This window comes from Heloderma suspectum, chromosome W, assembly GCF_057233095.1.
Source record: "Heloderma suspectum isolate Gila_16-S chromosome W, 16-S_ref, whole genome shotgun sequence".
NCBI classification, from domain to species: domain Eukaryota; kingdom Metazoa; phylum Chordata; class Lepidosauria; order Squamata; family Helodermatidae; genus Heloderma; species Heloderma suspectum.
Genome location: NC_139475.1, coordinates 66025429 through 66168699, shown reverse-complemented (window position 1 = coordinate 66168699; position 143271 = coordinate 66025429). Strand labels below are relative to the sequence as shown.

Here is a 143271-nt window from a genome sequence, read left to right as displayed (position 1 = left end):
GCAGCAGATCATTCTTTCCTGATGATGTCAAAAGCCCAGTGAACCTCTTGGGAAGTGACCTGCCAGCAAAGTTAAAGGCTTCCATCGGTTGCAGCCGACATGGGCTCTGTCACCCTGCCTTCCTCCAATGTCATGGCTTCTTGGAGGAGGCCAGTCCCCCGACAGACAGATCTGCCAGAGGAGCTCAGAGGGCTGCCATCTGAGTACCGGGCGGAAGATTCGGGTGAAGTTGGTCTGCTAAAATCTGCAGCTCCTGTAAAAATTACCGTCCGTACTGACGTCCCCCCCCCCCCCCCCGCGGTGAAGCAATATCCCAGGTCATTGGAAGCCGGAGAATGCGTTGGGAAACTAATTGAAAAACCTTTAAAACAAGGTGTCTCAGTGCAATGTTCTTCACCCTGTAACACCCCAATTCTGGCTGTCAAAAGGAGGACGGAACCAGGACAGCCCCCCAGTTACCGCATGGTGCAAGACCTCAGGCTAATGAATAAATTTGTGATCCCAGGACATAATGTTGTCCCAAATACCGCCACCATAATATGCAGCATCCCTGCAAGTGCACGTGTGTATACAGTATTAGACCTGATATTTTACTCTGTGCATGGCTCAGAGGAAGATGGCAAAATTGACTCAGTCGTATTGCCTAACGCCCTAGGTGAAAGAGGACATCAAAGAGGAAGTTGCCGTGGTGTAAGTCTGAGGCTGAATATCTGGGACACATTCTGTCTTGTGCAACCAGAAAGTTGTCTTGCAAACGTGTGCATGCCATGACAAAAATGAATGCCCCCTCTACCAAAACCCAGGTCAGAGCCCCGTTGGGCATGTTGGGGTATTGCAGAGCTCGGATCCCTGGCTTCTCTGAAATTGTGAAGCCATGGTTAGAGAAGACAAAGGCTGCAGCCCCAGAAGAGCGTGAGTGGATGAGGCTTGACTCCCAGGCTTGGGAACAAGTGAAGACTCCCTTGTATCCGCTCCAGCTTTAGGTCTCCCAGATTATACTAATCCTTGTATTCTGTTTGTACATGAGAAACGTGGTGCAGCTTCTGGGGTGCTCTCTCAAAATTCTGGACCTCTTAGGAGGCCAGTGGGGTATTACTCTGGGCAATTAGACAGCGCTGCGAAAGGCTGTGCCTCTTGTGTGCGCAGTGTTGCAGCCGCGGCACTCACCGTTGAAAACGTCCAAGACATTGTACTTGGTCACCCTTCGCAACTCTGGGCGCCCCATGCAGTATCCGCTTTGTTAACCCAGCAGAATACCCAGCATTTTTCCAATGCCCGTTATACCAAATATGAGACTTTGTTGCTCCAAACCCCGGAATTAACTATTTCACGGTGTACCGTGTTAAACCCCGCAACTCTTATGCCTGAGCAAGATCCAGATCTCCCGCTTGACTGTAAAGCAGTTATTCGTGAAGTGCGAATGCCTAGAGAGGATCTGAAGGACACACCTTTGCAAGGTTCTGCATTCACTTGGTTTGTTGATGGGTCTTCCAGGCTGGTGGGTGGAACCCGTAAGACAGGCTGTGCAGTAGCGTCAAACACAGGAGTAATTGACTCTGGACCCCTGCCAGGACATAAAAGTGCACAAGCCGCGGAACTGACTGCTTTAGCCAGAGCTTGTGAAAAAGCAGGAGAGAGATCTCTGGCTGTCTACACCGATTCTAAATACACCTGTGGAGTTTGTCATGCTACAGGTGCCCTAGGGAAAGAGCGAGGATTCATCACAGCAGCGGGGAAACCAACTTCCCCAGGTATACATCCGATGGCTGAGCGGGTGGTTTCTTCCTGCCCGCAGTGTGTAAAGGAGAATGCAAAAGCCATACCGCCTGGGCCCCAAGGCGGAAGGCCATGGGTGCAACGGCCATTTGAATCCATCCAGATTGATTTCGCTCATTTGCCCGAAACACAAGGGTTCCAGTGGCCAATGACAGTGGCTGCTAGTCATTGTAGATGAATGATCGGGATGGGCGGAGGCTTTCCCCTGAAGGAAAGCCACAGCCCTAGAGGTGGGGAAACATTTGATGAAGGACATTGTCCCGAGATTCGGCCCGCCTCGGCGTGTGTTCTCAGATCTGGGGTCACATTTTACCGCTGCACTAACACAGGCCCTGTCAAAGTGCTTAGGGGTCACCTGGCATCTCCACACCCCCTACCACCCCCAAAGCGCTGGGCAAGTAGAAAGAATGAGTGCCACTCTCAAAAGGAGGCTGGCTAAGATCTGCAAAACTCCCACCTCACCTGGCCTACTGCGCTTCCTCCAGCCCTACTATCAGTAAGGACCATCCCATGACAGCCCATCGCTCTGTCTCCTTATGAGGTTTCATTTGGAAGGCCTCCACCGATCGGCCGAGGATGGGCTGTTCCTCAGGTTACACTGCTAGGAGGGGATGAAGACTTAACTGCTGATACTGTTCAGTTGCAGGGCCAGTTCCAACGTATCCGCAGACACATGGGCGACGCGCAACCACTGCCCCTTGATGTGCCAGCTCATCCATTCCTACCCAGAGATGAGGTCTACATTCGCGCATGGGCAGCCAAAGGCCCCCAAGAACGCTGGACCGGTCCCCATCTTGAGTTGCTGACCGCTCACACAGCAGTAAAGGTGAAAGGGAAGCCCGCTTGGATCCACTGCGCCCATTGCGTCAGGGGTCCGTCAAAAGGCTCTTCTGATCCTGCACTTGCAGCAAGGCGCGAAGGTGAGGACCACGCACAGCAGGAGAACAGCACCGCTAGCCTTTCTCCGGACCCTGTGGACGAAGCAAGGCCAGAAGCAGAAGCAGAAGAGGAACGGGCTCATCACGCAAGTACTGACCTGTCTGACTTTTCGCAACTCACACATGCAGCGAACCACTGGGAAGCTGCACACGCCCCACCGTCTGACGGGGCTCGGTCAGCTCTGCCAGACTATCTGAGGGTCCACCCACAACCTCAGTGGGTGATTGAACATTATGACCAGCGGGATCAACCTTTAAAACTTAAAATCAAAAGAAAGTAATAAAAATCGATCCTATGTGGGGATACTGGGCAATAGTTGGATTTGGGTTGCTAGCAGGGTAAGCGTTGCGGCGTGCATGTTGGAGAAGAGCTTGCACTGGCAGAACGTTTGGACGTGTTGTTTTCATGTGCCTTCTATCTTCTTGTATCGGTAGTCCTCGAGTGCCAGTATTGCAGACTGATCCTTCCCCAAGTAGCGTTCTGGGTATCACTCAGAGCATCCAACAAACCTTTGCTCTTTCAGACTGTTGGATGTGTTTGGCGGCCTCTACGGCTACCTCGGCTCCAACGCCCTGGGAGGCCAAACCTTGGAGCGCAGCTAACTTGGCAACCCCCTGGTTCCCTTGAAGTCAGATAACAGCACTTGGAAGGATTTGGGGCTTCCAAATGCTCACACCTGGTGGTCTGTCATTCCTACGTTGGGAACATTCCGTTTTAATAGCAGCCGTAAAGATGGACCGTTTGGGGGTAAGTCCAGCTGTCTTTGAGCCCAGTACAGTAGCACGAGATTTGACATCTCTCACCAGGAGACTTATGGCAGTAGCTGAAGTGTTTGCCAGTCATGCTGCAGATGCCTTGGGCCTGGTTGCTACTCAGATGACTCAAATGCGGGAAGCCATCATCCGGAACAGAATGGGTTTAGACTATCTGCTGGCAGCTGAGGGCGGCCTGTGTGGGAAACTTCATTGGTCTGGCTGTTGTCGAAAGATGGATGAGATGGGAAAACTGTAAAACAGTGGGCAGCAGACGTTAGGGAAGTAGCGCATGTACCTGTACAAGCCTGGAAAGGATGGAATCCTGTAGACTGGCTACCCGGATGGCTCCCAAACCTCGCCTGGTTGAGGCAAGGCTTTCTCGTTGTGTTGGGCATTCTTTTTGTGGTATCGTTCTTACCCTGCATCTTCGCGTGCTTCACGTCTTGTATAAGAAGACAAGTTAGCCAGCAATTTCGTGCTACGTATCAAGGCTTGCCACAGGAAGAGGTAGAAAATTGGAAAGAACCGCTGAAGCAGTGGGCTGACGGCACTCTCTAGGTGATCCAGTATGAAGAATTCAGCTCCTATTGGATCAAATGAGGGAATGTGCAAGGCAAAGCCATGTCGTCTCGGCTTCTTCGCGCCTACGTGGCAGACTCCTCAAAGGCCTAAAACGGTTGTCTCTGTTTCTTCCGTACTGAAGGAGAAACTGCTAGGACAGTAGAGATAGGTTATGTTGTTGGCACAGCAACTCACCCCACACCTATGAATCATCGTGTTTGCAAAATAATTGGGTCATAAATCCTGGGAAAGTTGCAGGGCCCCGAGAGAGGAAGCCGGGGCTGGTTGTTCAGTAAAAGTTCAGTTGACAATGAGCAGACATGCGCGCTGGGCTTGGCTGATGTCACTTATTTAGCCACACTATGATTATAAATGTAACTGGGGAGTGTTGACCTGCGCTGCCTCTGGGTTGACAGAGCTGCCTTCATCGTACACGAATCAACTCGAGTTGGATCTTATCCGCGTGTCCAGAGCTTAATTGGAGGGCAGCTGGGCACGGACCTCCGAGTCCAGTTTGGGACTTTTACCACACAGGGGCTACTTATTCCACTCTTAACCCACAAGAGTGCCCCTTGCCATCAGGGCAAAAAGTTGTAAATGTGATTGGCTTTAGCGGAACACTAGAAACGCAACCAATATCAAAGGAAGTCCCTGTTGAAGTCCCAGGAAGTCAAGAAGTTTTAGAACATGCATTTTTGTTGGGCCCAAATACACCAGTAAATTCGTTGGGAATAGATTTGTCATGTAAAAGATTCATCGTACTTGTTGCAGCAATTGGCAAAAAAGGGCACAAGGTGTCAAAAGATAAAGTATGGTGGGTAGAGCGGAAGGTGCTGTATCTAGTACATTGGACTTCGGCTGGGAGGCCGAGAACTCACTAGTCAGAGAATAGAAGCAGTTCAAAAATACTCTAGACCCATCACCCAAAAGCAGTTGAGAGGGTTCCTGGGCTTGACTGGGTATTGCAGGCAATGGATTATGGATTTTGCAGAAATCACCAGGCCACTCCAGAGCCTTTGCAATGGCTCCTGAAGAACGAAGAAACATCTGCCAGCTAAAATCAGCTTTACTAAGCGCCCCGGCCCTGGCGCTGCCAGATTATGGCAAATCCTCCACTTTGTTTTGCCATGAAAAGGGGGGAACAGCATCCGGGGCACTTACCCAAGATCATATTCAAGTAAAAAAAGAAAAAGCCATACGCTCAATCCTGCCACCCTCCTCCCGCTCAAGGGAGAAGGAGAACCACGTGATCGTGAAATAGAAGTTTTAAACAAAGCAAGCTGAGACAAGATTGGTCAGATCAAGCTTTAAGCAAAGGGGAAAAGTGTTGTTTTGTAGACGGTTCTGCCAAAAGGGGTGCGGAGGGACAGCCGTTGGCAGTATATGTTGTAGCAGAGAATTCAGGAAAAATATTAGAGGCTGCACCATTACCAAGAAGTTTGTCATCTCAAGTAGCAGAATTATTTGCACTCGCTCGAGTGCGTTTGAGGCACAGAGACCCGAAAGTCACTATTTACACAGACTCTAGGTATGCCTTTGGAATTGTTCATGGTTCTGGAAGTTTATGGAAAAATAGAGGGTTCCCGACAACCGCAGGGACACCCATAAAGAATGCAAATTTTGTAGAAGGGTTGTTAAATGCTGTACAAAAACCTTACTTCACTGGCAGAGTAATCTCAGCCCTAGAAAACGCACTGAGCATAGAGCAGCATCTTCACTGTCCTTACCATCCCCAGTCAGTGGGACTGCTAGAGAGACATAATGAGATTTTGAAAACAAAATTGCAAAGATTCGTGAAAGCACTGGCACTAAATGGCCAGAAGCGTTGCCATTAGCCCTATACGCCATGAGGGCAACCCCAGGCTCATTAGGACTGTATGCACGTGAAATATTGCTACGCGGACCCGCGAGGACTGCTGCCTCACCACCCACAGCCATGAAATTTCAACAGGTTGATGGACACATCAGAGACTATTGTGTCCAGTTAGCAAACTCCATGCAAGAAATCTTTCCACAGGTCAAGGCAGCTTTGCCTACCCCCAACCAAGACGAAGGAAGTCACAAGCTGAAAGCAGGAGAGTGGGTGTACGTGAAGTCATTCCAGCGAGAGACTGCTCTCCAGCCCCGGTGGAGAGGGCCATGTCTCATTCTCCTCACCACCAGCACAAAGGCCCAGAAGCAGACGTGAACCAGCAGATGAGGAGGAGGACTGAAACTGACCCTCAGCAGGCTGTCAGACCAAAAGTGACAGCCCAGAAGCAGATGACTCCAGAAGTAGACAGCTGACCCAAGACTGGCCCAATCTTGTTTCCACAGGGGTTTAAGACAACAAAGATTTCCAAGATGAAAGACAACAAAAACTCAAAGGGTGCTGTGGAGGGCAGCAAGCAAAAATAAAAACCTCGAAGATTTAAGGACAAAGAGGAAGGAAATGAGTAATTGTTCAAATATTGACATAATGAAGTACTTTCTGGCATGTTGTTGCCTTTAGGCTGCGGCTGAATATGAAGATAATCTAGCCGTCCAGCTAACACAGAGAGTATCAAACATACTTAATAACAGTACTTGTTAGATGTACACTAACGCCCCAGAATATAAAACAGGGAGTCCCGTTGATTCCAGCACCATTGACATTGCTAAACATAACACATGCAATAGATAAGAGCAGAAATTTGACATGGGTTCAAACAAATCATACAGACATTACTGGATTCCTATAAGTAATTAACAAACCTAGTATTTGGTGTATTAACCAAACAAAACCACAAAGTGGAAGAAGAAATTTAAGAAAGAGCGTGTGATAATTATATATCCAAAACAAGTCAAGGAAATCCACAGGTTAAAATAGGCCACTCCACTTGTCAAACCTTTAAAAGTTTCTACGCTGTCTCTAATGTGTGGCAAAAGGCCTGCAATGCAAAAGTCTCTTTGATAGAGAGCTCTGGGAATGTGTTTGAGTTTCAAAAGGAGAATGCTACTTAAATGGTACCAAAGTAAATGCCACCACTGACAAAGATGGAAGCACTATTATACCATTTGAAGGTTATTATGTACGGTTTGTTTTAGGTTCCAACAGTAACATAGCTGCACTAGAGGGCCACTATTTTGTATGTGGTACCAAGGCTTATTGGTATGGCATATGTTATGTCAGCTGGTTGGTACCTGGGATGTGAGTGTTAAACCCCTCCCAACTGGAAGGCACCGAAATAAGCACACTGTCAAAGATTTCAAGGCAATGTTAGAAAACAAATATAAAAATCCCCTTACTGTTGGAAAACTGATTGGATGCTCCATAGCAGGAATTCTTCCTGGAGTAAGTACTGCATACCTGAGACGGTGTGTGATTAGACTCTGAGCAGTCACTGAAGTAATGGCTGATGAATTTAGGCAATCCATTGAAGAACTGGGAAATGCCATTTCAACCCTAACACAGACTCAAGAGCAAATAAGGCAGATGGTAATCCAAAATAGAATGGCTTTGGATTTTGTTTTGCCCTCTGAAGGAGGAGCCTGTGCTGTTATTAACCAAGAATGCCGTGTATACATCAACAGCTCCTTTCAAGTGGTTGAGGCTCATGTAAATGATGCTATTGTCCATGCTAACAGAGGCAGTGATATAACACATGTTCCCAAAGATACTTCTATGGATTGGCTAAGTGGATGGCTTCCCAGTCTCACAGGGTAAGGGGTGGTGGCAGAGACTGTGAGGCCCTAGTAGATACTGGAGCCAAATTTTCTATGATCCCTGTGTGCCTTCTGTAAGAAAATTAGGCACTAGAAGCGTGACTATGAAGCCTTGAAGCAAAAAGAGAGGGGCGGGGGGCAGAAAGGATTTTGCATGAACAAGAAAGAGACTAAGACAGACCGGGGCCCGGCCCCCTCTTAGCCGTCTCTGAGGCAAGACGGGACCCCATAGTCAAAATTAAAGTTGGGGGCCGCTCCTACAATGCCCTTGTAGATACAGGGCCGCCCTGTCCATCCTCCCCCCTTAGCCAACCACCAACGGGAAGTGGGGGATCTACCACCATAATGGGGGTTGAGGGAAGGGCAACCCGAGTGCCCCTTTCTTGTCCCTTGCTCACCAAGGTTGGGAAAACACACCTAGAACACGCCTTTGTCTGTAACCCCTCCTGTCCGGTGGCATTGTTAAGAAGGGACTTATTGACTAAGCTCCAAATTGAGATTGCTTTCACTTCTGACGGAAGGATAGAAGTACGGCTTCCCCTCTTTTGGATTCTCCTGATGCAAGCAGGGAGTCTATTGCAAAGGTCTCGAGCAAACTGGGCTCCGTCAGTCTGTGTGCCATCAGCCATTCCAGCTCTTCTGCTGACATTGGGGCCAACGACTTCCATGGCAACTACGCCTTTGAGGGCATTGGTGATGAAGACCTCTAGGGGCCCTGCCCTGACGCAACTCTGTGGGATGTAAAATCTCCTCCTGGGTGGATCTCCATGTGCCTCAACCCCAGCCAGCTGCCCACCCTCTTGTCTACATGGATGGGGAAACGGCGCGACCGCTGTATGAGGCTCTGCAAAAAGATAAATTAGATAAATGGAAATGGACTAAAAAAATGAATAAGTCTTTCCTCAGTCTCAAAGCTGCCCTTGTGTCGCCACCTGCCCTAGCCATACCAAATCCCAGTCAACCATTTAGACTCTATGTGCATGAGAATAAAGGCGTAGCCTCGGGAGTAATTTGCCAGCAAAAGGGCCCCTCCTGGAGGCCGGTGGGATATTACTCCAAGGTCCTTGATGTCGTGGCAAGAGGCTGGCCGAGTTGCTTAAGGGCAAATAAGGCCGCAAAGAGGGCAGCCAAGGAAAGAATCCAAGAGACATTTCTCGTCTTACCCAGAAGAGAGGAGCCCCCCACATACTCCCCTTCCAAGTTACAGATGGTGCAAGAACACAGAGTAAGTCCCCGTGGCGACGGATGGATCCAGATGACAGATGGGAGGCTGCTCCTACCACAGACCCTGCAGGGAGCTATCTTAGAGCAAGTGCATCATTCTCTTGGACACCCTGGGGCATCAGCCATGATTGACCACTGCAAGAGGCTGTTCGTCTCTCCTGGCCTAACTGTACGCACCCATCGATTAGCAGCGACATGTGAGGTTTGCCAGAAAATTAATTCCCCCAGGGCACCCCCTCCACCAAGGGGAGGGCGACCATGGGCGTATTATCCCTTCCAGAGGGTGCAGATTGATTTTGCTGAAATGCCACCGTGTAGGGGTTACAGACATCTGCTTGTAATAGTGTGTCAAATGACAGGGTGGGTAGAGGCGTTTCCATGCAGAAACTGTCAAGCAAAAACTGTAGTTGCTAAGTTGTTACAGGAGGTGATGCCCCGGTTCTCCCTGCCTGAGGTTGTAGAGTCCGACCAGGGCTCACATTTCACCTCAGCTGTTACGCAAGGACTGGCACGAGCTCTGGGGGTAAAGTGGCACTTACATTGCCCCTGGAAACCCCAGGCGAGTGGACAGGTTAAAAGAACTAATCGGAGTCTCAAGGAGACCCTAACCAAGCTCCAGCAAGGGGTAAAGCTTACTTAGATTGAGGCTTTGCCAATAGCTCTAACAAAGCTTCAAAGAATGCCAAGAAAAGACATAAAGTTGTCCCCCTTTGAGCTAATGTTTAGATTCCCGCCCCGGGTACACTGCGGAAGGAGGGAAGAAGTTAAGTGGGAAATGGGGGATCAGATGTTGAGGGGCCAGTTGACTTCTCTATAGTCCGTTCTTTCACAGCTACGAGCTTACTCTGTCCCATTCCAGAGGTTGCCGCTAGATGCTCCCATCCATCTCTTCCAGCCGAGAGACAAAGTGTTGTTGAAAAAGTAGAATAAAGAAGCTCTAAAAGAAGGGTGAGAAGGGCCTACCTGGTGGGACCAACCAGCCATTCATGTGTGAAACCTGTAGGTTCTAGCAAATGGACACATTGCAGCTGGTTAAAGCCATTTAGATAACCCCTGCCTCCTCCTGTCACCCGGAAAGAACAGGAGGACACGGGCAACGGTCCTCTGCTCCCTGGCACCCCCCCGGAAGCTGCCAGGGACACAGGCGAAGAAGCCATCCAGGAGCCACAATCGCCTCTTGTTTATAAATCCCAGCAGTTAATTGAAACTGCCCTGTCAAAACAAAAGCTTTTGCTTTACTGCACAGACAAAGAAACTCCGCTTTAAGACATGAGTAAAGACTTAAAGGAGGGAATTGTTAGAAAAAGGGGAAGTCTAGCGAGACAGTCACATAAGCATAATCAGAAATAAACATGTTGACACAGTCGTGCTCTAATGAGTCAGCTAACGGCTCAGTCAGTTGACATGACTTGTGGCTAACAGAAAATTGTAAAGGGGGGGGTATAAAAGATTTGTGCATGCTTAGCTTGGGGTCCAGACTGCTCTGCACCCGTTTTGCAAAAGGACTAATAAAATAGTGTTGGATCCACTGCTGCCTGCCTGGCATCCTTTCTTTCAACCAGAAGCAAGAACTTTTTATCTAACAACCTGCACCAGAGAGGGTCACACATGAAGCTGACCCACCTGAAGGTCACCGTTGGAATAATGAACCCCTGAAAGGACTCAAGTAGCTCTACAGAAAGAGGGCACTCTCGTTTCAAGGGTTCCTGATGAATGGAACAAAACTGAGTTCCAATAGTTCAAAAAAAATGTGTTTTTCTTGTCAACATTCTGGTAGCTAGAACAAAGGTGTCCTAGGCCTCACTTGCTGTTTAGAGAAAACCGTCAATGCCACAGTGATAATAGTTTGCGCCTTTAAGTGCGCAGTCCACTGCTGGACCAAAGAGAGTATAAATTTGAGAAAAGCCTTTTGCGGGGGGAATTGTAGTAAAAATGTAACCTAAAAGCCATTGTATGTGTAAGCAGCACGTAGTATTGTAAGAGCTGCGCATGCCTGGAATGAGCAGACAGTAACCCTAAGATAAGGTTGCTAAGCAAACCGCTGGCAACCAATCAAAAGTAACATGCTGGCTGAGGAATGCAAGCTAAGTGATAAAACTGCAGCGCGGAGGTTGCCCAGGGTCGACTCTGCTTTGAGCGTGAGCTCCTTTGTCGAACTGTTTGCAAACAATAAAATCGAGTTGGACCCAGCCTGAAGTTGAGTCTCCTCTTTGGGGCAAATTGGACTAGCCTCCAGGGGGCGAAACTAGCATTTTGTGCAACAATGGGACCTTCTCAAAATGGGGAGAGGTCACGAGCGGGGTACCGCAGGGCTCAGTCCTGGGCCCAGTGCTCTTCAACATTTTAATTAATGACTTGGAGGAGGAGGTGCAGGGAATGCTGATCATATTTGCAGATGACACAAAATGGGGCGGGATAGCTAATACTTTGGAATATGGAAACAAATTTCAAATAGACTGGAGCGCTGGGCAGAAAACAACAGAATGACATTGAATAGGGAGAAATGCCAAGTTCTGCACCTAGGAGAAAGAAACCAAATGCACAGTTACAAGATGGGGGATACGTGGCTCAACAACACTACAAGCGAGAAGGATCTGGGAATTGTTGTCGATCACAAGCTGCAAAAAAGGCCAATGCTCTTTTGGGCTGTATTCATAGAAGCATAGCTTCCAAATCCCGGGAAGTACTAGTTCCCCAGCTATGGTCCATGGGGTCACGAAGAGTCGGACACGACTGAACGACTGAACAACAACAACAACTAGTTCCCCTCTACTCAGCACTGGTTAGGCCTCATCTGGAGTCCTGTGTCCAGTTCTGGGCACCACACTTGAAGAAGGATGCAGACAAGCTGGAGAGGGTTCAGAGGAGGGCAACAAAGATGATCAGAGGACTGGAAACAAAGCCCTACGAGGAGAGACTGAAAGAACTGGGCATGTTTAGCCTTGAGAAGAGAAGACTGAGGGGAGATATGATAGCACTCTTCAAGTCCTTGAAAGGTTGTCACAGAGAAGAAGGCCAGGATCACTTCTTGATCACCCCAGAGTGCAGGACACGGAATAATGGGCTCAAGTGACAGGAAGCCAGATTCCGGCTGAACTTCAGGAAAATCTTCCTGACTGTTAGAGCAACACAACAATGGAACCGATTCCCTAGGGAGGTGGTGGGCTGTCCCACACTGGAGGCATTCAAGATGAGGCTGGACAGCCACCTGTTGGGGATGCTCTGTCTTGGATCCCTGCATTGAGCAGGGGGTTGGACTCGATGGCCTTGTAGGCCTCTTCCAACCCTACTATTCTATGATTCTGTGATCAGAAAATAATTTAGATAAAAATGGGGAACCTGTAGCCCTCCAGATGTTGTTGGACTCCCATCAGCCCGTCAGCAGAGCCCATGGCCAAAGATGGTGGGAGTTGTCGTCTAACATCTGGAGAGCCAAAAGTTCCCTCAACCCTGATTTAGAACAAAGTTTGAAGCAGGGAAGGGAGGGTGCAATCATTTCGCTGAGGTAAATTAAAAGTGTGCATTTAGCAAACAATTTTGAACCACAAGAGTAATGTGTGAATACGTGAAAAGCAGGATGGGGGAGAAGCCCAGCCATTTCGCTGAGGTAAATTCACCGTTTCTAAGGCGCGATTAGCAAAAAGGTTTTGAACCACAAACGTAACGTGTGGAGGCGTGCACCAGAGCAGAGGCGAAAGTGTGGTCGTTCCCCTGAGGTAAACCCCCACAAATCTGTGTTTTGAGAGAACCACAAAGGAACGTAACTTGTGAGGGGCGGAGCGGGAAGAGGTGATGGATCTCGCTGAGATAAAGCCAGCCACGCCCTTTCGGGCGCGGGAGGAGCGAGAAAGAAGCAAAAAGAGCACGCCAGAGCAACCCCTCCTCGAACACCGGCTTACCACCGCCTCCTCGAGCACCCGCTTCTTGACCGGCGCGGCTGACACCCAATGGGCACCGCCGGGCGCGCGGGCCGCGGCCAATGAGTGACGGCGGGCGGGCGTTGCAAGGGGCGCGGCTAGGCAGCACTCCCTCCTCCTTTTCCGCTACTGATTGAAGGAAAGAAGCGGCTCGTTGCGTGGCCGGAGGGACCTACGGCCCTTATTTCTCTTCGTCCCTCCCCTTCCTCTCGCCGCCGCCGCCGCCGCCGCCCGCTGCCGCCCGTCCCGCTGGAGCCGCAGACCGTCGTCAGGTGAGGGCCGCTGCCAAGGGCGGTTGGAAGTGGCGGGAGGCCCTTGCGGCCCTGCCGGGCCTGTGACGCAGGGAAGGGCGGGGCCGCGGTCTTTGTGGGGGCGGGGGGAAGCGGGGCGGGCTCGTTGCGTCAGCGGGTGCGGGCAATACAATGCGAGGTAGGCCCGTCCAGCACAGCAACAATAATTCGGCTTTTGTTGATCCTCTTTTGGAGGCGTTGGAATACATAATAATTGGCCGTCTCTGTTAGGGCAACTGTTTTGTAAGGTAGGCTGTTCGTTCCCATAAGGAGAGCCCTGTGTGGGGAAGGGGGTTTGCGGATGTGGGACGTAATTGCAATTCAAAAATGCAGTGCGGGCAATTTATAATAGCTATGGTATGGCATTTGAGAGGCTATTAGGGGATTGATGGGGATAGGGGAGAGAATGCAATGATATGCAAAGAAGTTATAATAATAACAGTCACATGACATTTTATTTTTAAAAGTCTGTTTGAAGAAGCTTTGTATGTACACATGAACTTACAGTATTCTTTCAGACAACAGCATTGTAAGGTAGACCAGTATTGCTTTTTCCCATGTAAATATATTCATTGCTTGGGGGTAGGGGTTGGAATGCAAACTAAAGACAATCATAACCAATGCAAACTAACTATTATAAGGACAATAACATAGCATTTGCAGGAGCGTTGCATAGGCACTATTTCATAGTCCTTCTTAGACTTGCAACCTTGTAAGGTAGGCTAGTAATGCTGTTTTCTAATATATAGGGAAGGGGGAAAAAACTTGGCCAACAATGATTCTTGCCTAAAGCCCCCTGATGGTCACTACTGCTAAGACTGCTAAATATTTGGTGTATATATTTAAAAATCATTTATAAAATTATTCATGTCTCACCTTCCCGTTTTATGGCGTCATTGGGAGTTTAGGGCATTCAAAGTTGCTAACGAAAGAGCTCCAAAATAATGAATGCGATATGGGATGGTAATGAACATGACGTATCCTGTGTTGGAGCAATAACAGCATTTTATTAGAATATACTGTCGTTGTAGTATCTTAAACCCGATTTGCTTTTTTGCAAAGGAACTTGAGCACTACATTTTAACAATGAGCAAAGATCTGTCCTTTGAGATAAGGAATGGGTGGCAAGCCTAGTTCAAAGTGCTTCTCAATATTTCTTATGCTAGCCCTGTAAGTTAGGTCATATGCATACCCCCATATGTTGGGGTGTTGATGGCAAAGGCTCAGCCAACAGTGGCTCTTTTCTAAAGCCTCCTGACCCTATTAATACTGCTAATAGGGCACATTGGTATGGGGTTTTTTGAATATTCAGTCCTTAATAATCCTCACAATAATTCTCTTTAAAATTTATTTTATATCCAACCTTTTCTTTGAGGAGCCTAAAGCAGCATAAGTGCCCCCCTCTTTTATTCTCAGAACAGCCCTGAGATGCAGGTTAGGTTGCCTCATGCAACTTGGTCCCCTCCAGTTGTGTTAGTCTGCAACCCCCTGGTCTCCCAGTAAGCTTCATGTCTGAACAGGAATTTGAATTCCTTGTAGGCCCCTTCCAACCCTACTAGTCTATGATTCTATGATCTGGGACTCCATGATTCTAGTTCAACACTGTTGTCCTACCCTTCCTGCAAGGTGGCATATGTTGTTCCTCCCACCCCCATTTTAACTTCACAACAACGCTATGAGGTAGGGGTCTGCAGAGAGATCGGTGGCCCAAGATCACCCAGTCAGCTTCATGTCTGAGTGGGCATTTGGACCTGGGTCGCTCAGCTCCATATCTGACGTTCTTGGGGCGCTGTGCTAGTGGGTCAACCCAAGGAGAGCCCGTGCGACTGGGCAGTGAACTGGGACCAGACATATCCAGGCTTAAATCCCCACTGGGTGATCCTGAGCCAGTCACTATTTTCTTAGTCAGCCTACCTTACAGGGTTACTCGGAGGATAACAGGAAAGGGAGGAAGAGCTCCCTAAAGGAAGAGCAGGAAAGAAATTTAATAAGTTATGTTTAATTACACCACCAGTATTGTTGTTTAGGATTTCAAGAGATGGAATAAAATGGGAAGGAAAGAAATATATGGTTAAATTTAAAAAAAGGAACTGGGTGCTGACATAGGTTGGAAAATTTTCTGTGGAAATTTTTTCTGCTGATAAAATTAATATTATAGAATTAGTGAAGCTCAGTAGATAGGCAGCATCTCTCAACCCTAACCTACATCACAGGGTTGTTGCAAGGATAGATGAACACAGCAGGTGCTGATGACCACATCGTGCAGTCCTGTGGGACAGAGGAAGTCTCATAGTTTCACATGGCTGCTTGGCAGCATGTAGCAGGTGTGACATTCAAGTAATTGAAAGCCCCAAAGGGCTGGATGTGCCTGATCTCGTCTGATTTCAGAAGCTAAGTAGGGTTGGCCCTGATTAGTACTTGGATGGGAGACCATCTGGGAATTGGACTTCCTGCGTTGAGCAGGGGGTTGGACTCGATGGTCTTGGAGGTCCCTTTCAACCTTATGATTCTATGATACTTTAAGCTGAGGGTGGAGGGAGGAGCCCTGCCTTTGTCAGAAGAAACTGAATTTTTTCAGCAGTTGCTGTGGTATCTATCTTCCTGGAAAACTTACAGTTTAATACAGGGGGGCAGAAGCTTTTTCACCCCAAGGGCTGAATTCCATTTCGGAGAAGCTTTCAGAGGCCACATTCCAAGGGTGAGCTGGGCCAAAGACAAAGGAGGTGGTGCCAGAGGCAAAAGGGGTGTGCCCCCCCTGCACCCCTGGTTTAATGTGTCTTGACACAACCTCTTAAAAGAAATGATCCCTTGATACAGTTCCTTTTATGCTGCTATGGTGGTTCATAGCAGAAGACCACCACAGTTGCTGAATGTTACTTTGGGCCTGCTCGGTATCCCCTAGAATATTGGAGAGATTGTTGACATTGTGATCCTATTGGAGTTGTCTTAAGCCAACTTTCCCAAACTTTATATCCTCCAGATATGTTAAATTGCAATTCCCGTCATTCCCAGCCAGCATGTGACATGCTGTCAGACACATTTGGAAGGCACCAGGTTGGGGAACTCAGTTTAAACTTTTTCAGACCTGGGGCTCACCTTTAACCCCACCTTGCAACATGGAACCCACTTCTAATGCAGTGGGTTTTCTGGAAAAAAATTAATTGGATCAATTACTGAAAACCTTTTCACTGCTCTAAATCAGTTGACCAGTGATTTAGCATATTTTATTCAGCCACTTTTATGCCACGTTTTTGCCCTTAAAAGAACAACAACTGGGGGGCGGGGGGGGGGTACAGTAATTAGGCTGCAACCCTATGCACACTTACTTGACAATGTGCCCCATTGAACTTAATGGAACTTATTTCTGAGTAGTCATGTACAGGGTAGAGCTGCTAAAATATCCATACACTTAAAACCGAAGTGCATTTAAAAAGCCAGAATACAGCAGATGCAAAGTATGCCTTGTTAATTTTATATGTTATGTGGTATCTCAGAGGTTTTTCCAACAATCCAAAGTAGTTGACCTGAAATATTTGGGGGTGGAGAATCAGTAAAGCACGCTTATTTCTTCTATCCCGCCTTTGCTCAAGACAGCACACGTGGTTCCCCTGTTCTTTATCCTTGCAACAACCCTGTGAGGTAGGCTAAGGTTGAGAGATGTGACCTGTCTGCTGAGCTTCACTAGTTTTATAATACTATTTTTATGTCAGTACCCAGTTCCATTTCTTATTGAGCTGTAGATTTATTTCCCATTTTACTCCATCTCTTGAAATCCTAAACAGCAATACTGGTGGTGTAATTAAGCATAACCCATTTATTAAATTTCTCTCCTGCTCTTCCTCTAGGGAGCTCAGGCTGACTATATGGCTCTTCAGAGCAACCCTGTAAGGTATGCTGGCTGAGAAAATGGTGACTGGCTCAGGATCACCCAGTGGGGATTTAAGCCTGGATCTGCCTGGTCCCAGTTCACTGTGCAGTCACATGGGCTCTCCTTGGGTTGACCCACTAGTGCAGCCTCCCCCAGCCTGGTGCCCTCCAGAGGTGTTGTACTACAACTCCTATCATCCCCATCCAGCTCGGCCATGACATCTGGAGAGCACCTGCTTGGGGAAGGCTGCATTAATTTGACAGTTACTGTTCTATTACTTTGCAAGGGAGCTTACAATAGAATTGTGCAGCAAACGTCTGTCACAGTGAGCTGACACACAGAGGCACAATGGATAAGTCTTGTGCCTGACATTTCTTTAATACAATGGCATGCTCAGAATAGGTGTTCAATCAAACATTGGAGGGTACCACTCTGGGATGGCCTGAAGTTCAGTGCCAAAGCAAGGTCCCGGGTTCAACTCTCAGCATCTCCATATAGGGCTGAGAAAGGTCTCTGCCTGAAATCCTGGAGAGCTGCTGCCAGTCAGTGTTGACAGTACTAGGCTAGACAGACTAATGGTCTGACTCAATATAAGGCAGCTTTCTCTGTTCCTAATACCAGTTGCTAGGGAACACATGCAGGAGGGTGCTGTTGTGCTCATGTGGGCTTCCCAGGGGAATCTTGTTGGTTGCTGTAAAAACAGAACGCTGGACTAGAGAGGCCTTTGGTGTGCTCCAGTTTGGACTTCATGTAAGGAAGCTTCCTACGTTAACTCCAGAAGTAATGTGAAAGCAACATAGAGTGCAATTCTAAGCAGGTCTAGTCAGAAGGGAGTCCCACAGAGCTTGGTGGGTCTTGCTACTTAATGAGTGTTCATAGGACTGCAGACTTGCATATTTTTTCACTGTTCTTGGACCCCAAAAATGACAGTATCTGGGAAGTGTTGTTCAGGTTATGGAATAGATCTATGCGAGCTGAGATCTTTCAAGTGTAAACACGTTGACCATGCCTTTATTAGTGATGCTTACTGTATGGAGACCCAGGATGGGAAAAATCACAGGGGTCCGGTCTCTTGGACTCCTACGAACTTGCAAGGTGGCACTTAAGGGCTCCCTCTGCCCCCAAATCCCTGGTGGGTTTTAAAACAGCAGCGGAACTCCCCCACAACAGTGCTGATGTTTCTGGCTCTGTTCTTCCAGGCCTCAAGGATGTAAGAGTTTGAGTAAGCATGGAATTAGGGGTGCTGCTACATAGTGAAGTATTGTGGATTGGGAGTTGGGGAAGCCTCTTAGAAGCAGCTAGCTCTTCCACAGCAAAAAATGTAGCAGTGAGCTCAGGGGGTGGTGTGTTTGTGCGCACACAGGTTGTGCTGATGAGCCAAGAATGTACCATCTTAAGGGTACTGGGGGTATGTATGTTTTTGAAGAATACCAACACTATTACATGCACAGATTGTTTGCCTAATCTGAAAGGAGTGGGTTTTCCATTCATGCATGGTGAGTTTTCAGGTTGCTGAAAGCTCTGCTTCTGCTTAGTCAACCATTTGTTTGTAAAATAAAATGTTAGATCTGACATTTTGTTCTTTACCCGTATATTGTGTGCTAAATGTACTGAGGGTGCTCTTTTCCTCTCAAATTGGTCATTACACTTTTGTTTCTTGAAGAGCAGGATATCAATGTTGGGGCAATTCACTATTCAGCTCCTTGTTTGCTTTTGCTAAAAGTTCCACTCTGATTCACCAAAATCTCTCCCAGTTTACATTAAAAAAGGGGGTGGGGGAGAGAGTATGAAAATCAAGAAAGCAAAACAGGGAAAAATATTCACCATCTTTATCTACCTCTCTTGCAAGGCTGGAAGATAATTTCCAATTTTTAGGAGCCAGTATCAGATGTTACCTTTTTTGGTTCCTGGATTTTTATTTTCTCTTCAATCCTGTTTTTGCTTGTGAAATATACACACAAGCTTTAATAAATATAGTTTAATAAGTATAGACAAGATGTTTTGCCCTTTTCTTGCTATTTTAGCCCTCATTCTCACAAACAGCTGGCAAAAGTGCTCATTCTGTTTCTTGACTTTACTACTTCAGACATGACCAAATGTCCCTTTATGCAAAAACTGTCCCTGCACATAGAAAGCTAGCATGTCAGAAGAAAGGGTTCTGGCCTAGGCTACTTCCTGGCATGCTAGCTTATCTGCATGGATGACTATTTTGTACAGGGGAGCACTCCCTCATGTGGCCTCAACCTGATGCCAGCAATGTGCACTCAAGAAAAAGGTTTCATTGCATCATCTCGTTTGTGAGAGCTAGGCCTTGGCTGGGTGTGTAATACAGCTTCTCCATACAATTAAGGTCTTCAGCATAATCAACAGAACCATTATTAGAATGTTTGCATGATCCCTTTTGTAGTTCCAGGCCTTCCTGATTAACTACCCTCTGGTTTCATCTTCCTCCAAATCTGGCTTATAAATAGCCATTTCCCTGGTCGCCTCCAGTGGGCAGAAGTCACTTGTTGGCCTACCAGGCAAGAAAGCATGATACTCTGGGGGAAAAAAATACATACATTGTTTCTACTTATTGGGCCACACGGGCTGGAGTGTTGGTTACTGTTTTGGGTGTGGGGGGAGGGATTCCAACTTTCATAGATGTCCTGGTTTCATGAGATCTAGCCCACCGGGGCCTTCCCAGCTCTCGTATGAGAAAAACCTTCTACGCAGAAATGGAAGGGTGTAATAAAGGTGAATAGGTATGGGCGAAACCTGTCCTTTTTTTTCTCCAGCGAATTTTCCACATACATGCCCTGGATATCCATGGAAATTCTGCAGAATGCCTCGGGTAGCTTCACTTTGGGGAACTATGGCCATAAATCAAATACGCATTCAAATAGACACCACCGTCCATTTGTTCCACTGGGATTTGCATCTGGATACTATCCGTTACTTACAGTATTATTTGTTGCATCCAGGTATGGATCGTTAGGAAGCCACTTTCTACTCAGTTACACAATTGGTCCAGCATGCTCAATATTGTCTGCACTGACTGGCAGTGGCTCTCCAGGATTTAGGCAGAGAAGGCGCTTTCCCAGCCCTACCTGGAGATGTCAGGAATTGAACCTGGGACCTTTTCCATGCAAAGCATGGGCTTTGTCACTGAGCTACAGCCTTTCCTGCAAAAAGAAGGCAAGGTTCCAGTCCTCATGGTTCTGAATAAAGGGCTAATTTAAGCAGGTACACAGGAAGCTGCCTCATACTGAATCAGACCATTAGTCCATCTACTCAGTATTGTCTAGATTGACGGGCAGCACTTTTCTAGGGTTTTAGACAGGGATTTCTTCCAGGTTTGCTTGTATATGGCAGGGATCCCTAGGATGTATCCATGTGCTCTAGTAAGCTACAGCTCCTCTACTCAAATGTTGTCAGTTCCTTTTGTCCTTGGCACATCCCCATTCTTAACCCCCACCCCTCTTAGCTTGTGCAAGAGTTTGCAATATATGGGTGTGGGTGTTTTCCTGACAAAGTAGGTAATATTAGCCACAAGGTGGGTTCAAGATAATTTTCCACATCAGCAGGTTTACAGTATCTGTATTGGAAATGACATCTGCTGCTTGCCTCAAATGTGCCTGATCTGACCTGAAGTTTATGTCCCAAAGATCTTTTCATATCACAACCTGCATATTTACTTAAAGGTACACGCCTCTAAGTACGTTGGGGCTGACTCCCTATTAAGCATCCATAGGATGGTAGCCAAAGTCTGATAGTTGCAGCTAAATTGCTAAGAGTACATGGCTGGTGGCTAGCATTAATTGTTAAAAGGTGTAAGAATATTATTTATTTATTTATTTATTTATTTATTTATTTCTATACCGCCCAATAGCCGAAGCTCTCTGGGCGGTTCACAAAAATTAATTATTAATTAATTAGTGTCAGATCTTGGAATTTCATTCAGTTCTAATATTTTTGTTCGATGATTCACTTGTTCAATAAGCATGCTCAGACTTGAGTTATGTCAGGGGTTCCTTGGTCTGTATTCTCTTTCTCCCTTTGTATTGGTCATTATGTTGTCCTGTTTCCTTTTTGGTGTATGTGAACATAGTTGAAATGGGCCTATCATTCTCCTGTAGAAAATGTGGTGCTGCTGACCAATATAAGTAAAGTTTGGGATGGCAGACAGGGATAATATGCTTATTCAAAAATTGAGTGTTTATTATAAACTGGAATGATAAAATCCACGATAATGTACAGCCCTATGCTTTATTAAAAGCAATTTAATGAAAACATCAAAACATAAATCTATTATGTCATAATTAAATGATTGTTTCCTAGCTGTATAAAACAAACTTGTTTCCTAGCTGTATAAAACAAACTTGTTTCCAATAAAAGTCTTCATGTAGTGGTGCAGGGGAGATAATACAGATAAATCATTTCCCTTGGAAAATCTCCTGAAATCCATTGATATTTCAAGTTGTGGAGGGAAAGGAGCAGTGAATACCAAAGCCTCCAATTCAGAATTGCTGAACAGTGGAATTTAAAATTTCTACTGTGCAACAGTTTCCTCACTGGAAGGCCTCTTCTGTTTAAGTTAGTCGTGCATTTTGTTTATCGGCTCCAGTGAATTTTACTTCCTCTTTCTCACCATTGAGTATGAAACAAGCTTTTGTATGCAGAAAGATTTATGTCAATCAGCGTTGGTTCTGTAGCGTATACAGTCAGGGCCAGAAATATTGGAGCAAGGATAACTGTTTTGGCAGTTGGCCTCTGCACACCACCACTTCGAAGTTGAAAGGAAGCACACCCAGATGGGAGCGAAGTCAGGACTTCCAGCTGTAATTCAAGGGGTTTGACAACAGTGGGGCACTAACCATTCAGGAAGTACAGGAAGTACAGCCAGTGGCATGCACACACCCCCATCGTTGGTGGCTCATAAGTAATGGAACAAATGGCTGACAAGCAGCTGCATGGCAAGGGGTGGCCTGTTTCCTAGGTACCCCATGACCAGTCAAGCAGAGGAAAGGCCTGGAGGTGGTTCTGAGGATTACATTTACATCTGGTAGCTGTTCACTGGAACCCCCAACATGAGGTCCAAAGAGGAGTCCATGCAAGTGAAGGAGGCCATCATTAGGCCGAGGAAACAAAATAAACCCATCAGAGAGATAGCAAAAACAGTGGGAGTGGCCAACACAACAGTTTGGAACATCCTGAAAAAGATGGAATTAACTGGCAAGCTCAGCAACAGCAAAAGGCCTGGCAGACCACGGAAGACAACTAAAGTAGATGACCGCATAATTCTGCTCATGGTGAAGAGGAACCCTTTCACAACATCTAGCCAGGTCAAGAATGCCCTTGTGGAAGTAGGCATGTCATTGTCACCATCTACAGTTAAGAGACGGCTTTATGAATGTAAATACAGAGGCTTCACAACAAGGCGCAAACCACTGGTCACGCTCAAGAACAGACAGGCCTGTTTTAATGTTAATGATAATAAAATTATCATTAACATTAAAAACATTTAAAAGTAAACTCAGGAAATGTGTTACTACTTTCTGAATAAGCTATACTTTAAATTTACTATACCAAATGTGATAATTTTATGAGCAAACAAAGTTATACATAATACATTCTAGGAAGTTCAGCAAGTAGTCCTTGAAACATTTGAACCATCCTTAAAAGCCAGAACAAGCAGGAGGAGCTGGAGGCAGAAGATAACTGGTGTACAGTGTCTGTTACTGTTTGTGAAGAGTTTGTTGAGGTAGAGTTAGGGAAATCTCATCTGACAGACAAGCTATTGACAAGATAACTGGGAAAGACTCTCTTACCTATTAGGCATGGTAACCAAAGCATATTTAATTTAAGAACCTTTAAGTGATTTCAACCCATTAATTGAAAAGTGACATTTTATTTCCCTCTTGTAAATAATTCCCTTTAATAAACTTTTCATTATTTAACAATATTTATGAGTCGCTTACATTTAAAAAAATTCTAAGCAATGTACAAAAACAAGTCTTCATAGAGAGGACAAGATTACCTTGTTGGAAAAGGTATGCTTTCAGTAAGCACCAAAAACTCAGAAGGGTTGGCACCTGCCTAATTTGTAGTGGCAGGGAATTCCAGTGTGTGGGCACTAAAATACTGAAGGCCATATTCTGAGCTGTGGTTGACCAGACCTCCAAAATCATGGATTCCACCAGGAGGGTATCTCCTGATGGGCACAGCAACTGAGCAGGCTGGTACAGGGTCAGGTGATCTCATAAGTATCCGGGTTCTGAGTTGTTTGTGGCTTTGTAAACAATTGTTGTTTATTCGGGCAGTCGCTTCCGACTCTTCGTGACTTCATGGACCAGCCCACACCAGAGCTTCCTGTCGGCTGTCGCCACCCCCAGCTATACAACCGCAATATACAACCGCAGTAAAGTGTGTGATGACATACTGAGGGGAAGGGCCTCAGCTTAGTAGCAGAGCAGGTGTTTTGTACCCCGGTTCAATCCCCGGCATCTCCAGGTGAATGGCAGGCACATGTTTTAACTTCCTCTGCTGCCTGTATATACTACACCGTGCTCATCCCACTAGGTTTACACCAAGGCTGTCTTCTCAGATGTTCCATGAGGGGCTGATGCTATTGACATAGGGGCCACAGCTCTACGGCTTTACATTAAAAAAAATCTCAGGTTCAATCTCAGACATTTCTGGTGAAACAATCTTAGCCAGGATTGGAAAAAAGACTGTGAAACTGCTACCAGTCAGAGCAAACAAGACACACTTAGTCTGACTGCTTTGTTGTTGCTTATTCAGTCAGTCGTTTCTGACTCTTCGTGACTTCATGGACCAGCCCACGCCAGAGCTTCCTGTCAGCTGTCGCCACCCCCAGCTCCCCCAAGGTCGAGTCCGTCACCTCCAGAATGTCATCCATCCCTCTTGCCCTTGGTCGGCCCCTCTTCCTTTTGCCTTCCAATGTCCCTGGCATCAGCATCTTCTCCAGGGTATCCTGTCTTCTCATGATGTGGCCAAAGTACTTCAGTTTTGCCTTTAATATCATTCCCTCAAGTGAGCAGTCTGGCTTTATTTCCTGGAGGATGGGCTGGTTTGATCTTCCTGCAGTCCAAGGCACTCTCAGAATTTTCCTCCAGCACCACAGTTCAAAAGCATCTATCTTCCTTCGCTCAGCCTTCCTTATGGTCCTGCTCTCGCAGCCATAGGTTACTACAGGGAATACCACTGCTTTAACTATACGGACCTTTGTTGTCAGTGTGATGTCTCTGCTCTTCGCTATTTTGTCAAGGTTGGTCATTGCTCTCCTCCCAAGAAGTAAACGTCTTCTGATTTCCTGGCTGCAGTCAGCGTCTGCAGTAATCTTTGCGCCTAGGAAGACAAAGTCTGTCACTGCCTCCACATTTTCTCCCTCTATTTGCCAGTTCTCAATCAAGCTGGTTGCCATAATCTTGGTTTTTCTGAGGTTTAACTGCAACCCAGCTTTTGCACTTTCTTCTTTCACCTTCGTCATGAGGTTCCTCAGCTCCTCCTCACTTTCAGCCATCGAAGTGGTATCGTCTGCATATCTGAGATTGTTCCAGCGATTTTAACTCCAGCCTTGGCTTCATCAAGCCCAGCACATCACATGATGCGTTCTGCGTACAGACTGAATAGGTAGGGTGAGAGTATACAACCCTGCCGTACTCCTTTCCCAATCTTAAACCAGTCCGTTGTTCCGTGGACTGTTCTTACCGTTGCTACTTGGCCGTTCTACAGATTCCTCAGGAGGCAGACAAGATGACTTGGTATCCCCATCCCACCAAGAACATGCCACAATTTGTTATGATCCACACAGTCAAAGGCTTTAGAATAGTCAATAAAACAGAAATAGATGTCTTTCTGAAACTCCCTGGCTTTCTCCATTATCCAGTGGAACAATGTTGCAAACGTCTGTCCATAGTTCTTCTGGGACCCTATCTACTAAGTCTAGTCCCTTAAATCTATTCTAAGTTCGCAACATTGTTCAGGAGGCGGCAACAAAAAACGTCCCAAAGAAAAAGAAAACCAAGAAGGCAAGATGGCTGTCTGCTGAGACCCTGGAAGCAGCCCAAGAAAGAAGGAAAGCAAAAGGCAACAGTGATAGGCGGAGATATGCCCAATTAAATGCAAAATTGCAGAGGTTAGCCAGAAGAGATAAGGAATTATTTTTAAACAAGCAATGCGCGGAAGCGGGAGAAGATAACAGAATTGGAAGGACAAGAGACCTCTTCCAGAAAATTAGAAACATCGCAGGTAAATTCCGGGCAAAAATGGGTATGATCAAAAACAAAGATGGCAAGGACCTAACAGAAGCAGAAGAGATCAAGAAAAGGTGGCAAGAATATATGGAAGCTCTGTATAGGAAGGATAATAATATCGGGGATAGATTTGACGGTGTGGTCAGTGAGCTAGAGCCAGACATCCTGAAGAATGAGGTTGAATGGGCCTTAAGAAGCGTTGCTGATAACAAGGCAGCAGGAGATGATGGTACCCCAGCTGAACTGTTTAAAATCTTGCAAGATGATGCTGTCAAGGTGATGCATGCCATATGCCAGCAAATTTGGAAAACACAAGAATGGCCAACAGATTGGAAAAAATCAACCTATATCCCCATACCAAAAAAGGGAAGCACCAAAGAATGTTCAAACTATTGAAGAGTGGCACTTATTTCACTGAAATGCCACATTTCACAGGTAATGCTCAAGGTCTTGCAAGGTAGACTCCAGCAATTCATGGAACGAGAATTGCCAGATGTACAAGCTGGGTTTAGAAAAGTCAGAGGAACTAGAGACCAAATTGCCAATATCCACTGGATAATGGAGAAAGCCAGGGAGTTTCAGAAAGACATCTATTTCTGTTTTATTGACTATTCTAAAGCCTTTGACTGTGTGGATCATAACAAATTGTGGCATGTTCTTGGTGGGATGGGGATACCAAGTCATCTTGTCTGCCTCCTGAGGAATCTGTAGAACGGCCAAGTAGCAACGGTAAGAACAGTCCACGGAACAACGGACTGGTTTAAGATTGGGAAAGGAGTACGGCAGGGTTGTATACTCTCACCCTACCTATTCAGTCTGTACGCAGAACGCATCATGTGATGTGCTGGGCTTGATGAAGCCAAGGCTGGAGTTAAAATCGCTGGAACAATCTCAGATATGCAGACGATACCACTTCGATGGCTGAAAGTGAGGAGGAGCTGAGGAACCTCATGACGAAGGTGAAAGAAGAAAGTGCAAAAGCTGGGTTGCAGTTAAACCTCAGAAAAACCAAGATTATGGCAACCAGCTTGATTGAGAACTGGCAAATAGAGGGAGAAAATGTGGAGGCAGTGACAGACTTTGTCTTCCTAGGCGCAAAGATTACTGCAGACGCTGACTGCAGCCAGGAAATCAGAAGACGTTTACTTCTTGGGAGGAGAGCAATGACCAACCTTGACAAAATAGCGAAGAGCAGAGACATCACACTGACAACAAAGGTCCGTATAGTTAAAGCAGTGGTATTCCCTGTAGTAACCTATGGCTGCGAGAGCAGGACCATAAGGAAGGCTGAGCGAAGGAAGATAGATGCTTTTGAACTGTGGTGCTGGAGGAAAATTCTGAGAGTGCCTTGGACTGCAGGAAGATCAAACCAGCCCATCCTCCAGGAAATAAAGCCAGACTGCTCACTTGAGGGAATGATATTAAAGGCAAAACTGAAGTACTTTGGCCACATCATGAGAAGACAGGATACCCTGGAGAAGATGCTGATGCCAGGGACATTGGAAGGCAAAAGGAAGAGGGGCCGACCAAGGGCAAGAGGGATGGATGACATTCTGGAGGTGACGGACTCGACCTTGGGGGAGCTGGGGGTGGCGACAGCTGACAGGAAGCTCTGGCGTGGGCTGGTCCATGAAGTCACGAAGAGTCAGAAACGACTGACTGAATAAGCAACAACAAAGCAGTCAGACTAAGTGTGTCTTGTTTGCTCTGACTGGTAGCAGTTTCACAGTCTTTTTTCCAATCCTGGCTAAGATTGTTTCACCAGAAATGTCTGAGATTGAACCTGAGATTTTTTTTAATGTAAAGCCGTAGAGCTGTGGCCCCTATGTCAATAGCATCAGCCCCTCATGGAACATCTGAGAAGACAGCCTTGGTGTAAACCTAGTGGGATGAGCACGGTGTAGTATATACAGGCAGCAGAGGAAGTTAAAACATGTGCCTGCCATTCACCTGGAGATGCCGGGGATTGAACCGGGGTACAAAACACCTGCTCTGCTACTAAGCTGAGGCCCTTCCCCTCAGTATGTCATCACACACTTTACTGCGGTTGTATATTGCAGCTAAAGAGAAGTGTGTGGTGAAACTGTTAGCAGGTATGACCAGTTCAGATGGTTTACTGACAGTTCTCTATCTCTTAATCTAGTTGGGAGAAATATGTTGTATGTATATGGACCAGAAATTTGCAGTAGCTGCAGAGAGCTACATTTTTCAAAAATAAATTTGTTAATTGTAAGAACGTACTCCTGCGTTCTATGTTCCATTTTCTGTTCTGACTTTATTCTATCGTAAAAAGGCAGTTTTGTCACATTGAACCTTATTTTTGTACTTAAATCCTGAAAAGTGTGGCTACAATCAGCATGTCTCTTTAATATGAGCATTATAATGACCTGTTTGTCTTTAATATTTTTAAATTTTGTTTTCAGTTTGTCTTATTTTTAAAAAATGCAACAAACATGCAGAACTAAACAGTGCATTTTGTCTTCTGACAGGTTTCTTTTCTAATTAAAATGTCTAATGGTTATGACGATCACATGGCTGAAGACTGCAGGGACGATATAGGTAGGACAAACCTGATTGTTAACTACCTTCCTCAGAATATGACCCAGGATGAGTTGCGGAGCCTGTTCAGCAGCATCGGGGAAGTTGAATCTGCCAAGCTTATTCGAGACAAAGTTGCAGGTAAAAAAACAAAACAAGGCTGTAATAAAAAGGCAGCTTACAAAAGTTAAAACATATGCAATTAAAACATACGAAAATATACAAAAGTTAAAATATAAATTAAACAACAATATAATTAAAATTATATTAAAACATTAAAACAGCATTTTAAAACAACCTTTTAGCAGCTTACCCCCAGGTTCCAACTATGTCCCAAAGGCCTGCCAGAACAAGAATGTTTTAGCCTGCCTCCAGAAACGCATCAAGGAGGGAGCCATCCTAGCCTCCCTGGGAAGGGTGTTCCACAGCTGTGGGGCAGCCACCAAGAAGGCCTTCTCCTGCATTCCCACCAAACATGCCAGTGACAGTGGTGGGACTGAGAGAAGGGCCTCCCCAGAAGATCTCAGGACACAGGCAGGTTCATAAGGGAGGATACAGTCTTTCAGATAACCTGGACTGGAGCCATACAGGGCTTTATAGGTCAAAGCCAGAACTTTAAATTGAGCCCAGAAACAGACTGGGAGCCAGTGAAGCTGTTTTAACAAGGGAGTTGTATGCTCCCTGTAGCCAGCCCCAGTCAACACTCTGGCAGCCGCTCTTTGGACCAACTGTGGTTTCCAAACACTCTTCGAAGGCAGCCCCACGTAGAGCATGTTGCAGTAATCCAAACCGGATGTAATTGAGGCATGTGTCACCGTGGCCAGATCAGACATCACCAGGAACAGGCGGAGTTGGCACACTAGTTTTAACTGTGCAAGGAACTCCTGGCCACTGCTGAAACCTGAGCAGGCTTAGGGCTGAATCCAGGAGCACCCCCAAACTGCGAACCTGAGTCTCAGGGGGAGTGCAACCCCATCCAGCACAGGCTGAATCCCTATTCCCTAATCTGCCTTTTGACTGACCAAGAGCGCCTCTGTTTTGTCTGGACTAAGTTTCAACTTGTTCTCCCTCATCCAGTCCATTACTGATGCCAAACACTGGTTAAGGACAGCAACAGCTTCCTTGGAATCTGATGGAAAGGAGTAATAGAGCTGGACGCCATCAGCATATTGGTGGCAGTGAACTCCAAAACTCCGGATAACCTCCCCCAGCGGTTTCATGTAGATATTAAATAGCATGGGAGACAGAACAGAACCTTGAGGGACCCCGCAAGCTAACTGCCACAGAGTCGAGCAGGCATCCCCCAACACCATCTTCTGAGTTTGCCCCGCTAGGAAGCAATGGAGCCACTGCAAAACAGTGCCCCCAAGTCCCATCCCAGCGAGCCGTCCCAGAAGAATACCTTGGTTGATGGTATCAGACACCACTGAGAGGCCCAGCAGAACTAACAGGGACACACTCCCCCTGTCCAGTTCCCAGCGTAGGTCATCCACCAAGGCGACCAAAGCTGTCTCCGTCCCATACCCAGGCCTGAAACCAGATTGAAATGGATCAAGATAATCAGTTTCATCCATAATCTATGCTGCTGCTGTTGTGCGATTTAAGTGGTTCTTGGATATATCCAGGTCTTCAGAATGAGAAGACCTTGCCATGATTCCTCTCTGTAAGCATTCCTCTCTGCGTGACATTTTAGCTGTTTGCATAAAAAACCAATCATGTCCCAGAAGAGCCCAAATATGGCGTGTTCATTTTAATGAATAGTCAAGCAAATGGTTCCATCCCAAAGAAAAAGAAATGCAAGAAAGCCAAGTGGCTGTCTGATGAGGCTTTACAAGTGGCTGAAGAAAGAAGGGAAGCGAAGAGCAAGGGAGAAAGGGGAAGATATACCCAACTGAATGCAGAGTTCCAGAGAATAGCAAGGAGAGACAAGAAGGCCTTCTTAAATGAACAATGCAAAGAAATCGAGGAAAACAACAGAATGGGAAAGACTAGAGATCTCTTCAAGAAAATTGGAGATCTCAAGGGAACGTTTCGTGCAAAGACGGGCATGATAAAGGACAAAGAAAGCAGGGACCTAACAGAAGCAGATGAGATTAAGAAGAGGTGGCAAGAATACACAGAAGAACTAACTATACAGGAAAGAGCTGAATGTCCCTGATAGCCATGATAGTGCGGTCACTGAACTTGAGCCGGACATCCTAGAGAGTGAAGTCAAGTGGGCCTTAGGAAGCATTAGTAACAACAAAGCTAGCGGAGATGACAGTATTCCAGCCGAGATATTTAAAATCCTAAAAGATGATGCTGTTAAAGTGCTGCATTCAATATGCCAACAAATCTGGAACACTCAACAGTGGCCACAAGACTGGAAAAGGTCAGTTTACATTCCAATTCCAAAGAAGGACAACGCCAAAGAGTGTTCAAACTACCGCACCATTGCGCTCATTTCACATGCCAGCAAGGTTATGCTCAAAATCCTACAAGCTAGGCTTCAGCAGTATGCGAACCGAGAACTACCGGAAGTACAAGCTGGGTTTCGAAGAGGCAGAGGAACTAGAGATCAAATCGCCAACATTCGCTGCATCATGGAGAAAGCAAGAGAATTCCAGAAAAACGTCTATTTCTGCTTCATTGACTACGCTAAAGCCTTTGATTGTGTGGATCACAACAAACTGTGGCAAATTCTTAAAGTGATGGGAGTACCAGACCACCTTACCTGTCTCCTGAGAAACCTGTACGAGGGCCAAGAAGCAACAGTAAGAACCAGAGATGGAACAACCGATTGGTTCAAAATTGGGAAAGGAGTACGACAAGGCTGCATATTGTCACCCTGCTTATTTAACTTATATGCAGAGTACATCATGAGAAACACCGGGTTGGATGAATCAGAGGTCGGAATTAAGATTGCTGGGAGAATTATCAACAACCTCCGATATGCAGACGATACCACCCTAATGGCAGAAAGCGAAGAGGATCTCAAGAGCCTCTTGTTGAGGGTGAAAGAGGAGAGTGCAAAAGCTGGTTTGAAACTCAACATTAAAAAAACGAAGATCATGGCATCTGGCCCCATCACTTCCTGGCATATAGAAGGGGAAGAAATGGAAGCAGTGACAGATTTTACTTTCTTGGGCTCCAAGATCACCGCAGACGGTGACTGTAGCCATGAAATTAAAAGACGCTTGCTCCTGGGGAGGAAAGCTATGGCCAACCTAGACAGCATAGTAAGAAGCAGAGACATCACCTTGCCGACAAAGGTCCGTCTAATCAAAGCGATGGTTTTCCCAGTAGTAATGTATGGCTGTGAGAGCTGGACTATAAGGAAGGCTGAACACCGAAGAATTGATGCTTTCGAACTGTGGTGCTGGAGAAGACTCTTACGAGTCCCCTGGACTGCAAGGAGGTCAAATCAGTCCATCCTAAAGGAAATCAACCCTGAGTGCTCATTGGAAGGACAGATAATGAAGCTGAAGCTCCAATATTTTGGCCACCTAATGCGAAGAGAAAACTCCCTGGAAAAGACCCTGATGCTGGGAAAGACTGAAGGCAAAAGGAGAAGGGGACGGCAGAGGATGAGATGGCTAGATAGCATCACGGATGCAATGAATATGAACTTGAGCACGCTCCGGGAGAGAGCGCAGGACAGGAAGGCCTGGCGTGCTATGGTCCATGGGGTCACGAAGAGTCGGACATGACTGAACGACTGAACAACAACAAGCAAATGGTGAAGCCTCACCCACTCCCACTCATTTTCAAGAAAACAATTTTTTATATATGGGGAGGAATAAGCTGAAGCTGAACCCTGACAAGACTGAGGTACTTTTGGTGGGAGACAAGAGGAGGTTGGGGGATGTTGACCTGGTGTTGAATGGGGTACGGCTACCCTTGAAAGACCAGGTCCGCAGCCTGGGGGTCATTTTGGACTCCCAGCTGTCCATGGAGGCTCAGGTGTCAGCTGTGAGCCGGACAGCGCTGTATCAACTCCATCTGATATGGCGGCTGCGCCCCTTCCTTCCCGACCATCTGCTCCTATCGGTAGTACATGCCCTGGTCTCCTCTCGTTTAGACTACTGTAATGCGCTCTACGTGGGGTTACCCTTGAAGACGGTTCGGAAACTGCAGCTGGTACAGAACGCGGCGGCTCACCTGATTAAAGGCAGCCACCGGCGAGATCATATCACTCCAGTGCTGAAGGAGTTGCACTGGTTACCAGTTGTTTTCTGGGCCACATTCAAGGTGTTGGTTTTGACCTTTAAAACCCTATATGGTTCCGGCCCAGCCTATCTTAAGGAGCGCCTCCAGCACCACCAGACAGGCCGCTTAACAAGATCAGCCTCGGATGGCCTTCTCTCTGTCCCATCAGCCAGGACAGCTAGACTGGTGGGGACGAGGGAGAGGGCCTTTTCTGTGGTGGCCCCCACTCTGTGGAACTCCCTCCCTAGGGAACTCCATCATGCCCCCTTTTTAATGAGCTTCCGTCGTGCATTAAAAACGCTGTTGTTCAGGCAGGCATTTGGGGTGGGTTAGGGTATTTTAGAAAATGTTTTTATTGTAGAATGTTATTGTTTTAAACTGTTTTATTGTATGTTGTACATCTCCCAGAGTGGCTGGGTGACCAGCCAGATGGGCGATTAATAAATTTTAAAATAATAATAATAATATATGTGTATATAACATTCCCTTTGTTCCCTACAGGACACAGCTTAGGATATGGATTTGTGAACTATGTGACTGCTAAAGATGCCGAAAGAGCAATAAACACACTGAACGGCTTGAGACTTCAGTCCAAAACCATCAAGGTAAAAGTGACTGTACCAGCTATGTCAAGCGGGAGTTGGCCGCCTAGGATTTCTTCTTGTCCTTTCCCTCCAGATGCTCTCTTTAAGCCTCCTAGTTGCTCCATGGCCCTATTGCCCCTGCACTAGCGTGTGTCTACTTCTTTTGGCTCCTGGATTACCCGCTGTGCCTTTAGAATAGTGTAGATACATGTTGCGATATGCAAGCCTGAATTCTAGAAAAACAAATGTATTAGTCTATTTAGGGGAAACAAACACGAGTCTTGTAGCACCTTAAAGATGGTCAAATTTATTAAGGCAAGTGCCTCTTTCATCAGATACGTAACATGGACGATGGAGAGTGTGTGTCTCTGTGCACATGTACGCATTTCTCTCTGATATATTCCTATATCTTTAAAATATTAGAAGGCTGTCAAGAAATGTTTAGCTAATTGATTGTATGAGTTTAAGTTGATTAATCTGCATAAACCTGCTTATTGGAAACAATTGTGTGTTTCCAATAAGCAGTGTGAAAAAGTGTGTGTGTGGTTTTAGGTGGTGTGTGCCCCTATTGTAGAAGGCATCGTCCTACAAGAGGTGTTCTCCCTCACACATGAGGAAATGCCTTTTCTAAGACAGCACTTTCCGTCCACTGCTCTTATAAGCTCTTATATTTAAAAATAAGCTGCAGACTTTAACATTTCAATTTATCTAGTTGAGGCCCCCTTTCTGTGTTTTACAATCAATTGACCTAACCAGTTAATAGTCTAAATGCCATAGCCCGAAATATATGTATGCCTGGGTCTACTGTGTGTGTGGGGAGGGAGAGCTCTTAAGGAAGCAATGGGAGTCAGGATTGGCACTCCACCAGCTGCCTGGCTCACAAGATGAAGGGACAAGCTGTGGGTCAGGGAATAAGGGAGGGGGCTGGGCACGCAATGCGAGTAGCACAGCTGCCGTTGCTTTGTGAATGGAATCGCGTGACACTGTGCTGGCTGTCATTCTCCCATGAAAGAGCTGCTTGTACCCTTCCAAGTGTCGCATTCTCTGCCTTACGAAAGCCCAACCAAGTGGGGAGGTTGATCAAATGTGAAATCTTAACTCTTGCTTTCTTTTATTGCATTGTGTTCTTTTTCCCCCACGAATGGCCAAGTGTTCCAAGAGTTGAGTGGTAAGGAAATTGTGCACTGGGCTGAGTGGCCACACCCAGGAACATTGCTTTGGTCACGGTGGGAGGGGGGGTGTCACCGTTCTTGTGAATGGGTCTCCGCATGCAGTTAAGTTTCCCAGCCCATGTTTATGCTCTCCCAAAAAAAATCCTGTAGACATTCTGTGTGTATTGGGAGGAGGAGTAATTTCATGGATATTTCTAGAAGAGCCTTCCCTAACCTGTTGCCCTCCAGATGTGTTAGACTACAACTCCCAGCATCCCCTAGCCAGCATGGCTGGCTGGGGGTGCTGGGAGTTGTAGTCCAACACATCTGGAGGGCGACAGGTTAGGGAAGGCTCTTTTGGATGTACAATCCTCACCTTTTTACCTTCCTGGTGCAAAATTCTACGCAGCTGGATTGTTCCTGTGCTATATCCAGCACCTGAATTGGCTACCATGAGGTGACCTACAAGGTAGGGGCATCCACAGTATTGGAGCTTAGTCATACTTAATTGTTTTTTTAGTCTTTGCTGTAAAATAAGAAGCCCAGAATATACAACCTACTGGAGGTCTTCATAAAGGAATTGCATTTGCCACTTGTCTTCCTGACCAGACTGGAATCGTAGAGTTTGAGGGGGCTGGGGGCTTTTAGGCAATCTAGTCCCAACACCTTGCTCACTGGAGAAAATCCAGAGCTAGGGTATCCCAGACAGATGGCCGTCCAGCCTGTGCTTTTAGACTTGTAGTGAGGGAGAGTCCACTCCCTACCCCCAAGTAATTGGTTCTGTTATCAAAGCGCTCTTACTGCTAAAACATTTGGAAACTGCAGGGGAAATCATGTTTACAACTGTGAAATAAAGCTGACTGGATGCTAGAAGTTCCAGAGGGAGATGGGTAGCAAATCTTTATGAACTCGTGTCTCTAAATCAATGGCTCATTTACTTTTCCTTTTTTTAAAAAAAAAAGGTGTCATATGCCCGCCCGAGCTCTGAGGTCATCAAAGATGCAAACTTGTACATTAGTGGGCTGCCACGGACAATGACGCAGAAAGATGTTGAAGACATGTTTTCACGGTTTGGACGCATTATCAACTCACGTGTGCTGGTTGACCAAACTACAGGTGTGCAAGGCAGTGGTTCTACTGGATGCTATGCTATTTTAGGAATCTTACCTGATCTATTAGGAATTTGTGCAAGGGTGGCCATCAAAAGCATGACTATTGACACCTCTTCCTCTCTTTTGCAGCACCTCCCTCCAGGTAAGCACTGTGGCATGGCTGCAGTGAATGGGGGATGAACCAGAATCCCTTTTAAAATCCTGGGGTGATGACCAGAACCCCATGAAAATTCTGGGGGGGGGGGGGTGGAGCTGGCAGCTCAGCTTGTGAGATTCAGATCTATTGCCCTTAACAATCTCTCTAATAAATATTGGCCTAGTGATTGAAATGCAGACTTGCAGCTTCAGAAATTCCCCTCAGTTTGACATGTTGAACGTCATCTTTGAGGCAACTTGCATAGCTCTTGAACTCTTTCCAAATCAGGTTGGCGACCAACTGTGATATCATAGTTCCTCTGCAAACATTTCGATCTCCATTTTGGAAGCATAGTAAGAGCTTACATAACTTAAGCTCAAAGAACTCAACTCACCAAAATAAAGAGCTCCACCCCATTGAGATTGATGGTAAAGTTAAACACATGCACTTGAGGCACAGGTGAATTTGGTGGCACGAAGAACTTTTTATCAGCTTAGGCTGGTATACCAACTGTGCCCTTATCTGGACAGAGATAGCCTAGCTACAGTTATCCATGCTGTGATAACCTGTCACCTGGATTACTGCAATGCGTTATACGTGGGGCTGCCTTTGAAAACAGTCTGGAAACTTCAGCTGGTCCAAAATAGGGCAGCAAGATTGTTAACAGGGAGTGGCCAACGAGATCACATTACGGCAGTACTTTTCCAGCTGCACTGGCTGCCAGTCCATTTCCGGGCCCGATTCAGAGTGCTGGTGTTAACCTGGCCCCAAGCCGTTAAGGGCTTTGAATGTTATCTGAAGGATGGCCTCCTCCCATATGTGCCTGCCCGGACCCTAGGATCATCCTCAGCGGTCCTTCTCCATGAGCCCCTGCCAAAGGAAGTGAGGCGGGTGGCTACCAGGAAGAGGGCCTTTTCTGCTGTCACACCCTGGCTGTGGAATGAGCTCCCTATGTTGTATTCCTTCCGGCACCAGGCGAAGACCTTTTTATTCTCCCAGTCATTTTAGCTTCCTAGTCTTTTAGCTTTGGTGTTTTAAATCTGTATTTTAAATCTCTGCATTGCTGCTATGTTTTATTCTGGTTCTATTGTTCAATTGTGGTGTCAATGCTTTTATATTTTATATTGTTTTATCCTGCACTTTTTGGTTTTAATTTTTGTGAGCCAACCAGAGAGTTTTGCCTATTGGGCAGTATAGAAATTAAATAAATAAATAAACTCCTGTTGGATCCCATGAGGCTGAATATGCTCACGCTGACTGGGTTGTTTCTCTACTGTGTATAAAGTGCCCAACTGATGCCATGCAATCTGGTCAAAGCAGGACACAGTTGAGAGCAAATGGAAGGAAGGGATCGCTTACTCTGCATTTCTGTTGCTTTGGCTTCAAGGTTTGTCCCGAGGGGTGGCATTTATCCGGTTTGACAAGAGGTCAGAAGCTGAAGAGGCCATCTCAAGCTTCAATGGTCATAAGCCCCCTGGCTCCTCTGAACCAATCACGGTGAAATTTGCCGCCAACCCCAACCAGAACAAAAATGTGGCACTGCTCTCACAGCTGTACCACTCGCCAGCTAGACGGTTTGGGGGCCCTGTCCATCACCAGGCGCAGAGATTCAGGTAGGTTAGGAAGAATGAAATGATCAGAGGTCTGTACTGTTTATTCTCTCTCTCTCTCTCCCCCCCCCTCCCTCCCTCCCTCCGCCTCTCTTGCCCTTTCCCCCCTGTCATTACTGTTCATCATCAGACACAACACAGTCTTCCAGTCGATAGAAAAAGGGAGTGAAAAAATCAACACTGACATAAACATTATCCATTCCAAAATACTAGATTTAACACGATGTTGAAAACCTTGTGTTGCAGTAATTAGTCAATAAAGAACACTTCTTAGAATACTTCTTGTCGCTTCCCTTTATGCAGCCTGATCACATCATATGTGTTGATTTATCCATGAGGAGGGTATTCCGAACCAGTTCAGCCATCCATCAGTCATAGGAGGCATTGAATATCCTCAAAGGGGTCACAATAGGATTCAATGTAAATTTGTATCCAGTGATTTCTGCTATTACTTTAACCAACTCTTTCCCAATATTTCTTGACAGTTCACCTGGAACCCATCAGCTTGGTCCCAATTGCACCTCCAACTTCTTTCATTAGATTTTTTTTTAATGTGCATTCTGTATAACTTTAGAGAGTTCTGAAATACTTTCAAAATTAATGACAGTGGAGTGCTTTTGTCCCCAATTGAATATGTATTCCCAAGCTATGTCAGTAATCATTGTTGATGTCCATTTCTGTTTTTATTTTCTGTTCTATCAGATTTCTGTCTCTTTATTTTTTTCCTAATAGAATTTCATTTAAATAGAGCATTAAAAGCCCTCCAAGTCCTCTTTCCCCTGTTAATAAAGATTGAAAATTTGTCTGTCTGATTTGATGCTTCCTAACAGTGTGTCAACAGATAACATTTTTTTAAATTACAGGAAGAATGGGGGTCTGGGGTATTCATTGTAATGCATGGTTCCTCAAATGGCACAATTGCAGTCCTGTTAAAAACAATAACCTTAAGCCTGTAAAAGCTTCTCTCTTCCCATAGTCTACAACTGCCAAAATGATTTTTTGTTAAAGGCTTCCTGTTGTCATTGTAAAAACAACTTCGTTCTTCTTTTCTGACTAAAACTTGCACTTTGAGCAGTTTACAGAACTATTTTAAAAAAAAAAAGATTTTAAGCTGGGGAGGGGGAGATACAAACCAGTAAAATAAAGGTAACAATTTAAGTAAAATGAAATTGCAGTAATGCCAGCAGAGCACTAAGTGTTGGACTAAATTTTATTGTTTTAAACTGTTATATTATTGTACATTGCCCAGAGTGGCCGGGTGGCCAGCCAGATGGGCGATTAAGAAATTTAATTAATAAAAAATAAATGCCCATGGGAGTTTGTTCTACACATCTGGAGGGCACAAGGTTGGGGAAAGCTGAATTATAGCTTTACTCTCAATTATCACTTGGCAAAGTCTTCCGTTGCCCTAGTCCAGCTTGCAATGAAGGCTTTGGCAGCACCTTTCCGGATGTGTGCGTGCAGCCAGCCATTCGATGAGAACTCCCTCATTTTCTCCTTTTGTGATGCTGTTGATTTTGCCTGATGTGGACACTGATCGCGAAGCTTGTTTAATTGAACCCCTTTCCAGTTGGGCCCCTGCTGTCTCCTCGCATGACCTGAAAGCACACCCAACACTCTCCTGTGTATTGCAGGGGAAAGCTAAGCAGTGGTCAATGGCTGAACTGCCTTCTACCCCTGGTACTGTCTTCTCTGCTGGGCAGTAGTTCCTCAGGGGTCTCCGGTGGCCTTTACCAGCTCTGCCTGCCTGAGAGCCTTTTTAACTAGAAATGGTAAAAGAACCAGGTGAGCCAAGCCAGTATTCATAGCCCTCTGGGTCTCACGGTTCTTGGCCTTCCTGAGAAGTTTATCCATCGTTACTGAAAATTACTGAGGAACTCTGAAAACCTTCAAAGGTTTAACCTTCTAATGGCCATTGCTGGCTGGGAATTACGGGAGCTGCAGGCCAACACATCTGGAGGGCGCCAGGTTCGGGAAGGCTGATCTAAGGAATGCCAGGGCCCCTCAGAACACAGTTTGGAAACCTTTCACCCAATTAAAAAACAGGTTAAAAACAGCCGCTAATTCCTCTTACTACTAATCATCAAATACTGCTCAGTAAATAGCATCACCAATAATTCAGTCCTACAAGCGCTGCATAAATTCCTCACCAAAATGAGAAACAGATGATGATAATCCCAGATAACTCATTCAATATCATCAGTGACAATTCATTCTACTAAGAGGAGTCAAATTGGCTAGCCAGGATCTCTCTCATAGTCTGCAGACTCAGTAACAATTAGTCAAATTATAATTGCTTTGTAATAGTTTAAATCAGACCATAGATAATCATTCACAGCATCAGCAACTATTTAATCAGCAGCTTGTGATTTTTTTAATGGCAACTCCATTAATACATAGCAATTAAATCCATTTTTCAAGAGACTTACTAGTGGCAATTATTTAAATAGCAACAACTACATTGGTAAGTATTTATTTTAATATATCCATTTTTCTCTGGAAGCCTCATTCTGTCTTTTGCCATTATCCCATCTATGGAGAGTGGCTGCCTTTTGAGGATTTAATTCCCCACTACTAGATGTATATATAGATTCATTTGAAAACTCTAGCCATGTTGTCAAGATGGCCCTCTCCTAACTTCTGGATTTTGGATTTCTTATTTCACTTGCTTACATAACTTTTTGTTTTTGTTTTTAAAGTCCTTGCTCATTTTCACACAATGCTTGTTGTAAATCCTTTCTAGTAGTTACCTCTTCATTGAAGCCTTTGCGTGTTTTTAAAGAATTATTTTCATTCTCCTGAAGTGTAGAGTCAGATTGGGTATCATTCAGAATTCTTGTCTTAGAGTTCTTGTCACATGTTAAATAAATACATGTTCTTCTATCTGTCTGTACTCAGCCTCTTCGTGTAAGGTGATGATTCTTCCCTACTGTGTTAATATTTAAGAGTATTTTTGCCAGGTTCACCTCCCAGTAGCCCCCAAACAGTGACTGTAACGGGCTCAGGGTTGGAATCAGGGACTCAGTCAGGATGATGTGCCAGACCATGGTGTGGTGGATCCTGAACGAGCTGCACATGCGCACCTTCTCTGTCCTTTCATTCAATGTTAGTTGTCATTTGCCATGAGGCTCCAAATTGACAGACTATGGTCAGCACTTGCTCTTCAAATTGGAATCGGAGACCATGGTTTCCGGTTTGGAAGTAGAGCATTAACCATGGTCTGTTGATTCAGATGTCGCAGCGAAATGGCTAGCACTAAATGGGAAATGGAGGGGAAGCCACACAAGGGAAAGGAGAAGGGAGCATGCGTGTCCATGGCTCATTCACAATCTTCCAGATCCAGGTTTGGAGGAACATCTGAATTGATCCTAACTTCAAGAGGTGATCTGCAGAGATGGTCTTATTGCATTGTCCTGGTGCCTCTCGAGTAAATGCTACTCTTCCTGGTTGAGGGAACACAATATTGAGTGATACCCTGAGAAGCTGGAGTGTTATCCACTTACAACCAAATAGTTGCTAGCCATGGGGCCCTCTGGTTCTGCTTTGTAAATAAGGCATTACTTTGTCAGAAAAGTGGTCTTGCATGACCTGTTTAAAACACACCATGATGATAAACATAACCTGCCCTGGCAGGAGGTGCCTCCCCACCCCGGGTCTTCCTAAACACCTTAGCACAAGGATTTTCTTGTGGTGAGGTGTAAGAGTACGGGGCAGATTCAAAGGGCTAAACCCAGTGAGACACTGCGTGATGCCTCCCTTTCCTAGGTTGGTTGGGGGGGGGGGGATAAGTAGCCAGAAATTGATTAGTGAGTTGGAGAAAGAAGCCCAACAGCTTGAGGCTGTGTAGCTTGCTGGGAAGACTTACTGGGATTTGGCGGGGGGGGGGGGGGGTGCCAGGGCAGCAGTACAGTGGAGTTGCTAAAGAAGGGGGAGAAGGTCATGCACGCCTTTCCTGTAGGTTTCTCCCTGTTCCTGCCACTTTTAAAGGGGAAAAAGTACTTTCCCACTTATCTCGTTACCTCCTACTGAGCACTTTGAACTGAAAGGTCACCTGACCCAAATGGTATCCTTATGCAGGTAGATCTGGGTCACATAGTGGTAGAAACTGGTGGGGGCCGAAAAGGGCATCAATTTAAAGCCCTTTGCCTAACATCCTCTGCCCCTCAATCCATGCACCACAGAGCAGGTGCTCCTCATGGGCCATTTCAGGAATGCCCATAAGCTGGCCACAATTCAGCACTGAGGCATGAGCCCTTTGCTCAGGGTGTTTTAGCATCAGTACCTCCCTGACCTGGCTGTTGGCACCTTAACACAGCTGGGCACAGTTTCCAGGAATCTTTTGTGCAAGCCTGACTGGTGTGGACAGGAGCAGCCTGAAAGCAGCTTGTGCCTTGTTCCTGCTCTTGTTCACTCCATTGGGACCTGTAGAGGAGATGTTCCTGGTTGATGCCATCAGTCTGACCGATGCCAGAGGGCTTAGCCATATTAATAGTGCAGTAAAAACAGCAGAGAGATGTGTGGTGCCATAAAGGCTAGTGGAATTTTGTGGCATGGGCTTCTGTAGACTCCAGCCCACTCTCGTCAGGTGCATGAAATCAGGCTAGAAGTGGTGGAGCCCCCCTGAGTACTTACAAGCCATGACCTGTGGTCTTGGTTATAACCAAACTACATGCTGTTTTGAACACCTGTTGTGTGAAAGAAACCCACGGACCAAACTGGGACTGTGGATTCTTTCCTGTGGTCCCCAATTTGTGGATGTTTTCATCAGAAGCATGGGTTTTGTTCACACTGCAGGTATTTAAACTAGTGTAGTGCATCTGGAAAGGTAGTGCTATCTCCTGTGACAGCTGTGGGGATGTACCCCAGTGTTTACATTCCTTACCCCACAACCTCTCCCATGTATCCTCTGCTGACAGAGGAATAGAGAAGTGGGCTCCAGTGCATGAAAGCCGATGCTGCAGAAGAGGACAGACTCTCTGTTGTCTTTCCTTTCCTTTCTGACTGCAGGCACGTTAATGCCCTGCTCCATGGGCAGCAGGTGGATGTTCTGAACACTGCCCCCCCCAGCATTCCTAACCTTGATTCCCTATTGAGTTTTTTGCTTGATTGAACTGACTTTTTTTGTTTTGTTTTGTTTACATGAACTATTGTGTGCTTTTTTATTTGCTAGGTTCTCTCCTATGGGTGTAGATCACATGAGTGGGCTTTCTGGTGTAAATGTCCCAGGAAACTCCTCTTCGGGCTGGTGTATCTTCATCTACAACCTTGGCCAAGATGCCGATGAGGGAATCCTCTGGCAGATGTTTGGCCCCTTTGGTGCGGTGACTAATGTGAAAGTCATCCGCGACTTCAACACCAACAAGTGTAAAGGCTTTGGCTTTGTGACAATGACAAACTATGAAGAAGCCGCCATGGCCATAGCAAGTCTTAACGGCTACCGGCTGGGGGACAAAATCTTGCAGGTTTCCTTCAAAACCAACAAGTCCCACAAATAACTTCGCTCGTGGCGCTTTTTTTGTATGGAATAGATAATTGAGTGATGGAAAAGTTTGAATCTTTTTTTGTTTTGGTTAGTGTACACCTCATTTTTTGCGCTAATTTTCACAAAGTTGTTTGTCTTCAGTCTAAAATGAGAAGTGGAAAAGGGTTTTATATTCTGGGATGCCACCAACATGTTCAAATGTTTTGGGGGTTTGGTTATTATTTTTTTAAAGTCCTGCAATGTTCTCAGTTTTTTTTAAAATTTCCCTCTGAAGTGGTTCTGTTCACAATTGATCTTGAGCCCCAATCTAAATTAATGGTACCAACTACTCTGGGCTGGCAGTGAAATTATCAGGCATGCTATCCCTTAAGAGAGCACTGTGGAATTCACTGAATGGATTTTGCTAAGACTGGGACTTCATCCAAGTTTCAGTATAATGTTACCCCAGTAACCTGGGGCAAAGCTTGGAAAAGGAAGTTTTAGTTAGTAGCAGATTTTGCTTTTTATCCAGTAACTCACTAATTACAATTAATTTGTAGATGGAAAATCTGGTGAATGAGATTATGCCTGCATTTTGTTAACACCAGTGACCAATTCAGTTGATAAGGGAAATGTCAAACTGGAAAACCTTTTAGTTTCCTTTTTTCCCCTTCAAAAGCCCAGTTTCCAATAAGAAAGGACCAAAGAGTTTCAGATAAACTCTGGGAAAGATTTCAGGGTGAAAAAAGAAACTCCAAATCTGCCTTTGCCACTTCCTCACAAGTTCTTATCTCCAAGTAGCATGTCCCAGTGCATTAATTTTCTGGTAAAACATATGTGGCAAGATTTAATGTTAACCTTCTTTCAAATACAAGTTTTAGTTTGATTTACTGAGTTCTTAGATTTCTTTTTTATAAAACTGTTACGAACATTTGAGCATTGTAATTTTTTGCATCCCTTCTAATAAGTACTAGATTATTTTTCCTATTTTAATAGGGGTTTTCTTCTGACAAATAGCTTTACATATTGAACGCTGAGCAGAAACGGACATTAAAACTTGCAAGTTAGAGATTTAAGAGACAAAATTTTGATTTTTGTAGACTTAAGATTTTAATTAATCCCCAATGTTTTCTTCAGGCTGCCTTGAAACTTTGAGTTCTGTTAATTTTCTTTTGCTTTTTGGTTTGTTTTTACTTTTGCATTTAAGACCAATTAAATTTGATTTGGGTTTGGTCAAATTTTGTTTTGGTTTGTTATTTTAATCCCCCCCCCCCCCCACTCCATGCTCCACAGCATCCAACATGACAAAGATACAACAGTCCTTTTCCCAATAGGAATGATTTGGTGTTTCGAAGTAACATGACGATCAGCTGACCAGTACGAAGTTAAGTTTATATACACGAAGCATTAGCAACCAGTTTTGGCGTAGTGATGGTGAGGGTTTGTGGCAGGCTGCTGCTTCAGCGGCTCAGAAGGGCTTTATAGTTTAAACTGGATTTTCAGCAACATGTGTAGGTGGTAGTTCCATAGTGTGTCGAAAATGAGCAGCCCCCTTTTTTTTTTGCTCAAGGGGAAGCCTATTCCAATTCTAATGAATGGTTTTAAGCCTGCCACACATCACATTAGGGGAGCCATCCTGTGCAAGCTGGCTGAATGGCTCAGACATACCCCATTCTGTGGGCATTTACATCCTGGGATCCTCTACTTGCTCTCTCTCCTTCTCTTGCACCTGCTAAGCTTCACACTAGGGCTGCTTGGCCTCTGCTGATGTCCAGCCACTACCCCAAGTCTCCCCTGCTACGTTGGGGTTCTGGCCATGAGGCTGAAGGAATAATCCGATGGCATGAGGGTCACGTGCCCTTCGAGAATGCCCACAGGCAGCCCCTCATCAGGTGCCCAGTACAATTTTTTAGATCGGTCCCCCCAAAAGAAAGGTACCCTGAGGACTTTCTGACAGCCAAGACCTGGAGGTTTCTATTTCCCAGATAGGTTTTGGCGCCTTTCCTGGCTTGGAGTGCTCCTCTTTCATATCAGGTGCTTGTAGGAGGTGCCTTCTGTTTGTGGTAAATGCCACCTCATACCTTCCTTTACCACCTCTTGCAGCCTTACGTTTTGCCCTTTTGAAGAAAGAAAACGTTCTAAAAATGTGTCCGCATCTGAGCAGAGCTCTTCCTTTGCTGTGCGAAGGCAACTTCTAGATACAAAACCTTGCCCTTGCATCCTTTCAACAGCTGGACACCAGACACCTCTCCAAATATCTGCTCAGCTTCCGTGCTCCCGATGCACCATTAAACAGTTTGGTAAGCGGATCTTCCCTTTATGGGCAGGTCTCCTGTCAGCTGTGTATGGTTTCTTGGATTCAGGTTCACAAATGGATGTTCTTAGCTCTTTTCCTTGAATTTTTCTTTTTAAATCTCCTGTGCTAAGTAGACCCTCTTATTTGGGATAAATACTCTCCTAATTACCCATCATCTCTTTGATAACTTCTAGCAGTTACTCAGGAAATCCTCCTTATCAGAGTATTCTCCTCGTTCCTTGGACATAAGCAAAAGGATGAATTCATAGAACAGTTCGAGTTAACCTTTTTGCTGGTTTAATATTTTGTTTTAAATCAGTGTGGACTTCTCAAGCTTAACTCCTAAAACTATCCAGACGTCTGCTGTGTGCCAGTCTTAGTGTTAGTTTATTTATTAATTTTTATTTATTTATTGCATTTCTATCCCAGTTGATCCCAGACAGCACTTTTTCAGTTTTGCTTCTTTGAGCAGCTCTTTCTGTATTCCCATACTGTGTATTTGTATTCCAGATTGGCCCTGAACTGGTACTGTGTTCAGAAGTTCAGGTGTTTGGAACCAAGGCTATAGTACCAATTTGGGGGACATTGAGGCCCCTAACTCAGGTGAGAAGATTCCCTTCATTGCAGTCACTGGGGATCTCGCTTGAGCAATAGAGCATAAGCCAGGGGGAACGTCTCCTTTGCAAGGCCCACAGAAATATGCGTCCTTTTGCGCAGTCTCCATTCATTTCTGTGGGGCTAAAGTTCAGTAGGTTGTGCCCATAGACTAGTTCGTGGCTCTTTGATTTAGAGTTAAATTTAGCTTTTCAGAGCCATGATTTAGCTTGCTGTACAGAGCTTTCCCCTGGTAATTATTTTTCCTTAAATCATCCAGGAGTCTTGAGTAGGAAGTGCCCCCTTTATGGTGCCTTTATGATATCCCTTTCTTTTAGGTCTTCTCCTTCATTTCTGTTTTTTAAAACAGATTTATATGGGATTGACCCATACTCTGTGCTGGCATGGTGGGTGTGACTATTCTTTTGGCCTGTCCTTGTCAGGAATTGCTCCCCTTCCATCCTCCCCTGCTGCTTTTTAGATAAGCTCACCTGGGACTGGTCATCTTTAGTCTCCCTCCCATCAGCCCCTGCAAAAGGAAGCAGGAAGAGTCTGCTGGTGAGGCTAATCAATGGCTCATTTTTAGATCTCATAGGCTGTCATGTGCTCTGTATTTTTAAACCTCTCACTGCTTCTCTTTGCCTAGTCCTGTCTCTCCAGTTAGCCCATCTTGTAAGTATCTTTCCTGAATCCTCCCCCATCCTGGCTGATTACAGTCTTTCCTAATTGCCATCTGCCCAGGCCTGTGTTAAAGGACCCTGATTCAGCTATGCTCTGCTCAGCCTACGTCCCAGGTCTCTTGCAGTTCTTGGCAACTCTGTTCAACTCTTGAACTCGACAAGCTCCAGGAAGTGTTGCAATGGACTCCTGACAAGGTATACTCTGGGGCAAAACTGCATTGAAAGCCCCTTTCAGAATCTGATACGGATGACAGTCTTACAAAGAGTCAAAGGCCGTAAGAATTCATGGCATGGGATCCTGTTAATATGTGATCACTCTTTTGGTTCAGTTACATTTGCTGTATTCTCATTAGAATGCATTTTTTACCAGAAAAATTATCTTATTTGTTGATAAAATTCAGCATTTGAAAAAAAAAATGAAGTCAATTGCAAAAGCTGCACCTAAAGGTTAAGGTTATGAAGTTAATCCCTCTCCCAGCTGAGGATGGGGTTCCCTCTTGGGCAGACAAAGCAACCTTGCCTCTTGCCCTACAGAGCTAGCTTCATGTAAACTTTTTTCAACTCCAGGAAAATGTACACCATGGATATGTATATGTAGAAAACAGGTTTCATGGGTGCTCAGATGAAAAGTGAATTAGATATGTCCTTGATACACAAGTCCTTAGATTTTTGTTTCTGCATTCCACATCTCCTGGAACACCTTCTGTTGCTTTTAAAGTGCTGAAGCATTTTTATCCATGGAGCACTGTAAGAAAACTGGATTATGTTAGGGTCCAGACTGGAGGTGTTTTGCTTTTCTACCTCCTGTGTCCCTACAGTTTCATCTTGGTACCATGCCAAATTCTGCAACATCCCCCAGAGCATGCTGGATTGGATGAGACACATAAGCCACTGCATTCCAAAGAATTGCCAGCTTAGCTAGAGCAGTGAACAGCCCATTTTTCCCCAGCCAGTGTAACTTTTTCACTGCCTTGTGACAATGGCAGAGAAAGTCAATTCGCATGATACTTCTCACAGTAGGCAGCCAGTTCGTGGTAGTGGTTTACATAATCTCAAGTTGCCCAGATGTCTTGGATTCTTTTGCTATTTAAAGGCTTGCAAATTTTTGTCCTCTTTAACAGGAACAGGTTTGGGATTTTTTTTTATTTTGGTAAATTAGGTTTGCAGATCACTTAAATGCTTTTTTGAGGGAGGGGGAGATAACATAATGGCTATGTTCTGTAGAAAACTTCTAACAGTCTGGTGCAAACTCAGATGCCAACGTCACCCTTTCCTTAGAAGAGGGAAATCCAACATTGCTGACTGTTAACATTTGATGTATACATTCCCTTTGCTGTTATATTAGCCATTATATTAGCCATGAGTAGTTTCCCATTGTTGGGCTAACAAGATTGGGGGGGGGGGGCACTCTCATGTCATCTCGAGGCCTTGTATCTCACAGTGTTCTAGGTTAGGTTAAATTTTGCACAGTTCTTACAATCACGTGTTGTCATATCCTTGGTGAGGATATCCCCAAATAATATATTCATTCTAACATTAAAAAAAAAATGCTGGGAATTAAAGCCCACTGATAAACTAAGTCCAAATGGCTTTATATTTTCTGGAAACCATTTTATGACGTATTAGTGTAAGAGGAATGATTGGTAGTGATTTCCATGCCTCCCACAAAGATGGGGTGTGAGTGCTTTCATAATGCTACCTCTAGTAGGTTAGCACATTGGTTCCCAAAACAGGAAGTACTTCTTTAAAAAAAAAAAAAATGCACCTTAGTCTCTCTACCACCAGCATGTATGAGAAGCTCTTGAATAAACAAACTTTGATTAGGGAGAGAGGAGCTTCACCTCCCCCGTTCCAGAAATAGATTTGCCACTTGTTTTTTAGTGGTGGCAGCTGTCTCAAAAACGCTCCCAGTCTCAGCAGTCCCACAAAGGGAATCAAAATTAATAAATAAAAATAAAGTGTTGCACATGTAGAAATATGCTGTGGGTGTCTCTCCCCTACCCCTGGTATTATGGAAATCCATGAATTTTGTGATCTACCCTATTTGTGCTTCCTTCAATTAAAAACAACAGGTACTTGGTGTAATGTAGAGTTTTTTTAAAAAAAATCAGTGACCACTGCAGTTCATGACAAACATTCCTTTTTAGTTTAAAATCAGGTACATGGTAAATCTGCCATTTCTTATTTATAATATTTACATGTAGTATAATCATCTATTTTCAGAATAAGTAAGTTGTATATTTCCCCCAGTGCATGATTTTAGAAACAAACAGAAAATGAACACAATCGGTGTGACACCCAAACTGTGACCCCTACATCACACAGTGACCAGCTTGCCTTCGGCCCTGACTGCTTTGTCGGCCCAGCTGCCTTGTCTAGTTCCATCCCACTGACAACTTCCACATGTAGGTTTGCTGGAAATTTTTGTTTGTTTTTTGTTTGTGTTCTGTTTCTGTTGAATGGAATTTCTGCACTTTGATGCTTAAAAAAAAACACCCAGCCAACCTAATGGTACTGCCACCCATTGCTTCTTTGTGTTCACGTTTCTGAAGAAAAGTTAATTCTCCTCACGAATGGTTTGATTTTTCTTTTTTTTAAAAAATTGTTTCACAATGCAAGCAACTTCTTCACAAGATCATTTAAGAAGAAACAGAGGAAAGATATTCGAATTGAGACGCACCTTTTATTTGATCTGTAACTTGGAATAGTTCTTGTTCATCTGGGTGGGTGCCATCTGTGTCTATTAACACCAATGCGAGTTTTCCTTTTGCGATTAAGTTCAGTGGGCTGCAAATGGCACCTCTAGTCTCACTCTGCTTCCCTTTTAACTGGTGTAACTTTTTTCTTTTTATAAAGTCGTCTGTCTGTGCAACAGAAGGCTTTTATCGGTTTTCCCCCATACTGTACATTATATTTGCTTAAGGCATTTTTTGTATGTTTAAGTTATTGATTTTGTTTTATATCAAAATAATTTATTTTTCAGGTACCACTTTTTTCATTTTAACTTTGTTTTTAACATGGGTTTACTTTAAATAAAGTATGACGCTGCTATCCAGATGTCTAAATTGCAGTTGAATTCCCCTTGTGTCTTTTGAGTGCCTGGTGTTCTCAGAAATATGCCTGAAGGCCTCCTCTTTATCCAAAACTGCCTGCTATAGTGTATCAGTTCATATGGCTGGACATCTAAGTTGGTGGTCCTATCACAAGACATGCTCACGTGACATGTTTTGGGCACCAGGAAGGGAAACAGAACAGAAATGCATCATGATGCATGAGCAATGCACCACCAGGAATGTCTTTACTTGCAAGCCCCATTGGAGTGAACGGGAACTGAAAAGAGCAGAGGGATTGTATAGATGGCTGTGCTGAGATAAACATAACTGTGCCCAGAAATGGTAGCTTCTGCATGCAAGTGGGCGAATGTGCATAATTTTGCATAATTCTGGTTTTGCTGGTCATGGCAGGGACAAGAACACTGAAGCCCTGTCCTCGACTGCTGAAAATCTTACTTGGCCACCTCTCTGCCTTCTGATTATGTTGTCAGTTGTTGCCAATGCTGTTCCTGTAGTTTTGCAGCCATTGGCGGAGGGGCTGTAGCTCAGTGGTACAGCCCCTGCTTTGCATACAGAAAGTCCCACATTCAATCCCCAGCATCTTCCAAGTAGTGCTAGGGGAAAAAATCGTGCCTGAAACCTGCCACTCAGTGGTCTGACTCAGTGTAAAGCAGCTTCCTGTGTTCCTAAACACGCTTTTTAAAAAAAGCCTGAGATTCTTGACAAGCTAAATTCTGTGCCCCTACAGAGTGGCAAATGTGTCCATGTTGTTCCCTGCATTAAATAGTGGAGGGCGCCAATGGGATTTCCTTTTCTAGGCACCAGAATGGTTTGGACTAGCCCTGGCTGTGACAGCCCTGAAAGGAAATGTCAGCAATCAGATGTTGATGAATCTGGATGATGAAAAGGAGTAAGTCTCCACTATCTCTAGGGGATGTGCTGAAGCTGGAAGTACCTGTTTTTACTAAACTGAATTGGTAGCGACTGGTTGCCATCCTGCACATAGTTAACAAAGCTGCTTGTAGGATTTGCATCTAATATCCAGAATTGTCTTCAGGTTGAACAATGGGTTGTCTGTATGTGTGTGTTTAAAAAAAACACAAAAACTTCTTGTCCAAAATACTTTTCTTTTGGTACAGCACAGGCTGTTTTTCTTTTCTTCTTGCATTCTAAAATGGGTTCCTTTGTAAGATGTCTTTTTAAGGGGTCGGTGGGAGTGTATTATTAGCTCCAGGTACTCATAACTGATGCACACTGAACACATTTTATAATTTCTCTTGGCATAATAGATTCTAGTCTCTTAGTTACAGGGGAGGCATGAAGCTATGGAGAGCACTGGAGCCTTGCCCCATCCTCAACAAAAACAATATTTAACCAGCCTCTGGCTTCTGGGAGTTTAGCAAGTAAACACTACACTTGTTCTGAGGTGTTATGTGTGGGGTTTTTTTACACATTATAAAGCTGAGCTTCTCAAGGAGCCGAGTTCTGCAGCCTGTGCTACATTCCCTGCTCGACTTGCAGCGCACACACAGATGTGCAATCGAAATAAAGCAGGTGCCTCATGGGGTGATCTGTTTCATTTTTGACTTCACAAGTACCATGGCTTTTCCTAAGGAACAGATCTTGTGTGCCAGTCCAGATATGAATGGTCCAACCTTAAAATGTTGGCTGCAGAGATCTTCCTGAACACAACTGCTTCCCAATGGGCCTTGCCTTAATGCAAAATTAAAAGCCTTTAACACCTACCTATTGATCTTTGCCCAGCTGAATATTGCCTCTCTCCCTTCCTAGCAAGTGACAATTCCAGCTAGCTCTCTCACCTTAACTCTGCCCTCTTGAAACTGCCCTCTTGTGGTTTTTCCAGCTGAGAGACCCCCATTCTTGAAACTTGGTTGCTGGCACAGACCCCCTGCAGAGCTCAGGCCAACCTGGCTACAGATGTCTGCTCTCCTTTATCCTCTGTGCCACTTCAACTGGTGGCAGTGATGAGTTCCCTCCTGTACAATCTTGAGGACAGAGTGATTCATGCCAACCCTGCTGTCCTAACCAAGAGCTGTGGTAGGAAAGGTGCTTATGACAGGTGGCTGCAGCCCATTGGGACACCCTCCTGGATGTGCATCCCCTCAGAAGAAGGTTGGCAATCAACAGGGTGTACATATACCATCCATATTGTTGTCACAGTTGCGTAGTGCAGCATTTAAAACAAATGAAATGGGAGAGGCATTTGAGCTGTTCTTTTCACTCTTTAGTGGGAGGGTCCTTAATATTTTGCCATGATGGTGAGAGCTGGCCTAAATCTATTACATGGAGTGGGGCTTCTTATAAGAGGATTGTGTCTGCTGTTTTTCTTTAAAGCAAGGCTATATGTGGGCTTTGGCACTGGAGGAGTGGACTGTGTTTCCAGAGAAGAACCACAAGAATGAAGGTGTTTGTACAGTCAGGGCCAGAAATATTGGAACAAGGATAACTGTTTTGGTAGTTGGCCTCTGTACACCACCACATTGAAGTTGAAAGGAAACACACCCAGATGGGAGCAAAGTCAGGACTTCCAGCTGTAATTCAAGGGGTTTGGCAAAAGTGGGGCACTGACCATTCAGGAGGTACAGCCAGTGGCACGCACCCCCCCCATCCTTGGTCGCTCATAAGTAATGGAACAAACCAACTTTTCAAACTTAAGGATTGCCTTTAATGCCTGGAGGAAAATCCTTTGCAGTCAAAGAGTGCCTGAAGCCTGGAACCCATGGACATGACCCAATGCTGAGTTTCCTCCCTCGCGATGCTTTGCCAGGCCTTCACTGCAGCTGCCTTCAGCTGCTGCTTGTTTGTGGGTCTTTCTGCTTTCAGTCCTGTCTTCAGTAGGTGAAAAGCATGCTCTACTGGGTGGAGATCAGCTGACTGACTTGGTCATGGAAACTCATGGGCAGCTTTTGCTGTATGTTTTGGGTCGTCATCCTTCTGCAATATGAAGCGGCGTCCTATCCGTTTGGCAGCATTCAGCTGAATCTGAGCAGACACTATAGCCCTATGCACTTCAGAATTCGTCGTGCTGCTTTTATCAGCAGTCAGGTCCTCAATAAACACCAGTGACCCGGCTCCGTTGGCCGCCATACATGCCCAGGCCATAACACTGCCTCCACCATGGTTGACAGATGATGTGGCATGCTTGGATCATGAGCTGTTCCTTTCCTTCTCCATACTTTTCTCTTCCCATCATTCTGGTACAAGGTAATCTTGGTTCCTCAGTCCAAAGAATCTTATTCCAGAACTGGGCAGGCCTTTTTAGGTGTTTGCTGGCAAAGGCTAATCTGGCCTGTCTGTTCTTGAGCGTGACCAGTGGTTTGCGCCTTGTTGTGAAGCCTCTGTATTTAGCCTTCATAAAGCCGTCTCTTGACTGCAGATGTTGACCGTGACATGCCTACCTCCGCAAGAGCATTCTTGACCTGGCTAAGTGTTGTGAAAGGGCTCCTCTTCACCATGAGCGGCGTTCTGGGGTCATCCGCTTTAGTTGTCTTCCGTGGTCTGCCAGGCCTTTTGCTGTTGCTGAGCTTGCCAGTTAAGTCCCTCTTTTCCAGGATGCTCCACACTGCTGTGTTGGCCACTCCCACTGCTTTTGCTCTCTCTCTGATGGGTTTATGTTGTTTCCTCGGCCTCATGATGGCCCCCTTCACTCGCATGGACACCTCTTTGGGCCTCGTGTTGGGGTTCCAGTGAACAGCTACCAGATGCAAATGTAACCCTCAGAACCACCTCCAGGCCTTTTGTCCGCTTGCTTGGTCATGGGGCACCCAGGAAACAGGCCGCCCCTGGCCATGCAGCTGCTTGCCAGCCATTCGTTCCATTACTTATGAGCCCCCAACGACGGGGGTGTGTGCGTGCCACTGGCTGTCCTTCCTGAATGGTCAGTGCCCCACTTTTGCCAAACCCCTTGCATTACAGCTGGAAGTCCTGACTTTGCTCCCGTCTGGGTGTGCTTCCTTTCAACTTCGAAGTGGTGGTGGACAGAGGCCAACTGCCAAAACAGTTATCCTTGCTCCAGTATTTCTGGCCCTGACTGTATATCCATAAAATAACAGGGCAAGGTGCTAGGAATAGTCTTATTCGAAGAGTGGAAGCCCCAAAGAGCGTAACTCTGTGGTAGAGCTGATCCTTTGTGTCCAAGATGCCCTAGTTCTGCTCCTTGGCAAGGATTGCCAGTAGCATAGCTTGGAAACTTGGGGATAGCCCCGAAAGACTATCCTGAGAACAGTAGGTGCGGAAGAAAGCTCCCATTTTATTCATGTAGTCATGACGGTGCTATGATGTATGTAAGCTTAAAATACAAAGGTGCACATGCTCAGTGGGTTTTTTCCCTTAAGTCAGGGTTGCTAAACCATTTTGTCTTGGGGTTCCCCTAAGCATGTGCTCTCATTTCTCCCTCTCATTTCTCAGTGGCTCTGTATTTGCTGGAATCCTGTTGGCACGGAGGAGCAGAGTTTGCTACTGGAAAGAGTGATTTCAGGTCCAGACAGGAAGTGCCAAGTTTTGAGGGGGGAAAGAAAGAAGCCACACAGAATAGTAGGGACTGCTCCAGCACATGGGTTGGCCTTGCTATTGTTGGACCACAGTTTTATTCCAGGGTGGGGTGGGAGTAAACCAATAGAAGTACATGAAATTAGCTACTAATGTATTCAGCACTGCAGCGCTTCCTAAAACGGTCCCAGGTTGACTGCACTCCCTTGACCACAGCGGTGGGTGCTGAGTGACTCATCTGCATGCTGGTCAGGGGCTGTTTTGAATGCTCAGCTACCATTCAAAATGTGACAGTGGGTCCAGAACATGGATAGATCAATGTAATGGTGTCCCATAGTCTGGTGCATATTTGGGTGTGCATCTTATTTACACCCACAATTCCTCATCTAGTAAGCTATATGCATGCTGAGGCATGTTAACACATGTCAGTCTCCTTACCTGGATTGGGTCAAACATCTGGAAAAACTTATAAACAAACAGGGTCGTTGGGTTACATTTTTAATTTTTTTAAATTTTAATTATATTAATATTTGGAAATTAACTCCTGGGTGATTCTACCCATCTCTGCATATAACATTGGAAAGAAGAATGAGAATATTCTTGAGAGTGTTTATTTACTTACAAGATTTAGATACCACTCTACATTCAATGGAACACCCCAGGGGAGAACTATAAAAAGAAAGAAAAATACCAAAGTTACAACCTTTAAAATAAAATTATGCTAGGAAAACTCTGGCTGTTCAGTCAGGGATAAAAATGTCTTCAGTAGGCACCAAAAATGAAATGAGTATTGGTTCCTTCACCTTATTTAGGGCTTTCACTGCTGGGTTTTAATACAATGTTGTAGTATTTGGAGAGACAGATGGAAGCTAGGAGACCAGCGCCAGAGGCCAAGATGGAGAAGACCATGGACTTCTCTGTTGGTGCTCAGGTAGGTGGGGAAGGAGACCCAAATGCTGCAAACCGCCAGCATGCTGTAGGCGATACACCTGGCTTCATTAAAGCTGTTGTGAGCCCTGCCAGAATAAAAAAAAGCAACTCCTAGATTAGCACAAGGATGGTATACATAAGAGTGGATTCTACCATTGAAAAGGGGGCACAGCAGAGGAAGCAGCAGTTCCTCAGGTAATGCTGATTAAAGGTGGGCTGTTGTTGACTTGCAATTACATAAAACAAAAATGGACTCACTTGACCTCGATCCCCTCTTTCTCTCCACATTATGTTCCTTCCAGGGGTGGGGGTGCCACCATGACGCAAAGCGAAGGGGATGCCTCAACAGTGGACTTCAGGTGCTTAAGAGTGACCAGGTGGGAGGCAAGGAGTGGGACCTGGGGATCATATCTCCGCTTGATGCGGAGGTGAGTTGCACGGAGCTGCAAACCCTAATCTGTTCTGCGCTGATCTTAAGAAAGACCAGAAACAAGAAGAGAACTAGGATTTCCAAGAAGAGAACTAGGCATTTATACTTTGCCATTAAATAAGTCTGTCCAAGAAATGCAGACAAAGAAACAAACAACAAAGTTCTCTTGTAATCAAAGATTACATTTCTGAGAGATCGCAGATCTGCTTCAAAGAACCCTACGCATGGTCTTCAGCTTTGGCCTTGGACCTTGCAAGCTGTTTTCTTCTGGAAGGTGGAAATTGTTATCTGAGAAGATATAAGGAGAACAGAGCAATTATAACAGCAGGAGGCCTTGAGCATTTTTGTGGCTGATTGCTTCACCTGCGGATCGTAGACTTGAGTTAACTGAGCTCTGTGAGCTGTTTGCTGATTGCAGCTGTTTGCGGCTTGGTGGCTACTTGAATTTCAGCATACAGCAAACTGTTTACGATCTCTTCGCACCCAAGCTGGAGTGCTGCAGTTGCCTTGATGAAAGGTCTGTAAAGCTTTCGGCTTCCCTGCACATTGGAGAAGGGTTTGGACATTTGGCCAGCTTTGCTTTGTGGAGGCAGAAAGTTCAACATATGTCTGTTGCCATTTCTGTTTTAAAGAAACTCTACAAGTGGTGTTTTACTTTAAGAGACTTAAGAAGACTTAATAGACTTAAGAATAACTAAGTTGCACAAGTAGCAGTGCCAGGGGAGTCGGTGCAACTGACTTGGCTAAGTAGGTAGGAGCGAACTCCACCTGAGGAGAACCTGGGAGGGCCTCAGCAGTAAGGATTGGGGCTAAGTGCAAACTGTTTAGATCTTAGTATTGTACCGGACAAAATACCATAATCCATAGTCATGTTTATATATTCAAATCTGGATTTAAACAGCTTTGGGGCTTCTCCGCATCACAATTTTGGGAGGGGGTAAGGTTAAGGCAGATCACCTTATACAGTCAGGGCCAGAAATACTGGAGCAAGGATAACTGTTTTGGCAGTTGGCCTCTGTCCACCACCACTTCGAAGTTGAAAGGAAGCACACCCAGATGGGAGCGAAGTCAGGACTTCCAGCTGTAATGCAAGGGGTTTGGCAAAAGTGGGGCACTGACCATTCAGGAAGGACAGCCAGTGGCATGCACACACCCCCATCGTTGGGGGCTCATAAGTAATGGAACGAATGGCTGGCAAGCAGCTGCATGGCCAGGGGCGGCCTGTTTCCTGGGTGCCCCATGACCAAGCAAGCGGACAAAAGGTCTGGAGGTGGTTCTGAGGGTTACATTTGCATCTGGTAGCTGTTCACTGGAACCCCAACACGAGGCCCAAAGAGGTGTCCATGCGAGTGAAGGGGGCCATCATGAGGCCGAGGAAACAACATAAACCCATCAGAGAGAGAGCAAAAGCAGTGGGAGTGGCCAACACAGCAGTGTGGAGCATCCTGGAAAAGAGGGACTTAACTGGCAAGCTCAGCAACAGCAAAAGGCCTGGCAGACCATGGAAGACAACTAAAGTGGATGACCCCAGAATGCTGCTCATGGTGAAGAGGAGCCCTTTCACAACATCTAGCCAGGTCAAGAACGTTCTTGAGGAGGTAGGCATGTCACTGTCAACATCTACAGTCAAGAGACGGCTTTAGAAGAGAAGGCAGAAAGACCCACAAACAAGCAGCAGCTGAAGGCAGCTGCAGTAAAGGCCTGGCAAGGCATCTCGAGGGAGGAAACTCAGCATTGGGTCATGTCCATGGGTTCCAGACTTCAGGCAGTCATTGACTACAAAGGATTTTCATCCAGGTATTAAAGATGATCCTTAAGTTTGAAATGATGTTGGTTTGTTCCATTACTTACGAGCCACCAATGATGGGTGTGTGTGTGTGTATGCCACTGGCTGTCCTTCCTGAATGGTTAATGCCCCACTTTTGCCAAACCCCTTGAATTACAGCTGAAAGTCCAGACTTTGCTCCCATCTGGGTGTGTTTCCTTTCAACTTCAATGTGGTGGTGTACAGAGGCCAACTGCCAAAACAGTTATCCTTGTTCCAATATTTCTGGCCCTGACTATATGGAGGGGTCAAGTAAAAAAAGAACAAGGCGCCCTTTATCCCCCTCTTTAATTCCAAAAGCCAAACAGTCTAAAATTGACTGGTACATAGATAGAAAACTTAATTTATTATGCGCCGCCCCATTACAAAATCGCTATAACTTACCCAGGAGGACCCACCTGATAGTCCAAATGGCCATGGAGCTGGTTATGTAGAAACCCAAGATGTCACCCGCTCCCAGTTCACACTCCAGCAATAGGAAATATCTGATATTAAGCAAGTTGCAGAGCTTTGCACGTTGGTGCCCTCTACTCTGGAGGCAGTCTTCAAGGCTCTCAAGCAACTTGAAGCAGAAACTGCATTAATTCCAGAAATGAAATTCAGGCTTGAGCAAATCTTAAATCATGTGGAACTACTTACGAGCATAAAGGAACAGGGGCGAACCCCAAGCAGAGGAAAACTTGCATCCCAGGATCTAGTAATGCCTGTTACTACCTCAAGGACTGATTTGAGTCCTATAGATCAGGGGTCCCCAACCCCCGGGCCGCGGACCGGTACTGGTCCGTGGCCTGTTAGGAACCGGGCCGCAGCAGGGGTGTGGGAACCCCCCTTACCTTGGGTCCGCGCGGGGGGGGATCTGTCCCTCCCCCCCCGGAATCCTCACCGGCCCTGGCCGGCTCCGCTCTGCGGCGAGTCTGCAGAACTGCCGGCCAGCTCCGGCAGCTGGCAGACTTCCGGCCGCTGGGATTCAAATGGCATCCGCATAGCAGATGCCATTTGCGTCCCTGTTCTTTGCAGTAATAGGCTACATAAAGATTTACGTAGCCTATTACTTGAAGAACAGGGATGCAAATGGTGTCCGCTATGCGGACGCCATTTGCGTCCCAGTGGCCGGAAGTCTGCCCGCGGCCGGAGCCGGCCAGGGTCGGTGAGGATTCCGGGGTGGGGGAGGGATGGATCGCCTCCCCCCCCCGCAGACCCAAGGTAAGGGGGGTTCCCACACCCCTACTGCGGCCTGATCCCATCCCCTCCCCCCCCCCAGTCCGTGGAAAAATTGTCTTCCACAAGACCGGTCCCTGGTTTCATAAAGTTGGGGGCCGCAGCTATAGATTACAAGCTAGTAATCTCTTCACATCACGTGGCCCTTGATGTCTTCCCTCTACAAAATGGCTTCCTCCCTAGTTGGCAAGGGAAATACAGAATTCTGTCAAATCTAAATAATTTGCTGAAGCTGGGCCAAATAATTGGAGATCTGAAATCTTTTCAGGTACTCCCAACATTACAATACCAGAGAAGATAGGTGCTGACCCTTTCTTCACCTTGGATGGTGAGCAAAATAATGGCGTCAGAGGCTATTCTTCAAAAATTTAACATCAGAGACAGACAGGTATTTCAAGACAGGGAAGTACAACCCTTATTTCCATCTTTGGGCCAGGCTAGACCTTTGCTTCCAAAAACACAAGATATATCTAATGGGGCACCATTGATTGATTTAACTCTAGATCTAGCACAAAGTAAATTACCAACCAAAGAGGCTGTACCCACTAGTTCCTCTAAGCTAAGGCAATGTCGAATTTTGATTCTATAATTGTAATCATCTCTGATGACTCTCTGTTGCAAGAGAATCCTGCACAGATCAATGCTCGGCCTGTTCAACATATATGTCCAAATTTAAGAGAGATTACAGCAGAAGTAAATTTTCTGGCATCCACAGGAAAAGCCCCCTCTTCACAAATCTTCACTCCTGCATCACAGCTAAAGAATGGGGCTATTTGTTGTGATATTAGACTCAACAAAATTACTGTTATACCCTCCCCTTGACTAGCAGGAAATAGAGCCCCATTAACTTCCTCAGCGCTGTCTTTAATTTCTTGGAATATAACAGGATGGTCTAGCAAGCAGAATGACCCTTCTTTTTTTGAGCTAATTACTTCATTCAAGATAATTTTATTTCAAGAGACCTGGCTTTTGAAAGAATTATTAGATTATTATTTATTTATAACAACAGATGCCAAGGCTCCAATTTCTAAGGGCTGCCCATGGGGTGGTGTTGCCTGTGGAATTGCAACATCCCTTGAGATATGCCCAAATGAACTGATTATCCACCCCCCTTGGTTTCAAGCTATTAGTCTTCAATTTAGAGGACTACATTTGATACTGATTAACGTTTACGTACTTAGTTTAATTAAGTAATTTAATTACGTACTTTGATTTAATTAAGGAAGTACTTTAGAGTACTTCCTCTCCCAGTGGGTAGAGCTGGGGTCAGCCCTAAACTCTTAAGGATAGAACAACATTCTGGAGGCTGATAAATCAACATCACAAGTCAAGTCCCCTGCAAAGTTTATCCCCCATCAGTGCATCTAGATGGGATGATCACTTTCGAAAGCTGTTTTATGTAGTAGGGACAGAGATAGATGTGGTGCCAGGGGACCTGGTAAACCAGCAAGCGTGGCCCCCCGTAACCCCAGAAACAGTTATTAACTTAATTACAGGCTTAAAGAAAGGCAAAGCCCCAGGCTTAAATGGTATAACTGCTGATGTTTTGAAAGATCAAATTAATTGGTGGGCCCCATTGCTTGCATCGTTGTTTATAACTATTGATGTCTCAGGAGTATTCCCAAAGGAGTGGGCTATGGCAGTTGTCATCCCAATCCATAAGGGAGGTTCTAGATCTGACCCGAGAAATTATAGACCAATTAGTCTCCTGGATGTGATTGGCAAGCTCTATAGTGAATACCTTTTACAGAAATTAAGAGTCCTGGCTAGAAGAGTCTGGAATCCTGGCTGAGGAACAAGTGGGCTTTCGGAGGGAACGCTCTACTATAGATCATTGTTTGCTCCTACACCATCTGATTGGGAAATATACTTCTCCACCGTACAAAGTGCTATTTGCAACATTTGTGGATCTGAAAGCTGCATTTGATTCAATCTCAAGAGTGCGACTATGGCAGAAACTTAGAGATTTTCAGATTGACCCCCTGCTGGGAGCGAGAATCCAGGGACTATATACAAATTCCATCACGTGAGTTAGGCTGGATACCAGCGGAACATTATCCAAAGTTATCCCTGTCAATAGGGTGGTGAGACAGCAATGCCTGTTGGCCCCAACGTTATTTAATATATATCTGAATGACACGATAAATGCCCTGTCTGGTCCACAGTTCTTTCCACCTTCTCTGGGGCACCATCCGCTTTCTGTATTATTATATGCGGATGATGCTGTCATCCTGTCTTACACCTCGATATGGATGAGACAGTTGCTGGTGGCTCTTTATGTAGCAGAAATCAGAGTCAGAGAGACCACGGAGTGAAGGAAAAAGAGGTTCTTCTTTATTTAACGCGCGGGCTTAAGGCTGGAATCGTTTCCAAAGAGCCAGAAGCCCCGAATCACAGTAATACATGACTTTTATAGATATGACAGCAAGCAGTTTCCCCCTCCCCTTCTGTCACGGTTTCTAACTGCGAGGTCTATGAAAATGGGTAATAGGGCATGATTTGCAAAGAATGAGACCTTGATATGTATCCAAGCAATATGCAAGCCAAGCAGAGGACTGGAACATGATATGCCAGTGTCAGAGAGACCCAGTCCTGTCAATAATTCGGGGAATTTCCACATTGCTGCTTCTGCTATCTTATGCCAGCTCAGCAAGGACATTTCTGATTTTTTTACATGGCTGCTACATTCCCCCCTTTGATGCATAATTTTATTACAATTATAGCATTAAATTACACAAGAAGTTGGCAATGCATAACACAGGACTACTATAGCACTTTTACTGTATATCTTGCTGAGCTATTAAAGCATAGCGGGCAGCTGTTTTGGTGGCCGAGGCAGTAAACTGATGTTTCAAGCAACGCATGAACCAGGGGATGCAGAAACACAACAGCATTCCTACCACTATTACTGGCAATATTAGAACGAACAATGCTTTTAGCCATCTGAGGTCTGGAAGCCAAGAGGTCAACCAATCGAGCCAATCATGTTTTCCTATTGTTATATCTGCTACTATATTACGCAGATTATTGATCTGCACATTTACAGCGTTGCTGTTATCAGTTAAATTAAAACAGCAAAGCTTCTGGTGTGACTCACAGCCCAGGTGATGGAGAAGGAAAAGATAATCTATACCAGCTCTGTTTTCTAAGACGGCACCTCTTAGGTCACGTAATTCTTTATTTAATAATGACAGAGCTCGTGAGGTGGCATTTATGCTTTTGGCTAAGCTACAGGCTAACCTGTTAATCTCCAGACCATCGGCCAGGGCTAGGCCTGGCACTCCAACCAGAGATGCTGCTAATGCTAGTTTCTCTGAATCAGAGTACAGACTCACATGACTAGTACAGCTCTCAGTCAGCTGGAGTGCCCGGGGCTGTCGTTGGCAAATTTTCTCAGGCCATGGGGGAAGGACTGGTACCAGACGGCTAAGGCAACATGGGTGGTTATCAGACAAATTGGCAGGGATGAAAGACCAGGTACGGGAACCACAGGTCCAAAACCATCCATGAGGCAGAAGTATATGTGCATAATTAAAGGATATGTTTTGAATTTCGTTACAGTGGAAGGGGGGTCCAGGGATAGCTTTACATTTTCCAGAAGATTTTTGACAATTAATCATACGAGCACAAGTGGCATTTATACCGGCTACAATGGGAGTGCGTAAAGTAAATTCAGTAGGAGGCAGAGTTTTTGTAACTGCGCCCCAGTTTGCATTTTGGGAATAAGTCAAATTTATATAGTAATGGCTTAACATAGTATCATTTTGAATCTCATCGGGATGCCTACAAACAGGTATTAAACAGGAACTAATGAGTCTATTGGCTGGTATATCTTCTGGCAAACAAAAATGCTTTACTCCAGTGATATTAGCTAAGTGAAGCCAATAATTATCAGCAAACCTTAAGGGCATACTCCCCTCTCCTAAAGCAGGCCCTCCTTTTGCGCACAATACTGAGGAGGTGCAGCTTATCACTACTAACATTGCAATATACATGTTTAATCTTCTTCGGGATCTGACCGTACGCAGGGCAGCTATTCACCTGGCAAGCTGCAGTAGGGTCTAGTCCCCTTCTTCAATTCTCCAGCTGCAGGTCTGACCGTACGCAGGGGGAACAAGTTCCTGGTTTGTCCCCAGTAAGGTCTAGCCTGAGTCTTCTTTTACTGCTTTTTCTTTTTCAGTACAACTTTTAAAGGATTGTCAGGATTTCTGTTTGCAATCCACTCCCCCCCTTTTGCTTTCTTGACTCGCGTCCAATGTATCCAAGGTTTAACTCCAGCTACTTTTACAGCTGTAGGGGTGGAAAGTATAACAGTATTTGGTCCTTTCCATCTGGGAGTTAAAGGGTCATTTTTCCAATCTTTGACCCACACTTCGTCTCCCGGCTGGAAAGGATGGATTTCAGTAATAGGAATTGGGGGTCTATTTTCCAAAATATACCGACGCTGGGCTTGAAGAACTTTGCCCAGTGCCTGAACCTCTTGGGTTAAACTAACATTAGCCAATTCTTGCAGGTCTCCCTTTAATCCTACCAAAATTTGGGGAGGCCTGCCATACATTAATTCAAAGGGAGACAGACCAGTAGTTTTGTGTGGAGTGCATCGAATTCTGAACAGAGCTAAGGGCAGCATCTCTATCCATTTTCGCTGAGTTTCCTGACACAGCTTGGCTAAGTGGGTCTTGAGGGTCCGATTCATCCTTTCCACTTGTCCAGAACTTTGCGGACGGTACGCACAATGAAGCTTCCACTGAATGCCTAATAAATGGTTAACTCCTTGCAACACCTGGTCAACAAATGCAGGGCCATTATCGGATCCAATAAATAGGGGTAATCCGTGTCTCGGAATTAGGTCTTTCATTAAGACTTTTATAACTTCACGTGCTTTCTCAGTTCGGGTAGGATAGGCTTCTACCCATCCTGTGTAAGTGCACACAAAAACTAGTAGATAACGATAATGGCCTACCCTAGGCATTTCAGTAAAGTCAACAACTAGGGCCTCAAAAGGAAGAGTGCCAAGTTGCTGAATGCCGGGAGGGGGTTTCTTCCCTTGTCTGGGGTTATTTCTGGAGCATTCTACACATCGCATAGATGCTAAATTGGCATAACTGTGTAGTCCATTGATGTAGACTTGCTTTTGTAGTAGTGCTGCCAGAGCACTTTTTCCCAGATGGGTAGCTTTGTGTGCAGTCTGGACAATGCTCCAAGCTAGCCGTTGTGGCACATAGATTTGTCCATCTGGCAGTTCCCACCACTTCTGGGCTATTTTCTTAGCTTGCAGGGTCTCAACAGCCATTTGATCTTCTTCTGGAGTGTAGGTTGGATACACATCTGTCAAGTTAACTTGGAACAACGGGGCTTCCGAGATGGTCATCTCAATTTTTTCTCTATTGTGCTCTTTTCTGAGGGCAACTTGCTTGGCTACGTGATCTGCCCATCGATTGCCTTCTGCCACCTCACTTGTTCCCTTTTGATGCCCTCGGCAATGTATTACTGCCACACGTTTGGGGTGCCATACGACGTCTAATAGAGCCGATATTTCTGTTATATTTTTGATACCTTGTCCGGTGGAGTTTATTAATCCTTTCTCACGGTACAATGCTCCATGGGCATGGAGGGTGGTGAAAGCATACTTAGAGTCCGTATAAATATTGACCGTGAGTCCAGCAGCTAACGTCAGGGCTCGAATTAGGGCAATTAATTCTGCCTTTTGGGCTGAAGTTCCCACAGACAGAGGATTGGCCTCGATAACCTTGTCTTTAGTTACTACTGCATAGCCGGCGTATCTTTTCCCATCTCGGACAAAACTGCTTCCATCAGTAAAGTAGGTGACGTCTGGGTGAGGCCAGGGGCTATCACGCAAGTCTGGACGACTGGAATAAACTTCATCCATAGTTTTGATGCAATCGTGTTCAGGCTGACCTCCTGGTTCTATTGGCAGCAACGTGGCTGGATTTAAGTTGGATGACACCTCTAACTTGATACGTGGATTTTCACAGAGCAGAGCTTGGTACTTGGTCATGCGCTCGTTGGTGAACCAGTAATTTCCTTTATACTCCATTAGCGTGAGTACTGCATGTGGAACCCGGACGGTTAGTTCTTGTCCCATTGACAACTTATCTGCCTCTTTAACCAGGAGGGCGGTTGCGGCAATGGCTCTCAGGCAAGCTGGCCAGCCTTTGGCAACTACATCCAACTGCTTGGATAAATATGCAACAGGTCTCTGCCATGATCCAAGTTGCTGTGTCAGCACCCCTACAGCTACATTATCTCGTTCATGGACATACAACAGGAAAGGCTTAGCCACATCAGGAAGTCCTAGAGCAGGCGCTTGGAGTAATGCTTTCTTAATATCTATGAAAGCTTGTTTTTGTGGCTCTCCCCACTGAAACGGATCTGCCTCTGAACCTTTGGTAGCTTCATAAAGAGGCTTACTCATTACAGCAAAGTTGGGAATCCAGATTCTACAAAACCCTGCAGCCCCAAGGAACTCCCGCACCTGCTTCCTAGTAGTGGGCTCTGGCAGGGCACACACAGTCTCTTTCCGTTCAGGACCCAATTCTCGCTGATGTTGAGATACTATGAACCCTAGATATCGTACCTGGGTTTTACAAAGTTGTGCCTTTTTCCGGGATACTTTATATCCTCGTTCCCACAGAAGTTGCAACAGTTCTTGGGTGCTTTGCCAGCATTCGAGTCTTGATGATGCTGCTAAGAGCAAATCATCAACGTACTGCAATAGAACTCTTTTCCCGGGTTCAGAATGAAAATTTTGGAGGTCTTGACTTAGGGCCGTCCCAAATAATGTGGGGGAGTTTTTGAAACCTTGGGGAAGACGGCCCCAGGTCAGTTGGGTCTTCCTCCCAGTCATGTGATCTTCCCATTGAAAGGCGAAAATAGCTTGGCTCTTAGGTGCCAGTCGGATACAAAAAAAAGCATCTTTTAAGTCTAAGGTAGTAAAATGAGTTGCTTCAGATGGAATCAATCCCAACAAGACATAAGGGTTCGGGACCACCGGATGTATCGTCACAGTTGCTTGGTTGACCAGTCTGAGATCTTGTACTGGACGGTAATCTTCTATGCTGCCAGGTTTCTTGACTGGCAGAAGGGGGGTATTCCATGGAGACTGACATTCTCGAAGGATACCATATTGTAACAGACGGTCTAGGTGCTTCTGAATTCCTAGCACCGCTCGGCGCGGCAGTGGATACTGACGTACGTGCACTGGTATTGCTCCTGGTTTTAATTCAACTACAACAGGGGGCACACATCTTGCCATTCCTGGTGGATTATCTTCAGCCCACACTCCAGGCACATGGAAAGCCTGCCATGGCTCTTCATCAAGTACTGGCATGGTCCAATGTAGCCTCCACTCTTCTTCCTGTGGATATGTGAGTGACAGGAGCTGACCTTCTTGGGGCCTGCGGAAGGCGACAGCCGTTGTTCCATCTTCTTCAAAGGATATTTGGGCCCTCAGCTTTGACAATAAATCACGTCCCAACAATGGCATAGGGCATTCAGGTAAATATAAAAACTGATGTTCTACTATGTGGCTTCCAAGCCGACAAGTCCGTTGCTGCAACAAATGCTTTTCTTCTACTGCACCAGTTGCCCCAATCACCCGCACTTTTTGATGGGTGAGGGGAGCAACGGGGTAGGTCACCACTGATGACGCTGCTCCAGTGTCAATCATAAAATCAATATTTTGGCCCCCCACAGTGGCAGTGACCATGGGCTCCCCGGGGCCAAGATTAAAGGGGCCCGGTCTGTCCTATTCAAGACTTTCAGTTGCAGCCATTCCCGTAAAGGGATTCACTTCGTAATTCCCAGTTGATTCTCTTTGCATTTGCCAGTTATTTGGTTGCCAGCATGGCGGCTGTCCCCTCCCTCGTCCGTGGTGGCCCCCTCGATTTTCCGCCTGGTACATCGGATTGGTTCCATTTGGACACTCACGCCACCAATGCCCATCTTGTCCACATTGGGCACACTGATTCCTTCTCAAAAATTCTCTTCTTCCTGCTCTCCCCTTCCCTCGTCCACGTCCTCTTTGCTCTCCGCCCAGTCCTCCATCTTGTGGACCTACTAGTGCTGCAGCAAGCAGTTCCGCCTTTTTCACCATTCTCTTCTCCTTTTCTTTCTTTTCTTCTTGGTCCCTGTTTACATACACCTTCTGAGCAACTTCTAATAATTCCGTTAAATTTTTCCCAGCAAAACCATTTAACTTTTGTAGCTTTCTTCGAATATCTTTATAACTCTGAGTTACAAAAGCCATATTAATCACTTTCATATTTTCTTGGGCTTCTGGGTCGAGAGGGGTGTACTGGCGATACGCATCCAGGAGACGTTCTAAATATTCTCCAGGGGCTTCGGTTGCTCCTTGCAACACTTCAGAGACTTTTGTCATATTAATAGACTTTTTCATTCCTGCTCTCATTGCTTGCAACAGCAAGGTTTGGTACTGTGTGATGCGTTCTAACCCTGCCGGTAGGTTGGGATCCCAATGGGGATTTTCTAAGGGCACTCTCTCTCTCATCCATCCTTGGGGATTTACATAATTTTCTGGGGCTCTTTCTAAGGCGATTTGCTCCATTTGCTGATGGATTCGTCGCCTTTCCTCAGTGGTAAATAACGTCAAAAGCAACTGTTGGCAATCTTGCCAGTTAGGCATATGCGAGGCCATAATGCTGGAGCATAGTTCCACTAGCTCATTAGGCTTTGTGGTATATGAAGCATAATGGGTCTTCCAATTTAGCAAGTCTGAAGTTGTAAAGGGTGCATAAGTGTAGGCTTGGATGGGGATATAATGCTCTGCCGCCTCGGGATCTGGGTTGTGCACCATCTGAGTTATCTGCCTCAGAGGAAGCAGAGGCTGGGCTTCACTCCCTGACTGCTGAGCCGTAGATGGGCTCAACCCCTCTTCTTTTTGTGAGCACATCTCTGTAAGGGCCGTTGCTGATTTTACTACTTCTTCTACCCAACTTCTCAATTCTGCAGCCTCTTTTATTAATGCTGACTGAGGTGTAAGAGGGGACTCTCCCGATCCTGCAGAGATGGAAGCCTCAGCAGGCAATATCTGAGAGTTGAGGACTGTAGCTGAAATCGGCGAATTACTGCCCGTGGGGCTTGAAACTGATGGCGTCAACTCCAAGTCGAGGCGCGGGGCAGGGCCTCCGAAAGGGGAGGATGGCAGGGACTCAGGATTTCGACGAGGCGGTCTTACAGTAACATGGGCCCGGGGTGGAAGCGGGGCATAAGCGGGTGGAAACGCCGTTAGCTCTGCCAGATCTTCATCCGGGGCTTCTAACACTGGCTGTAATTTTTTTGCTAATTTTTCTTTTCTGAGCACCAAAACTTTTGCTTGGGATTCAAGGCATTTCTTTAGCCACGGAGGAGAAACACGGACTATGGAATCCCATGAGTCTATGTAGGGAAATTGATCAGGGTGCCCAGGGTTCCCAACTATGATGGCATATACGCGACTGATTTTGCTGGGCTCCAAAGAGCCTCCAGTAGGCCATCCTACACCAAAAGATGGCCACTCTATTTCACATAAAGTTCGCAACCGTTGAGGATTCATGGGGGGGTCCCCATAATCTCCACTAAAACCTTTCTTAAAATTTGCTAACATACATCCCAAGGGGGTGCAAGGTTTGCTTCCCCCGCCACCCATAGCCTCCCTCCTAAATTGAAGACAGACACAATGAGGGAATGGGATTGGTCAGTGAGTAAGGGGTCTCACTGGCCGACACAAGAGGATTTTACACACCACGCACTTTGCTACTGGCCTGGGCACCCGGACGGTCAACGGTATGCTTCAGAAACCGCAGTAGCCACTCACACAATCATCATTCTCTCCACTGCTTCCATATGTCCCTGCCACCCACTTTTCCCCAGAGCGGAAAACGGCTTCCCCAGCTTCCTACTGAGTACTGGCGTGCTGGGTACTGGCGCCCACTCGGGGGTGTGATCAGGCCCCCCTTCTACCCGCAAGGAGTAGGTTCTTTTGTATACGTATACCACCAACACTGACCTTTTTCATAAGGCGGGGCCCTCTTTTTTTCTGCCCAGTGGCCTTTCTCCCTAAAGGCGGGGCCCTCTTTTTCCCATATACTTGCCTTTTTCCTGAAGGCTTCCAATGTGGAATTCACAGGCAGGGCTCAAATTCCTTCCACCGCTTCCCAAGGTTCTCTTGCCGCTCGCTACCGTTCGGGCGGTCCCAGCTCAGGCTGTCTCCCGTTCATCCAACAAAAAGGTCGGTGGCGCCAAGAAAGGGAGGCATGCGCCGAGCCCGTCTCCCCGGTGCGGCGATCAAGAGCAGGCAACTGCCACCTGTCTGGCTCAGAGCCTGCCACATCCGAGTCACGGCACCATTTATGTAGCAGAAATCAGAGTCAGAGAGACCACGGAGTGAAGGAAAAAGAGGTTCTTCTTTATTTAACGCGCGGGCTTAAGGCTGGAATCGTTTCCAAAGAGCCAGAAGCCCCGAATCACAGTAATACATGACTTTTATAGATATGACAGCAAGCAGTTTCCCCCTCCCCTTCTGTCACGGTTTCTAACTGCGAGGTCTATGAAAATGGGTAATAGGGCATGATTTGCAAAGAATGAGACCTTGATATGTATCCAAGCAATATGCAAGCCAAGCAGAGGACTGGAACATGATATGCCAGTGTCAGAGAGACCCAGTCCTGTCAATAATTCGGGGAATTTCCACATTGCTGCTTCTGCTATCTTATGCCAGCTCAGCAAGGACATTTCTGATTTTTTTACATGGCTGCTACATTTCCAAGTTTTGCCAGCAAGAAATGTTGACTGTGAACTATAAGAAAACAAAAGTTATGGAATTCAGTAGATCTCGCTGGATGGCCATAACCTAAGAGTCAGTAACTAAATATAAATATCTGGGAATCGTTTTTTCAAAAGCTGGCAAATGGGATAAACATATAAAAGGGACAGCAGAGAAAGCTAAGATTACAAGTGGGGCAATCCTAAGGTTTTCAGCTGGGAGGGGAGGGCACTTAATTTCCCCACTTTGGGAACTTTATCGTTGTCCACTACTGCCACAAATGCTTTATGGGGCAGCGCTACAGGCAAATTCAAACCTGGCTGAGCTGGAATCAGTTCAACATGGGTTTTTAGCAAGAGCTCTATATGTAGCAAGAAGCACCCCAAGGGCATAATAAGAACTGAAATGGGGGTCTTACCCATCTCGGGCCTGGTAATGAATGCAGCGGCTCGTCTCTGGCTCACATTGATTTTTCAGCTAACCTCACCATTGCTTCAGGCCACTTTTGATGAGATGAACCATGCGGCTGGGTCTTGGTCAGGTAAAATGAGAGAGTATGTGACCCAGATTGGTTTGCCATATGAATTCCTTTTATCAAAGCGTTATGATGTGGCCAAATTGCTCATAAAGCAGAGGACAGCAGATACATCGTGGCAAATGGACACAGCCAAGGTGGCTAATTGCAGGTCAAATGAATTATATGCTGGGTTGCCAGCTACATTCAACCAGGCAGCACAATATCTGTCACACCCATGTCCCTATTCATTACGGGTTCTTATTACAAAATGCTGACTGAATAGTATTCCCTTGAAGGAAGTAGAGGGAAGATTTCATAATGTACCCAGGCTGAGTCGGCTATGTCCATTCAGTTGCAAGACAATAGAGGATCGAATTCACTTTCTGCTAGAGTGCGCTAAATATGATAACTTGAGATCCAAATATATTTTTCCACTCCTAAAGAAAAAGAGGTTGGAAACATTAAGGGATAAGGTGCTTATGTTATTAAATAGATCAGACAATTATGTTGCTTTTAGAATGGCAAAATATATTAATTCTGCTTTGAAAGTGAGACAAGGGGCTTTGAATTCAAACCCCCACATTGTGCTTAGTTCAAGGTAAGATAAGACAAAATCGTTTGGTCTGAGGTTTTAAATATTAAATTTTAAGGGTTGTTGAATTTCTGGAGGTAACCAGTGGTGGTTGTTTTGTGGTTGTTTTTTAATTTAATTATGTTTTAGCTGTTCATTGTTTTGCAAATGACTCGTTTTCAATGCAATAAAATTGAACTGAACATTGAATTGAGTGGGACCTCAGCAAAGGGCCATGATGTGAGTTGTGCTCTTATGCAGCGCCCAAGCCTTTCCATGAGGATCACTTAAGAGAACTTCTTGGCAGGTTGTTCCCCTGGAGCCAGTTCAGGATAGACAAAAGAAAAGTCTTTCATCACCCAGCACAAAACTAACTTATAGGACCCGCTCTCACCAGCTGCATTGACTGGGTCTGAATGGAAATAAAAGCAAGACAGCTCTTTGGAAGTTCTAATGGCGGAGATCAGGACAGTGAACGCATTGCCACCAGATGGCCCACAGACACATTGCACAAAGCCAAGCCCAAGGGGGAGGCAATTTCTGGAGGGAAATGTTTGGCATGGGGTGGCACATTCCATCATGGTTTCCCCAACCTGCAGTGTGAAATGGTTGAATGCCACCACAATGAGAACTAAGAGAAAGAGTAGAATAGGGGTGGACAACCTTTTGGGGAACATTCGGCTATTTGAGAAACTGTCCTGGGCACTATTACAAAATGGCTGCCATGGGAGGCCTGGCTAGTCACAAAGGACAAGTAACTGGCTTAAAGACTGAGTACAAGGCAGAGGTGGGGGCTGAGCCCCAACACACTAACCTCTTTTGAATGCAGAGTTTTCAGTGTCAGCTGAAACCTGTTTCACAGAAAGCAAACTCTTCCTCTTCTGCCAGCCAACTCATTCCCCCACCTCTTTCCCCCTCACACTCTGGATCACCACCCATAGATGCATTCACTGTCTCACACACTCTCTTTCACACCATCCGCATTCATGGGAAATGAAGATGGCAGCAGCTGGCGATCCTCACTTTGCTGTCCTATGATTCCAGCTGCTGGAAAGAAAATGTGTTCATTGTTTTGTTTTGCTTTAAAGTGGGTTAGGGCACTTTGGCAGGCACCAAGAAAGGTGTCTGGAAGTGCATTGGTGCCCACAATGTTGCTTACTCTTGGAATAGTGCAAATCTTAGGAAATGGGTCAGGACGCCTTATTGCCTCTCAGTCTTGACTTACTTAACAGCTAATGCCAGGGAAGCTTTGACTAGCAATGGACAAATTTGTCTGTTTCTGGCTGTTATCACTTCTGCATATTTTTTACCCATAATTCTATTCTGCTTTTGCAATACATTTGTTTGTTTGTTTTAATCATCCTTTGCAGATCCATATTTACACATTAAATATGTATTTTCTCTCAGGTTTCCCTGAAGATATTATTCCAGTCTGCATTTGTTACTTTAAAATCATCTTTAGTTGCCGCTGTGTGTGTCTGTGTGTTTAATTGTGATTGTATAATCCTTATACCCTGAAAGGCAGTTTAAAAATATTTTAAATTTTATTTCTTTATATCCCGCCTTTTTTTCTCCTTAAGGAACCCAAGGCAGTGTACATACAACAACCCTGTGAGGTGGGTTGGGCTGAGAGTCTGTGACTGGCCCAAAGTCACCCAGTGAGTTTCCATGGCTGAGTGGGGACTAGAACCCAGTTCTCCTGGCTCCCAGTCCAACACTCTAACGGCTACAACACACCGGCATAGTGGTAATTGCTACAAAATACAGACTTAAATGCATATTTCCCCTCAGGAAAAGTATTTAAAATGCACTGTCAGAGAAAATATGTAGTTAAATGCATATTTTCTCTCAAAATACGTATCTAAAATGCAAATTGTGAGAGAAAATTCCTATTAAAATGTATATTGTGACAAAATATGTATTTCAATGTGGATTTCCCCTCAGAATAAGTATGTAAAATGCATACTGTGAGAGAAAATACATATTTAAATGTACATTGTCTCTCAAAATGTATTTAAAAAGCATAGTGAGAAAACACACCTATTTAAATGTACATGCAGTGATTACTCGAAGCCAACATGGATTTGTCAAGAACAAATCCTGCCAGACGAATCTGATCTCGTTTTTTGATCAAGTAACCTCCCTTGTGGACCGTGGGAATGCTGTAGACATCATATACCTCGACGTCAGCAAAGCTTTCGACAAAGTGCCCCATGATATCCTGATGAGCAAACTAGCTCCAAGTGGGCTAGATGGAACAACGATCCGGTGGATCCACAGTTGGCTACAGAATCGGACTCAAAGGGTGCTTATCAGTGGGACCTTCTCAAGCTGGGGAGAGGTAACGAGTGGGGTACCGCAGGGCTCAGTCCTGGGCCCAGTGCTCTTCCACATTTTTATTAATGACTTGGAGGAGGAGGTGCAGGGAATGCTGATCAGATTTGCAGATGACACAAAATTAGGCAGGATAGCTAATACTTTGGAAGACAGAAACAAAATTCAAAGTGATCTTGATAGGCTGGAGCGCTGGGCTGAAAGCAACAGAATGACATTTAATAGGGATCAATGCCAAGTTCCGCACCTAGGAAAAAGAAACCAAATGCACGGTTACAAGATGGGGGATACGTGGCTCAACCACACTTCAAGCGAGAAGGATCTTGGAAGTGTTGTAGGTCATAAGCTGAATATGAGCCAACAATGTGATGTGGCTGCAAAAAAAAAGCAAAGGCTATTTTGGGCTGCATTAATGGAAGCATAGCTTCCAAATCCCGGGAAGTACTAGTTCCCCTCTACGCAGCACTGCTTAGGCCTCATCTGGAGTACTGTGTCCAGTTCTGGGCACCACACTTTAAGAAGGATGCAGACAAACTGGAGAGGGTTCAGAGGAGGGCAACAAAGATGATCAGGGGACTGGAAACAAAGCCCTATGAAGAGAGACTGAAAGAACTGGGCATGTTTAGCCTTGAGAAGAGAGGACAGGATAGATCTGATAGCGCTCTTCAAGGACTTGAAAGGTTGTCCCAGAGAGGAAGGCCAGGATCTCTTCTCGATCATCCCAGAGTGCAGGACACGGAATAATGGGCTCAAGTGACAGGAAGCCAGATTCTGGCTGAACATCAGGAAGAACGTACAATAATGGAACCCATGACCTAGGGAGGCGGTGGGCTCTCCCACACTGGAGGCGTTCAAGATGAGGCTGGACAGCCATCTGTCAGGGATGCTCTGACTTGGATTCCTGCATTGAGCAGGGGGTTGGACTCGATGGCCTTGAAGGCCCCTTCCAACCCTACTATTCTATGATTCTATGATCTTGCTACGTATGGGGCTTACTTGCTGACCTGTACTAAACTTTGGTCTTTTCCACTCAGATGCTAATTTCCACCTTGGTCAGTGTTGGAATCTTCTTGTCTGGAGCCTCTCTCCAAATGGATGGCATTAGGTTCTCAGCATATTAAGTCAGAGCTCCTCCCAGAATCTTGGCAGTTAGAGATGCGTAGTGTGCAATGTCACGTCAATTACAGTTTGACCCATTTTCCCATGCTAAATTGACTTTATGGGGAAATCCAGATTTAAGAACTGGAAAGAAAATGTTTTTATGGTGGACCTGGACAGATAAAATGATCTTTACCCTGGATCAATTATTGGGTGTTGATGAGTTTTTGCTATTTTCAACTTTGCGAGATCACTTTGATTTGCCTGCTACAGTGGAATGGCACTACTTGCAATTGAAACATTTGTTGGTATCCAGATTCGGTCCTGCTGCTTTTACTGCCTCGGAGTCTCCTTTGCTATTGGAAACACTTATTGGAGCTGACCAGGTATAGCGACCCACAATTCATGTTTATAAATACATTATCAATGAATAAATACGATCCATGGGGTCTACAACAGGAATGGAATGTCCTATTTTGTGTTATGAATGGACCGCCATTTTGGTGTCTGTATCTAATATCTCTATGGATCTTGGGTTACGCCTTATTCAGCAAAAACTTTTGTTTCGGGTCTATTGGATGCCACGTCTTTTTAATAATGGTTTGTCAAATTCAGCTAATTGTTGGAGATGTAATGCCGTCAATGCTTCTCTTATTCATGTGTTTTGGAAGTGCCCAGTGGTTGCCTCCTTTTGGGAGGAAGGTATTATACGGATAAATTTTGTATTGGAAAGCTCTTTTAATATTTACTGATGGACATGTTATCTTAACTATTCACCTGTTTGGGGGAATGTAACACATGGTCAGCTTAAATGGATCTTTCGCACCCTTTTGGTTGCTAAAAGACTGATACTACGATAGTGGAAGGATAAAAGCTCACTGCCTATAATGCAATGGATTGATGACTTAACACTAGCAACATTTGAAAGAGTGGTATATAGGCATAACTTGCAAATGGCCTAATCTGTGGATATTTGGTCTGCTTTTACTGAAGTTTATGTGTAACCTATTTTTTCCTTTTTTTACTCTTTCTAGAATATTGTAATAATGCAAAACTGAGGGTTTTAGAGTATTTTTTCTTTTTTGGTTTTGGTATGTTTTTTGTTTGTTTTGTTTGTTAAAATTCACAATAAAAAAAATAAAAATACGCAAATGACTCCCTAAGAGGGTTCGGAACAATTTAAATAATTTACCTTAGTAAGTAACATTTAGTGTATTATCCCCCATTCCAGTCAACTTTTCCCAGCATATATTTACCAGTCTCAGCAGAAACTTGCCTATTTTCTGATGAATAAATATGTGTAAATTTCAGGAAAGTAAAAAAAAAAAAAAAAAAATACACTCGAAAGCCCACTGACTCCGTGTGGCCTGAGGGGGTCACTCCAGAGCGGATTCTGCAGGTCAGATCCTTAGAAATCCAAGGTCGTTTCAGTCTGTCTCGAATTTTTCCAGCATCCCTGGTCACACATACATGGTTGTGAATTTTTTCGCAACATGTATAGCTAGTCAACAACAAAGTAGCGCTGTTGTTCATCCCTCCTTCTAATAGTGAACTTGGGTGCTGAGTGCCAACAGGACTGGAGCCCAAAACAGGGCCACTGGGAAACAAGAGGGTGGCATCAGAATACTTGGGGGAACCCTGAAGTTTGCCAGAAGACAACAATTATTTAAAAATAAAAACTATGGGGGCAAAAAAATAAAAGACACAGAACCAAAAAAACCCAACCCAGTGAGCTGTTTGCATGCACAGTAGCCACAGGATGTACAGCAGTGTAAGATAAGAGATTACACTTACACAGACACACAGACACACAGACACACCACAGACTAAAAGAACAAGCAAACATGTTGGAACCCTTTGCGCCTGGGGAGGAGGAACAAGGGAGAAGCATAATAAATAAATAACCATTCTTAATTTGAATTCTTTGAGTTCTTGGTGGCTGTTGACTGCCCTTCACACCAGTCCCCTGGGACAAGGCATGAACCAGTAACACCTCCCCACCAAAACCTCATCACACACAAATGCATGGCCTCTAGTCCCATGGCTTCCTTGTCATTTGCCTAGAAAACAAGAGTTTTTTGATGTACCTAAATCAGCTTGTCCCAAGGCCCTGAGCTCTGATAAATGACTTGTTTATACCTGGCTAGTGTTTACAGCCTTCCTCCTTTCTCGGGGAAACTGGTGAGCTGGAACTTTCACCCTTATCTGCCCATTCCACCCAGGCTGCTGTGACTTGTGGCCTATTTTCCCAGCCCTGAGAGGTAGAAGTGAACCTAATTGAAGAGATACCGCACCTCTCTTTTCACCCAACGTCGTATGCGCCCAGACATGGTGGTCAGGGGCAACTGGAGGGCCCATACAACACACTTCAAGTGGGTGAAGCACACTGTGTGTCCATGAGTTCGGCAGGCTTGACAACAGCCCTGAGAGGAAAGCCCACCCTGGAAGAGAAGTCCCCAAAAGGAGGGACTTCTTGACATGGCACTGTGGAACTCACTACCACAAGATGTCATGATGGCCACCAGCCCAGATAGGTTTCAAAGGGGAACGGGCAAATTCAGGGAGGAGAAGGCTATCAATGGCTTTTAGTCCTGATAGCTATATATTAACTTCAGTATTGGAGGCAGCATACTGGGGAACCTGAGTGGGATGGTGCTGTTGTGCTTCTGTCCAGCTTGTGGGCTTCCCATTGGGGCATCTACCCCAGGGACAGAAAGCTAGATTAGAGAGGACACCAATCTAGAGAGAAGTCTTTAGCAAAAGCTGAAGTGGCCAGAGTCACCACACCCTGACTGGCAGCATCTCTCCAAATTTTCAGGCAGGGGTGTTTGCCAACCCTACATGGAAGGACCAAACTTGGGACCTGAAAAGGATGTGCTCTACCACTGAGTGGCAGCCATTTCCCAGTGCCTCTGAGCATACAACAAGCGCATCCCCCCACTCCTTACCATGAGCAATCTTCACTGATTTTAATGGCAGGTGGCAGTCTTCTGACGTGAAGACATGAACTGATGAATTGCTATCCATCGCAAAATCATCAGGCCTCTCCTGGCAGGGACTCTGCTGCCCATCTCCCCCACAACTGATGGCCACAGCAGCTAAAAACGGCATCTGCAACAAGATGCACCGGTCTTCATTTGCTGACATTTGCTGCCATCTTTGCCTTCCGAGGCTTATGAATATTGCAATGGTGGCTCTTCCTTTAATCTCGGCATGCCTTGATCAACCTCAGTGGCTCTGGGGTCTTTTTCACCAGCAAGGCCCTGAGTCATTCACCTTGTGCTCCTCCAAAGTGGCCCAGCTTTCTATTATCCCTTGGACTCCCTCTCCAACTTGTGCTCCAAATGCCCCCCCCCCCTTAACAAGCCTCCTGGTTGCCTGACAGCAAAACACCTCCATGGCAGGGTGTTTCATCTAGGGATGCACAGACTGCGTCAAGCCGGCTGTGTGTCTCATGGATTGTCAGGCACCTTTTGTTCTGTTGTCTGCTCACAGGCAGAGGCAAATTGTTTTTTTGCCATGCGAAAAAATACACAAATAACACCGTCGGAGGCTTCATTAGCAATGTACATGATTTACCTTAGTATGTAACGTTTAGCATATTGTCCCCCATCCCATTCTACTTTTCCTCAGCAGAAACGTGCATATTTTCCTATGAGTATGGGCCCTCCGGTTGCCCCTGACCACCATGTCTGGGCACATACAAAGTTGGGTGAAAAGAGAGGTGCGGTATCTCTTCAATATGCGCCCATTTCAGGAAAGTAAAAAAAAACACCCAAAAGCCCACAGACTCCATGCGGCCTGAGGGGGTTGCTCTGCAGCAGATTCCGCAGGTCAGATTCTTAGAAATCCAAGCTTGTTTTAGTCCGTCTCGAATTTCTCCAGCAGCCCTAGTTTCATGGAGGTCAGATTCTTCCCCAGGAAGTGGGAAGAGACAAATACAATTCTCCTGCTGTGGGTCTTTTATTGACCCATGGTTTCAGTGAGCCGAGTTACAATCCTCCCATATTCCAGTTTTGCTAGAACAGGGATGGGAAACATCAGGCCCCGGGGGGCCAAATGTGGCCCTTTGAGGTTCCCCATAAAGGCACTCGCCTTCCCCCCTTTTCTCCAGCCTCAATCATTTGGGGTTTTCCAGCTTTGGTGCAATTTTTCCCCATTCTAAAAGGTCGAAATGCTTCTCCCTAAAGCTGAATTACTGGCAGGAAGGGCTTGAAGCTAAAATATGCAGGTATTTTCCCCCCACCTTCAGCCTTCAGCCCCACCCACCACTGGAATGCAGCCCCCAAGAGCTTCTCCAACACTGAATTCAGCCATCAGGTTGAAAGAGGTTCCCCACCCGAGCAGAAGTTCTCCATCTGGCCCACGGAGCCTCCTGGAACTCCTCCTGGGGGAGGAGTTGGAAGACAAGCCCTGACCACTGACATAATCCCTGTTATTTCTGACCTGAAATTGAAGATAGTAGTCATGATACTGGTGGCAGGGGACTCAGCAGATGGCCATCCACCCTCTGCTTGCATACCTCCAACAAACAGAAGCAAACCACCTCCCGAGACCGGCTGTCCCGTGGCCATACAGATCTAACCATTTAGGACGTGTCCCCCAATGGTTAGCCAAAATCCACTCCCTTGCCGTTTCCAGCTATTGGTTCTAGTCCTTGCCCCTAGAGCATCAGGGACCAAGTCCACCCCATGACAGCTGTTCAGATCTTGGAAGACTGCTGTCACGTCTCTCCCTTCATCTTCTCTAGGCTAAACTTATTCAGCTCTTTCGACCCTAGGGCCTGGTTTCTGCACCTTCACCATTCTGCCTGCCCTCCTCTGGCTGTGCACCAGTTTGTCAACAGCCTTCTTAAAATGCGGTGCTCAGAACCAGAACCAGTTGTCTGTTAATTTGTGGCTTCCTGCCCCGCTCCCATTTTGCTAACATATACAATGCATTGCTAATATAGGGACAAAACAAGGGGGGGGGGGGGGAAAGGATGCAATTGTAGTACCTACAATCACATCATGATTTTTTAAGTACGTGTCAGATGCTCACAGATGCGCCCACACATGAGTAAATCACAGGCAAGCTCATATGTCAGCCAGAGAAGGAACAGCTTCTCATTCTGGCCCTTTGCTGCCAGAGAGAACACCTAGAAGAACATTGACACTAAGAACTAGTGCCTGAGCTCTGTTTTCTTTTTCCTCCTTCCTCCCAATCCCGTTTCCTTTTGTGTCGTGTCTTTTAGATTGTAAACCTGAGGAGAGGGGCTGTCTCATTATTAATCTGTGTAAGCCACTTGGAGAACCTTTTTTGGCTGAAGGGAAAAAACACTGCAAAGAAAGCAAGCATCATGCAAAAATAACTGACACAACTGATGGTGCATTTCACAGCAGGATCCATTTGTGGGTTTTTAAAGTTGTTTCATCCATGAATTGTGCTTGTGCAGTACTACATACAACATTTGGAAATATGCAAACAAAACAGAATGGAGCAGCCTTCCCAAACCTGGTGACCTCCAGATGTTTTGGACTGCAACTCCCAGAATCCTGTAGCCAACATGTTGGCTGGGAATGATGGGAGTTGCAATCCAAGACCTCTGGAGGGCACCAGGTTGGGGAAGGCTGGAAAGGAGGATTCACTATTTATGTATATTTCAAGAATTGTTAGCCCACTCCTCAGCCAAAAAAGGCTCCTGGAGCACCCTTACAATCAGTCAGTGAACAAGACAATCCCTGCCCACAGGATTACAAACTAAAAATGTCACGACACACAAGAAGAAAGGGATGGGAAGGGAAGAAAAAAATTAGTAGAATTCCAGCAGGGCTGGTGGAATGGCCCTGCTTATCCTCTCATCTCATGGTAGGATGGGGGGACTGGGGCAGGCCCTGATGTTCCCAGTGCTTCCTCCTGTCTGTTGCTCCTTCTAATTCCACATCCTGTTTCTGAGAACAAGCAGAGAGGCTTCTAGAAACTCACAGCTACAGTACACAAGCCTACAGCAGCCTTCACCAACCTGGTGCCCTCCAGACGTTTGGAACTACAACTCCCATCACCCTGATGCCTGGCCTTGCTGGCTGGGGCTAACAGGAGTTCAGATTGAAAGCATCTGGAGGAAACCTTACCCAAACTCTATTTGAGTTGCCTCTTTCAAGAGATACTGAAAGGAGTGGGAACAGCTTTTAGTTTAATCGAGAAAAGTGGTAAGCACAGAGTGTTCGAAGGGCCCCCTTTTTAAAGCCATGTCTTTTTTCACTCCTTACTACTAGTAACACACCGGAAGAAAAATAGCCTCAGAAAAGAACTAACTGGCAGTATCCTCGATCAAAACCTGTTTTCACTGATTCATAGAATCATAGAATAGTAGGGTTGGAAGGGGCTTACAAGGCCATCGAGTCCAACCCCCTGCTCAATGCAGGAATCCAAGTCAGAGCATCCCTGACAAATGGCTGCCCAGCCTCGTCTTGAAGGCCTCCAGTGTGGGGGAGCCCACCACCTTCCCAGGGAATTGGGTCCATTGTCGTATTGCTCTTACAGTCAGGAAGTTTTTCCTGATGTTCAGCCGGAATCTGGCTTCCTGTAACTTGAGCCCATTCTTCCGTGTCCTGCACTCTGGGATGATCAAGAAGAGATCCTGGCCTTCCTCTCTGGGACAACCTTTCAAGTCCTTGAAGAGCGCTATCATATCTCCCCTCAGTCTTCTCTTCTCAAGGCTCAACATGCCCAGTTCTTTCAGTCTCTCTTCATAGGGCTTTGTTTCCAGTCCCCTGATTATCTTTGTTGCCCTCCTCTGAACCCTCTCCAGTTTGTCTGCATCCTTCTTAAAGTGTGGTTCCCAGAACTGGACACAGTACTCCAGATGAGGCCTAACCAGTGCTGAGTAGAGGGGAACTAGTACTTCCCGGGATTTGGAAGCTATGCTTCTATGAATGCAGCCCAAAAGAGCATTGGCCTTTTTTGCAGCCACATCACATTGTTGGCTCATATTCAGCTTGTGATCGACAACAATTCCAAGATCCTTCTCGCTTGTAGTGTGGTTGAGCCACGTATCCCCCATCTTGTAACTGTGCATTTGGTTTCTTTTTCCTAGGTGCAGAACTTGGCATTTCTCCCTATTCAATGTCATTCTGTTGTTTTCTGCCCAGAGCTCCAGTCTATCCCGATCACTTTGAATTTTGTTTCTGTCTTCCAAATTATTAGTTATCCCGCCCCATTTTGTGTCATCTGCAAATGTGATCAGCATTCCCTGCACCTCCTCCTCCAAGTCATTAACAAAAATCTTGAAGAGCACTGGGCCTAGGACTGAGCCCTGCGGTACCCCACTCGTTCCCTCTCCCCAGTTGGAGAAGGTCCCATTGATAAGCACTCCTTGAGTCCGATTCTGTAGCCAACTGTGGATCCACCGGATCGTTGTTTCATCTAGCCCACTTTGAGCTAGTTTGCTCATCAGGATATCATGGGGCACTTTGTCGAAAGCTTTGCTGAAGTCGAGGTATATGATGTCTACAGCATTCCCACGGTCTACAAGGGAGGTGACTTGATCAAAAAATGAGATCAGATTTGTCTGGCAGGACTTGTTTTTGACAAATCCATGTTGGCTTCGAGTAATCACGGCATTGTTGTCAAGGTGCTTCCAGATGGATCGCTTTATGATCTGCTCCAGAATTTTCCCAGGGATTGATGTCAGACTGACTGGTCTGTAGTTCCCAGGTTCCTCTTTTTTACCCTTTTTGAAGAGAGGGACAACATTAGCCCTCCTCCAGTCATCTGGCACTTCCCCCGTCCTCCATGATTTCTCAAAGAGAATAGACAGCGGTTCTGAGAGTTCTTCTGCCAGTTCCTTTATGACTCTAGGATGCAGTTCATCTGGCCCTGGAGATTGGAACTCATTCAAAGTAATGAGGTGTTCCTTGACCATATGCCTGTCGATCTCCAGCTGCAATCCTGCCCCTTCAGCCTGTACTTCGCCTTTGCCAGGGGGGGTCATAGACCCTCTTTTGGGAGAAGACTGAGCCAAAGTAGGAATTGAGCACCTCTGCCTTTTCTTTGTCCTCTGTTATCATTTTGCCATCCTTATTTAATAGCTGAACCACCATTTCTTTCCTCTGCCTTTTACTATGCACGTAGCTGAAGAGAGCCTTTTTGTTGTTTTTAGCATCCCTTGCTAACCTCAGCTCGTTCTCAGCTTTAGCCTTCCTGACGCCATCCCTGAAATTCTGTGCTATCTGCCTGTACTCTTCCTTTGTTACTTGGCCTTCTTTCCACTTCCTATATGTGTCCTTTTTTGTTTTCAGGTCATCCCTAAGCTTTTTGTGAAGCCACATTGGCTTCTTCTGTTGTCTTCCACCTTTTCTTCTTGTTGGAATGGTTTATGATTGTGCCTTGAGAATTTCCTTTTTTAAAAGCTCCCACCCATCTTGGACTCCTTTTCTCGCTAGCATCGCTTGCCATGGGACCTTACTGATCATTGTTCTGAGTTTATGAAAATCAGCTTTCCTAAAATCCAGGGTACGCGTTTGACTACACTCAGCTTTTGCTTCCCTTAGAACCAAGAACTCAAGTGCAACATGGTCGCTTTCCCCCAGAGTTCCTGTAACTGCTACTTTATCCACTAAGTCATCCCTGTTGGTTAGGATCAAGTCAAGGATAGCCGATCCTCTAGTTCCTTCCTCTACTTTCTATAGGAGGAAGTTATCCGCCACACAAGTCAGGAATTTCCTGGAGGGGCCATGTTTTGCAGAATTTGTCTCCCAACAAATATCGGGGAAATTGAAGTCCCCCATTACTACTACATCATGCTTCCTTAAAACATTGGCTATTTGCTTTTCAAAAGTTTCATCCTCGTCTTCTCCTTGATTGGGTGGCCGGTAGTAGACTCCGACCACCAGGTTCCTTTTATTCTTTGCTCCATTTATTTCAACCCAGATGCTCTCGATGGGGCTACCAAGCTCCTCCTCCTGTATTTCTGTGCAGAGATATGTATTTTTCACATACAGTGCAACCCCACCTCCCTTTCTGTTCCTCCTGTTCTTTTTGAACAAGTGATATCCTTCCATTGCTGTATTCCAGTCATGAGAGTCATCCCACCAAGTCTCAGTTATACCTATCAGGTCATAATTTCCCTCTTGTATTAAGAGTTCAAGTTTGTTCTGTTTGTTTCCCATACTCTGGGCATTAGTATATAGACATTGAAGACCATGTGCTTCATAGTCTGGCTTTCTTCCTACACGTGTCTGAAGACTGTTATTGGGCACTATCAGAGCTGTTCTCTCCGTTGCAGTGCATGCGCCTACGTCCACTGTTACCCCCAACATTACATCTCCCTTCCCCGCAGGATTCAGTTTAAAGCCCTCCTGATGAAGTTCTTCATGCTGTGGCCAAACACATTCTTCCCAGCCTTTGTGAGGTGCAACCCGTCCCTAGCCAACCGCCCATCTTCCAGGAAGTATAGCCCGTGGTCCCAGAATCCAAATCTCTCTCGTCGGCACCACCTTCGTAGCCAGTCATTCACCGGGAGTATTTTTTGTTCCCTTTCTATCCCTCTTCTAACTACTGGAAGGATGGATGAGAAAACTATCTGGGCCCCAAAGTTCTTGAGTTTCCTTCCCAAAGCTTCAAAATCTGACGTGATCTCTTCGTAGCTCCGCTTGGCGGTATCATTTGTTCCCACATGGATGAGAAGAAAGGGATACCTGTCAGTGGGCTTTATGAGTGCAGGCAACCCTTCAGTCACGTCTCTAATCTGTCCTCCCGGGAGACAACATACCTGGCGAGTCCACGGGTCTTCGTGACATACTTGGGTCTCGATCCCACGCAGCAAGGAGTCTCCCACTACTACCACTCTTCTCTTCTTCTTCTTGTAGGCCTGGGTTTCATCGCCTCTGTTTGACTGACCTTTAGCCTCTTGCTCACTCTCATGCAGGTTCCCCTGTGATTCTTCCTCTGTAGGCTGTCCTCCAGTCTCATCCGCAAGTACCTGGAATCGGTTCCACAGCTCCACTGCTTCCACTGGTGCAGAGTGGCATCTAGTTCTTCTTCTCCTAACTGTCACCCTTTTCCAAGGAGTATCCTCTATTCCATTTTTCTTCACCTCAGCATTTCCCACTGCCTCATCTTGCTGTTGCTCTTCAAGCTTCTGGTCTGCCCTTTGCTGCTGTAGTTCCCCCATTCTGTCCAAGAACTCTTCGTGTTCTTTTATTCCCCGGGGGGTCGACAGTCGCTGCTCCAGCCCACTTACTTTTTCCTCCAGCAGCGTGATCAACTTGCACTTGTTGCAGGTGTCGGCCATGTTGTTCTCAGGCAAGAAAACAAACATTGCACACACCTTGCAGGTCACCACCACTGGAGAGTCTTGTCCTTCCATAGCCCCTTTCCCCTTTTTGTGTCTAGCTTTGTGATTGTTCTAGACTAGCCTGTGCCTGCTCCTCTACTCAGTAGAGGTTAAAAGCAGAGTCCCACTGGTGTGAAAGTGTGTGTTACAAGACAAATAAATGGAAAAAAGTTAGTTAAAATAAAAAATAAAAATAATTAAAAAAAAATGTTAGGGGCCTCCCCCTTGACCTCCCCTGCTGAACTCCCCTGGCCAACTCCTGTTTGCTCCCCCTGTCCGCTCGCTCTGTCCGCTCGCTCTCTGGGAGCTTGCCTGCTTCTGTAGTCCCTGGACCAGCTGGAGCAGCTTGTTCTGCTCTGCTCTGCTCAGCTCAACTCAGCTGGGAGGCGGGAAACAGACTGAAGCTTCCCGCCCAGTCAGCTGCTGGGAGTACTCAGGCCGCACCCCTCCAATTCAGTTGGAGCTCTCAGAAGCACCTGGTGAGCTCACAGCCTGTCAAGGGCTCCTTGGAGGCCTCTCTCAGTCTAATCCAGTAGCCAAGTCCAGACACAGACAAAGGGATTCTTTTCAAAGCTTTATTCCTCTTTTACAACTTAACAACTCTACAGGTAGCAACTAGATCTGAGCAGCAGAGTACCTATGCCCTACGTTGGAACAGTTGGTCCCCGTTTGAAAGGGAATTACTGGCAGACCCCTGAACATAAGGACTAGGGAGAGTCCCTCCCCTTTTCCTTTGGATCCTCGGGGCGCAGCCGTTGTTTGCGCGCCAACCAGGCACTGCGCCTCCTTTCCGCGCCCTCCATCATCTGGCGCCACTCTCTGCGTCGGCGTCCCGCATCCACCAAGTCTGCTATCTCTGCTCGGTCACTCCCTGGACTGCTTTCTAATCTAGGAATGCTGGTGGGAGGAATCTCCGTCAGCTGTGGGCCCTCGGAAAGAGGAGCACGCTCCTCTCCCAGGAGCGACTGCTCTTAGAATCAGAACTACTCTGGGATTCTATGGGCTCAGTGTCCACCCTGACACAGCCACTCAGAAGGATAAAGGGCAGCCCCCTGGGCTTCCTGCAGCCCACTTACCTCTTAGCCTCTGTCTCCTCTGTCTCTTCAACCACTGCAACTCCCCTGGCCAACTCCTGTTTGCTCCCCCTGTCCGCTCGCTCTCTGGGAGCTTGCCTGCTTCTGTAGTCCGTGGACCAGCTGGAGCAGCTTGCTGTGCTCTGCTCTGTAGGCATCAACAAGTAGGCATCAACAGTCCCACCAGCAGCATCCCCACATTTTGTTCTTCACCCCTTTAAGTCTGGTGCAAAGATCCCAGAAGCTAGTAAGATTCTTTGGGACAGAGCCTCTCTCTCCAATCCATGTGCTGAGTTGCTGCTGCCCCTCTGTGGAGCTGCTGCTGCAAACTTCTCCATTGCTGCCCTCCACAAACAAACCAGCTCTAGCCGTGTTTAAATCAAAAATTAGAAGCACTCTTACAAATGCTGCAATTTGGTACTTCAAAAGGCCTCGTCCCAATGAAAAATTAATCGCCCTAAATGATGGGCTGACTCCTTAGGGTGCACAGTGTTCCAACACTCCGAGATAGAGAGCACACAAGTGACAGTGAGTATAAGGGGGTGGTGAAGGAGTCATTACAGGCATAATTTCCTAGCTCTCCAGCTCATTTCCTTAGAAGAGGGCTGTGTCACACATCATAATGCACATTTACAAGAGATGCCCTACTGTCCTTTAAAAACAATGTAAGCTTCTAGTCCTCACTTCTATACAGGGATAGAGTTATCATCAAAAAGGCCTTATGGCAGGCGTTTTCCTAGCACACTCCAAAAAATGTCACCTGTATTCTCATCTGGCAGAGCACAAGTGCAAGGAACTTGCTGTGCGAGGAAGCTAGGATGGCATCTGGTTTGGGTACACTCACATCACAGGGGCAATTCCACTCCCTTGAGCATGAGGAATTATCGGCCAGACAAGGGGCACTTTGCCTCTACATTTGTGGGGGTCCAGAAAATTGCCACAGACCACCACAGAGGTAGTTTGTGGATGAGAAAGCAGGCACTGAAAGAAAAACCTACGTGGGGCAGTTTAACCCCCCATGTGGGGGAGGTGGACCCGTTGGTCTTATAGGCCCCTTCCAACCCTACTGTTCTATGATTCTATGAACCAGGCACCATGTGCCTTCCAGGTGTTTTGGACTACAACTCTCACAATCCCTATTTGCCATGCTGGCTGGAGCTGATGGGTGATGTAGTTCCACACCATCAGGAAGGCCCCTGGCTGCATGCCCCCGGTCTACTATGCGAATGGGCAGCGGCTCTCCAGGGCTTCCCAGACCCTTCTCAAGGTGGTGCCAACAGGGCAATGCACCAGAGGGCCCAGATTCCACCAATCGAGGGCACACAATCCATTTGCATGGGGCATCAGCCAGCCCTGTCCTGTGACAAGCTGGAACACAGACCAACAACTCATCCATCAGCCAAGAGCCACCAGGGAGGCAGCTCCACCCCCCGCCTCCCAGGAAGTTCATGGCAAGGGGAGACCAGCCCGGCCCCATACATCAGTCAGAGAAGGAACAGCTGCAAGGAGCTGTTTCCTGTCAGAAAGAACACCTTTAAAAACTTTTAAATTAAGAATGGGTGCGGGAGTTTTGCTCCCCCCCCCCGCCCCTTTTCCTTTTGTGTCTTGTCTTTTTGACTGCAAGTCTGAGGACAGGGGCTGTCTCATTAAACTTTATAAGCCACTCGGGGAGCCTCTTTTGACTAAAGAGCAGGCTAAAAAAAAATACTGCAAATAAACTCATTTCAATTCAAACTTGGATTAGCCGGGGGATTTGTTGTTTTAAGGCCCTGAATTTGGGCCTTAAAAAGGCCCTGTTTTTAACAGGCCTTAAAAAGGCCCTTTGTTTTTCAGGCCCTGAATTTGGAAAATGGTACATCTACATCCCTAATTGCCCCCCCCCCCCCATTTTTCAGATTTGATGGGCAGGTGGAGAAGAAACCCTCCTCTGAAATACCACATAGTCCTTAGACCACATTTGTCATAAATGGCTCAAAATAGTTGTTGTTGTTGTTGTTCAGTCGTTCAGTCGTGTCCGACTCTTCGTGACCCCATGGACCATAGCACGCCAGGCCTTCCTGTCACTGCTTCCATTTCTTCCCCTTCTATATGCCAGGAAGTGATGGGGCCAGATGACATGATCTTAGTTTTTTTAATGTTGAGTTTCAAACCAGCTTTTCCACTCTCCTCTTTCACCCTCAACAAGAGGCTCTTGAGATCCTCTTCGCTTTCTGCCATTAGGGTGGTATCGTCTGCATATCGGAGGTTGTTGATAATTCTCCCGGCAATCTTAATTCCGACCTCTGATTCATCCAACCCGGCATTTCTCATGATGTACTCTGCATATAAGTTAAATAAGCAGGGTGACAATATGCAGCCTTGTCGTACTCCTTTCCCAATTTTGAACCAATCGGTTGTTCCATCTCTGGTTCTTACTGTTGCTTCTTGACCCTCGTACAGGTTTCTCAGGAGACAGGTAAGGTGGTCTGGTACTCCCATCACTTTAAGAATTTGCCACAGTTTGTTGTGATCCAATCAAAGGCTTTAGCGTAGTCAATGAAGCAGAAATAGACGTTTTTCTGGAATTCTCTTGCTTTCTCCATGATCCAGCGAATGTTGGCGATTTGATCTCTAGTTCCTCTGCCTCTTCGAAACCCAGCTTGTACTTCCGGTAGTTCTCGGTTCGCATCCTGCTGAAGCCTAGCTTGTAGGATTTTGAGCATAACCTTGCTGGCATGTGAAATGAGCGCAATGGTGCGGTAGTTTGAACACTCTTTGGCGTTGCCCTTCTTTGGAATTGGAATGTAAACTGACCTTTTCCAGTCTTGTGGCCACTGTTGAGTGTTCCAGATTTGTTGGCACATTGAATGCAGCACTTTAACAGCATCATCTTTTAGGATTTTAAATAGCTCGGCTGGAATACTGTCATCTCCGCTAGCTTTGTTGTTACTAATGCTTCCTAAGGCCCACTTGACTTCACTCTCTAGGATGTCCGGCTCAAGTTCAGTGACCGCACTCTCATGGCTATCAGGGACATTCAGATCTTTCCTGTATAGTTCTTCTGTGTATTCTTGCCACCTCTTCTTAATCTCATCTGCTTCTGTTAGGTCCCTGCCTTCTTTGTCCTTTATCATGCCCATCTTTGCACAAAACGTTCCCTTGAGATCTCCAATTTTCTTGAAGAGATCTCTAGTCTTTCCCATTCTGTTGTTTTCCTCGATTTCTTTGCATTGTTCATTGAAGAAGGCCTTCTTGTCTCTCCTTGCTATTCTCTGGAACTCTGCATTCAGTTGGGTATATCTTCCCCTTTCTCCCTTGCTTTTCGCTTCCCTTCTTTCGTGAGCTACTTGTAAAGCCTCCTCAGACAGCCACTTGGCTTTCTTGCATTTCTTTTTCTTTGGGATGGATTTTGTTGCTGCCTCCTGAACAATGTTACGGACCTCCGTCCATAGTTCCTCAGGCACTCTGTCTATCAGGTCTAATCCCTGAAATCTATTCCTCACCTCCACTGTATATTCATCAGGGATATGATTTAGGTCATACCTGAACGGTTTAGTGGTTTTCCCGACGTTCTTCAATTTAAGCCGAAATTTTGCAAGAAGCAGCTCATGATCTGAGCCACAGTCAGCTCCAGGTCTTGTTTTGACTGACTGTATGGAGCTTCTCCATCTTTGGCTGCAAAGGACATAATCAATCTGATTTCGATATTGACCATCTGGTGACGTCCATGTGTAGAGTCGCCTCTTGTGCTGTTGGAAAAGAGTGTTTGCTATGATCAGCATGTTCTCTTGGCAAAACTCTATTAGCTTTTGTCCTGCTTCATTTTGTACACCAAGGCCATGCCTGCCTGTTATCCCGGTGATTTCTTGACTTCCTACTTTAGCATTCCAATCCCCTATGATGAAGAGGACATCTTTTTTTGTGTTAGTTCTAGAAGGTGTTGTAGGTCTTCATAGAACCGATCAACCTCAGCTTCTTCGGCCTCCGTGGTTGGGGCATAGACTTGAATTACTGTGATGTTGAATGGTTTGCCTTGGATTCCTACTGAGATCATTCTATCGTTTTCGAGATTGTACCCCAGTACTGCTTTTCCCACCCTTTTGTTGACTATGAGTGCTACTCCATTTCTTCTAAGGGATTCTTGCCCACAATAGTAGATATGATGGTGTTAGATAAAAATAGTCCTTGCTTTCGGTTTAGAAGGAAAGGATGCCAGGCAGGCAGCAGTGGATCCAACACTATTTTATTGAAACGTTTTGCAAAACGGGTGCAGAGCAGTCTGGACCTCGAGACACGTGTGCAAAAGCCTTTTATACCATATTGCTTCTATTGTTCTTACTAGTAACCAATGAAACAGTTAGTACATCGGCTCACCAAGTCAATAGCCAATAAACAGTTAGTATCAGCTTACCAAACTGTTAGTCATGAGCACGTCAGTATGATTTTCTTTTTGCTCTGCCTACATTTTTCGCCACTCGGGCTTTTATGTAACTTGAGACGCCAACAGTTACGGAGTCTCTTTTTCTAACAATTCCCTCCTTTAAGTCTTTATTCATGTCTTAAAGCGTTTAAAACGGAGCCTCTTTATTGGTACAATAAAGCAAGAGCATCTGTTTTGACAGCGGTTTTTATCAATCGCTGGGATAAGCTTTTAACACAGGGGATAATGCAACAACCAAATAACACTATAACTCTTATCATCACTACAAGCGAAATAAGGATTGAGGCTGCTAGGTGTTTCCATTTTCCAAACCATTTCTCTAACCAGGCAGTCACGGGGTTGTTAATCCTTGAATTCTTGGCTAATTCTTCAGACAAGGCGGTGAGGCCCTGCAAAGCCCTTGTTACCGTGCCATCTGGGGCAGTGTTGTTAGGGATGAAGGTGCAACACCGTCTACCTAGCATGACACAAACCCCTCCTTTTTCTGCTAACATATTAAGAACACGCTGATTTTTCCAAGCCATTTGGCTGGTGGCATTTAGTTGCTCAGCCAATCTCTTTATAGCATCACGGGTATAGTTTATTGAGAGTCTGGCACTTTTTTCTTTCCCCATGCGTTAGGGTGCTGGAACAAATGGATCACACAGGTGAGGAGGGAAGGAGTGTCCCATCCCAGTGGAAAGGGCAGCACCTTTGCTACAGATCTCCCTGTGGCACAAACAAAACAGTCAGACTTATTTAAAGACTTGGCTGTATACTTTATCCACTCTAACCACACATTATCAGTTTCCTCTGTTATTGGGATCCCTAACCTGGTTCTCCAGGGACGCCTCTCTTTCTCAGGGATCTGTACCAGAAGTGGTCTGAGGGCTGTAGGTGTGACATTTTGGGGTTTTATCTTAAAGCTGTCAAGCCCAAGTCTTTGAGGTATCACCATTTATGTTAATATTTTTTTTGACTAACATTACTAACACTACCCACAATACTTGCTTCATATTACAAGTTTTTTTGTAATTCGATCACGAGCTTCTCTCAGATGTTGTGACTTGTATATTACAGGTGATTGTGGCTCCTGGATGGCTTCTTCGCCTGTGTCCCTGGCAGCTTCCGGAGGGGTGCCAGGGAGCAGAGGACTGTTGCCCGTGTCCTTCTGTTCTTTCCAGGTGACAGAAGGAAGCAAGGGTCGCCTAAATGGCTTTATCTAGCTGCAATGTGTCCATTTGCTAGAACCCACAAGCTTTACACACGAGTGGCTGGTTGGTCTTACCAAATAAGGCCCCTCCCACCCTTCCTTTAAAGCTTCTTTATTCTACTTTTTCAGCAACACCTCGTCTCCCGTCTGGAAGAGATGGATAGGTGCATCTAACGGCAGTCTCTGTAACGGAACGGAATAAGCTCGTAGCTGTGAAAAAAACAGACTGTAGAGAAGTCAACTGATCTCTTAGCATCTGATCACCCACCTCCCACTTGACTTCCTCCCTCTTTCTGCAGTGTACCCGAGGCGGGAACCCAAACATCAGTTCGAAGGGGGACAGTTTTATGTCCTTTCTTGGCATCCTTCGAAGCTTCATTAAAGCTATTGGCAGAGCCTCAACCTAAGTGAGCTTCATCCCTTGTTGGAGTTTGGTTAAAGTCTCCTTGAGGCTCTGATTGATTCTTTCAACCTGTCCACTTGCCTGGGGCCTCCAGGGGCAATGTAAATGCCACTCTACTCTCAGAGCTTGTGCCATCCCCCGTGTAATAACTGAGGTGAAATGTGAGCCCTGATCGGACTTTATAACTTCGGGCAGGGGGAACCGGGGCACCACCTCCTGTAACAATTTAGCAACAACAGTTTTAGCTTGGCAGTTTCTACATGGAAACGCCTCTACTCACCCTGTCATTTGTCATACTATTACAAGCAAATACCTGTAACCCCTACATGGTGGCATCTCAGCAAAATCAATTTGCACCCTCTGGAAAGGATAGTAGGCCTATGGTCGCCCTCCTTTTGGAGGAGGGGGTGCCCTGGGAGGGTTGGTCTTCTGGCAGACTTTATAGGTTGCGGCCAGTCGGTGGGCACATACAGTTATGCTAGGGGAGACAAACAGCCTCTTGCAATAGTCAATCATGGCTGATGCTCCAGGGTGTCCAAGAGAATGGTGAACTTGTTTTAGAACAACCCTCTGCAGGGTCTGTGGAAGAAGCAGTCTTCCATCTGTCATCTGGATCCATCTGTCGTCGCAGGGACTTATTCTGTGTTCTTGTGCCATCTGTAACTCAGCAGGGGAGTATGTGGGGCGCTCTTTTCTTTTGGGTAGAATGAGGAATGTTCCTTGGATTCCCTCTTTGGCTGCTCTTTTTGCGGCCTCATCTGCCTTCTGGTTTCCCTGTCTCCATTTTTCCTCTTTTTCTTTCCCATGGGCTCGGACGTGGACAACAGCTACTTGTGAGGGTAGCTGGAGGGCATCTAGAAGATCCACTATTAGGCTGCCATTAGCCACTGGAGGTCTGTTTGCTGTAAGGAATCCCTTCTCTTTCTACAGTTGCCCATGAGCATGCACAACGGCGAAGGCATTTTTGCTATCGGTATACTCGCTTCCTTTTGCTTGCCTGCAGGGCTCTTGTTAAGGCTACCAACTTAGCGGATTGGGCGGAGAAATGAGGAGGCAACCTTTCCTCGTGCACATTTTTGTCTAGAGGGCCGCTCTTGTGTAGCGCCTTCCATCTAGCATATAGCTAGACCCATCTACAAACAGATCTCTGGCTCCCTCTATTGGTTCATCCTCAAGGTCTGGTCGGCCTTTGGTGTCTAGGTCTAATACTTCAAGGCAGTCATGATCTGGGAGTCCTGATCCATTTGTGCCCAGTAATGTTGGCAGTAGTGTGGCGATATTAAAGCTAGAGCAAGCCTTAAAAGTGAGGTTTTCGTTTGTTAGTAAACCTATTTCATATCGGGAATGCCGGTCTGGGTTGAGAAATTTGCTTCCTCCTCCTGATCTCAAAATTTGCGGCACTCTTGTTGTTGTTCAGTCGTTCAGTCGTGTCCGACTCTTCATGACCCCATGGACCATAGCACGCCAGGCCTTCCTGTCCTGCGCTCTCTCCCGGAGCGTGCTCAAGTCCATATTCATTGCATCGGTGATGCTGTCTAGCCATCTCATTTTCTGCTGTCCCCTTCTTCTTTTGCCTTCAGTCTTTCCCAGCATCAGGGTCTTTTCCAGGGAGTTTTCTCTTCGCATTAGGTGGCCAAAATATTGGAGCTTCAGCTTTATTATCTGTCCTTCTAATGAGCACTCAGGGTTGATTTCCTTTAGGATGGACTGATTTGACCTCCTTGCAGTCCAGGGGACTCGTAAGAGTCTTCTCCAGCACCACAGTTCGAAAGCATCAATTCTTCGGCGCTCAGCCTTCCTTACAGTCCAGCTCTCACAGCCATACGTTACTACTGGGAAAACCATCGCTTTGATTAGACGGACCTTTGTCGGCAAGGTGATGTCTCTGCTTCTTACTGTGCTGTCTAGGTTTGCCATAGCTTTCCTCCCAAGGAGCAAGCGTCTTTTCAATGGGTCCTCCCATCGTCATTCTCTCGGCTTTGGTACAGATCAGAGCTGCTGCCGCTACTGCTCTTAGGCAACTTGGCCATCTTCATGCTACGACATCTAGGACTTTGGAATAATATCCCACTGGTCTCCAAGAGGGCCTTTTTCGCTGGCAAAGCACTCCTCAAGCTATGCCCTTATTTTCATGCGCATAAAGTCTAAATGGCCGGCTGGGATTTGGTATGGCCAGTGCGGGTGGTGACACAAGAGCAGCTTTAAGACTGAGGAAAGACTTATTTATTCTTTCTGCAGCGCCTCATGCAGCGGCCGCGCTGTCTCCCCATAGTTTGCTATCCATAGTCGGCAGAATCCGGTCAACCCCAGGTAGGCCCTCAATTCGTGGGGGGACTTAGGGACAGGAGTGTCACGGATGACTCCGACTCTTTCTTGCCCTAGGCTCCGAGTCCCTTTAGTTAAGTGGTGGCCTAGGAATTTTACCGTTGGTTGGGCCAACTGTACTTTTTCTTTTGACACTTTATAACCCCCCCTAGATGGTTGACTCTGTTTTCTATTAGGCTCCAGTCCTCGGTGGCCTCTGGGGTGGATTTTTCTGCAACCTTTAAAAGGGCCATTTGGTAGTTACTACTCTGCTGTTTAGGGAGCCGTATCTCCATCCTTCCGTCAGGAGTAAAAGCAATCTCAATTTGGAGTTTAGTCAATGAGTCCCTCCCTAGCAATGCCACCGGACAGGAGGGGGTACAGACAAATGCATGTTCTAGGTGTGTTTTCCCAACCTTGGTGAACAGGGGACGAGAGAGGGGCACTTGGGTTGCCCTTCCCTCGACCCCCATTATGGTGGTGAACCCCCCACCTCCCGTTGGGGGCTCACTGAGGGGGAGGATGGACGGGGCGGCCCCTGTGTCTACAAGAGCTTTGTAGGAGCGGCCCCCAACCTTTATTTTGACCATGGGGTCCCGTCTTGCCTCAGAGACAGCTAAGAGGGGGCCAGGCCCCGGTCTGTCCTAATCTCTTTCTTGTTCATACAGAACTTTCTGCGCTCCTCCCGTATTTTCCCTTCTCTCTTTCTGCTTCAAAGCCTCACAGTCACACTTCTGGTGTCCCATTTTCTTACAAAAGGCACATTGATCTTTCCCCAGGGGAGATCCTTTCCTTCCCCCTTTCCTCCCCTTTCTAGCTCCCTCTTTGTCAGGTTTAAGAACCGCAGCAAGGAGCTTGGCCTGCTTCTTGTCTTTTTCTTTTTCTTTTCCTTCTTCTTCTTTTTCTCACCTCTCATAAACCTTTTGAGCTACTTCAACTAAAACTCCTAGGTCAGCTGCCAAGCCTCTTTCAACTTTTTTCAACTTTTTTCTGATGTCCTGGCAGCTATTTCTCACGAACTGAGTCGTGAGGATCCTTAAATTATTTGGATCATTCAAGTCAATGTCAGTATATTTGGTGAAGGCTTCCCTTAGCCTTCGGAGGAACACGGCAGGAGGCTCGTTTTTGTCTTGTTTTAAAGTCAGAACTTTTTGCAAATTGGGGGCCCTCCGCGCGGCTTGTCTCATGCCTGCTAAAATGAGCCGAAAATACGGCATGCCTCTGCCTTTGTGCAGCGGTGGCTAGTCTCCGATCAGGCTGTCTTAAAGGCAACACTGCTGCTATCTGATCTTCGGTCACGAGGGGGAGCTCCTCCTTAAGCTTGGCGCGCGCGCCGGCAAGAATAATCGGTTTCTGACTAAGGAAACAAGTGTTTAATAACATCTGTGTGTCGTCCCAGGTAGGATTGTGTGTGAGCCTCACATTTTCTATTAAGGACAACAATGGACTGGGGTCCTCCTCAAAGGAGGGGTTAAATTGTTTCCAATTATACAAGTCAGATGTCGTGAATGGGACATAAACAAACAACGTCCCTTGAGGATATTGGGCGGTAGAGTCGGGGACCTCTCTAATAGGGAAGGTCAATTTTTTCTTAATTATCACAGGGAGGGCCAAGGACATACATTTAATTACCCATGGGGTGGGCCTGCCGCCGAGGGGTGCACAAGTTGCCCACGAATCAATATAAGGGAACTGGTCCCAACTTCCCCTCTGTGCTACTGTAGTTCGCACATCAGATACCAAGGTTGGGTCAAAAGACCCCTCAGGTGGCCATTTGGGTTCTAATACTGGCCATTCCCGAGTGCAAAAAAAGACAAGACGATCCTTTGTCATCTTAGTTCTATAATCTTGCTTAAAACGTGACCAATTGCGCAAACAACACTCCAAGGGCGTATGGGACTTCTTCGCAGACTTAGATTGGGACCCGCCCATGACGGTGGGAATTTCAGTCAGCAATTCTTGCGCTTCGCCCTCCTCTGACCTAGCCCGTCTCCGGGGTAAGGAAATGCAGATCGGGGCTCCCCACTCGCTTCGCCCGTAGGCGTCTCACGCAATCACAAACACACCACCATCCCGCGTTTATCCCTTAATGTAAGCTGTTTCACTTACCCCAAAAGCCTCTTCTGTCCCGCCCGCAGCTGCGTCCAGTTGCTTATTGATCCACTGCCGGTGCCTAAAAGGAGTGATCACGTCTCCCTCTTCCTCTGGCGTTGGTCCCCGAGCGCCTCGGCCGCCGCCATCGTGAGGAGAAGGCAGTGTAAACAACCGCCTGTGGCCACTTCTCCTCCGTGGCCCCTCGGCTCAGCGCGAAGGGGACGCGCCCCGAAGCAGGATCCGAGTCACGGCACCAAATTGTTAGATAAAAATAGTCCTTGCTTTCGGTTTAGAAGGAAAGGATGCCAGGCAGGCAGCAGTGGATCCAACACTATTTTATTGAAACGTTTTGCAAAACGGGTGCAGAGCAGTCTGGACCTCGAGACACGTGTGCAAAAGCCTTTTATACCATATTGCTTCTATTGTTCTTACCAGTAACCAATGAAACAGTTAGTACATCGGCTCACCAAGTCAATAGCCAATAAACAGTCAGTATCAGCTTACCAAACTGTTAGTCATGAGCACGTCAGTATGATTTTCTTTTTGCTCTGCCTACATTTTTCGCCACTCGGGCTTTTATGTAACTTGAGACGCCAACAGTTACGGAGTCTCTTTTTCTAACAATGGTCACCTGAATTAAATTCGCCCATGCCTGTCCATTTTAGTTCGCTGATTCCCAAGATGTCGATGTTCAATCTTGCCATCTCATGTTTGACCACCTCCAGCTTACCTTGATTCATTGATCTGACATTCCAGGTTCCTAAACAATATTGTTCTTTACAGCATCGGATTTTCTTTTCACCGCCAGACACATCCACAGCTGAGTGTCCTTTCGGCTTTGGCCCAGCCGCTTCACTCTTTCTGGCGCTACTTGGAAATACCCTCTGCTCTTCCCCAGTAGCATATTGGACACCTTCCGACCTGAGGGGCTCATCTTCCGGCGTCCTCTCTTTTAGCCTTCTGATACGTTCCATGGGGTTTTCTTGGCAAGAATACTGGAGTGGGTTGCCATTTCCTTCTCCAGTGGACCACATTTTGTCAGAACTCTCTGCCATGACCTGTCCGTCTTGGGTGGCCCTGCACGGCATAGCTTATGGCTTCACTGAGTTACGCAAGCGCCTTCGCCACAACAAGGCAGTGATCCATGAAGGGGGCCATCCCCCTAGGCTACTTTTAACACGCCTCAACTGCGCCTTCTTGTGATCAGTGTGTGAAACACATGTCACTCAAGTCAACCCTTTTAAAGGCCCAAGGTCAGCAACGAGAAGCCATTGGGGGCGGCGGGGGGATCTCAAACAACACCCATTTCAAAGGCATTCCCTCCCCGCCAGACAAACCCAAAGCTGCTGATGTCTACTGCGTTTGAGATACAACTAACATCATTGCCCTGACTACAATTTGGTTGCTTTAAGTTATTTTTCCGGGCCTACTTTTTAAAAAATTAACATTTCTTGTTTAAAATTATTTTTAGGATGCCTTTCAGAGCAGAAACCTCTCACAGAAATGGGTGGGCATCCATTAAGTGCCCCACCCCAGTTGGACAGGGCTAGGTCAAATATCAATAGTTTCTAGACTAGTTCACTGCCAAGTTCAGACTTGAAAAACACAAAACAAAGCAAGTGGGTTTTGGACAGGGGTGCTTTCTAGCCCTACCGAGATTCGCCATAGAGTGGCACCTCCTGGGTCCTTTTCCATACAAAGTACATACTCCAGCATTGAACTCTTATCCTGCTCTTAAAAAAAAAAAATTCTAGTCCTCATGGTTTTCACTAAAAAAAAGCTTAGCAACCAGCTAAACAGGAACTCTGGAGGAAGCAGGAGAAATTATGTGTTTTTCTATAGATGGAGAACCTCAGGTTCCCAAAGGCCAAGCCCCCTTCCCTTGGCTCCACCTCCTTTCCTGTAAACACCAATCACTTGGTGGTTTCCTGGCTTTTGCACAGGGCCTACACCCCTGTTCTAAAAGGTTCAAATGCCTGTCCAAAGGATTAGCTGCTGGAAGGAAGAGCTCTCAGCTAAAGTATGCTGGTATTTTTGGTCCTGCCTTTTTTGTCTTTATTTATTTATTTATTGCATTTATACCCCGCCTTTCTCCCTCTCGCAAGGAACTCAAGGCGGCTTACATTATCCTCCTCCTCACCGTTGTATCCTCACAACAACAACCCTGTGAGGTGGGTTGGGCTGAGAGTCTGTGACTGGCCCAAGTCACCCAGTGAGCTTCCATGGCCAAGTGGGGACTAGAACCCGGATCTCCCGGCTCCCAGTCCGTCACTCTCACCACTACACTACACTGGTCTTTGGCCCCATCTACCACTGGAATGCAGCCCCTGAGAGCTTCCCTGAAATGGAATTTGGCCCTCAGGCTGGAATAGGTTCTGAACCCATTCTAAAACATGCCTTAAGTGCAGAGCCAATTCGAGGAAGGTGAGTCAGGCGATGCAGGGGAGAGGGACAACACTCACAGCCAAGACTGTTCTTAAAATCACTATCCCAATGCACAGTTAGTTCTTACAAACTGGAGTCTTTCATTAAAAGTTTTATTTCAAATTAAAAAAAAAAAGGAGATATATAAAAAAGGACCAAAAAGATTAAAAATAAAACTTCCGAAGACAAGGAAAACAAAAATAAAATAAAGATATCATTTATATGACTAACTTTGGCAAAACCCAACCCTGACTTTTAAACTAATATATAAAACTCAAAACACAATGATCCTGCATGGAGGGACAAACAGGCATTTTATCACAGGGAAAATTTCACCCACAACTCTTAAAATGGGGGGGGGGGGCCTGCAAGAAATGGCACTTAGCCCATTTTGCAGCAGACTTCTCTATCCCAATTGTTTGGACTTCAATTCCTATCATCTCCAGCTTGCCAATGGTCAGGAATGCTGGGAATTAATTGTAGCCCAAACCATTGGGAGTGCACCATTTTGATGGGGAGAAAAGTGTTGCACAGGAACAAGGTTTTGAGTCCCTTGCTCAAAAGGGGTCCAGTAAAGACCAAAAGATGGTTGAAAACATCTAATCTCCTGAAATCCAGATTTCTTAAAGCAAAGATTGGGGGGCATCCCCCTCCCCAAATCTTGCTATACTTTTACTAGTCATACACAGATATGCAACTGCTGTCTCATTCTCCCCTGCCCCCCAAGAAACCTGGTTAACTGCAGTTCTTTGTAGGGGGGGGGGGTTAAAGAGATGTTATTTTTTTTCTATTTTCCCCCAAGCTGCTTTTGCGGGAGAGGGGGTACACTGGACAACAAGCAGCTATGCACCCAACCCTTAAGTCAGGGGCAGGCAACCTAGTTCCCTCCAGCTATTTTGGACTACAACTCTCATCAGCCTGGTCCATGGACAAGAGTGATGGGAGTTGTAGTTGAACACATCTGGACAGTGCCAGGTTGCCTACCCCTGACTCAAAATTGTTTTAAAACACACTGACCCCAAATTGCTAGTGTTGGTTTGCATAACAGCCCTTGCCTCAAAGAAGAGATAGTTAGTTTTCTTTTATTCCCACCCCACTCCATTTTTATTATTTTTTTTGGTGTGGGGGGGATACATTGGATAATCAGCAGCTATGTTGGGACTTCAGATTTGGTGGAGGAGATGGCATTTGCTTCTAAACACTTGCCCTTGTTAAGGACAAAGAAAATCAGGGGAGAGTTGGGGGATGCAAGAGGCCCCTGCTCCAAAGCAGCCCTAAAATGATACAACATCTGCCTCCCTCCCCCCAAGATTAATGGAAATTTTGTGTTCTATGGCAAGTTTTGTGGCATTATTGCACCAGCTCATCCAATCCAGGGCAACCACTTTTGCCCTCCTTTTTTAAGGAAAAAAAGTCTGCCCCCCCCCTTTCTAAAAACAGACTTGTGTGGATTTAAGCACACCCAAGGGTGGGTGGTGGCGGCGGCAGTGGCATAGCATGTAAAAGCAAGCAGTACTGTCTCCTGACAACCACAGATCAGCAAGCTATTAGCAGCTCACAAAAGGCAAAAATATAAAAATAAAAACAGTATCCAGTTTTAAAATTCAAACAAGGTTGCCACTGAGCTCATCTTTTAGCTGCATGGTTCCCCCCCCCCCCCGCATGCATCTGTAGCCATCATCATGAAATGGTTATTGTGTGGAATTTCCAAAGAGCTGTGCCCCCCCACATCAGAGATGGGCTTTTTTTGTGACATTTGATGTCAGTCCTGAAAGGCAGTTGGTCAGGGAAGCTGGTTTTGGTGCCCCCCTCCCCAAAAAGGGAAGGAGAAGAGATGTTTTGACGCATACTGGGCTACGCCCCCCCCCCCCAATTGAGGAAGACTGAGGGACAGGAAAGAAAAAATTGCTACTGGTTCACCAAACACACCATCAAATTTAAGAAAGGATTTGGACACAAAATAACACAAAAAACAGGGGGGGGGGACACACATGCAAGATGTGAGCATTTCACTTTGAGGAGGGGGGGGCTAGAGAAAACAAAAACAGGTGGCCAACACCTCCTGAAACGCTCACCATATTCTACATCTTAAAAAAAAATATACTGTGGGTGTTGCAGCCATACAAAGGAGTGGGAGATCTATAGAATGGGAAACAACAGGGGTTGGGGGGGTGGAAAGAGGGAATTTATCACAGTCTCATGTGGTGGGTTGGGGGAAGACAGTGGAGGCCAGAAAAGTCACAGTCCATAAAACAGATTCACTGGTGAAGAGGGGGAAGAAGTGGAGGGTCAGTCATCCTCAACTTCTCGTTTCTGCTTCTCACCCTGCTGGAGGTCTGGGAGGAGAGGTGGGGGGAATAAAAAAGTTAAGGGGGGAGGAAGTGCCTTTGCCTCCCCCAAAGCAGGCACCAGCAAGAGGGAGTGCATCATAGTAGCTAGAGCAGTCCTGCATTTAAACCACTTGCCAGGGGAGATCAGGAATCAGAGCCAGGCAAGCAGGTGGGTTCCCAGTGGAAGGGGGCAGGAGTACTCCATCCCCCCTCCACTTGCCTCTTTTCTAAATTAAAAAACAAACAAGCAAGGAAAAATGGGGGGGGGGGAACGCTTGACAAGGCTGGGTTAAGAATATTGGGTTTTGGCTAAGGAGATCAGGATTAAAACCCTAATGCAATTGTGAAGAGCCATGGACTGAGGAAAGGCAAGCAGACAGGACATCCTACAGCCTCAGGTGGAGCCAACTTACCATCTTTCTGACCCTGCCTGGCACTGTGTTGGTGCCTGAAAGAGGTGCTACCTCCAAGGCTGGAAAGAAAATCACTCCCCCTGGACAGCTTATTGCTGATTTGAGCCAGCTGGGCTCAAGGTTCCTCAGCTGGCTCTTGTTATCTGCCCACCCTGATGCAGGGCACAGTGGGTGCTAAAGGTGCCACTGCTGAGGGAGGGTCACTCCTTTGGGGGAGCTGCTGGGGGGGGGAACGCAATGCTGCCCCCCCCAACATCTGGCTGATTAACTTTGCAGCTTTACATGTCAGGTTAGCTGCTCTCCAACAAAAAAAATTGTTATGTGCCTGGGAGAGAGGATATGGGGCCAAGTCGGAGGACTTGGGGGGGGGGGGCTCCCATTAATGCAGTTACAGGTCAAGGGAGATATGGTGTTGGGAGGAGGGCTAGCCAGGTAAGGGGAACGCAGCCCAGACAGTTAATGGCTGTGCCGTGTTCCGGCCCTCCCCCCAACCGCAGGCATGGTGGTTGCCCTATCAGCCTGCCCTCGGGCCTCCGGATGCTGCTTTTAAGTGCCAGATCGGTTCAAAGGAAGACCTCCCTCATCCATGACTTATTAGTGGATGAGGCAGCCGATCTGGCATGCATAACCGAGACCCTGGGTGGGTGAGCAGGGAGGAGTCAGTCTCTCCCAGCTCTGCCCACAGGGGTGCTTGGTCGAGCATCAGGGAAGACCTGAGGGCCGGGGGGGGGGGGTTGCTGTGGTCTATAGGAGTTCCTTCCCCCTCTGCAGGCCCCCTGTCCATGTGACTACTGGTCTGGAGAGTTTGCGCCTTGTGCTGGGCCAGCGGGACAGATTGGGGATTCTGTTGGCGTACCGCCCACCCTGCTGCTCAACAGACTCCCTGAGCTGAGCTGACGGAGGTGGTCTCGGGTGTGCTGCTGAGATCCCCCAGACTGTTGGTGCTGGAGGATCTCAACATTCATGCCGAGGGCACCTTGCCTGGGGCGGCTCAGGATTTCACGGTCTCCATGACAGCCACGGGGCCGTCCCAACATGTCACTGGCCCGACGCATGTAGCGGGGCATACTCTAGACCTGGTTTTCTCAGCTGGACAGGGAGATGGTGATCTGAAGGTGGGGGACTTTGCTTCAGTTCCTCTGTCATGGTCAGATCACTGCCTGCTGAGGTTTAGACTTAGGGCAGCTTTTCCCCTCTGCAAGGGTGGGGGACCTATTAAGATGGTCTGCCCCCGGAGGCTAATGGATCTGGATGGTTTCCAGAGGGCTCTAGGGAGCTTTCCGGCTGACATGGCTGGCACTCCTGTCGAAGCCCTGGTCGATCCGTGGAATGCAGAAATGACCCAGGCGGTTGACGTGATCGCTCCTGAGCGCCCTCTCCAGAGTAGCGCTCGTACGGCTCCGTGGTATACCCCAGAGCTGAGAGTGATGAAACAAAATAGGAGACGGCTTGAGTGCAGGTGGAGAAGAACTCCTAGTGGGTGCAATCGAGCCCTGGTGCGTGCCTACAGTAAGGTATACTCAGGGGCAGTGAGGGTGGCGAAGAAACAACATCTCACTGCCTCCATTCAGTCTTCCATATGCCGCCCAGCAGAGCTTTTTAGGGTCATTCGTGGCCTATTACATGCTGGCCCCAAGGACACTGTAGACCCCTCTGAGGCCCGCTGCAATGCATTTGCTAGGCACTTCCAGGGTAAGATCCCTTGCATCCTCTGCGACTTGGACTCCAGTGTTACAGCAGGTGAATCTGGTGAGGTATCCAGAGCACAGCTTGGTCCTGTTCTCCTGGATGAGTTTCAGTTGGCACAGCTCGAGGACGTTGACAAGGTGCTCGGACAGATTCATGCAACCACTTCTGTACTGGATCCTTGCCCCTCTCAACTGATAAAAACCAGCAGGGAGGGGACAGTTGGCTGGGCCAGGGAGGTGATCAATGCCTCCTTGCGAGAGGGAGTGGTCCCGGGCCACCTCAAAGAGGCGGTGGTGAGACCACTCCTGAAGAAACCCTCGCTGGACCCGGAACATCTTAGTAATTGCAGGCCACTGGGAAATGTTCCTTTCCTGGGCAAGGTTCTTGAGCGGGTGGTTGCCAACCAGCTCCAGACACTCTTGGATGAGACCGATTATCTGGATCCATTTCAGTCGGGGTTCAGGCTGGGGTTCAGGCTGCGACCCTGTTGATTCTCCTTGATCTCTCGGCGGCTTTCGATAACCATCGCCCATGGTATCCTTCTGGGACAGCTCTCTGAGCTGGGGGTGGGAGGTGCGGCACTGTGGTGGTTTCGCTCCTACTTGGAGGGTCGGCTCCAGAAGGTGGTGCTTGGGGAATATCGCTCGGCCCCGTGGACTCTCCAGTATGGGGTTCCGCAGGGGTCGGTTCTGCCCCCCATGCTATTCAACATCGCCATGAAACCGTTGAGCGCGGTCATCCCGAGTTTTGGGGCGCGCTGTCATCGGTATGCTGACGACACGCAGCTCTATTTCTCCTTCTCGTCTTCTTCAGGTGAGGCTGTGGCTGTGCTGAATCGGTGCCTGGCTGCAAGAACGGACTGGATGAGGGCTAACAAACTGAAGCTCAATGCAGCCAAGACTGGGATGCTGTTGGTGGGTGGTTCTGCTGACCAGATGGACGGTGCTCACCCTGCTCTGGATGGGGTTGCACTCCCCCCGAAGGAGCAGGTCCGTAGCTTGGGGTCCTCCTGGAGCCGTCTTTGTCACTTGAGGCTCAGGTGGCCTCAGCGGCACGGGGTGCCAGCTACCGACTTCGGTTGGTGGCCCAGCTACACCCCTATCTGGACAGGGATAGCCTGGCTTCAGTTGCCTATGCCCTGGCAATCTCCAGGTTAGATTACTGCAGTGCACTGGCTGCCCGTATGCTTCCGAGCCCGATTCAGGGTGCTGGTTTTAACCTATAAAGCCCTACACGGCTGAGGACCACAATACCTGACAGAGCGCTTCTCCCGACATGAACCTACCCGTATACTACACTCGGCACCTAAGGCCCTCCTCTGGCTGCCTACACCAAGGGAAGCTTGGCAGACGGCAACAAGGGAGAGGGCCTTCTCGGTGGTGGCCCCCCAATTTTGGAATGATCTCCCTGGCGAGGCCCACCTGGCGCCAACATTGGCAGTTTTAACCTGGCGCCGAAAAGATGACATCTTCTCTCAGGCATTTAGCAGCATATAATGAGTCTCTCGATGTCTCTTGCTGATTATTTTAGGTATATGTTGTTGCATTATTTGTTTTTTGTCATTATGTGAATGGTTTTTATTTTTTATGTAACGTATTTTATTGGTTTTCAATTTTTGTGAACTACCCAGAGAGCTTCGGCTATGGGGCAGTATAGAAATACAATAAATGAAATGAAGCCCACTGGGTGACCGCAGGCCAGGTTCCCCCCCCCATCCCATCTCTTTCTGCCTAACCTACCTCACAGTGATGTTGTTTTGTGGGGTAATTTTTGGACATACTACCTGAAGGTCATTGAAGAGAGTGTGGCGTACCAATTGTGATCAAATTCAAGCACATTCAAAGAGGCTGGGGGGGGGAGACAGCACCAGGTCTGCTAAAAGACCACTTCATTTCCCCCCCTCTTCCTTCCCCTTCCCATTTTCCTTGTCTGTCAAGTCTTTTTAGATTGTAAGCCTGTAGGGACTGTCGTGTTTAACTGATTGTTTGTAAGCCACTCCGGGAACCTTTTTGGCCGAGGAGTGGGATAAAAAAATACCTTAAGTAACGCAGCATCAGTTGATAATGCTACATTTGTACGTCATTTACACTGCCAACAGTAACCTGCATGACCATTTATATCCCACCCTTCAATCAAATGTATCAAGGCTGCTTACAAACTTTGGGGGTTGTCCCAAACGGGCTTTCCATACACAGTCGTGGCATAACCCTTACAACAACCCTGCAAGGTGGGCCAGTGTCATTCCTTCCGTACAGCAGACGGGAAGCTGAGAGATGGGGGTTTGGCTTGGGACCATCTGAACAGAGATGCAGCAGAGGGGAGTTTCAAACCAGGGACTTGGGTTCATGGCCCAGTTTTGGCTCTTATGCCAATCCAGCTCCCAAAATAGGACTCTTGCACTGACAATCTCTCTCCAAATAACCCAGACCCGGGAATGAAAGAATAAACAAACATTTAAAATTAAAATAAAAAGGATACCCACCTTCCTCACCATCTTCTTCCTCCTGTAGAGAAGAGAATTAATACTTAACGCTCTCACCAAAGCATCAGTGCCTTCCTCCTTGTCCCAGGCAGATTTTCAGTTTGACGATAACCCCCACCCCAACACAAGACTCTCACCAGGTTGGGATGTAGGGCACAGACAGAACTGAAATAAATGAAATCTAGATTAAGATCTCCACACCCATTTATCTGCAGCCCCAAGATGTGTTTTTAAACCATTAGACCATTTTAGACCATTACTTCTGGCGGCAGAGAGTTCTGCAGATAGACAGTGTACGCCCGGGGGGGGGGGGGGGGAGAATACAACCTTTTTTCTTAGTGGTCCCACTCCAAATCAAGAGAGGCCACCTTTTTATTTGAAATAACTTGAGCCTGAAACCCCTGAGAGCCACTGCCTGATGGTGTACACAAGGGACAGGTAACCCAGTGCCCCCTTGATGTTTTGGACCACAACTCCCACAAGCCCCAGCTAGCATGGCCAATGGTCAGGGATCGGTAGAGTTGTAGTCCAAAACACCTGGAAGGCCTGGTGTAGACAACTCGGAGTTAGCAGACCAAGGATTTTGATTTGGTAAAAGGCAGCTCCATATGTTCCTGTTTAAATCAGCCTGTCTTCTTCACCCCGGGCCAGGGGTCTAAAATAAAAGGGAGGGGGCTTCTTAAATATGAGTCTGGGGTCTTTTAGAGGGTCTTCTGGTAAGTTTCCCCAAAACCTTCATTCAGGCCATTCCACTATTCCAGATCAAATTCACCATCCGCAGTTTGAAGAAGCCTCTTCAGTCTTTCATCAGCAAAATTATTTAACTTTTTCTGTGCCAGATTAACACAGCCCTTTATTCAGAGCCATGAGGACTGGAGCCTTGCTTTGTCTTTAGGAGAAGGCCTGCTGCTCAGTGGGAGAGCACACATATGCTTTGCAGGCAGAAGGCTCCAGGTACACTGCCAGTTAAAACTCTCTCCAGTAGCAAGGCTGGAAAATTTGTGCGTATTTGTTTGGTTTACTGGTTATATTAAAAATTTAGACAGAGCCATGGCCTAACTCAGGAGAAGACAGCTCTATGTTCCTGCACTTGCCTGCAATCCGTTTGCAAGCCCAGTTTTCCTCTCTCCTGCAAGAAACCAGCTGTAGCCCCACAGAACGCCTGACGCCTTAACTGCTTGGGGGGGGGGGGAGACATGCCAACAGAACTTCTACTAGGACTTGCGCAAGGGAAGAGAAGCATGGCCTTCGAGTGGATGGAGGGGTCGCACGGGATGAGGAACCAGGGAATCAGTATGCTGACCTTCCCTGGCCTGGTGTCCCTCCAAGCTGGCTGAAGATGATCAGAGATGTAGTCCAAAAACCCCAGAAAGTGCCAGGTTGGGGGAGACTGCTGCACACACACATGCACAGGAAGGCAAAATGAAATATTTACAGGGCGGAAAAAGGAGACTTACCTCATCATCTACCCCATCTTCCTCCTCATCCCCATCCAGGGCATCCTCCTCCTCCTTGTCTTCAACAGCGTCCTCATCCAGCTCTTCTTCATCTTCCTCGGCTTCCTCTTCGCCTTCTAAATGGGGATTAGGAGGTGGGAAGAAGCCACCTGAGATATGAGTCAGGCCTTTGGCCTCCCTCAACCTGGCACCTCCTGAGAACATGCTGGATTCCCAACTCCCATCATCCCCAGCCTGGGGTGGGGAAGCCTGGCGCAAACCAGCAGGCAGAAATGCTTTCCCAAGTCCCAGACAGGGGTGTTTCCCAGCCCTACCCAGGGAGACCTCCTTCTCCCATATGAGCCAGCATGGGCGTTAGCATTTTTTGGGGGAGGCCTTTTTCTCGGTCCTGCCACCATCAGAGGCACCTTTGGTGGGAACATGATGAAGGGCCTTCTCAGTGGCTGCTCCTATGCTTTGGAACTCCCTGCCAAGGGAAGCTAGGTTCCATCAGGAGCGCTCTGGCAGCTTCTCCCAGTAGATTCCAATAGCCAACTCAAGACACAGATGAAAGGATTTCTTTCCAAAGATTTAATCCTTTTACAACTTAATGACTCTTTCAGATGGTAATCACCAGCGACTAAAGCAAGGAACAGCAGGGTGGCCTAAGCTTTGAATAGGCAGTTGATCCCCGTTTGAAAGAGAGTCCCTTAAAGACCCAGAACTTATGGGCTAGGGAGAGATCCTCCCTCCTTCCCATGGGTCCATGGGAGGCGGCCGTTGCTTGCGCGCCGAACAGGCGCTATGCCTCCTTTCCGCGCCCTCCATCGCTCGTCGCTCTCTGCATCTGCGTCGAGCGTCTAAGAAGCCCCCCTCCCGCACTCCCTCACTGCCAGGGTCACTATCTCTCCCAGGAATGCTGGCAGGAGGAATCTCTGCCAGGTGCTGAGCCTGGGAGGGATGAGCTGGCCCCCCTCCCACAGATAGCTGTTCCTCCTCAGAATCCAAACTGCTCTGAGGCTCTCTGGGCTCAGTTTCCACCCTGACAGTTTCACCTCCTCTCTGCTGTCCTTCCACTGGCAGGCAAAGACCTTTTTAATCAAGCAAGCCTTTGGCCAGTAAGCTGCTCTGTTGGGTCCGGTGCCATTTTTATTCTTTTATTGTTGCGATTTTTAATTATTTTTAATGTAATTGTTTTATGATTGTTTCAATTAATCTAGAATTATTTCGAGGATGCCTCTGAAGGTGGCATACAAAATAAAAATACACACACAGAGGATGAAATTCAAAATATCCATAAAAACACATTGCAGTAAAATCCATAAAAACAGATTTTTTTACTGATTAGTTTTTAACTGGCAAACTGCCCTAAATTCAGGGGAGGCAGCAAAAATGGGTGGGTTTTCAGAGCTTTCCTGAAGACTTTTGAAGGAGGGAAGTGGCAAACCCCTGATGCAAGTGGATTCTAGAGGTGCAGGGCACCTGCTGGAATAACTTTTTATTATCATTAGATGCCTTGGTGGAAAAGTGGGGTAGAAATCAAATAAATATATCTCTTACATTTATATCCCACTTTTTTTCCTTCCAAGGAGCCCAAGGCAGCTTATGTGTTCCTCCTCCTCTCCATTTTATCCTCACAACAGCCCTGTGAGATAGGTTAGGCCAAGAGTTTGACTGGCCCAAAGTCACCCAGTCAGCTTCATGACTGAGGCATGGACTACAACCCGGGTCTCCCCAGTCCAACACTTTAACCACTACACCACATGGGCCCAGTTCCAAATAAATAAATAAATAACTCGTGATCTTCAGCCTAACACAAGCTGCACAGCAGCTCTTGATGATGGCACGCAGGAGGGGTGATGCCACCACCGGCCCCCTGCCATCTCCAGCCTGCCCCCTACCATCTCCATTCTCACCGTACTCGTCTTCCAGCTCGTCCCCTTCCGGATCCGAGTCGGAGGCCTCTTTGTCGTTGGTGTCAAAGCCATCCAGGTAGGTGAGCTGGGGCAGGAGCGTGAAGATGCTTTCGCGGTAGCTGATCAGCGTCATCACTTTGCAGTTGAACAAGTCCAGGCTCTGGAGGTGGGGCAGCTTTTTCTGCAGAGACACCGGAGGTTAGCCGAGAAAGGTCTTCTCTGGTGTGGGAGGACAGGAACTTGGCACCCCGTACCCCAAGAACCAGAATGATGAAACTTCCATGCGGCATAGCAAGGTATCGGCAGAAGCCAATAGAACCAGGCTGCCTTACAGCAGGGGTGGCAAACATCAGCGCTGGGACTGGGATCTAGCCCTCCAGATGGCCATAACCCCTTCCCCCCAACCATTGGTGGTTTCCCACCCTTTCTGCATTCACCCCTCCCCCCATTCTTAAAGGTTGAAATACCCCTCCTACGGCTTAGTTGCTGGCAGTGAGAATTTGAAACTATCATATGCTGGTGTTTCAGCCCCTCCACCCCTGGAATGCAGCCCCCGAGAGCTTCCATTCAGCCCTTGGGCTGAAAGACATTCTCCACCTCTGCCTTACAGGGTTGTTGCTGCAATAAACTTTGCCCAGCTTTCTCTGACCCTTTTCTTTCACTTGCAGGTCCAGAGCAACCAAACATTGCAGACTTGGGTGCTTTACACCCTCCAAATGAGCAATATAAAAATCAATTATTATTATTCCTGAGTGAGGAAGGTTAATTGGCTACAGATAAGGAACAGGGCCATGCAGGAAACTCAAGACTCTGCCCCCCAGGGCACCCCCAGATTTGTGATTTCAGCATGCATTCCTCACCCCACCCGACTTCACACACAATCTTTGCAACCATGAGGACTAGGTACTAGACTCTGGGAACTTTAAGCCACTGCAGCTGCCAAATGCTGGTAAGGAGACAGAAGGGAAGCCGACCCCCCCCCCCCCCAAAAAAAAAAACCACTGCTCGCTCCAGACCTTTCTGGACCTGCTCTCTTCTCTCAGAATTTGGGCAGACTCACAAGGGGTTCCAATGTGTTTATATCTTTGATTTTGTTCCTGCTGAGGTTCAAGTGCATCAGGTTCGGGCTCTTCTCTGCAAGGACCTCCAGGCCTCCAGAAATACGATTGTCACTCAGCTCCAGCTATGGAGAGAAATGCAGAGCAGTTTTCAGACATTACAGAGCAAATAAGTAAGGGTTACCCCCCCCACACACACACACACACTCTCTATGTGGACTCTGCAGCTGTTCCCCCCAAGTAAACTGAAAAATCAAACCCTCCGCAGCATTTCTGAGGGTTCAAAAGAGCTTTGCAACCCTGCACAGAAATCCTTATGACAACCTTGCAAGGTTGACCCTGATTATTTCCCATATTGCAGAGAAGGAGACAGTGGTTTGGTCAAGGCGAGATCCAGCCCCCACGGCTGACAGATCACATGCCCTTCTGTTACCCCCCCCCAGCAAAAAAACACAGTGCTGAAGTCAGCTGTGAAACAGGACAATTAGACAAATTGAGGGAGGTCTGTTAATGACCATTAAGATTGCTCAAGGCAACCTCTAGGGCTGGGGGGGGGGGCAAATACAGAAAGCTGGGTCGCCCCCTGCCCTGCTTGTGATTTTCCCAGAGTTATCTAGTTGGCCACTGTGCAAGATAGCATGATGTACTAGACAGCCTTCTGGCCTGATCCAAAAAGGCTCCCACATTCACACCTCCAACCTCTGACCACCCACATCCTTTGTAAATTCATTCCTCTAAGCACTCCCAATTTAAACCAAGGTGATTGAAATCAGTAAGAAAAATGGTTGATTTAAACACCCCTTGAAATCAAGTTCCCCATTGGAACTTGCATATCAATTTCCTGAACAATGGTGCAGACCTGACCACTAAACCGTATTAATTGACTACTAAATTCAGTTTCAACTGCATAGGGATCTTATTATATTGAGCGATATATAAATATCACAAATAAATAAATAGACTTGTGTTGTTTCATTCTTACAAATAAGGTTTGCAACTCTTTAGCTCGCTGGTATATATTTTGCAAGCTTTCCCTTTTTAAGCATAGAAGGAATGTTTTTAAAATGTTCCCACATAGGGTCTTTCTTAGGACCAGCACCCACGACTGTTTGAGGCTAACAGCACAATCCTGGTCATGTCTCCTCAGAAATAAGTTCCATTGAGTTCAGTGGGGCTTACTCCCAGGTAAATGGGAACATGATTCCAGGCTACGTATGTGAATACAGGAAATGCATCTGGGACCATTTTGTCTTTGTTGTTCCGTTCTGCTTCACTCTGACTTGGCCTGGTCATCACAAAAACAAAGGTGCAAACAAAAACTAAATGCCTATGACTAATAGTAACTATCAAACTTTGCTTTGACCTGAGTGGTAAAAAAATCCAATTAACATTTTTTAACCCAATTTTTTGGATTTTTTTAAGCACCAATTAAGCACCTCCTATGTTGTTTTTGTCTTACCAAGCTCCTGTGTTGCTTGGCCCGACTCCACCTCCACATAGGCACAGAACAAAATGCTATCTAGTCTGTGCCTTAGCACATGTGATTGTACATCAGAGAAACTGAAAACCCTGAGAAAATGAAAAAGGGGGAAAAAACCCGAAAAGGGAAAAATGCCTGGAAAAGGGGGGGGGGGGTCTGAAATAAGTTTTTCAAGAAACTGAAACCCCAGAAAAAAATTGAAAACTTGCAAGAAAAACTTCTTAGACTGGACAGAGCCTTTTTCATGAGATGAAAAACTGGAATTAACTCCCACGTTTGATTGGTAGGTACTTCCATTTTTATGAGACTGTTAAAGAGTAGGTATAGCATGTTTATAATGAGACTTAATTGTAACTACGTTATTTTGTACAAGATAAATTTAATATTTTATTTATGGTTTAATTTTTATTTTAAATAAATTTCAATTTTTAAAAAATCATTGATTTTTATCCACCTGTCCAGAATCAAAGCTACCTACAGCAGTTTAAAGCAGTTTATCAATTAATTTTAATTTTAATTTTTTTTAATACGACAGCCTGGTACGCACACCAAAATGTGGCACACAGGACCTTATCAGTGGCAGTCCCATATCGGTGGAACTCTTTCCCTGTAAAGAACCGATATTAGTAAGAGGGATGTTTTGTTTTGATTTTTGTTTAACTGTTGGTGCAGCGTGGGTTATGGGGGGTTTTGTTGTGTATACAGTCAGTCAAAACAAGACCTGGAGCTGACTGTGGCTCAGATCATGAGCTTCTTGCTGCAAAATTTCAGCTGAAATTGAAGAACGTAGGGAAAACCACTAAACCGTTCAGGTATGACCTAAATCATATCCCTGATGAATATACAGTGGAGGCGAGGAATAGATTTCAGGGATTAGACCTGATAGACAGAGTGCCTGAGGAACTATGGACGGAGGTCCGTAACATTGTTCAGGAGGCAGCAACTCAATCCATCCCAAAGAAAAAGAAATGCAAGAAAGCCAAGTGGCTGTCTGATGAGGCTTTACAAGTAGCTGAGGAAAGAAGGGAAGCGAAAAGCAAGGGAGAAAGGGGAAGATATAGCCAACTGAATGCAGAGTTCCAGAGAATAGCAAGGAGAGACAAGAAGGCCTTCTTAAATGAACAATGCAAAGAAATCGAGGAAAACAACAGAATGGGAAAGACTAGAGATCTCTTCAAGAAAATCGGAGATCTCAAGGGAACGTTTTGTGCAAAGATGGGCATGATAAAGGACAAGGAAGGCAGGGACCTAACAGATGCAGATGAGATTAAGAAGAGGTGGAAAGAATACACAGAAGAACTATCCAGGAAAGATCTGAATGTCCCTGATAGCCATGATAGTGCAGTCACTGAACTTGAGCCGGACATCCTAGAGAGTGAAGTCAAGTGGGCCTTAGGAAGCATTAGTAACAACAAAGCTAGCGGAGATGACAGCATTCTAGCTGAGCTATTTAAAATCCTAAAAGATGATGCTGTTAAAGTTGCTGCACTCAATATGCCACCAAATTTGGAACACTCAACAGTGGCCACAAGACTGGAAAAGGTCAGTTTACATTCCAATTCCAAAGAAGGGCAACGCCAAAGGGTGTTCAAACTACCACACAATTGCGCTCATTTCACATGCCAGTAAGGTTATGCTCAAAATCCTACAAGCTAGGCTTCAGCAGCATGCGAACCGAGAACTACCGGAAGTACAAGCTGGGTTTCGAAGAGGCAGAGGAACTAGAGATCAAATCGCCAACATTCGCTGGATCATGGAGAAAGCAAGAGAATTCCAGAAAAATGTCTATTTCTGCTTCATTGACTATGCTAAAGCCTTTGATTGTGTGGATCACAACAAACTCTGGCAAATTCTGAAAGAGATGGGAGTACCAGACCACCTTACCTGTCTCCTGAGAAACCTGTACGAGGGCCAAGAAACAACAGTAAGAACCAGACATGGAACAACCGATTGGTTCCAAATTGGGAAAGGAGTACGACAAGGCTGCATATTGTCGCCCTGCTTATTCAACTTATATGTAGAGTACATCATGAGAAACGCCGGGTTGGATGAATCACAGGTCGGAATTAAGATTGCTGGGAGAATTATCAACAACCTCAGATACGCAGACGATACCACCCTAATGGCAGAAAGCGAAGAAGATCTAAAGAGCCTCTTGTTGAGGGTGAAAGTGGAGAGCTGGTTTGACACTCGACATTAAAAAAACTAAGATCATGGCATCTGGCCCCATCACTTCCTGGCATAGAGAAGGGGAAGAAATGGAAGCAGTGACAGATTTTACTTTCTTGGGCTCCAAGATCACCGCAGACGGTGACTGTAGCCATGAAATTAAAAAACGCTTGCTCCTTGGGAGGAAAGCTATGGCACACCTAGACAGCATAGTAAGAAGCAGAGACATCACCTTGCTGACAAAGGTCCGTATAATCAAAGCTATGGTTTTCCCAGTAGCAACGTATGGCTGTGAGAGCTGGACTATAAGGAAAGCTGAGCACCGAAGAATCGATGCCTTTGCCTGTGGTGCTGGAGAAGACTCTTACGAGTCCCCTGGACTGCAAGGAGGTCAAATCAGTCCATCCTAAAGGAAATCAACCCTGAGTGCTCATTGGAAGGACAGATACTGAAGCTGAAGCTCAACTATTTTGGCCACCTAATGCGAAGAGAAAACTCCCTGGAAAAGACCCTGATGCTGGGAAAGACTGAAGGCAAAAGGAGAAGGGGACGGCAGAGGATGAGATGGCTGGATAGCATCACTGATGCAATGAATATGGACTTGAGCACACTCTGGGAGAGAGCGCAGGACAGGAAGGCCTGGCGTGCTATGGTCCATGGGGTCACCAAGAGTCGGACACAACTGAACGACTGAACAACAAGCCTGCCTGATAGGCGGAAGCAAGGGGGCATGTGTCCACCTGATGGAGGCAGTGTGGGGGGGGAAGTGTTGGGGGCCAAACTATACAGAGGCTGGGCGGCAGGCGCTGGCGGAGCGCTAGGGGCAGGCCATGCCAGGTAAGGGGAACAAGGGGGAGATGTGTAATATCTGTCCCCTGTCCTGGGCCTGTCCAGAGCCAAAGGATGGCTGGGGAAGGCGTGACTCCATCCTCTGGCCTTCGTCTGCTGCTCTACAATGCCAGGTCTGTTACCCAGAAAACATCGCTCATCCATGACATGATCCGCGACGAGCGTGCGGACCTGGCATGTATTACGGAGGCCTGGCTGGCTGAGGCTGCTGCTCCAACTCTGGCAGCCATGTGTCCAGCTGGATTTTCGTACGCATAGCAGCCGAGGGCTGGGGATCGGGGAGGGGGGTGGCTGATATCTACCGGGAGTCCTTGGTCTTCACCAGACCCCCTCTCCAGGAGACCAAGGTTGTGGAGTGCATGTACTGGAGGTTGGGCCCAAAGGGCAGTCTGGGGATTCTGCTCATGCACCGCCCACCCCGATGCGCGACTGACTCCCTGGCTAAGGTGCTTGTGGTGGTTGAAGCTCGACTCCTTGGCCGAGGTGCTTGAAGCCCCCCTAACTTACTGGTGTTGGGGGGCTTCAAAATACATTCAGAGGCCATCCTCACGGGGGCACATCGGGACTTCATGGAGACCATGGCTTCCCGGGAGCTGCACCCTATTCCAACCGGGCCCACCCATGTAGCCGGTCATGCGCTAGACCTTGTGTTTGTTTCTGGAGAAGCGGGGAGTGACCTAGAAGTCGAGGGTATATCCACCACCCCCTTGTCATGGTCAGAGCACTCTCTGGTGACGTTGGACTTCTCAGTTCCACAACCCCTCCTCAGGGGTGGAGGACCCATTAAAATGGTCCGCCCCAGGCATCTCATGGATCTGAACAGATCCCTGAACACGCTTGGGGATTCTCTGGAGCACACCAACAGCCACTCGGTCAAGACCCTGGTGGGTGGATGGAATGCCGCAATCATTGGGGCATTAGATCGGGTGGCTCCGAAATGCCCTCTCTGCCTGAACAGGGCTCGGACTGCACCATGGCTCAATCCACGGTTACGAGCCGTGATGCAGGAGGTGAGACAGCTGGAGCGCCGGTGGTGGAAGTCTCGCTCCAAAGACGATCAGACACAGGCTAGAGCTGTATCTTCAGCCTATCACAGGGCGGTGAAGGCAGCATATTATGCTGCCTCTATCGCGTCCGCAGAGTGCTGTCCAAGGAGGCTGCCCCAAGTGGTCCGGAGCCTGGTTGGTCCAGTGACTCCGGAACCACTGGAGCATTCCAAGGCCTCCTGTGAGGCCTTGGCAAGGCACTCTATGGATAAAACTGATCGGATCACGAGTGTTATTCCGTGCACCGTGGATACAGTTAGCGAGCGAGAGGCAGCCTGTGGCAAACCAGGTTTGTGGGATCGGTTCCAGCTTCTTCCTTCTGATGAAGTGGACAAGCTGCTTTCATCTGTAAGGCCGACCACCTGCTTACTTGATCCTTGCCCATCTTGGCTCATTATGGGCTGCAGAGAGAGGCTGGGTGAGGGGATCAGGGCGGTGGTGAACGCCTCCCTTGAGGAGGGAGTGATGCCACTAGCCCTCAAGGAGGCAGTGATAAGACCGCTCTTAAAGAAGCCCTCCTTGGATCCCCAAGTTCTGAACAACTTTCGCCCAGTCTCGAATCTGCCATTTTGGGGCAAGGTGATTGAGCGGGTGGTGGCGATGCAGTTGAAGGCACACTTGGAGGAAGCCGATGATCTAGATCCATTTTAGTCGGGCTTCAGGCTTGGGCATGGGACAGAAACGGCCTGGTCACCTTTGGTGGATGATATGAGGAGGGCTGTGGATAGGGGCAAATGCTCCTTCCTTGTTCTCCTCGACCTCTCAGTGGCTTTTGATACCGTTGACCATGGCATCCTCCTGGACCGCCTGGAGGGGTCAGGCACTGGAGACACCATATTACGGTGGTTCCGGTCCTTCCTCTCCGGCAGGTACCAGAGGGTAGAACTGGGAGAGGAGGTGTCAGACCCGTGGCCGCTCACATGTGGGGTGCCACAGGGTTCCATCCTCTCCCCGATACTATTTAACATCTATGTGAAGCCGCTGGGGGCTATCATCTGGAGGTTTGGGGTGCAGTGTCATCAATATGCAGATGACACGCACCTCTACCACTCGTTCAAATCTTCACCAGGGTCCAAATGTCTGGAGACAGTGAGTGGCTGGATGGGGAGGAGTAAGCTGAAGCTGAACCCTGACAAGACCGAGGTACTTCTGGTGGGAGACAAGAGGAGGCTGGGGGAGGTCGACCTGGTGTTGAATGGGGTACGGCTACCCTTGAAAGACCAGGTCCGCAGCCTGGGGGTCATTTTGGACTCCCAGCTGTCCGTGGAGGTGTCAGCTGTGAGTCGGACAGCGCTGTATCAACTCCATCTGATATGGCGGCTGCGCCCCTACCTTCCCAACCATCTGCTCCCATCGGTAGTACATGCCCTGGTCTCCTCTCGTCTAGACTACTGCAATGCGCTCTACGTGGGGTTACCCTTGAAGACGGTTCGGAAGCTCCAGCTGGTGCAGAATGAAGCAGCTCGCCTGATTAAAGGCAGCTGCCAGCGAGATCACATCACTCCAGTGCTGAAGGAGTTGCACTGCCTACCAGTTGTTTTCCGGGCCAAATTGAAGGTGCTGGTTTTGACTTTTAAAACCCTGTGCGGTTCCGGCCCCCTATCTCAAGGAGCACCTCCAGCAACACCAGACAAGCCACTCAACGAGATTGGCCTCGGATGGCCTTCTGTCTGTCCCATCAGCCAGGACAGCTAGGCTGGTGAGGACGAGGGAGAGGGCCTTCTCTGTGGTGGCCCCCACTCTGTGGAACTCCCTCCCTAGGGAACTCCGCCATGCCCCCTCTTTAATGAGCTTCCGCCACGCACTGACAACTTGATTATTCAGGCAGGCGTTCGGGGAGGGTTAGGGTATTTTTAAATAATGTATAATTTTACTGTTTTAAACTGTACCATTGTACATCGCCCAGAGTGGCCGGATGACTGGCCAAATGGGCAATTAAGAAATTTAATAAATACAATTCCCAAGGTTTGTACATATAGCCCCTTCTTTGGTAACTTTTAAATGGAACTCACAAAAAACCTTGACATTTCCATCTGTGTTTTACGAAGGAAAAAAATGGTTATGTCAGGCTTTTAAACTCTACAACATTTCGTTTTGTTGATTCGTATTGTGTGGATTTCAAAATATTATTTTTAATTATGTCCGTAAGCCTCCTTTATATACGCCTTGGAAATAACAATTTCCATGTGAATTTTGGCCAAAACCACAGCTAGAGAAGCTTGCTAGGAATAACTCTCATATTCCTAACCGGCAAGAAGGAACTCTCTCTTTTGTAGATTTGACCAGTGGCAACATTTTCTCATTTTCCCCTTCAAAAGAAGTTAATCCTTTATATGAAGGAGTCAAGGGGCAAACAAATAATGCAGATATAGTCAAGAGCATGGAAATTCGCTCTCAAGAGCAGAAATCTGAGGGGCTAAGTCCTTATGACCAGGTGGAAATCCTGCATGGACCATTCTGGGGCAGCGTTGACTTACAGCATTTACACCCCACCCTTTAACTAAAAATGCTCTGAAAGTCTTAGAAGCCAGAGAGGTGAGGTGAACAGCAGGGAGGAGGGAACTTATACAATGCAAAATGTTTAGTTTATATAGATCACACTTAAAAACAAGGGGGAGGGGTACTGTTTTTCACCCCAACAAACATTTTGAGTGCAGAAGAAACATGTTTGGAAAAAAGGTTTCTTTTTTAATTATCTGGATCAAGAACAGCCAAAGGTTTTCTCCACTGGAGATTTAGTTTATCAGCTGCTAGTTACTGCAGCTGGCTGCTGAAAGCATTCTTTTTAGAGACCAGGATACTAGGAAGAGACAAGCTCGACAGACCCAGAAGCCACCAAGACAAATCTCTCAGCCTCAGCTGCAAATGGAGGCATAACAGAGAACACCCTACATTGTAGGGTCATTGTTAAGGATGACCGTTTTAAGTGTGTGTGAAGTCCTTTAAACACAACCCCTTAGATCTTACAGAGAAGGACGGTTTGGCAATTTCTGAAAGACACATCTCCTTTCTGTCCCGCCAGCAACCCCCGAAAAAATGCCCCGCCCAGCTGCTCACCTTGCGAAGGTTGCTGAGCTTCGGGAGGTTGGAGACAGAAAGGAGGTTGATGTTGATCATGCTGAGGAATTCAAGATTTTTGAAGTCGGAGGAGAGACCGCTGATTTTCCCGTTGTTGGAGCGACAGTTATCCAACACCAGCTCCTTCACCTGGAGAGGTAGACAGGTTTAGAACATGGTTGAAAGCCTCAGAACCACCTGGGCCTCCCCAGATGGCCACATCGCCTGACCCCACCCCCTCGACCACAGATTGTTTGGTGGTTCTAAACTTTTGTGCTGTTCTCCCCCACTCCAAAACATTGAAAAATGCCTCTCCTAAGACTTTGTCATGGGCAGCAAGAGTGAAAAGCTAAAAATTTGGTGTTTTGGTCCCACCCTCTTTTGCTTTCAGCCCCACTCACCACTAGAGGGTCACCCATGGGGCTGTTGAGTGGATGGGGGCATGAAGGCAGCCAGAGACAACCCACACACACAATCCCCACCCCCCAATAAAACCCCATGAACTGGGCAGTATCTAACTTGGTGAATTGTACAACAGGTCAAAAAAAGGACTCACACAGCTGAAGGAGTTTATGAAACTATTTCCAAGCAATGCATCATACTTCAAGCAGACAGGGATGCGGCCACCCCAGTTGACCTGCCAAGTTTCCCCCGCAAAAAATTCAGCCAAAAGTTACCAGAAAAAATACCCCCTCCCCCCGATTTCAGGGAGGGCAACAGGAGGGCCAAATGCTGCCCAGCCCTGGTGTAGACACACCGTGAACCTACAAAGCTCAACCCTGCTTGACTGATAGTTTGCACAACTGCAACGCTGCTAGTCCTCAAACCCTGGTGTGAAAGTAGGCCTAACTAGGCCCTGTAAGTAGATTGGTTCAGGCAAGGTGCCTGATGGGGATGGGAATAAGAGAGAGCGCATGCGCAAGAAATTTCTATACACCAAAGTAACTCATCCCTAAAGATAAGAAGGCCGCTGTGCTGATAAGACTGTGCTGAGCTAAAGTAGCTCTGGAGCATGCGTAGTATATTTTATTTGTTCTCCAACTTTCAGTCTGTAGGAACGCATCCAGATTCTTTTATTTGGAGAAGACACAGTTTTGTCTGTCTCTCCCACGGCCATGACGTGCTTTAATACATTTCTGACTGAACCTGCCTTGGATATTTCCTTAACAATTTGGTGCTGTGACTCAGATCCCAAACGCTGAGGAGAATCGAACCAATTTGGACTGCCATTCGCTGAACATCCGAGAAGCGCGCGCCAAGGTAAGAGACCTTTTGAAACCTCTAAGTCTGGGACTCGGTGTGAGGCTGCCCATGGGACGACTCTGCCTCGGCTGACGGGATACCGCCTTTAAAGAGACAGTCAGTAATTCAAGCACTCCATAAGGTTTGGTTTGGTTTGTGGGTGGGGTTACAGAGGTCCATGGGCTATGGAGTCAGGTGGATGGGAGTTGCCTTGTGTGAACTGAGGTAAAAGGGAGCAGGGCAAATTATAGTCACTGGAGCCTTGTGTGAGTGAGTTTTCCTCCTTCCCTCCATGGTATGAGCCGGCCGGCAAGGCACGGACCTCCTGAATAAATCATTCCTGAATGAACGGAGGTGGCAGTGCGTGACCCGACCTTCCCTTCACTCCCTGCCGTGGTACGAGCTCCCTGGACCACGAGTGACTGACCGTGCCTCCGGTTCAGTGGGAGTCGGTGTCTGACCGTACCTCGGAATTTGGCAGCGCCCTTCCTTTCTCGCAACCTGTGGAGACCTCCTGATGGCTTTCCTGCGTGAATTGAGGGCGGGGTCGGATTCTTCCAAGAAATTCCGCAGCCCCAAAAGGGACGCCTTCAATGTACATGTACAGGAATTACGGGCCTAAGACTTGCAAGTTTGGGACCAATGGGACTTGACCCGTCCAAACAATGTCCCTTGGTTGGGACCTTTGATTTGGACAGAACTGCGCCTTTAAAGGGGGCCTGGGAGTCGGGGTCCAAGGTGGCACAGGGTCAATGGGAAGGCATTCTTGGATTGGTGTGCTGAGACGGCAAAAAGGTCAACTAAGTCCCGGGGAGCGGCGTCTTAACTGAAAGGCTAAGAGCACATCAGAAATACGTTCCAGCATTGCTGCCACTTTTCTGTAGCCAAGCTGAGCGTAAGACAACTAAGTGTCCCCACTGGCCTGGCCAGCCGATGGAAACACTTCACACCTCCCCCTCCTCCCCCGCACTTCTAAGAGAGCCCAGAGGTTTGCAACTTTTCTTTCTATTGACCAGAGAGACCTTCTGTGTGAGCTTGGTCGCACTGTCTTTGCTGCCTGACGGAGTACATTCAGATACTCCTGAGCCACTTCCCGGGTCTTGCGAAGCTGAATCTGCTTCCGCTGCTCCAAAACAAGCGCTGGGCTAAAACAACTTGGGCTTCCCGATTATTCCGTTCACTCTCCTCTGTTATGAGAAAAAACGACTCTTGTGCTCGTAGTGTGCTTACCTAAAAACAGAGATAAGAACCGACCAGTAACACATTACGGTACTTTCCCTGATGCTGCAGCCGCTGCCCTCCTTGTTCCAGCCTCCGAAAATACTGTGTTACGTTCCCCCTTAACTCCTTGTGTACCTCGCCCAGTGGCAGCTCTTCCACTTAAAGCAAAGGCTCAGCACCTATCTCAGTCACGCCTCTCCAGGTATGACATTTTGCGTCTCTCTCGCAGTCATGTTACAGTGCAGCGTTGCTCCACTCTAAATCCTGCTTCTTTGCTGCCTGATGCTTCTGAAAGTATCCCTTACGATTGTTTGGAGGTGGCTGAGCACCTAGCAAAGCCACGTCCAGACTTGTCAGAAGAGCCGCTGACTAAGGTAGATGGTGTGTACTTTGTGGAAGCGTCCTGTCAAAGGAACGCTGAAGAGAGATGCTGTCTGCGCTCCCCGTCTTGTAACAGAACAAAACTCTTTTGCCTAACTGTGCTTCTGCTCAAGTGGCAAGACTTCTCGCCCTCGCTAGGGCTGCTGCCTCATGCCTTTCAGCAATAAACGAGTCTCCCATGGCAACTGTTGAAGGTGATGCACAGCTCCGAAATCAGGCCCAGATGTTGAAAAAGAGGAGCGGAGACTGGCTGCTTGTCCTCAGTACACTGACCATTTGTGGCGCTCCGCGGACGGCCGCCCGGTAGCGCCCATGGTCCTTCTTCCCCGCCTTGCAGTAGCAGATAAGAAGGGCAGAGTCGGCTGCGTCAGCCCTAGGGATGTACGAAAGTCACTTACCTTTCTGCGTCTTATGTTGATGGTGGGGGGGGAGGCGTTCCGTCCCTCCCCCCCGAAATCCTCAACGGGGGGGGAGGCGATCCATTCCTCCCCCCCCCCGGGAATCCTCGAACGGCCGGCTGTGCTCCGCGGAGCAGCCGGCCAGGCCCAGCCACGCCAGAGCCGTCCGCAGCTGGATTTCCGGCCGCCGAGGGCTCTGGGAAAAAAAACCCAAAAACCCGCGAACGCAAATGGTGGCGGCTACAGCCACCGTCATAGAATCATAGAATCATAGAATCATAGAATAGTAGGGTTGGAAGGGGCCTACAAGGCCATCGAGTCCAACCCCCTGCTCAATGCAGGAATCCAAGTCAGAGCATCCCCGACAGGTGGCTGTCCAGCCTCGTCTTAAAGGCCTCCAGTGCGGGAGAGCCCACCACCTCCCCAGGTAATTGGTTCCATTGCCGTATTGCTCTGACACTCAGGAAGTTTTTCCTGATGTTCAGCCGGAATCTGGCTTCCTGTCACTTGAGCCCATTCTTCCGTGTCCTGCACTCTGGGATGATCAAGAAGAGATCCTGGCCTTCTTCTCTGTGACAACCTTTCAAGTACTTGAAGAGTGCTATCATATCTCCCCTCAGTCTTCTCTTCTCAAGGCTAAACATGCCCAGTTCTTTCAGTCTCTCTTCATAGGGCTTTGTTTCCAGTCCCCTGATCATCTTTGTTGCCCTCCTTTGAACCCTCTCCAGCTTGTCTGCATCCTTCTTAAAGTGTGGTGCCCAGAACTGGACACAGTACTCCAGATGAGGCCTAACCAGTGCTGAGTAGAGGGGAACTAGTACTTCCCGGGATTTGGAAGCGATGCTTCTATTAATGCAGCCCAAAATAGCATTTGCCTTTTTTGCAGCCACATCACATTGTTGGCTCATATTCAGCTTGTGATCGACGACAATTCCAAGATCCTTCTCGCTCGTAGTGTGGTTGAGCCACGTATCCCCCATCTTGTAACTGTGCATTTGGTTTCTTTTTCCTAGGTGCAGAACTTGGCATTTGTCCCTATTAAATGCCATTCTGTTGTTTTCTGCCCAGCACTCCAGTCTATCCAGATCACTTTGAATTTTGTTTCTGTCTTCCAAAGTATTAGCTATCCCTCCCAATTTTGTGTCATCTGCAAATTTGATCAGCATTCCCTGCACCTCCTCCTCCAAGTCATTAATAAAAATGTTGAAGAGCACTGGGCCCAGGACTGAGCCCTGCGGTACCCCGCTCGTTACCTCTCCCCAGCTTGAGAAGGTCCCATTGATAAGCACTCTTTGAGTCCGATTCTGTAGCCAACTGTGGATCCACATGATCGTTGTTTCATCTAGCCCACTTCGAGCAAGTTTGCTCATCAGGATATCATGGGGCACTTTGTCGAAAGCTTTGCTGAAGTCGAGGTATATGATGTCTACAGCATTCCCACGGTCTACAAGGGAGGTGACTTGATCAAAAAATGAGATCAGATTTGTCCGTCATTTGTGTTCCTTCTTTTTGGCTGTCTTAAACTACGTAAATATTTACGTAGACTATGACGGTGAAAGTAAAGGGGAACGCAAATAGCGTAGTGGGTGCTATTTGCCTCCCTTTTTCATTCACCGTTTTAGCCTACGTAAATCTTTACGTAGGCTAAAACGGCAAATCAAAAGGGGACGCAAATAGCGCCTGCTATGCTATTTGCTTTCCCCTTTATTTTCGCCATCATAGTCTATGTAAATATTTACGTAGACTAAGACGGCCAAAAATAAGGAACACAAATGGCGGCGGCTGTAGCCGCCACCATTTGCGTACGCGGGTTTTTGGGTTTTTTTTAAACCCAGCCATGATAGGCTACGTAAATCTTTACATAGCCTATCACATTGTGTGTGGTTTTTTTTTACACAAGACTGAAAATGGCGGTGGCGGCAGCCAGTCGGAAGACCAGCCGCCGCCGCTGCTGAAGCCGCCGCCGGAGCCACTGCCGCCCGGAAGATCCGCCCCAGGTAAGTCTCATCCCGGGGGGGATCCACGGGGGGGCAGGCCATTCCGCCACGGAGTTCGGGGGGCCGAATGCACTGGCATTTGGCCTCACCGAGATCCGTGGCGGAATTCTGTGCCATCCCTAGTCAGCCCCCTCAGGGGTGAAGGTGCCACAAAGATCTAGATCAAGCAAGTCGCATGAATGTGAATAATGTGTTTGATGTACTCGGTAACTTCGATTTTGCTTCTGCTTTTAGAGAAAATGTTTTTATATCCGTATTTGTGCCTATTGTTCCTGCCATGTGCGAGTGTGAGCTTTTTACTCCTCTTAGAACATCATCCTATGCATGCGTAGACAGAGAAAAGGCCTACCAGGCCTACAACTCCCATCATGCCCGAGCCAGCATTGCTGGCTTGGGCATGGTGGGAGTTGTAGGCCTTCTCTCTGTCTAAACATGCATAGGATTGCACCCTTAGTCATCAAATGTCTGCCCTCTAGGTAGGGATGTACGAAAGTTACCGTTTCATGGATCTGCTTTGAGGTGGGGGGGGAGGCGCTCCGTCCCTCCCCCCGGAGTCCTGCCCAGCCGGCTCCACTCTGTGAGGATTCCACGGAGCTGCCGGCTGGCTCTGCCAGCAGCCGGACATCCGGCCGCTGGGTAGCAGGGATGCAAATGGCAGCTGCTGTAGCTGCTGCCGTTTGCATCCCTGTATTCAATCGTGATAGGCTATGTAAAGACTTACATAGCCTATCACGTCTGGGTTAAAAAAAAAAAAACATGTATGGAAATGGCGGCGGCTACGATGGCTGCCATTTGCGTTCCTTATTTTTGGCCATCTTAGTCTACGTAAATATTTACGTAGACTATTAGGGCAAAAATAAAGGGTCCGGAACATCTGCCCCAGGTAAGTCTCATCCCGGGGGGTATCCACGAGGGGGTGGCAGGCATTCGGTCTCACTGAAATCCATGGCGAAATTCTCCGCCATCCCTATGCTCAGTCCTGACTGGGCTGATGGCCCCCTTATTTTTATTTTCTCTAAATATTTTTGTACTTCTACAAACTCTGGGGTTTCTCCAAGCCTGATGATACCTCTGTCTTGTTTCAGCTAAAAAAAGGATCGGCACTCACCCTTGGACATTGCTAATAGATGATGGTGTGTGTGTGTGTGTTCAGGATAATATACATTTTTAGCAGTAGCAACAGAGGCAGTAGCCAACAGCTGCCCACCACAGCTGCCCCCTCCAACTTGAATTCCACCAAGAGGAAACCCATTACCAGAAGCCTTGCTGTTATGCTCAGAAGCTTTATAGCCCTGCTGAGACTTTGCCTGGGCCAGCTTTGACACCCTCGACTCATTTATCGCCTCAGTTTAAACAGATCCCATTTAGTTAATCCACGTACTGTCCATAAAAAGTACTTGACTTCCCTCCTTCCTTCCTTCCTTCTTTCCTTCCTTCCTTCCTCACTCACTCACTCACTCACTCACTCCCACCCATACAGCCCATGGAGAAATCACTTTTCAGATGTCCACAGCTGAGTCAGCTCAGCCCCCTGTCCAAGCCTGCTTACATTCCTGGAGCTCTCTGGATGGAGGCTGAAATGGAGTCCTATCTGCGCTGTTGCCCTTACCTGAACCAGGTGGCCTCCACTGAAGAGTTGCCACATTAGCCAATTAGCTACCTGCTCTGAAAGTTGGAGGTTTCTTTTCCCCACAGTCCCATTTTTCTAGCTGCTGCCTTAAAAAAAAAAAAAAGGCAAAGCAAAGGAGGAGGAGAAAGAGAAAGCAAGCAAGCTGTTGATAGATTGAAAGGCAATCTGTTTAGACAGGGTATCAAAGTACCCCTTCCCTGTAGATCTCTGGATACCAGAATCCATGCCTTGAGACTAGAGAAGTACAAGAGTTAGGGATGTACAGATTTTTCATGCAGAAAAATATGTGAATAGTTACGTAAGAGGTTTTGTAACAATTTACATGATTTACCTTAGTACGTAACGTTTATTGCATTGTCCCCCATTCCATTACACTTTTCCTCAGCAAAAACTTGCATATTTTCCTACAAACTTCAGGAAAGTAAAAAGAAAATTCAAAAGTCCACAGACTCTGCATGGCCTGAGGGGGTCGCTCCACAGTCGATTCCACAAGTCAGATTCTTAGGATTCTGAGCTCATTTTAGTCTGTCTCAAATTTCTCCAGCATCCCTACTGGTGGGCAGAGCTTAGAAGATTGTGGGAGTTTCAGGTGAAGCTAGAGCTGAGTGAAGGTGGAGCACAGAATAATCTAGGAAGTTGGTAAAGGGTGGAGTCTGATGGTGTCAGGGTTGCCCCTGAGCATATAGAGTGCCAGAGCAGTTCAGATTCTGAGGAAGAGCTGGAACACGTGGGGGAGGAACTCTCCCAGGCTTCGGAGGCACAGCTGGACGGAGAGGCCCCCCTTCACACTTCCCTGGGAGTGATAGCGAACGGGGGGAGGCGAGGGAAGGACAAGCTGAACTCTTAGACGCAAGGCGCAGGCGCGGGCACAAGCGGGGAGTCGCAGGGGCGGAACTTCGGCGCTCTGCCCGATTGGCTCGGCGTCAGCAGCTGTGCCCGGGCGAGTCACGGCAGAGGGGGAGATCTCCCCCTCCCACCCCTTAAGTTAAGAGAGCTTGCCGCCTCAGAGTTTAGGAACAACAGAGCTTAGGAACAACAGCACATGTGGCGTGGCGATAAGGAATATGATTAAATTCTCAGTGAAAAAACCTCTGCCCTTTTTGACTGTCAAATGTATACAAAGCTGTTGACTCCGGAGAAAACAGATAGGTGTGCGTGTGTGTGTGTCTTTAAGACACTGTATTATGAAAGAATACCAGCTCAGCCTGATTTGGGATCATTTGAAATACTGTATTCTGTAGGAATAAGGGAGGAAAAACCTCTCTTTTTGTAATGATGATAGAACAAGGAGAGGGGGAGAAAATATTGAATGTTTAGAATGGCGAACTTGAATGCCAGCATCCTGTGCCCAAACAGAAGGAGCTAGCAGTGTTTTTCTTATGTAAAACATTTCACCATCTCAGCAGAGCAAGCGACTTAGGGATGTACAAAAGTCACTTACCTTTTAACGAAATTGATTCGAGGTGGGGGGGAGGCGCTCCGTCCCTCCCCCCGAAATTCTGGCCGGGGGGGGAGGTGCTCCGTCCCTTCCCCCCGAATCCTGGCCAGCTGGGTCCGCAAATGGTGGCAGCCATAGCCGCCGCCGTTTGCGTCCCTGCAGTCAGCCGTGATAGGCTACGTAAATCTTTACGTAGCCTATCACTTTTTTTTTTTTTTAACTTGGAAATGGTGGCGGTGGCAGCCGGTCGGAAGACCGGCCGCCACAGCCGCCAAACCGCTGCCGCCAAACCGCTGCTGGAGCCGCCGCTGGAGCCGCCACCACCAGGAAGATTCACCGAAGGAAAGTCCCGTCCCGGGGGGTGGCAGGGGGGGTGGCAGACCGTTTCACCACTGATTTCGGGGGGCCGAATGCGCTGGCATTCGGCCTTCCCGAGATTCACGGCAAAATTCTCTGACATCCCTACTTCTGATCCTAAATATTTTGAAGGGGAGAGGATTAATTCCCAGTGAGGTGAAGAATACAGGAGGGAGAAGAGAGGGGAAGGGAGAAATAGAAAGATTAGGTGCTTGTGTAAATAACAATCAGCCCTGTTGGCTTGGCCCAATCCTTTGGGTCTTGCTTGTGCCAAAAAATTGATATGCACCCCTGAAGGAGCTACAGGGAGGGATGTGGGTTTGAATTGTACACCAGCTTAGATGTGGACTCCTTCATGGGCCTCTTTAGCTGCAGCTACATTTTTCCTTCTTTTTTATGCATGTACCATAGAAATACAAAATGCAACTCTAGCAGGTGATTGAAAATATATGTTAATAGCTACCCTGCTAAATGCTCTCTCTGCCTGAGCTGGGAGAGAACATGCGCTGCCCAGTGGAGGCTGGTGGTTCTGATTTTGGCAGGGCTGTGAATCTATTCTGGGTTTTAGTCAGCACCAGCCAGAACTCTAAAGGAGGTATCCAAGGTGCTGACCCTATTTTGGTGATAGGGTTCAACACCTTGGATAGCACCTTTAGAGTTCTGGTTGGTTCTGACTGAAACCCAGAATGGACCCACAGCCCCACCAAAATTGGAGCCATCAGCCTCCGCTGATGCTGCCGCCAGATCTGCATTACACCCCTTCCCTCCACCACATTGTGCTCCCCTTCCCCCATTGGATGCCCCTTGCATCTCCACACATGACCCCAACAACTTTCCCTTCCCTTCCCCCGCTGTCACTGAATTGGCTCCCTACCACCTGAGGTACGTCACCCTGTTTCATGGGAGGTCCAGCCCTGGTTAATAGAGATGGCAAGAAAAAGTGATTTAACCCAAAATGTGTGAATGTGAATTAGGGATGTTGGAGGAATCTGGTCGGGGGGGTGGAGCTTGACAAGCTTTCATCTGCTTAGCCCACTGGATTTCAGCTTGCCTTCTGCTAGCTGGCTTGGCCTGGTCTGCAGTGAGTCAGGCCAACTAGTGGAGTTTGGGTGTTTTAAAATTTGCGCAAATTACACCTGCACTTTGCATAATTTGTGCAAATTGCACAAATTCTGGCTCCAATTGGCACAATTTTTTCCAGCTGTAATTTGCACAAATTACAGCCAACACACAAAAAATATACACAAAACCGCCCCGGAGTTTGGGGGAAAGCTGCAGCTAAGGTCCCAAATGCAAGCTGAGTCGGTCACGCCATGGAACTCCATTGTGCCCAAAAAGGGCTGGATTTCCCGGAAACGGACTTCCCTCCCAATAATTTGAATGGAAGCAGTTTCAAAAAACTAGGGATATACGAAAGTCACTTACCTGTTCATGGATTATGTTGATGGTGGGGGGGGAGGTGCTCCGTTCCTCCCCCCCGGAATCCTCCATGGCTGGCTGTGCTTCCCGGCAGCTCCGCGGAGCAGCCGGCCAGGCCAGAGCCATCTGCAGCTGGATTTCCAGCTGTGGAAGGCTCTGGGTAAAAAAAAAAAACCACGTACGCAAATGGCGGCAGCTACAGCTGCCACCATTTGCATTCCTTATTTTTGCCCATCTTAGTCTACGTAAATATTTACGTAGACTGTGATGGTGAAAATAAAGGGGAATGCAAATAGTGTAGCAGGTGCTGTTTGTGTCCCTTTTTGAGTTGCCGTTTTAGCCTACGTAAATATTTATGTAGGCTAAAATGGCGAATCAAAAAGGGACGCAAATAGCACCTGCTACGCTATTTGCGTTCCCCTTATTTTCGCCATCATAGTCTATGTAAATATTTATGTAGATTAAGAGGGCAAAAATAAGGAACGCAAATGGCGGTGGCTGTAGCCGCCACCTTTTGCGTAAGCGTTTTTTTTTTTTAACCCACCCAGCCATGATAGGCTGCATAAAGATTTACGTAGCCTATCACGTCGTGTTTTTTTTTTAAACCTAGTCATGATAAGCTACGTGAATCTTTACATAGCCTATCACGTCTTTCTTTTTCTTTCTTTCTTTTTTTTTTTACAAGAGTGGAAATGGCGGTGCTGGTGGCAGCTGGTTTGGAAGACCAGCTGCCGCCGCAGCCACTGCCGCCCGGAAGATCCACCCCAGGTGAGTCTCGCCCCAGGGGGGATCCGTGGGGGGGTGGGGGGGGCAGGCCGTTCCGTCACAGATTTTGGGGGGCCGAATGCACTGGCATTCGGCCTCACCGTGATCCGTGGCAGAATTCTCTGACATCCCTACACAAAACCCTCCCCAGCATAGTTTCAGTGAGTCCTTTCACCATTTTGATAGTGCATCTATTCAGGAGTGAGCCCCATTAGTTCATTAGGATGCCCGAGAAATCCAAGACAGATTAAAATGAGTTTGGATTGCTATGGATTCAATCCACATTTTCCACTGCCGAACGGCCTCTCACACAGACTTTCAGGCCATTTTTAACTTTCCAAAAAGGTATGCAAATTGATTTGTTGGAAAGTTTGAACCTTACTTGAAAATACACATATGCCATTCTGAGAAATTATGCAAACATGTATGCCATTTAAAATAAAGTTTAATACTTCTCCAGTCTCTCTTCAACCTCCACATAAAACTCTTTTTTGTGTGCTAAATCTTACCTACTACTGGAAATTATGTGTATTGCTGCAAAACCTATGCAGGAATTCTTGTGTACTTTTCCATAGCGTCCCCCACACATACACACACCAAAACAATGACCCCATCTGTGAATGGACAACAGAACAAATGATGTGTGATGATCCACAAAACACACACAGAATGGATTCCACAAAATCCAGACATCCCTAGCTCAATTGGACAGCGTACTGGAACTTCAGAACTGCTCTTGCTGCGGCTGCTCCCTCAGGTGAAAATCAGCTCCAGAAAAAAAACCAGAACACTTGTCTTAATCAAAGAATTGCCTTCAGTCTCAGAGTCTGAATCGATGCTCTGATATAGTTTCTTCCCAGATGCTGTGCAGAGCCGGGATGTCTGCATCAGATACTAAAGAAGGAAGAATGTTATGGATTTCATCCAAGCCACACTCTTATTGAGATGTCCAATGCAGTCTCTGGCCAACTGAGATGGGTGTTTGGATTTCCAGAGAGGAAAAATCTTCCCACCTGGATCACTTCTAAATCCCCATGCTTCTCCATCAAACTCCCTGGCTCAATTTCAAATCATCAGTGGTTGTGGAAAGGGGGTGGGGCCAGAGGAAGTGGGAGTGGCTTTATGGGGACCACCGGTGGGATAGGTCAAGCCCAGGAGGCTAGCTTCTGCATTCCTGCTTTATTGAGAAGTGGTAATGATACTTGAATATTTCAAGTCTCCCAGTGCAGAGGAGGAAATGTAGGACAGAGGTGAATGAGCTAAATGGAGGGGAAGAGACAACATGCCCCTGGATGGGTGAGGACAGAGAGCTATGATTCCTCAGCATTAAGTTGCAGAGCAGCTGAGATCTAGGGATGTACGAATCCCTTACCTTGCTCCACTGAGGGGCATCCACAGTGGGGGGGAGGCGCTCCATCCCTCCCCCCAGAATCCTCGACAGGGGGGAGGCACTCCGTCCTGCTCCCCAGAATCGTGCCCGGCCGACTCCGCTCTGCAGCCAGGCCACAGAGCTGCTGGCCAGCTCTGGCCGCCCGCAGCCAGACATCTGGCCGCTGGGCAGCCCTGCAGGGACGCGAATGGCGGCTGTCGTAGCTGCCACCATTTGCATCCCTGTATTGAGCCGTGATAGGCTATGTAAATATTTCCGTAGCCTATCACGGCAGAGGGAAAAACCCCAGCGTACGCAAATGGCAGCAGCTACCGCCATTTGTGTACGCTGGGGTTCCCTCCCCCCCGCCATGATAGGCTATGTAAATACTTACTTATTTACTTACTTACTTACTTATTTATTTCATTTCTATACTGCCCAATAGCCGAAGCTCTCTGGGCAGTTCACAAAAATTGAGACCAAAGAGCACTCAATAAAACAATTTAAAATATATAGAACATTAAAGCCACAATATAACAATGCAACCACAATAAAACCTAGCAGCAGTGCAGGAGTTTAAAATACAGATTTAAAACAGCAAAGCTAACAGACTAAACAGCTAAAATGCCTGGGAAAATAAAAAGGGCTTCACCTGGTGCCGGGAGGAATACAATGTAGGCGCCAGGCGAACCTCACTAGGGAGCTCATTCCACAGCCGGGGTGCCGCAGCAGAGAAAGCCCTCCTCCTAGTAGCCCCCCGCCTCACTTCCTTTGGCAGGGGCTCGCGGAGGAGGGCCGCTGAGGATGACCTTAGGGTCCGGGCAGGCACATATGGGAGGAGGCCTTCCTTCAGATAGCCTGGCCCCAAGCCGTTAAGGGCTTTGAACGTTAACACCAGCACTCTGAATCGGGCCCGGAAATGGACCGGCAGCCGGTGCAGCTGGAAAAGTACCGGCGTAATGTGAGCTCACTGGCCAGTCCCTGTGAACAGTCTTGCTGCCCTATTTTGGACCAGCTGAAGTTTCCGGACCGTTTTCAAAGGCAGCCCCACGTATAACGCATTGCAGTAATCCAGACGGGAAGTTCTCAGAGCGTGGATCACTGTAGCTGGGCTCTCTCTGTCCAGAGAAGGGCGTAGCCGGTATACCAGCCTAAGCTGATAAGAGGTGCTCCGTGCCACCGAGTTCACCTGTGCCTCAAGCGACAGTTCTGGGTCCGAGAGCACCCCCAAACTACGAACCTACACAAATGGCGTCCCTCCATTAGCCCTGATAGGCTACATAAGTATTTACATAACTTATCGCGGATTGAAGAGGAGGAAGCGAATGGCGGCCACAGGACGGCCACCATTCTCAAAGCAGCGCAGACAGGAGCAGGTAAGTGCTCCATTTCGCGCGCCTTTCGTGGGGGGGGCAAGGGCTTCGTTCTGCGATGGATTTCGGGGGGCCGAATGCACTGGCATTCGGCCTCACCAAGATCCTTCGCGGAATTCTCTGACATCCCTACTGAGATTTTGCAAAGGGCTTTGTATGATCCTAATACATTCACTTCTTGCAGAGCAATCCTTGGTCTTCTGGAATAACACTAAGAGTGGCAGAAAGGGAGGGTGGAAGAGGAGAAGGGAGAAAATTGTGTGGCAACAAAGGACGGAAGATGAGATGGCAGCCAGGTCCTACACACAGCAGCACACATGAACCTAGTCCTCATTGAGGTGGCAAAACTGTGTCTGGGCTGGACTACCTCAGCCTGCAGTTTAGGGCTGATCTGGCAAGGCTGCTCAATACAATTTAAAAAAAAAAAAATCCCTGTGTATAGAAAAGTAGAACAATTAGGGATGTCAGAGAATTCCGCCACGGATCTCGGGGAGGCCGAATGCCAGTGCATTTGGCCCCCCGAAATAGGTGGCAGAACAACCTGCCCCCCTGCCCCCCCGGGACGAGACTTACCTGGGGTGGATCTTCCGGGCGCCGGCAGCTCCAGCGGCGGTTTGGCGGCAGTGGCTGCGGCGGCCGGTCTTCTGACCGGCTCCCACCGACACCATTTCCAGTTAAAAAACAAACAAACCTGTGATAAGCTACGTAAATGTTTACATAGCCTATCACGTCTGACTTAAAAAAACAACAATGCGCGTACGCAAATGGCGGCAGCTACGGCCGCCGCCATTTGCGTTCCTTATTTTGGCACATCTTAGTCTACGTCAAGATTTATGTAGACTAAGACGGTGAAAATAAGGGGAACGCAAATAGTGGAGCAGATCCAGAATTCAATGGGCTTTGAAATGCTTTCTCACAAAAGGATTCAAGAAGTGTATTTATACATTCATTTCTAGACTGCCCAATAGCCGAAGCTCTCTGACTGGTTCACAACAGTTAAAGCCATAAAATACAACAACACGATAAAACAGAATATAAAAGCTGTAAAAGTTTAAAACTCCAGAATAAAACCCAGCAGGAGAGAAAAGATCTAAAAATTGTTGTTGTTGTTGCTATTCAGTCGTTCAGTCGTGTCCGACTCTTCGTGACCCCATGGACCATAGGACGCCAGGCCTTCCTGTCCTGCGCTCTCTCCCGGAGCGTGCTCAAGTCCATATTCATTGCATCCGTGATGCTATCTAGCCATCTCATCCTCTGCCGTCCCCTTCTCCTTTTGCCTTCAATCTTTCCCAGCATCAGGGTCTTTTCCAGAGAGTTTTCTCTTCGCATTAGGTGGCCAAAATATTTGAGCTTCAGCTTCAGTCTCTGTCCTTCCAATGAGCAGTCAGGGTTGATTTCCTTTAGGATTGACTGATTTGACCTCCTTGCAGTCCAGGGGATGCGTAAGAGTCTTCTCCAGCACCACAGTTCAAAAACATCAATTCTTCGGCGCTCAGCCTTCCTTATTGTCCAGCTCTCACAGCCATACGTTTAGGGATGTATGAAAGTGACTTACCTTTAACGAAATTTGATTTGAGGTGGGGGGGAGGCGCTCCGTCCCTCCCCCCGAAATTCTGGCCGGGGGGGGAGGCGCTCCGTCCCTCCCCCCCGAAATTCTGGTGGGGGGGAGGGGGAGGCGCTTCGTCCCTCCCCCCCGAATCCTGGCCGGCCAGGTGCGCAAATGGCAGCGGCCATAGCCGCCGCCGTTTGCATCCCTGCAGTCAGCCGTGATAGGCTACGTAAATGTTTACGTAGCCTATCAAGGCTGATTTAAAAGGAAAAAAAAATGTGCGTACGCAAATGGTGGTGCCCATGGGCGCTGCCATTTGCGTACGCGCGTTTTTTCTTCTTCTTTTAAATCAGCCATGATAGGCTACGTAAACATTTACGTAGCCTATCACGGTATTTTTTTTTAAATCTAGCCGTGATAGGCTACGTAAATCTTTACGTAGCCTATCACGTGTTTTTTTTTTTACCGGAAATGGTGGCAGCGGCACCGCTGCTGAACCGCCGCCAGAGCCGCCACTGCCAGGAAGATTTGCCCAAGGTAAGTCCCATCCCAGGGGGTGGCAGGGGGGTGGCAGACCGTTTCGCCACCGATTTCGGGGGGCCGAATGTGCTGGCATTCGGCCTCCCCGAGATTCGTGGCGAAATTCTCTGACATCCCTACATACGTTACTACTGGGAAAACCATAGCTTGATTAGATGGACCTTTGTCGGCAAGGTGATGTCTCTGCTTCTTACTATGCTCTCTAGGTGTGCCATAGCTTTCCTCCCAAGGAGCAAGCGTCTTTTAATTTCATGGCTACAGTCACCATCTGCAGTGACCTTGGAGCCCAAGAAAATAACATCTGTTACTGCTTCCATTTCTTCCCCTTCCATATGCCAAGAAGTGATGGGGCCAGATGACATGATCTTCATTTTTTTAATGTTGAGTTTCAAACCAGCTTTTGCACCCTCCTCTTTCACCCTCAACAAGAAGCTCTTTAGATCCTCTTCACTTTCTGCCATTAGGGTGGTATCATCTGCATATTGGAGGTTGTTGATAATTCTCCCAGCAATCTTAATTCCGACCTGTGATTCATCCAACCTGGCGTTTCTCATGAGGAACTCTGCATATAAGTTAAATAAGCAGGGTGACAATATGCAGCCTTGTCGTACTCCTTTCCCAATTTGGAACCAATCGGTTGTTCCATCTCTGGTTCTTACTGTTGCTTTTTGACCCTTGTACAGCTTTCTCAGGAGACAGGTAAGGTGGTCTGGTACTCCCATCTCTTTCAGAATTTGCCAGAGTTTGTTGTGATCCACACAATCAAAGGCTTTAGCGTAGTCAATAAAGCAGAAATAGACGTTTTTCTGGAATTCTCTTGCTTTCTCCATGATCCAGCAAAAGTTGGCGATTTGATCTCTAGTTCCTCTGCCTCTTCGAAACCCAGCTTGTACTTCCGGTAGTTCTCGGTTCACATACCGCTGAAGCCTAGCTTGTAGGATTTTGAGCATCACCTTGCTGGCATGTGAAATGAGCACAATTGTACAGTAGTTTGAACACTCTTTGGCATTGCCCTTCTTTGGAATTGGAATGTAAACTGACCTTTTCCAGTCTTGTGGCCACTGTTGAGTGTTCCAAATTTGTTGGCATATTGAGTGCAGCACTTTAACAGCATCATCTTTTAGGATTTTAAATAGCTCAGCTGGAAGACTGTCATCTCCGCTAGCTTTGTTGTTACTAATGCTTCCTAAGGCCCACTTGACTTCACTCTCGAGGATGTCCGGCTCAAGTTCAGTGACCGCACTATCATGGCTATCAGGGACATTCAGATCTTTCCTGGATAGTTCTTCTGTGTATTCTTTCCACCTCTTCTTAATCTCATCTGCTTCTAGGGATGGCCGAGAATTTCTCCCCAAATCTTTGGGGAGCCGAGCGCCAACGCATTCAGCCCCCCGAAATTGGTGGTGAAATTTTCCGCCCCCCCCGCCAGGATGGGACTTAACTTTGGCGAATGTCCCTCCCAGCGGTGGCTCCTGGCGGCGGTTCGTCGGCATTTCGTCGGGGGCGGAGGCAGCAGCCAGTCTTCCGACCGGCTTCCGCCGCCGCCATTACAAAGTGTAAAAAAAACCCAAAACCCCGTGCTAGGCTACGTAATGATTAATGTAGCCTATCACAGCTAGATTTCCAAAGTCAGCCGTGATAGGCTACGTAACGATTTACGTAGCCTATCACAGCTGACTTTGGAAATCTAGCCATGATAGGCTACGTTAATCGTTACGTAGCCTATCACGTTTTGTTTTTTTTTTTACACTTTGTTTCGCGGCCGGGGAGACAGGGCGCTTCTCCCCGGCCTGAATTTCGGCCGGGCGAGGCGGGACTCCTCCCCCCCCTCACCTGAACTTCGGGGGGAGAAGCGAAGCACCTCCCCCCCACCGCGAAGCACTCCTGCGAAAAGGTAAGTGACTTTCGTACATCCCTATCTGCTTCTGTTAGGTCCCTGCCTTCTTTGTCCTTTATCATGCCCATCTTTGCACAAAACGTTCCTTTGAGATCTCCGATTTCCTTGAAGAGATCTCTAGTCTTTCCCATTCTGTTGTTTTCCTCGATTTCTTTGCATTGTTCATTGAAGAAGGCCTTCTTGTCTCTCCTTGCTATTCTCTGGAACTCTGCATTCAGTTGGATATATCTTCCCCTTTCTCCATTGCTTTTCGCTTCCCTTCTTTCGTCAGCTACTTGTAAAGCCTCATCAGACAGCCACTTTGATTTCTTGCATTTCTTTTTCTTTGAGTTGCTGCCTCCTGAACAATGTTACGGACCTCCGTCCATAGTTCCTCAGGCACTCTGTCTATCAGGTCTAATCCCTGAAATCTATTCCTCACCTCCACTGTATATTCATAAGGGATATGATTTAGGTCATACCTGTATGGTTTAGTGGTTTTCCCTACATTCTTCAATTTAAGCCAAAATTTTGCAAGAAGCACCTTATGATCTGAGCCACAGTCAGCTCCAGGTCTTGTTTTTACTGACTGTATGGAGCTTCTCCTAGGGATGTACGAAAGTGACTTACCTTTCCACGGATTATGTTGATGGTGGGGGGGGCGCTCCGTCCCTCCCCCCGGAATCCTGGCTGCGGGGGGAGGCGCTCCGTTCCTCCCCCCCGGAATCGTGGCCAGCCGGCTGTGCTCCGCAGCGATTCTGTGGAGCTGCCGGCCGGCTCGGCCAGCAGCCGGACATCCGGACGCTGGCTAGCAGGGATGCAAATGGCAGTGGGCGTAGCCACCGCCGTTTGCGTACCTGCAGTCAGCTGTGATAGGCTACGTAAATGTTTATGTAGCCTATCACTGCTGATTTTTAAAACAACAACAACGCGCGTACGCAAATGGCGGCGGCCATGGCCACCGCCATTTGCGTTCTTTATTTTGGCACGTCTTAGTCTACGTAAACATTTACATAGACGAAGAAGGCGAAAATAAGGGGGACGCAAATAGCGTAGCGTCTATACTATTTGCGTCCCCCTTATTTTCGCCATCTTAGTCTACGTAAATGTTTACGCAGACTAAGACGTGCCAAAATAAGGAATGCAAATGGCGGCGGCCATGGCCGCCGCCATTTGCGTACGTGCGTTTATTTATTTATTTTGTCAAGTTAGCCGTGATAGGCTACGTAAAGATTTACGTAGCCTATCACGGTGCTTTTTTAAGATCTGCCCCAGATAAGTCTCATCCCGGGGTGGGGTGGGGTGGGCGACCGTTCCACCACTGATTTCGGGGGGCTGAATGCGCTGGCATTCGGCCTCCCTGAGATCCGTGGCAGAATTCTCTGACATCCCTAGCTTCTCCATCTTTGGCTGCAAAGGACATAATCAATCTGATTTCGATATTGACCATCGGGTGATGTCCATGTATAGAGTCGCCTCTTGTGCTGTTGGAAAAGAGTGTTTGCTATGATCAGCGTGTTCTCTTGGCAAAACTCTATTAGCTTTTGTCCTGCTTCATTTTGTACACCAAGGCCATGCCTGCCTGTTATCCCGGTGATTTCTTGACTTCCTACTTTAGCATTCCAGTCCCCTATGATGAAGAGGACATCTTTTTTTGGTGATAGTTCTAGAAGGTGTTGGAGGTCTTCATAGAACCAATCAACCTCAGCTTCTTTGGCATCAGTGGTTGGGGCAAAGACTTGAATTATTGTGACGTTGAATGGTTTGCCTTGGATTCGTACTGAGATAATTACATCATTTTTAAGATTGTACCCCAGTACTACTTTTCCTACCCTTTTGTTGACTATGAGTGCTACTCCATTTCTTCTAAGGGATTCTTGCCCAGAGTAGTAGATATGATGGTCACCTGAATTAAATTTGCCCATGCCTGTCCATTTTAGTTCGCTGATTCCCAAGATGTCGATGTTCAATCTTGCCATCTCATGTTTGACCACCTCCAGCTTACCTTGATTCATTGATCTGACATTCCAGGTTCCTAAACCATATTGTTCTTTACAGCATCGGATTTTCTTTTCACCACCAGACACATCCACCGCTGAGTGTCCTTTCGGCTTTGGCCCAGCCGCTTCACTCTTTCTGGAGCTACTTGGAAATACCCTCTGCTCTTCCCCAGTAGTATATTGGACACCTTCCGACCTGAGGGGCTCATTTTCCGGCGTCATCTCTTTTAGCCTTGTGATACGTTCCATGGGGCTTTCTTGGCAAGAATACTGGAGTGGGTTGCCATTTCCTTCTCCAGTGGACCACGTTTTGTCAGAACTCTCTGCCATGACCTGTCTGTCTTGGGTGGCCCTGCATGGCATAGCTTATGGCTTCACTGAGTTACGCAAGCCCCTTCGCCACAACAAGGCAGTGATCCATGAAGGGGGATCTAAAAATACAGTAACAGATTTAAGAACAACAAAAACTGAAGGACCAAAAAGCATGGGAGAATAAAAATGTAGTTGGCACCAAAAATACCACCACATAGGTGCCAGGTAAGATTCTCTGGAAAGCTCATTCAACAACTGGAATTTTGCAACCAGGGAGCTCTCTGGAAAGCTCATTCCACAACTGGGGTGCCACAACAGAAAAGGCCTGCTTTTTAGTAGCCACTCACTTCACTTCCTTTAGTGGGGGTTTCTGGAGAAGGACCACTGAGGAGGATCTTAGGGTGGAGGCAGGTATACATAGGAGGAGATGATCCTGTGGCTAACCTGGCCCCAAGCCATTTAGGGCTTTGAATATTAATGCCAGCACTTTGAATCAGGTCTGGAAATGTACTGGCATAATGTGATCATATTGGCCAGTCCCTGTTAACAATCTCACTCCCCTGTTTTGGTCCAGCTGAAGTTCCCGGACCATTTCCAAAGGCTGCCCTACGTATAATTGTACTGGCCCCAGGAGTGTAGCCAAGTCATTTGCAGTGTTAGAGGGGCCTAGAGATCCACAATGCGTGCTGAAGTTCATTATTGGTGCAATTCCCATGCTAGTAAGCCTCTGAGCACATGCAGATGAGTCAAAGGGGCGATAACAGCCTTCTTGGAGCATTCCTCGCTAATGAGGAGGAAGCCTTATCAGGCCACACCTGAGCAGCAGAGTTCGTTTACCTCAAAGCTGCAGGTGGCCGTGCTGAGAACCAAGCGCTGTCAGCCTACGCTGGGAATGAACGTCGGGGCGCGTGCTGCTGAAGCGCTGCTTATCGCTAACCTGTAGAGTCTAAGACCCATTGTGCCCAGTGGCTCGGGGTTCAGAGAAGCTATCTGATCCAGCCATTGGGTACGCCCGTGTGCTGGGAGTTACCCAATGAAGTCTCCTTGTAAGCAAACCTTTGAGTCTGATGTATCACTGTCTTGGCACCTCTAACCTAAGATTCAACGCCCACGGCTGGGGCAATAATGCATTGCAGTAACCCAGACGACAGGTTGCCAGAGTATGGAGAACTGTAACTAGGAGAAATTGAAAGCTGATAGAGCAGGAGGGGCAGCTGTAGGAGGGTGTTGTTTTTTTTTATTCATCCACCAGCGGCAAGGAGACCAGCTCTCTCCCAAGTGAGCTTATTAGGGGGAGCAAGGCTGCGGCTGGCAGTGGCCTCTGTATGCGGCAGAGGTGCAGAGGGTGTTCTGTATCTCCTAGTCCTAAGGGAGGGAAGGTAGAGATAACATTGATCCTTGGAGACGCTGGCCATAGCAACGTTAACCTTGTTTATGGAATATTAGGAGCACAGATGAGCAAACCATCCACAGAAGGGAGCAAAATATTGATACATATCCAAAGAGCTTCTCCTTTTTGGAGGAACACAAAAGATTTAGGTGGCCTTGTCTGTTTGAAATAGGGATGTCGGAGAAATCTGCCACAGACTCAAATGAGTTTGGATTTCTATGAATCTGACCAACATACCTAGTGCAAATTCCCTCCACCGCACGGACTTTGATAAGGATATAAGAAGAGCCTCACTGGATGAGAACAAAGTTCTTTCTAATCCAGCATCTTGTTTACAATGGTGACCATCCAGAGTAGGGTGGGGAACTACAATGGGGTGAGGGCTGGATGACCCCCTCCCAGTCCTCTGGAGAACAGATGACAACACAGGGACATGGCCACACCCCCTGACATCATTCATTCCTTCTCCAAAGTGCTATCTGGAGCTCCTCCTGCAAGCACTTCAACCAGGAACCCGGCTTTGCTGCATGTGAGCTTTCCACAGTTGGGGAAAACCTACATGCACTGAAGCCACCCTGACAGAGGCATGGGGCAGAGGAACACTCCTTCTCTTGCTTGGATCAGGGGAAGTTTTGCTACCTTGTGCCTTTGTCCATTGAGGAGGATGTGGGGCAGGTGAAATGGGATGTTTGAGGAATCTATTGTGGGGTGAAACTCAACAAGCTTCCCTTGGTTCAGCCCCCCTCCCCCAGACTTTGGCCCACTTTTTGCTAGGGATGTACGAAAGTCACTAACCTTTTCGAAGGGTGACATTCATGGTGGGGGGTGGCGCTATGTCCCTCCCCCCGAAATTCTCTCTGGCCAGCTCCACTCAGCCGAGACTCTATGGAGCCGCTGTCCGGGGCCGCCTGCAGCCAGACATCCGGCCACTGGGCAGCCTGCAGGGACGCAAATGGCGGCCGCCGTAGCCGCTGCCATTTGCGTCCCTGTATTTTGCTGTGATAAGCTACATAAATATTTACGTAGCCTATCTCAGCAAAAAAACAAAACAAAACGGAGAACACAAATGGCGGCAGCTACAGCGGCTAGGGATGGCAGAGAATTCCGCCACGGATTTCAGTGAGGCTGAATGCACTGGCATTCGCCCCCCCAAAATCCGTGGCTGAATGGCCTGCCCCCCCGCCCCCCCATGGATTCCCCCCGGGACGAAGCTTACCTGGGGCAGATGTTCTGGACGGTGGCAGCAGTGGCAGCGGCGGCTGGTCTTTCGACAGGCTGCCGCAGCAGCCATTTGCATCCTGGCCTTTGCCGTGATAGGCTACATAAGTATTTATGTAGCCTATCACGGCAAGCCAAGCAAAAAAAACAACAATGGCATACGCAAATGGTGGCGGCTACGGCGGCCGCCATTTGCGTTCCCTATTTTTCGCCGTTTTAGCCTATGTAAAAAAGGGGAATGCAAATAGCGTAGTGGGACTCTATTATACTCTAATGCTCTATTAATATTAATATTAATATTAATATCAATATTACTCTATTAGCCTTTGTCCTGCTTCATTTTGTACACCAAGGCCATGCTTGCCTGTTATCCCGGTGATTTCTTGACTTCCTACTTTGGCATTCCAATCCCCTATGATGAAGAGGACATCTTTTTTTGGTGTTAGTTCTAGAAGGTGTTGTAGGTCTTCATAGAACCAATCAACCTCAGCTTCTTCGGCCTCAGTGGTTGGGGCGTAGACTTGAATTACTGTGATGTTGAATGGTTTGCCTTGGATTTGTACTGAGATCATTCTATCATTTTTGAGATTGTACCCCAGTACTGCTTTTCCCACCCTTTTGTTGACTACGAGTGCTACTCCATTTCTTCTAAGGGATTCTTGCCCATAGTAGTAGATATATGATGGTCACCTGAATTAAATTCGCCCATGCCTGTCCATTTGAGTTCGCTGATTCCCAAGATGTCAATGTTCAATCTTGCCATCTCATGTTTGACCACCTCCAGCTTACCTTGATTCATTGATCTGACATTCCAGGTTCCTAAACAATATTGTTCTTTACAGCATCGGATTTTCTTTTCACCACCAGACACATCCACAGCTGAGTGTCCTTTCAGCTTTGGCCCAGCCGCTTCACTCTTTCTGGCGCTACTTGGAAATTCCCTCTGCTCTTCCCCAGTAGTATATTGGACACCTTCCGACCTGAGGGGCTCATCTTCCGGCGTCATCTCTTTTAGCCTTGTGATACGTTCCATGGGGTTTTCTTGGCAAGAATACTGGAGTGGGTTGCCATTTCCTTCTCCAGTGGACCACGTTTTGTCAGAACTCTCTGCCATGACCTGTCCGTCTTGGGTGGCCCTGCATGGCATAGCTTATGGCTTCACTGAGTTACGCAAGCCCCTTCGCCACAGCAAGGCAGTGATCCATGAAGGGGCAGAGGCTGAGTCCTCTCCCCCAAAGGGGATGGACCTGCAGCCATCTCTCCTAAGGGCCCAGGCTCCTCCTGATCTGGTGGCTCCTCATTTTCTGGGAGCTCCAGCTCTTTCTCTGAGGAGGATTTCTCCAGTAGGGGCATGACACCTTCAAGGGGTGCGTGTTTGGAGAGAGAGCCAAAGCCTCCATCAAGTGGATGGGGAACCTCTGTAGGCATGATTTAGCTGGCAGACCTGTGGTTCCCTATCCATGATCTTGAGGCTTTGGGGGAGACTCCAAGGAGGCCACGAAAGTGTGCTGTCCCACCAAAGTCTACTCTTTGCCCATCTCTGGCCTAGATGGGCTGCCTGTGGCCCCATTATGCACAGGCCATCACATCAAGAGTAGGAGCTCCACAGGCCAAGGACACGTGACTGGCCAGGCTGAGGTAGTGCAATTAGTATCAAAACACCTCTCAAATTTGTTTTCAGTAAATACCAAATTTATTTTTCCCCCTTTCATGCTTGGCAGTAGCCAGCCTTAAAAACAAACAAAACAAAACCCCTATCTCTATATATGGATAATTATATCTAGACTGAAATTATGGAAAGATATTTCTATGCTTTCAGAAAGGATCATTTGAAGTTCTAAATCTTCTGAATATAGAATCACTGTCAGGGTTTCCTGAGGGAATCGCCTTCGGTTACATGCACTGAGCAAAGCTGAGACATAAACAGGTTACTATGCACCAAAGATTAAAGTCTCTCAACGAGATGTCACATGCACACACACACACTAGCTCAAAGGGCAGTTGCTGTCCTTTCTCCATTTTCCAGACACCAACGGCTTGTAAAATTGACCACCACAGAGGAGTTTCTGCTTTGCCCCCATACTTGCTTCTTTGCCACAACTCCCCACACTAGGGATGTGATCTCAGACTCGGCTTATTTTTTATCAAGATTTACCAACTTTGCACCTTCCAGACCAGAAACAGACTGAATCTGTGGTTGAAGTCCATACATTTCCAAGCTTGCAATGTGATTTGTGGACCACCGAAAATGCATTCAACATCAGAAAAATGTGCATGAGAAATGCGTGCATTTGAAAATGCACATAAATATGCTTTAATCAATGGAAGAAGAACATGCACATTTCAAAGATGTGCACAATTAATGAATACATTTGGAAAAATATGCACAAAAATTTTCATGTGAAAAGTAGAAAAAAGGTTGCAATCTGACAAGGACTCAGGTCAGAATGAGCTTCAGGATGAAATCTGGAGAACTCGGATGAGCTTATGTTTTGCTGATTCATGTATCCCTAGCTTAAACCAATGGTTTACTGACTTCTTCATCCTCAGGGAAACCATGCACTGGTATGGCCATTTCAGCTTGCTTCCACAATAATCTATGATTTATTTAGTTTTTCAGAGAAAGAAAAATTCATATGAAGCTTGCAGTAAGATTCACATTGAAATATCTATTTCTAAAAAGATAAATTCATGGAGGATATGGCTGACAATGACTATTTGTCCTGATGGCTTTATATTGCCTCCAGTATCAAAGGCAGTATATTGGGGAGCACAAGAAGGAGGGTGCTGTTGCACTCATGTCATGTTTGTGGTCTCTCCCATTGGGTTATCTGACACTCACAGATGCAGACGGACACTCACCAACCCCACACACTTTATTCATTTATTTAATTGAAAATCATTTCTGGACCGCTGCTCACCGAATAAACATCACAGTGGTTTACAAACTCTGGTCCATCCTCTGGCCTTAGTCTGCTGCTCTGCAATGCCAGGTCTGTTACCCAGAAAACTTCCCTCATCCATTACATGATCTGCGATGAGCGTGCGGACCTGGCATGTATTACGGAGACCCAGCTGGCTGAGGCCACTGCTCCAACTCCGGCGGCCGTGCGCCCAGCCGGGTTTTCATATGCACAGCAGCTGAGGGCTGGGGATCAGGGAGGGGGAGTGGCTGTTAAATACTGGGAGCCCTTGATCTTCACCAGACCCCCTCTCTGGGAGACCAAGGTTGCTGAGTGAATGTTGAGCCCAAAGGGCAGCCTGGGTATTCTGCTCGTGTACTGTCCACCCTGCTGCATGACTGACTCCCTGGCCGAGGTGCTTGAGGTGGTCTCTGATGTAGGGGTGCACGAAAGCCACTTACCTGGTCTCGCAGCTTGCCTCACAGTGGGGGGGAGGCGCTTCACTGCTCCCCCCGAAGTTCAGGCCGGGGGGGAGGCTTCCCGCCTCGCCCGGCCGAAATTCAGGCCGGGGAGGAGGCGCCTCGCCTCGCCCGGCTGCGAAATAAAAAGTTAAAAAAAAAACGTCCCCATGATAGGCTACGTGACAATTTACGTAGTCTATCACGGCTAGATCTGCAAAGTCAGCCGTGATAGGCTACATTAATCATCACGTAGCCTATCACGGGTGACTTAAAAAAAAAAAAGCATGTACGCAAATGGCGGCCCCCATAGGGAGCCGCCATTCACATTCCTTATTTGGTCGCTGTAGTCTACGTAAATCTTTAAGTAGACTACGGCAAAAATAATTATTTTT

General features: G+C 47.0%; 3 protein-coding genes across 5 annotated transcripts; 1 reads left to right on the top strand and 2 right to left on the bottom strand.

The window, feature by feature from the left end:
* Positions 1 to 12996: 12996 nt before the first annotated feature.
* On the top strand, positions 12997 to 51179 carry LOC146334115 (ELAV-like protein 1). 3 transcript variants are annotated; one of them, XM_084825193.1, is made up of 6 exons: positions 12997 to 13128; positions 27762 to 27951; positions 32500 to 32603; positions 34696 to 34849; positions 36369 to 36594; positions 41762 to 51179. In XM_084825193.1, the coding sequence occupies exons 2-6, from the start codon at positions 27780 to 27782 to the stop codon at positions 42084 to 42086; spliced, it is 981 nt and encodes a 326-aa protein (XP_084681319.1). In that variant the 5' UTR covers positions 12997 to 13128; positions 27762 to 27779; the 3' UTR covers positions 42087 to 51179. The 3 variants fall into 3 exon arrangements, with proteins under 3 accessions (XP_084681319.1, XP_084681317.1, XP_084681318.1); XM_084825191.1 differs by lacking the exon at positions 12997 to 13128 and adding an exon at positions 13255 to 13394; XM_084825192.1 differs by lacking the exon at positions 12997 to 13128 and adding an exon at positions 13276 to 13285.
* A 10186-nt stretch (positions 51180 to 61365) lies between these two features.
* On the bottom strand, positions 61366 to 76037 carry LOC146334114 (uncharacterized). The gene is given in 2 exon segments (XM_084824926.1): positions 61366 to 66626; positions 75839 to 76037. Coding segments are annotated over 2 exon segments (5079 nt in total). The 3' UTR covers positions 61366 to 61746.
* A 12392-nt stretch (positions 76038 to 88429) lies between these two features.
* LOC146334113 (acidic leucine-rich nuclear phosphoprotein 32 family member B-like) lies at positions 88430 to 123531 on the bottom strand. Its single transcript, XM_084824925.1, has 8 exons — positions 123487 to 123531; positions 119305 to 119427; positions 117041 to 117190; positions 108442 to 108564; positions 107382 to 107562; positions 105487 to 105602; positions 104030 to 104051; positions 88430 to 90100 (listed from the first exon to the last, which is right to left on the bottom strand). Exons 1-8 carry the CDS (start codon positions 123529 to 123531, stop codon positions 90003 to 90005), a joined length of 858 nt encoding a protein of 285 aa, XP_084681051.1. The 3' UTR covers positions 88430 to 90002.
* Between the last annotated feature and the right edge of the window lie 19740 nt (positions 123532 to 143271).

Excerpts from the sequence above, each read along its gene's own strand:
- LOC146334113 (XM_084824925.1), bottom strand. The coding sequence starts at position 123,531 with ATGGGTTTCCTCTTGGTGGAATTCAAGTTGGAGGGGGCAGCTGTG. Across the intron at positions 108,565-117,040 it reads AGCTCAGCAACCTTCGCAAG|CTGGAGCTGAGTGACAATCG; the intron begins GTGAGCAGCTGG and ends TTCTCTCCATAG. Across the intron at positions 105,603-107,381 it reads CGAGCTGGAAGACGAGTACG|AAGGCGAAGAGGAAGCCGAG; the intron begins GTGAGAATGGAG and ends ATCCCCATTTAG.
- LOC146334115 (XM_084825193.1), top strand. The coding sequence starts at position 27,780 with ATGTCTAATGGTTATGACGATCACATGGCTGAAGACTGCAGGGACGAT. Across the intron at positions 34,850-36,368 it reads GCTGGTTGACCAAACTACAG|GTTTGTCCCGAGGGGTGGCA; the intron begins GTGTGCAAGGCA and ends TTTGGCTTCAAG. Across the intron at positions 36,595-41,761 it reads CACCAGGCGCAGAGATTCAG|GTTCTCTCCTATGGGTGTAG; the intron begins GTAGGTTAGGAA and ends TTTATTTGCTAG.